Source organism: Melanaphis sacchari, unplaced genomic scaffold (genome assembly GCF_002803265.2).
Source record: "Melanaphis sacchari strain LSU unplaced genomic scaffold, SCAv2.0 Contig7_pilon_pilon, whole genome shotgun sequence".
In the NCBI taxonomy this organism is placed as follows: Eukaryota; Metazoa; Arthropoda; class Insecta; order Hemiptera; family Aphididae; genus Melanaphis; species Melanaphis sacchari.
Genome location: NW_020271560.1, coordinates 6,483,852 through 6,606,757, shown reverse-complemented (window position 1 = coordinate 6,606,757; position 122,906 = coordinate 6,483,852). Strand labels below are relative to the sequence as shown.

The 122,906-nt window shown below is 25.8% G+C and overlaps 10 protein-coding genes across 17 annotated transcripts; 4 read left to right on the top strand and 6 right to left on the bottom strand.

Moving 5' to 3' along the window:
• Positions 1–4,409: 4,409 nt before the first annotated feature.
• LOC112601716 (myotubularin-related protein 2) lies at positions 4,410–8,137 on the bottom strand. The gene is made up of 11 exons (XM_025349463.1): positions 7,902–8,137; positions 7,642–7,731; positions 7,364–7,567; positions 6,961–7,221; positions 6,570–6,886; positions 6,381–6,511; positions 6,143–6,318; positions 5,949–6,056; positions 5,164–5,348; positions 4,660–4,855; positions 4,410–4,602 (listed from the first exon to the last, which is right to left on the bottom strand). Exons 1-11 carry the CDS (start codon positions 7,989–7,991, stop codon positions 4,459–4,461), a joined length of 1,902 nt encoding a protein of 633 aa, XP_025205248.1. The 5' UTR covers positions 7,992–8,137; the 3' UTR covers positions 4,410–4,458.
• A 10,168-nt stretch (positions 8,138–18,305) lies between these two features.
• On the top strand, positions 18,306–39,721 carry LOC112601902. 6 transcript variants are annotated; one of them, XM_025349771.1, is made up of 38 exons: positions 18,306–18,500; positions 21,133–21,278; positions 21,408–21,611; positions 21,687–21,827; positions 21,893–22,091; positions 22,151–22,252; positions 23,383–23,519; positions 23,588–23,823; positions 23,908–24,064; positions 24,122–24,208; positions 24,280–24,465; positions 25,819–25,990; positions 26,055–26,196; positions 29,277–29,403; positions 29,469–29,587; positions 29,662–29,749; positions 29,813–29,938; positions 30,207–30,348; positions 30,854–31,553; positions 31,616–31,734; positions 31,811–32,050; positions 32,111–32,252; positions 32,603–32,678; positions 32,786–32,921; positions 32,996–33,114; positions 33,195–33,383; positions 34,276–34,445; positions 34,612–34,720; positions 34,781–35,038; positions 35,131–35,394; positions 35,610–35,789; positions 35,847–36,005; positions 36,065–36,173; positions 36,243–36,388; positions 38,467–38,617; positions 38,691–38,788; positions 38,969–39,200; positions 39,282–39,721. In XM_025349771.1, the coding sequence occupies exons 2-38, from the start codon at positions 21,189–21,191 to the stop codon at positions 39,431–39,433; spliced, it is 6,204 nt and encodes a 2,067-aa protein (XP_025205556.1). In that variant the 5' UTR covers positions 18,306–18,500; positions 21,133–21,188; the 3' UTR covers positions 39,434–39,721. The 6 variants fall into 6 exon arrangements, with proteins under 6 accessions (XP_025205556.1, XP_025205553.1, XP_025205554.1 ...); XM_025349768.1 differs by having other exon boundaries at positions 30,731–31,553; positions 32,117–32,252; XM_025349769.1 differs by having other exon boundaries at positions 30,731–31,553; positions 34,276–34,433.
• A 3,344-nt stretch (positions 39,722–43,065) lies between these two features.
• LOC112601846 (U3 small nucleolar RNA-associated protein 4 homolog) lies at positions 43,066–48,794 on the bottom strand. The gene is made up of 15 exons (XM_025349668.1): positions 48,341–48,794; positions 48,110–48,278; positions 47,972–48,040; positions 47,825–47,909; positions 47,578–47,764; positions 47,379–47,497; positions 46,873–47,025; positions 46,733–46,803; positions 46,424–46,651; positions 46,143–46,338; positions 45,978–46,078; positions 45,814–45,909; positions 45,563–45,745; positions 45,413–45,499; positions 43,066–43,206 (listed from the first exon to the last, which is right to left on the bottom strand). Exons 1-15 carry the CDS (start codon positions 48,442–48,444, stop codon positions 43,087–43,089), a joined length of 1,968 nt encoding a protein of 655 aa, XP_025205453.1. The 5' UTR covers positions 48,445–48,794; the 3' UTR covers positions 43,066–43,086.
• Positions 48,795–52,171: 3,377 nt separating this feature from the next.
• Positions 52,172–53,445, bottom strand: LOC112601829 (transcription initiation factor IIB). Its single transcript, XM_025349627.1, has 2 exons — positions 53,247–53,445; positions 52,172–53,164 (listed from the first exon to the last, which is right to left on the bottom strand). Exons 1-2 carry the CDS (start codon positions 53,260–53,262, stop codon positions 52,245–52,247), a joined length of 936 nt encoding a protein of 311 aa, XP_025205412.1. The 5' UTR covers positions 53,263–53,445; the 3' UTR covers positions 52,172–52,244.
• Positions 53,446–53,697: 252 nt separating this feature from the next.
• Positions 53,698–57,741, top strand: LOC112601828 (elongator complex protein 4). 2 transcript variants are annotated; one of them, XM_025349625.1, is made up of 8 exons: positions 53,698–53,754; positions 53,947–54,134; positions 54,869–54,904; positions 55,044–55,159; positions 55,379–55,598; positions 55,934–56,172; positions 56,237–56,425; positions 57,580–57,741. In XM_025349625.1, the coding sequence occupies exons 2-8, from the start codon at positions 54,005–54,007 to the stop codon at positions 57,679–57,681; spliced, it is 1,032 nt and encodes a 343-aa protein (XP_025205410.1). In that variant the 5' UTR covers positions 53,698–53,754; positions 53,947–54,004; the 3' UTR covers positions 57,682–57,741. The 2 variants fall into 2 exon arrangements, with proteins under 2 accessions (XP_025205410.1, XP_025205411.1); XM_025349626.1 differs by lacking the exon at positions 53,698–53,754 and adding an exon at positions 53,766–53,783.
• A 3,303-nt stretch (positions 57,742–61,044) lies between these two features.
• Positions 61,045–62,882, top strand: LOC112601763 (thymidylate synthase). Its single transcript, XM_025349538.1, has 5 exons — positions 61,045–61,289; positions 61,354–61,513; positions 61,581–61,760; positions 61,964–62,310; positions 62,607–62,882. The coding sequence occupies exons 1-5, from the start codon at positions 61,287–61,289 to the stop codon at positions 62,814–62,816; spliced, it is 900 nt and encodes a 299-aa protein (XP_025205323.1). The 5' UTR covers positions 61,045–61,286; the 3' UTR covers positions 62,817–62,882.
• A 506-nt stretch (positions 62,883–63,388) lies between these two features.
• On the bottom strand, positions 63,389–67,053 carry LOC112601770 (uncharacterized protein C6orf106 homolog). Its single transcript, XM_025349547.1, has 5 exons — positions 66,691–67,053; positions 65,911–66,030; positions 65,593–65,822; positions 63,846–64,003; positions 63,389–63,640 (listed from the first exon to the last, which is right to left on the bottom strand). Exons 1-5 carry the CDS (start codon positions 66,846–66,848, stop codon positions 63,599–63,601), a joined length of 708 nt encoding a protein of 235 aa, XP_025205332.1. The 5' UTR covers positions 66,849–67,053; the 3' UTR covers positions 63,389–63,598.
• Positions 67,054–68,106: 1,053 nt separating this feature from the next.
• Positions 68,107–82,855, top strand: LOC112601572 (myotubularin-related protein 13). Its single transcript, XM_025349267.1, has 33 exons — positions 68,107–68,452; positions 68,679–68,764; positions 68,889–69,044; positions 69,461–69,595; positions 69,664–69,883; positions 70,356–70,597; positions 70,672–70,983; positions 71,050–71,253; positions 71,556–71,737; positions 71,793–71,901; positions 71,972–72,178; positions 72,583–72,696; positions 72,784–72,933; positions 72,995–73,097; positions 73,166–73,355; positions 73,416–73,668; positions 73,745–74,074; positions 74,141–74,316; positions 74,382–74,569; positions 74,856–75,078; positions 75,197–75,393; positions 76,257–76,446; positions 76,635–76,860; positions 76,941–77,086; positions 78,452–78,990; positions 79,064–79,203; positions 79,289–79,470; positions 79,589–79,739; positions 79,799–80,020; positions 81,436–81,592; positions 81,670–81,867; positions 82,514–82,596; positions 82,680–82,855. Exons 1-33 carry the CDS (start codon positions 68,398–68,400, stop codon positions 82,770–82,772), a joined length of 6,159 nt encoding a protein of 2,052 aa, XP_025205052.1. The 5' UTR covers positions 68,107–68,397; the 3' UTR covers positions 82,773–82,855.
• Positions 82,856–84,096: 1,241 nt separating this feature from the next.
• Positions 84,097–91,696, bottom strand: LOC112601650 (leucine--tRNA ligase, cytoplasmic). The gene is made up of 20 exons (XM_025349370.1): positions 91,506–91,696; positions 91,217–91,435; positions 90,935–91,147; positions 90,703–90,867; positions 90,378–90,634; positions 90,082–90,307; positions 89,799–90,017; positions 89,554–89,694; positions 89,367–89,491; positions 89,117–89,304; positions 88,902–89,040; positions 88,467–88,740; positions 88,268–88,406; positions 88,084–88,192; positions 87,760–88,009; positions 87,431–87,685; positions 85,785–86,000; positions 85,476–85,710; positions 84,339–84,559; positions 84,097–84,200 (listed from the first exon to the last, which is right to left on the bottom strand). The coding sequence occupies exons 1-19, from the start codon at positions 91,506–91,508 to the stop codon at positions 84,351–84,353; spliced, it is 3,582 nt and encodes a 1,193-aa protein (XP_025205155.1). The 5' UTR covers positions 91,509–91,696; the 3' UTR covers positions 84,097–84,200; positions 84,339–84,350.
• Positions 91,697–95,911: 4,215 nt separating this feature from the next.
• LOC112601651 (cardio acceleratory peptide 2b) lies at positions 95,912–110,453 on the bottom strand. 2 transcript variants are annotated; one of them, XM_025349372.1, is made up of 4 exons: positions 110,210–110,453; positions 96,720–96,848; positions 96,469–96,638; positions 95,912–96,175 (listed from the first exon to the last, which is right to left on the bottom strand). In XM_025349372.1, the coding sequence occupies exons 1-4, from the start codon at positions 110,286–110,288 to the stop codon at positions 96,158–96,160; spliced, it is 396 nt and encodes a 131-aa protein (XP_025205157.1). In that variant the 5' UTR covers positions 110,289–110,453; the 3' UTR covers positions 95,912–96,157. The 2 variants fall into 2 exon arrangements, with proteins under 2 accessions (XP_025205157.1, XP_025205156.1); XM_025349371.1 differs by having other exon boundaries at positions 96,474–96,638.
• Positions 110,454–122,906: the final 12,453 nt, after the last annotated feature.

Below are 122,906 nucleotides of genomic sequence, written 5' to 3'. Positions count from 1 at the left end.
TTTTGGAGTGTAAATATTAATAATAATGCTACATAATGTTTAATGAATTAGAAAATTTACATCGTATCTACTTATCGCCAGTGTAATAGTAGAAAATCTCTTAAATTATTTGATTATTTTAAAAATTATTATTTAAAAATTTGACTAACACCAAATCTAGCAACAATGCACTATTAAAGACAGGTAAAAACGTTCGCAATAATCGCAATCGTGTTACTGGAAAAGATTCGTTTGCAATCGTTTACACCCGTAACTAAGATAAGTATATTAGTAGAAAAAATGAATAAGTTTGAGGGTGATTTTAGATAAATTTAATATAGTTTGTAATTTATATATTTTCAATAAAAATTATAATTTTAAAATATTTTAATTCTTTTGAGTTATTAATAAGTATTTAACGCATAACATTTCAAATTTATTTTAGTTTTTTTTTTAAATTTCAATGAAATTATACGCTGAATGAAATACTTGAAAAAATATTGAAAGTTTTCCTATATTATAGTATTCATTTACCTGTGATGATATTTTAACGTTATTACATATAAATTATAAATATCAAAATTTTTAAAGTATTAATATTTTTGAGCAAGCATTAAAAAGTAGAATTTTGACAAAATTCATCAAAATTAAAGAAATTATATCTAAAATTTAAAAATGTAATGAACAATTCCACATTAACTTTTTTACCTTTATCAAAAAAAAAAGTAAGCTAAAATGTCACCTATATTTCTATGATTTATGTTCGAAGTTCATTTTTTATAACATTGGGTAGGTATCCAATTCTTGACAAAATCAATTTTAAATTTTTGGGTAATTCGAAAACGAATAATCAAAGATGCTTGAATTTTTCACGTTAGTATATAATAATTTTCTAACTACGATAAAATATTCAAAATATTTCTATTTAGTTTAAGCCATTTTTAGGCAAGAGAATTTTTAATTGTTTTTTAGTTGGATCAAAAATTTGAAAATTTAATCCAAAATCTCACAAAATTGATTCTTTTATTTACAAAAAAAAAAAATATTAAAAATACATAGACATAAATTTTTTATATACATTTGAAGATAAAATTTTTATGAAATTTTTCAAAATCGCAAAAAATGCGAAATATTTTATAATTAGAAACTTAAAAGAATTAAGAACTAGCTTTTTATATCTTTTATTAGTAAATTTATACTGGAACCAAAAAATCTAAAAAATATACAAAAAATATTATTTTTTATGGATAAATGTAGACGAAATTACTTATTTAAACGTTAAAATATCGTTGATACCTAATTATTTTGTTATAATTTAAAAACATTATTAGAGGAAATATTAAATTTTTACACATATTATATTATATTATCATTATTTTTAATAATAGCAATGACATTTTTGATTTAGATATTATCCAATTATTCTATATGATTATATGAACCTATTGTTACTGTATTACGGAATTTACAAAAATATTAAATTTTAAGTAATCCAAATTGATACAATATATTATAAATACCTATTATTATAATAATTAAGTACTAAGAATATAACAAATGCAATATTTTCGAAAAAAACTATATAAATAAAATTAATGAATTTAATACCTATAAAAATTAATACCTATGTATATAAAAAAAAATGTGAAGCAAACGCAACCCAAAAGCACAAAAATAAATATTCCATAAGCACAAATAAACTTTATAAAAATAAAGTGTATTTTATAAGTTGGATTTAAGTTTATATTGCATAGGTATAATGACTATAATGACATAATGTATAGTTATCTTAAATGATTATTAACCCTTATCGTAATTCGTTACGATAAAATACGATACCTACGATAATACTAAACTTCAATGTCTTCAACTGAATTCGATCACTGATCAAATTTTTAAATTATAAAAATAGTATAAATTTAATAATTAATAATTTTAAAACAAAACTTATAGTGTTATGGGAAAAATATTTATTTTTACGCTTTTATCCCACTACTAAAGTACAAAAGCGCAAAATGAATTAGCGCTTTTGGGTTTCACTGAAAAAAATATACCATGAAGTATACTTAATAGTTAATGATGTAGGTAAGCTAATAGTCCGTCTCCGCTCAGAATCGTTTTTTGTATACAATTTATCATTGAATTCAAGTAAAATGTAATGACCCACTCGATCCTTATTTACAGCAAACTCAGTAGTGGTATCAACTTACCTACATTTTTTATAACTATGATTTGAAAATGTATCAAAATTTACAATGTTCCTCTTAAGTAAACTTAATTATTTCAATTGGAACAAAATAACTGAGTTTATCTACATGGTCTGTCGTCTGTGTAGTTTAAATTTTAATGTGAAGATCTATCTACATGATTATTCAAAATACTATAAGTAATAGTGTAATACAAGTACTATAGATATTAGGTAATATCATAGTAATTTAAGTTTCACTTTGTTTTTTAATGGTTTTTCATTTACCTCACTACATTTTTTTCAATATTATAATTAGATATAAATTATAATTATACATTTCTGTAAAAAGTTCTAAATTCTAATAGATGGTAGCCGGTAAGTAATCACTAAAATGACTAAGAAAACCTCGACAGCGGTTTGTTTAGATTTGTGTAGGTACTGGAACATCTAAACCGTAATAAGTTATTTATTATTACGTTTGTATTATTTCAAAAAACTAATTCAAAAATTCAAAATAAAATAAAATGTATACATTACTTTACACTTTATTTTTACAAGTATTTAAATATTCTTGAAGAAAATTCTTGCAAACTTAACGGACGTCCAATAATATTTATGTAGTACATAAGCCCATACAAAATTATAATAATTAAGGTAAATTTTTTCTTTTTATGCTTAAATTATAATACATTACTGTACATTGCATTGGTTATTGAATAATCAAATTCATTTTCATTTTACGTTTAAAATTCTAACACTTAATATTTTTACGACTAGTTTTGTATTTAAACTTAACACCTTACAAGGCTAACACTTGATTTTTTTCTTATGAAAACATCCGACTAAGATTTAACTAGGTACATAAGTACATTTTATACTAACTAAAGGATTTCAATGATCAATCGTTCACATTAGGTATTTCATTAACATATGAATAAATTCCAATGACCGAAGTTGAATTTTACGGTATCTATGGAGTCATCATAAATTTGATAACAACTTTAATCAGTAGTATTATCTATCTTATTTCCCTATCTATCATCTAAATTTCAGTTTATACTTATTTTTAAAATATAAATAGTTCAAAATAATACAACATTATTATTTATTAGATATATGTGATAGGCAGTAGGCACCGTATTAAAAACGATCGTCGACCATCCAAGAGTAGTGATTAAACGATTCAAAAATACAAAGACTCTAAGTCAACAACAATTTAAAAATAATTTTATAATTATTGTTTATAATAGTTAATTTCCCTCGTTTCATGGACATCATTCATTCATTCCAAATAATTCATATTAGATTATAAACATTTTGACTATTTTGAGATCAAGAATTCATTGTTTTCAAAATAAACGAGATATCATTAGAAAGAATCATTCGATTATAATATAATCGAGATAATTTTCATAATCGATATAATTTTAAATAATCGAAATACCTCGATTATGCCCATCACTACTTATTTATTTTAGGTTCTAAGCTGAGTGATTAATGCATTAATTTTAAAATGTATGAATGTAAAATATTGCAAACGTATAAATGTATATTTATTTTTATTTTGTAAATTTTTAATAACATACATATATGTTGACACATAAAAGTATAAAAAAAATATGTTAAAAATATATTGTCTCATAACCATTTGGACAGTAAAAAACTAATATTTATATTGAAAGTTTACTTTTATGAGAATTATGACTAGGTATTGACTATGTACGATAAATTATAATATTATATGTATGATATAATAGTATATTTAACTTCAAATACCAATATTTAATTGTTAATAGTACTTCATTTGCCAGAAATTCTTTTGTGACTTTTTTTTTTTAGATTAATTTCATTAAGTATATAGTGGAAAAATTTCAGAATGAACCTGCAATAGTAAGATATCATTTTAAAAAAATGATAAATTACATATTTCTATCATAATTTATGATTATTATATTTTGGATTTAAATTTAATGAAGAATGGTTATACAAAGATGTGTATTTTAATATTTTGTAAACATTAAGATAACTTGAATGAGTTTAAGGAATTTAAAACATTTTTATTTTCATTAAATAAGTTAACAATGATTGAAAAATGCTTATGATTTGATTATTTTTATCATGTATAAATTAATAATTAATTGAAAATAGTTCATAATATTGTATAATAAATATTAAATTCACTAAAATAAATAACATATATGATTTATAATATTCTTTAATAACAATTAAACATAAAATAAATAGGTTTAACAAATTAATGAGATGTAATGCAGTATTCATAATTGTATAATTTAAATATGTATGGGAGATGTTAAACGGTTGCTAGAAGTATTTCTAGATGCTTTATGTCTAAGTTCTCGTCGATAATCATCAGATATTTTCATTAATTGCATTTTCATATGTAGAAGTTCTCTAGTTCTTTGATGAATTGGTTCCTGAAAATATTATTAATATAAATAACAAAATATCATTAGCTATTAACAAAAATTTACTTGTGGTCTCATGCTTGGATTCCATCGACAATACAGTCCTTTCCACATTTTAATGTAGCGCAATGAAGCAACTGGCTCTAAAGCATGTTGCTGGGGCCAGTATAAAGGGTTTTTATATAAATCTTGATCACTGTTAATGTAAGACCAGAGTGAAACAGTTTTTTGTTTCACTTCTTTTTGTAAGCGCTCTTTTTCACTAAGTAAAATAAATAATATAATGTATAGTAGTGATATGATACAATGTAATAATAATAATGTTTATGCGTATATCAGATTTTTTTTGTAGCAGAAAATTAACAAATTCAATAGTGACCACTTTTCTTTTTATGATCATACTCTTACTTAAAATTTGATTTATAATTGATTAATTATTCAGAAACTAAAGATTTAATTATATTAAGTAACTATAAATTCACATAATATATTTTTATTTGATTTATTAAATTCTTAATTTTACTTAATTTGCATCAAAAATAATTATTCTATTAAAAAAAATTAAAATACCTGTTGAAAAGAAATGTTCCAAATCTACAAGAATATAAATGATCAATAATAGTTATTAAAAATAACTCATTAAATTCAAATGCATTTGGGAACATACATGTCACCTGCCAAACACAGTCTATAAACTGTAAAAAAACAGGCGATCGATCAGCATCTGAATGATGATCATCTCCATGACCAATTCTCTAAAAATAAAAACCAAACTGAAGTTAGATTAGATCTTAAGACAATATTATTTAAATACTGAGTTTTAATAATATTTTATAGTAATTATAAAATTATATTTATAACTTTAATATTGATATTTGCAACACTTAGTCAGTGATCATATTGTATATATCATGTTGCACTTCATGTTTTTAAATTAGAATAAGTTAAATTAATTACTTAATATTACTAAAAATAAATAAAAATATGTATGAAGTATATTTAAGAAATTTAAATATACTTTTAAATTAGTTATGCCTCAATTAGAAATTCAATTATCTAGTTTTTTATACTTCCTATAAAGTTAAAAAATATGGAAATACCGGAATTTCCCTTATCACAGATAATCATCTTAGGACTTCTTCAGTAGCTTAATCCAAATCTGGCGAGACTTTAAAAGTAAATTAGGAACTATGAAAAATAGTGAGTAAAACATAACTTGATACAGTGAAAATATCTTAAGGAGTATTAGTAGTATTACAGAAAAAAATATTTTTATTGATACAAATATTGTAAGACACTAAAGTTTTAATTAATCACTTATTGTTGTAAAAAAACAAATTTATGATTTTACTTACATGTTGAAATTTGTGACCGAAACTAAGCCATTCCTTTTCAATTAATACTTCAAATCCTTTTATTGTTCTATAATATGGGTCCAAAAGTACCATGGCTAATGCAGTCAACTGATATATAACAAGATTAAAAATAAAAACATTAAATAAATAATATACTAACATTTATGATATTATAGTTAATTATTTTTATTTACTTGAGCTGTGCGATCCCATCCATCAGAGCAATGAACTAAAACTGAAGTTTTATGATTTTCTACTTTATCAACAATACGGCATGCTCCAGCCAGTATACATTTAATATGTTTTAACCAATAGGTAGATTCAATTCCCGACAACCATTTTGTTTCATCGATATTTGGAAAACATATTTCTACAGTAAAGTATTTACAGTTAAAAATAAAAATACTACAACTAAAAATATAACAAACAGACCCTTTAGTTTTCTTAGAGATTCCCTCATTACGTGAATATTATGAATATCAAGAAATATTAATTCTGCATTTTGATAAGCGTCTTCTGGTTCATAACCACCACCTTTAGCCTTGTTGGCAATTGCATTAGCACTGTAACATGAAATTTGAATAAGAACAATAATAGTTAGATCAATTATAATAGCTTTACCTGGGCCTTGCATCCATAATATAAAGTTTATGCGATTGTGCATTTGCATCAATTATAAGTTGAGTATATCTTTCATCATCACGACACCTTTTTCCACCAACACCAACCAGAGGTTGAGATGCCCTAGTTATAGTAGCTTGAGATTCAGAATGCAACCAGCTTAATACTGGTATTCGGCCTCTACTTCTAAAAGCTGCTGCATTTCTTATAATTTCATCTGTTGCTCCAGCTGGAACAGCTAAAATAGCTGGGTATGTCTCACAAAGGTCGTAAGCATCATTCAATTTAGTAATGTGCCAAGTATCATTTGGTACACCCTAAAAAAAATAATAAAAAAAAAAATAATAAAAACTAATAAAATTAATTGCCATAGTTAAGTACAATAATTTACCATTCTTTTGAGTTCAGCCATAGGTTCATAAACATTCCAACCATTTTCAGGAAATGTTTCAGTATATTCAAAAGCAAACATCGGAATATTGTGAGACAAGGGAAATGCATATTGCTGAAGTTTTTCAAACACATTACGTCTTGAATGATTCTCTTGTTTATGTCCAAAGCGTAAATTTCTCATATCCTTACAAAATAATTCAATACCATATGAATTTTCTCCTCGACTTGATTGACCGCCAACTTTTTCAACTCTACTTACCTAATTATTAGTCACATTAAACATATATTAAAAAAATATTTTTTTAATTAAACATTATAGAATAATGCTGTATTATTTTTAATATTTGTATAGTAAGCAAATTTATAAGATTTTATTGTGTTTTTATAAAGTAAATACTAACCACACCCAAAGGTACTTCAATTACTAGCTGAGTATCGCGTTCTAAACTCTTAAAGTATAATTTATAATTGGTGACAGATAACCAACCTCTTGCTGGACCACTAAATGGACATAAATAAGTAACTTCTCGAGCTACACCTTGGACTTTTTCTCCTGGTAATAATGGGGGATCATCTGAACGACCAGAAGCAATATTTTCAGATAGCTTAAATAAAAAAGTTATATTAAATAACACTATCAACCTATATTAATAATCAAGTTATTTTTTTAATATAATACTTTATTTCTTAATTTTATATCTCCTACAGTTGGAATTTCATTTGATGTAGAACTTGTTGATCGGCGACTTTTAGTAGGTGAATTTGATTCCTAATAAAAAAATATAGATATATTAACCGATTCATCTATAATTCATTCAAAAATCATTAGTTAGATTAAATGTTTTATATAAATTTGGAAAGCAAAATACAAAAATACATATGAAGCAAGTATTTACAGTAAAATTATAATTAAATGAACAAGTAATTATCATAATTTACCGATTCTTCTTGTTCGACTTTTGAATCCAAAGAACTAGATTTGGAATCTGAATCTGAACTCATATTTTGATATTGGTTATTTAAATCCATAGCCAATTAGGAAAATATTAAAATAACATTTCGTAGTTTGTTTATATCGATACAAAATAATCACTTTTTTTTGGATGATATCTAAGTATGTTACTTTACTTTTTTATGACTAAGACAATAATATATAGAAGCAATATTTATTATTTAATTAATTAATATTATCGCAAATGTTTTCTTATCATGTCCTTAACAGGTAACAACAACAATATAGATAGTGATAAATAATAAATTGCATTACCTTTTTTACTATAGTAAAAAGTATTAAATACAAAGATGTTATCACTATACATCAATGTTACCAACAATTTAGTTAAGAAAATTGGGACTTTTCCAATGTGAGAAAATTTTCTTCTGGTTTTAAACCATAACTTACAAGGATAATAATTATTTCTACCATAATATATATAAATATAAGATGGATACATATTAATGAATAATATGCTACTATATTATGTATATACAGATATAATTTTTTATTATAAATTTTATAATAATACTTAATAGGATAATAGTAATGTAATATTTTAGATTGAATTTTACAAAAAAAAAAAAAAATGATAATTGAAAATTGTAAATTATTTATTTTTTTAATTGTATTTTTTCTGGCTCTTCGCGGCGTTCAAAATGCAGTATTATCTTTTACTAAGTTCACGAAAGCTGTACTGGAACTATTTTAAGAAAACGATGTATTAAATTCTATCATTAATATAGGTAACTTTTATCAAGTCAAATAAACAGCGATTTCTGACATCTGTCCATTTGTTTCATTATCGCAAAAACCCTCTCTAGTTTTCTACATGATAATTAGAATAAATTTTATTAATGATATACCAATATTTTTTAATTAATTAATTTTTAAAAGTTCAAACCATTTTTCATATATCTACTGTTAAAAATGTTTAAGCTAACAATTGATAAGCAAGCTTGATAATTGTAAATTCTGATTTTAAACAAGTAGGTAGTTCCAATAATTTTAATTACGAAGATTCATAATCAAAATTATTAGATAAATATATTAATGCAGTGTTATAGAATATATCAAATTTTTTTTTTTTTAGTATTTTGTTAGATACTGATAATTTATTTTTACATGTCATGAAATTTGAACCATAAAACTGTTCACTTATACGAGTTGAAGTCTTAGTTTAAAATTCATTCATAATATAAAATAACTCAATGGAATAATTCGTCTTAGACTTTTGATGTAATCGCTTTTTGAAGCATAATAATTACTAATTAGGTACGTTGGTACAAAAATATAACAATATAGTTGGTTTTCTAATAAATGTTCGATTTTAAACTCGTATTCTTTTATAATTAAAAGTTTTTTTTATTTATTTTGGGCAGTTTTTACAGAATTTTTTGGATCACTGGGCCAATTGACAACCACCTAGTAGGACAATGATGAAGTAATTCTTGCCATTTTAACTCAACATACAAAACAAATTCTTCGCATTTAGATGCTGATACATAAAATGTGGATATATTTTCAGTACCAAAGTTTCTAAATCAAAGTCGAGATCATCTAATGCTTTTCGAAAAGTATCATGCTTTACATGTGCTAAGCAAATCAATTTTAGAGCGATTGTAAACTCTCCCGATGGTACACTCTCCCGGGTTTACTCCAGTACTACCTGACGGAAACGTGTAAACTCTCCCGTGTCTACTAAAAATCATAAAATAAATTTGATATACATTTAAGTTGCGTTTAAAAATAGTCAATTATATATAATAATAATCATAACAATATAAATTAATGTCTTTAGCTGCTATGAACATGATATTATAATCAAAATACAATAAAAAATAAAATTTCAAAAAATCCAATATACATTTAAGTTTTTTTTAAAAATATTCAATAAGTTACAAATTCAAAATATACGTGAAAATGTTAAAATCATTGTTTTTGATAATAAGAACATACAGATTTTAAAAAAGTTAGGGAATCTATTTTTTTTTCTTTATAAAGTTGACCCGGGAGAGTTTACCATAAAATTGGGAGAGTTTACCATCGCCCCAATTTTAAAGTACCTATTCTTATTATGCATTTGTAAGAGAGTAAATACTGATTAACGACATTCAAAATTAGAGTTTGTGTTATCAGCACTAAATGATGATACTTTTGATATGTTTAAGTTGTGTTTTTCCAAAGTTCCTAGAAGCAAATTACTCATACCATAAGCATTTTTGGAAACATCTTAAGATTACAGTCAAGAGAATTATTAGATAGGTTGTGTTTTATACTATAAAAAAATTACAAACTTCAGCTAAATTAATTTGTTGACCTTCTGATATATTTTTGGTCACAAAAAGTGAATTTATTGTTCGCTAGATTTTTCAATCTGTGTAAAACGCTATTTACACAGTGTTGCACATCTGATTTACTACCGTGAGATATTATAAAGTTACAACACAATACTAAATACAGTATACAGAGTAAACAAGTAGAGCTCTACTAATAGACAATTATGATGAAAATCTCAATTCTCGAGACGTGTCCAGCGATTGTATTTGTCAATTTCCACTTGTTACAAAAAATCTTATCAGTAATAATCATGGTGGTCACGATTCATAAATGCATTATTTAAATTCGACAATTATAACAACTATATAAGATTGTAATATACCAAATTATTCATTAATTCAATATTAATTAAAATTAATAATCTAGTAAAAAAAAATTACTAAACTATTAAGATTTATCATCAACTACATAAATTATTATGTAAATATACCATGCTAGCAATTATTATTCAATCATTTACTTATAGTACAATTTATTAATGTGTAATAATATATTATGATGATAGGATAAGAATATAATCTGAGATTTACACAAAGACTAAAAAAACGAAATAATATAATGCTTTATAATTATTAATTTTGTTGTTTTATGTTATTCTTATTACTTATAGTTATGATTTATAAATAATATATTAATAATTATTAAATATTAATATTATCGTGTTTAAAAACAAGTCGCAGACCACAGTGATACCAGACTAGCATGTTGGTGCGTTACAAAACATGCATCACACGCATATTTCCTTATCAGATATTGAAACTGAAAAACCTAAGTAGATACTGGATAATATTATTTTTATATTATAGTATTACCATGCATATTGCATAATGCATAATGCGTGTGCCATAATTATAATTTTATTGTCATGACCAGGGTTAAGATTTCATAGCATTTGCATATTTCTTATGAAATGCTTAAAAAATAGCAGAGTAAGCCATAAATGTGTTTCATGATTTAGAGAACTCAAATTGAAAATTGTATTTTGTTATTTTTAGCATATTTTATTATTTTTTAGTTTTTAGTGCTTTTTTTGGACTTTTTAAAATTTGTTTGCATTTTTACCTGTTTTTGAATCTAAATTGGTCATATTTTATGAAATTATATTTTAGCAAAACGTGTTTTTAGATTTTTGTCAATCAAATTATCAAGGAAATTGTAAACATATAAATTAAGTAAATAGACCGATTTCGCAGTTTTAACGCCGTACAATTACAGCGATAATAATATATAGGTAGGTACTAGATATTTGGTTTTAATTTTTGTTATTTGCTAACTTAGTTGGGTTTTTTGTAGTTTTCTACTGTACGACTTCCTTTTTTTGCATATTTTTTGTTTTTATTGCGTATCTTTAGCGCATATTCATACAATTTTAAGTGTTACCTATAAAATCCCTATCCTGGTCATGATCCATGATATAATAAAAACAAAAATGTACACTTAGAAGTTCAATTTCTAACCATGATATAATTTATTTATTTTATAATATCGCTCTATATTCTAGTAAACAACTAACTACTTACTGTACAGACTAAGTAATCGTAGATTTTATATCTGTGTAGAAAGGCAGTAAGCACAATAAAATAAATGTATTTTGTCATTAATCCTGATTTATAACTACTTTACATTGAATTTAATGTTTACACTTTTTTGTTTTTTAATTGTTTTTGATTTAAACTAAACTAATATAAATTTTGTACTTGTAAATTGTATATTATGATTTATGAATTATAATCTTCCATTACATAAAATATTTAGATGTAAAACCAACTTTTTTTGTCTACTTTTATGCGTTCACTTTACTAACAAGTAACAACCTTATTTTATAGTTTATGAATTATTTTTTACGCATTATTTCTCATTACTATTGGACTGTTTTTTTGCTAGACACTAATTGTGTCAAATTTTTGATTGCACATATTTATAATTACTAAAATTGTTTATTTAGTTTGTGATAGTTTCATTAAGTTACCTATTACCTAGTTAAATCGTTTTTTAAGCATTTTACTATTTAGTATTTTAACCGTTGTATTTGTAAGTTACAAAATATTGTAACAGTCCTTTAGCGCTTATAAATACTAATACTTAAAATTAAATAACTCGTGTGATGCCGTGGGTAAAGTAGGTATATCATGAAATAGATCAACCAGTTGTCAGCAGGCAAAAATATAGAAAAATTAATCGATCAACTTCGATTATTGCGTATTGGTATATAATATTAGTATTTATTGTAATTTGTGTACTTAAATATTTTTAATTTTAATACTTTATTGTAGTATTTACATCTTACTAAAACTGTATATAGCATCCAGTTAGCTTCCTTTGGGTCTTGCAATGTTTTTACGCTATTGTTTTCCTCATTTAAGTTTATTATTTTTATCAATACATAAATAATTAAAATTATGTGACGTAAAAATTAAATTTGTATATTTTATACTTTTTATTTTGAGAAATCAACATTGCAGAAGATCAATTAACTAATTAAGATTTAATTAAATAATTTGATTTTGATATTAGATTATTCATTTATCATATAAACATTTTTTCCATTTTTTTTCACATCAAATAAAATAAGTTAAATGTTTGGCACATTTTAAATGTTTAATAAAAATAAAGAATAGAAAAAAAAAATCACAAAACAATATTTTGTTGTCAAAATTTATAAAAGAACCTATAAAGCAAGGTAGATTTATAAATCCACATTGGCTTATAGGTAAGGAATATATTTATTTTTTTTCACATATTTATTTTTATTTGTACAATCTGTATAAAGTATTTACAATAGGTAAGTACAATAGATGGATGATATTATAATAGGCCATGGTTGGCTCGGGTGAAGAGGCTATTGAGTAATAGCACTTCACGGCGTGGGTGGTGGTGGTTAGTCGACTAGCCGGCTAGTTGACTAGTAAGTTACGGCACCAGTCGCGTTTTAAACGTCGACTAGGGTCGCCCGGAAGTGTTAGTAATGAGAGGTTTTGGATAAGGGGGTTACGATGATTTGCAAGATTAAGGTGGAAACGTTTGTATAAGGTTTTAGCCACGTTTTTGACTTACGGAATAAGGAGGTCCCTGTGGAGAGTATCATTCGATACGTAAAAAGGAGCTTTGGTTATCTGTCGGAGGCGTTTGGATTTAAATGTTTGGATTCTGTTTGTGTTAGAGTTTTTGGCTGACCCCCAAAGTTGAATTCCATAGGACCAAATAGGTTTGAGAAGAACCTTATAAATAAGAATTTTATTATGTAGTGTGACATATTTGGATGAAAGGAGGAGGCGAAGCTGTCTTAGACGATTATTAAGTACTAAACGTTTGTTATGTATGTGGGCAGCCCATGTTAGTCGGCGGTCTAGGTGTAGACCTAGGTAACGCATATTTTGGGCGGTTGGGAGAGATTGGTTGTTAAGTGTGATAGAAGGGCAGTTTATGGGTCTGAGTGTGAAAGTACAGTGAATTGATTTAGATTCATTTAGTTTGAATCCCCATTCTTTGTACCACGCCGAGGGCATGTCGAGGTGGGTTTGGATTCTGTAAGATACCTCAAGAGGGTCATGGTGAAGGGCTAGGATGGCTTAATCATCAGCGAAGTCACTAGTGATGGTGAGGTTGGTAGTAGGTTAGTCAGATGTGTACAGGTTAAACAGGAGAGGCGCCGCTACAGCTCCTTGTGGTACTCCAGCTCTAATTGATGATATGTCAGATAAGGCTGAGCAATATCGTACGGAAAAATGTCGGTCTTCAAGATAGGACTTGTAGATTCAATAGAAGCTGGGAGGAAATATTGACTTTAATTTGAAAAGGAGGCCATCGTGCCATATCTTGTCAAACGCTTGTACTACGTCTAGGAAGGCGCCTGTGTAGATTAGTTTCTTTTCAAGTGAATAGGAAATTTTTTCGACTATAGGATGAACCTGGTGTATGGTGGAATGGTTACTACGGAAGCTGAATTGATTGCCTGGGAGGTTTGTTTCGATGATTGGAAGGAGCCATTTGAGTGTGAGCTTTTCAAATACTTTGGAGAAGAAGGGTAGAAGGCTGATTGATCTATACGAACTGGGAGAGTCAGCTGGTTTCCCGGGTTTGAGTATCATAATTATGATCGAGAATTTTCAAAGCAAAGGAAAGTAAGATAGCCTGAGTATGGAGTTATAGATGTGCATAAGTGATAAGATAGCTTTTTTGGAGAGTTAGGAGGTGACTTCTGATGTAATGAGGTCAAACCCCGGGGTTCTAGGTAAGAAATATATCAATAAAAACAATAATATAGATTTTTATGTAGTAGTAAGATAAGTAGTATTTGATTATAAAACAAAATATTTAAATTATTTAAAAAAAAAAAAAAATGTTTTTTTTTGTGATAAAAATATATACATTATTATTTTTAGTTTTTTTAATTTTAGTTCGATGACAAAAAATATACAAATAATGTTTTTACACAACTATATGCTCACTTCATTTTATAACCTTAATAAAATTAAAATAATATAAATAAACTTATGAATATAATTTAATTTTTGAAATTTTAAAATACGTCAATGAAAATTGAACACATTTTGTAAATTTATTTGTAATTTATTTGTACACGTTATTGGACGATTTAATGTATTGCCATTAATTATAAATAGGTATACCGAACACGGATATTTATGTTTATAAGTTTGTGTAAGTGTAATAAAAAATAATTTTAGAATTGTTTACTTTTCCCTTGTAATGTACTGTTAAATATATGATATAAATTAGATGAACTGTTTAGCGATGTTGTGTATTAAACAATAATGTGTTTCTATAAAATGCATTATATATTTACATTAATACATTACATATTTAGAAAATGTAATGACTCTCAAGATATTTTTCGGAGCTTATGGTATTTACTGCTTAATACTTTCATAATTATTTCTAATTTGGTAGGCCTAGACTGCTTAGAGTAAACAGTAGCCAAGTTCAAAAATACAATGATGTATCACTTGTATACAATGTCCTGCAGTGACCGCGAAGTATTTTTATCTGTTGAGTTTTATTAGCCTATAGTCTATAATATATTCAATAACAACAATATATAAGTGTCTATAATATAATATGTAAACGTCAAACGAAAAATAAACATTTTTAAAGAGGGTCACGAGTTATCAAATTAGAACATTTAGAATACACTGACAGTTTTAAGTCTATTATCAGTCTATTATCAGTAATTCATTTTTAATTTTAAACGTTTTTATTTGTAAATCGGAATATTTTCAGCGCTGGAGTATTTAAAATAAAACAACTTAAAATGTGTCAAAAAAAAAAAAAAAAATTTAACAATCCTCTAGTTGTTAGCAGATACTTTCCTACATATTGCGGGTTGCTTTGCTGCATGCGTATGACATCGTAGATATGATTATAATTTATAATTAACTTAAAAAATTTTCAGTTTATTATAACTATGCGAAATCGTATAATATTAAATTGTTATGGTATAATTAACTTTAATGCGTGAACACAATATAGTAGGTACTGTACAATATTATATAAACGGTAGACATTGTTAACGATAAATTTATAAACTATCAAATAATAATATACTTTTACTGTCGTTTGTGATTTGATGAGGCAAACGATTATAATTAATAAAATAATAACTATAAACCTACTTACCTACATAGTATGATCCGCGCCTGATGTTAATATTATTATAAAAATGTATTATATACATTAGAAGTTTACCCATATCTCACATATGTAAACGCATTATTATAGATAAAATATTCTAAAATCAATGGTATTATGTTTCCTTAAAATTTTGGAGCCCAAGCATACTTTTTAAAAACTATTTGACCTATATATACATAACCATCGCAATATACTCCATTGTTATTATTTTCATGAAAATATTGTTAATGATAATAATTTTCATAATAAGTACATTTCAAAACATAAATAGAGGAAAAACACAAAAGCAATTAGTTATAAATTAAATAATTATAAAATCAGATAATACAGCTGAATACAATAAGTTCACTTGTAAATAACAGCGATTAGTGTGGATACTTTGATTTACATTTTTCACATTTTTGTATCTTAAGACATTATTTATGTGACAGCGTCGATAGCGTATAATAAAACATTATCAATAATAATATAACATAATAATATTAATAATAGTATATAAATATTATTAATATTAGTCAGCGGTGGCATAGTGATCTTATATATCTATTTAACGTGCTACACGGTGAGTCAGTGACGTGTAGGGATGCGAAAACCGATGTTAAAATCGATATATTGATTTTTACAATATCGATATACTGATAATATTCTCCCAAAAGCAATAATATATCGATATTGATATTGTATTTTTTTTTTAAAATTAAAATAGTTTAATTTTGACAATTTTTTCGAATAATACTGTAATCAAGTCAAAATGTTTTTTTTTATCTGATGGCCTTTTTTTTTTGCTATGGTTTGGTCCTCTTCATGGACAATTTTTAGATCCTCCCCATTTACCATCTAATCAAATATCACTAATATCAGTACAAAAATATCGATAGGTCAAAAACATCTTAATTTAAATATCGATTTTTTTTGTATCTCTAGTGACGTGATATAATAATTAACTGAATAATATAGTATAGGTACTCTGTATACTAGAATATAGTAATGTATTATTATATTCAACCTAATAATTAGGTGTATAACTATATAAGAATATTACTATATAGGTAATAAAAAATTGTTTACCTTGTGTTTAATGTAATATTTATTGTATGTTGTGCATGAGATAAAAATATGAGTAATTTCTTGAATTTGTAAGTTTTAATACTTACGTAATTACTATAACAAATGGATCAAGTTGTTAATACGGATGTAATTTGAAATTTAATGAAGTACTCTGTTAGAAACGATTTAATATATTCTGTCAAATTTTTTATTATTTGGGGGTAGCTAAGTAAAGGCACTTTTAAGCCACCCTCTTATAATTCGAGTTTATGACGATGACTTTTCTAGTAAGTAGGATGTGTAAAATATTTAAAAATATATTGATCGTATGATAGTATAAATAATCAGCGTCATCAATTTTAAAGCACTGCAGCCCGCTGATTCAGTGTTTTATTTTAAAATAATCACCCTGTATACAATATTATTATGTGTGCGGGTGCGTAAACGCATGAGGTATATTGTATGTAGGACGGACGACAGTGCGTTAGTACAACGCTCGGAGGTCGTTAACCCGGCGGCAATGTTTAGGGAGCGAATAGCACCAGTTTATGGTTGGTGACTTGGAGCATGGTGCGGTGCTCGGACGGGAGCTGAGGGTGGTGCGGGCGTTGTGGAGGCCGTCGACGTCGGCCGCAGGTCAACGTCATTTTCACCACCCCTCGTCGACCACTGCAGCGCGCACTGGTCTCAACCACCCGTATTCGATTTTCCGTCGCCACATCATGTTCTTGGTGTTAATAATTCTCTTAACCCTCTCATATTGAAGTAGGTTCTAACAGTTAATATCTGAGTCAAACCGGAAAAGAAACTGCGCATGAAAAATTACGGAAAAACATGTGCAGGATCCGAGGACATACCTTAGGTCTAACGTCTAACGCTCAAAGTACCTATTCCAGACAAAGACGATGGTATGGTGGTTTGGGTTAGAATGTGTGATTCGAGTGGTGGGATTAAGGTAGGAAGAGATAAGTACACAGTGCACATACTGCTGTTGTTAAGATACAAAACAACGATAAGGCAATAAGAGTATTGTCTGAAAACCAATTTTTTGTTGAATAGGAAGCCGTCAATTATTATTATGAAAAATATAAACGGAGACGAAACGCTTAAACGCACAAATGGATAGTTCGATCGAAACTATAAAAAAAAAAAATACAAAACGAGAATAATAACAACAATAATAATAATACGGGCAGCATCAGCAATGCGAGAATTCCCAACCAAAATCCCCGGCTGCGCCAGCACTGCGCGTGGCTGACTGGTCGAGATTGTAGGCGTGGCGGCGAGCGGCACAACGCAAAAATGTGTTGAATGAAGGTTTCAATACCAAAGACGACGCCATTTTGTGTTTTCTACGTTATGTCTGATAAAAAATCGACTATTCTTCCGCTTCAATTTTTCGCGTCGCGTTAGTTTTTCCGAGTTCGCAACAGCCAGACGCGCACTGATCACTCTTTGAGGGTGATATCATTCAATTGTCACGCGTGCACCCATTTGGACGGACCTACGTGAGTACTCCATAATTTTCGTTTCGACGCGCGCGTTTGCGTTTGCCTTCGGCTACGGTAACGGTAGCGGCGGTGACAGCAGCAGTAATGGCAGACTATGTCGATATTGCCGCCGTCGCTGCATAATGTTAGGTATAACAAAGTAATGGCTGGTTTCATGTCATCGACCCGATACATCGTTGTTATGTCTACTAAAAACTGTGATTCTCAAGTCGCAACGTGCCTGTGGACATAGCATATCGCTGATGTATCTGTTCTTGGAAAGGCTCCCACACGCAACACAAAACATCCATGTCCAAATCTTTTGTAATTTTGACGTGCATCAATTAGTGTGACCTCAGAGTATAACTAATATTCTTGGATCGTCTATAGACGACTTATGTATGCTGTGACTCTTGACAAGCTAATATATGTTTGGCAAGACTACAAAGTTTACCTCTATAGTTTTGTTATATAGACTGAGGCAGCCGAGTCGCTAAATAGGTATATCTTTTTTTATCGTTTGGTGGTTAGGAAATGATTGTACTGAGTAATTTGCTTGATGTTGACTCGGATGCTTATCATTTGTTTTTGCATGTTTCTATTTAGACTGCTGTCGATTTTTGTGGCATATATTACAATCGATATTCACAACAATGTAACATATCTAGTTGATGAGATCATCATAAAACTTACCTATCAATTCAACATTATCCTTTAGTTCTTTTGATAATACTCTTTACCCTAATTTAATAAAGTTGATTTTTTTATTTACCTATATCCATAAAGTATTTTATAATTTGCTCATTATATTCAAAATTAGGATATTATTTTTTTATGTACTATAAGTTATTACTTACTATCTTTTTTATTTTGTTGTTAATTTGGATTAAATAATTTAAATATCTAGTCAATACTTATAATAGGTACAACAACACTTTGTTGGCAAGTACAGTAAAGTCAGTAGTTTTCAGAAACAAGAAAAATTACATTTATAAAGAAGTCTTATATGTATAATATGGATAAAAATTTAAGCTTTGTTCTTAAATATGATTGCTTATTTTTATCTTAAATTTTTTTATTAACATAGATAACTATATCATACATAGGTTAAAGTATTTTGCTCCAATTTGTATTTTCAAATTGTGTATTTTATTTTTTCAGTTAGAAATATTTTACTTAAATTTAATATAGGTACCTTATAAATATGTATAAGGTCAAGAATTTATAAAAATTTTTAATGAAATTGTCTAGGATCTTTTTTTATTTATTTGTTTTTTAGAATAGAACAAGATTAATTAATTTTGTTTTTATTTATAAACTAGATTTTCTCCTTAAAAATTGTGCTTATTGTTTTTAAAACAATATGTTTTATCTATAGTTTCTGAATTTATTATTAATGATATTTATCTTTATTTTAGTGTGTTTCTATATAACTTGATTATGGAAACAACATCAATTTTAATCCATAAATATGTGTGAATTATTGAAATGGCTGTTTTACAGGGGAATAAATCTTATATTGAGGTTACCTTTGCAATATTATTTAAATTCAAAGAAGTGTCATTCCTGTGTAAATAAAGTATTTTTATAAAGTTAAATAAACAATGAGAGTTTTGATTATAATTTTATGTGTCTAACTTTGAAAAATGTTCAGTTTAACTAAGTTGATTTTAAAATCTTTTCTTTACTGCCATAAATGCATTTTTGGCCTGGAAATTATCATTTACAGAGTTGCTTTTAAGTTAATAAGAATTTTATCGAGTAATGTTTATATTCTTTGATATAAAATGATCATGTATAAAGGTTAATAATAATAATAATATTCTTTATAATGGGAAAATATCTTAATTATGGTTATGTATAATATGACAGTACTTTTTATTCTAAATTAAATTAAAAAAATTTTTTTAATATTTTTATGTCAGGTTATGAGCTATAATTTTTTTGCTATGAAATTATTTTTAAATTTTATTTTTTTTAAGTCATCTATACTGTAGAGCAAATCATAATGATTAATAAGAAAATAAAAATGTTAAAATCTTTTTATATATAGTAGTATAGGCTTAAAAAAATAATTATTTAGATATATTGTTTAATAGGAGTTACTTCCTTTTAATAATGTTCTAATATAACTCACTATAAAGGTTTAAAATTACATTTGAAGATATTAATAATAAATTAGGGGTAAATACTTACTTAAAATTAAATTGTACTTAATAAAACAATGGGTCCTATTATAGGTATCGTGTATTTTTAGTTTCTACGAGTGGTTAAAATAAGAGTTATGCACTATTATCAAAGCATTTATGTGTATGCAAACTCCATATTTCCTAAAACAATCAGTATTTTTAATATATTTGTCTAATTATTATAAATTTACAATATAACAATAATAAATATAATAAATTGATATTATATTACTATATATTCATATAGTGTATGATAGATCTACTAATAAATACTATATATTTAGTGGCTCATGAGAATGCAATGTGGATATTTAAGTATTTTGCTTTACTTGTGTATAGTTAAGAATATTGATATACATGTAATAGGGAGACTTCTAGGTTAATTTATCCGTGTACTTAGTATTATAAAAAGATTCTGTAGTGTTAAAATTTATTTAATAATAATTTTTTTTGTTTTGTAGATCAAAGGTACGTTCTACGGGCAAGTGTATAATCTAAATGGTGCCTTGCAGACAGTATGTCTACATTGCCAGGGGTCAGTTTGAAGGGGGAGAAAAGCAAAGGAAAGAGTTCATATCAATCATTGAAAATAAATTGTTTATATAAAGTAAGAGAAAAATTCCTTTAATTTATTTTATTTTATTTTTTTTCAATAATTAGGTTTAGCTGTTCAGATAATTAAAATTTTATTAGGTATATCTATGCAATTATGAAATAACTTGTATTTAAATTTTAGGGTGAGTCTACGGAAAGTAATCAACATAAAAGCATAGCACCACGTAAAAATGGACTGCAATCTATTGGAAAAGTTATCCGTAGTGTTCGTAACCCTGTTAATTTACCAAGTGAGAAGTCGGAATCTAGCCATGAGTCTACAATCAATCTAGTCCCTATTGGTGGTGGAGGATGGCACAAACCAGTCATAGAGAAATCACTTGTGGTGAGTTTTCAAATTCTTAAATTTAAAAATATTTAAGTAAATACATCTATATATTTACTAAAATTAACATTTTAGGCTGTGGGCAAAGAAGTTCCGCCAACATCTATTGTCACAACGACATCTCAACTGTCCCAAAGTGGGCCTGTACAGGGACAACAACATGCTTCATCCCATCCTACTTCCGTACAAGTGACTACCACCACCACAACTACAAGAGTATGTTCTTTCCTCGTTAAATTTTTAGAACTAAACTATTTAAATGTTTGTATTACTATTATTAGCCTTCTCATGCCGACGGAAAAACATGGGCAAAAAAAATTGTAGATGTTCCTGTTGCTCCTCCATATTTAGCACATCGTACAATGCAATTCCAACAAGAATTTCCAAGTCTTACTTCAAGTGGAGAACACAAAAATGTAATCATTACAAATGTACCTGTACAGCCCAACACAGAACAGAGACCTTCCCTTCGTCCTCAAAGTAAACATAGAATATATGATAATATTTTTACACATTATAAATTAATATTATTATTATAGCCGAAACAAGTTGGATGCAAGGTGGCAGTCGACCTCAAATGCCTCAAGGCTCTGGCAGTGTGACTGGAGTTTCAGGTCAACCTCATTCTCAAACATCTTCCGGTATTTAAATAAATATTTTTGGTTACAAGTATTCTCTCTATATTTAATTTAATTAGAATAAGGACATAAGTTTAGTTTGACTTCAGATTTATTTTCTTTACCAGTATTTTTGATTTGTCTTTGGAAATAGTATGAAGCAAGTTGCTTTTCAGACTTTAACTAATAATATCAGAGCTGTTATAAAGTATATATCAGGGACAGCCAAACTTTTTTTGGCGCAATCTACTAAAACTATACTTAACTTCCGAGGATTGACTTCGATTAAAAAAAGTTTTTGTTATTATTAAGCTACTATACCATTAGCATTAATTTTCGTGCGTGTAGCTTAAAAATAAATTCTAACGCTATCATGACTTTGAAATCGTCTGCGATCGCAAATATTTGACCTCCACTGGTATATATTACATATTAACATAAATTTTGGTGTTTTAGAAAATTATGAATATTGTATAGTTTGTTGTAAAATAGGTTTGACAAACTCAAATCTTATTTTAGTAGTATGGTATTGGAATTGATACCTGCATATGCTATATTGTCAAGGTGGTATATGCCATGAATATTATTTTGCATTACTAATACTTACTGTAACCAAAAAGTACTAAAATGTGTGTGTAGTATCTTTTATCATAAATATTAATATTTTTTAATTGAGCTTAAAATTAAATATAACAGGATTTTACCTCTGTTTTATTTTATCAAATATTTTATTTAAAGCTTTATGTTTTGTAATCACTGATAAACTGATTTTAAAAATGCTATTATAGCTCTATGATTTTCATTTATTTTTTTTATTCTCTGATAATATTAGAATGCAAATTTTCTAATCTATTCAAGGAATATTTAAATAAATAGAAAATACCATACAATTCTATGGAGACATATTTCTAGTATCTAAATTAGTTATTTTTGATGTTTCTTTTAAATTGTAACTTTAAGTCTTGTAATTAATCAATTTATAAAATTAATTTCATTATATGTTTTTAAATATATGTGCTTTATTTATTTGGTGTATAGTTCTACAGTAATTAATTCAAGATATAATTGAGTTATCATTGGTATATTGATTAAATTGAAAAAATTTATAGCATGTGTAGTTAATGATAATAAAATTAAACAAAAATTGTTTTAAGGAATAGAAAATGTGAATGGCGTACGGAGCAATTCGGTCCAAAATGGGGTGGCAGGGGCCCCGGCCGGCCTAAATCCTTATCAAATGCAATATAACATGACTAAAAATCCAGTCATGAGGAATATGTTGCCTAACTTTGTAAGATTTTAAATTAATTTTGATGGCAAATATAATATATTTATTTATAAATGTTAATAAATTTGTAGATGGTTCCAAATCAATCTGATAATATTATATATCACACCAAACAACAAAATTATCCATCAGAAAAAATGTTTCATCATAATTCATCTTCATCGACTTCTGATGGTGGTTTAAGTAAATCTACAGCAGATATCAAAGAACTTATACCCCCACCAATTATTCGTGAAGAGGATTTAAAAAGAATGAATGAACTCTCTAAAGAAACTGGGTGGTCTATTCAAGGAGAAATTGATTACAAGTAATTATTTTATTTTATTTTGCAAGTATATATTTTGTTATTACCTTGTTAACTATTATATTAAAAAGAATTTTCTTTTACTAGTAAAAAATTGGACTTTAGTGATGATGAAGACCAATTGAATGAAAAATTAAATAAACAATCATTAAATGGAGATATCAGAAATAGATCTGATAGTGGTAAAGGTTATTTTAATAATAAAGTTGGCAATTGTGATCCAAGTTTGATTCAAAATTTAAAGGTAAAATATTGACATTTTTTACATTTATTTGTTATAATTTTTTTTTTTTTTTTTAAGGAGGGTATGTTCAAGCAAATGAATATTAACGGAATGTCTTTTGACTCAGAATATAGGCAATATTTTGAATCACCATCATCCCATCAAGTTAGATTTTATTTTTCTTTAAATAGAATAAAAATTGTTATTAATCAAAATATTTAATATATTAATTTTAGGAAGATAGTCAAGCAGATGATTACTTTGATGATGAGGTTTTAGATAAAGCACGTGTAAGTGAAGAACTAATCACTGCTTTACAACGTGCAAAAGATCGAAAATTAGAAGAAATGAAACGTTATGAAATGCAACAACTAGAAGCTACTAAAATAAAAAAAATGGATGGAGAAAATAAAGATAATAAAGTAAACATTTCATGTTTTTATAAATTATTGTAAAATGTTTATCTTAACTAATATTAAATTAGTTTCTGTAAGACGATTATTAGATGCAAGGGTTTCTTTCCCAATTTATAGTATAATTAGTGTATTTAAAATATTTAAAGTCAGCTTTGTAAAAGCATTTAAATTTGTCTTATTTTATTTTTTGTAGAAACATAAATATTGAGGATCATTTAAACTAAAACCAAATTAGTAATGACTAAAATTATCAATAGTATGCTTAATATTTCAACTCAGGTCAATTGTAATATATAACAAAAGTATAGAAATTTACGTTTATATGTCCTTAATGTGTATAATAAAAATTCTCAATTTAACTTGTTATTTATTTATTTATTTATCTATAATTATATTCACCCTACAACAGCTATTACTTAATTTTGTATTTTATAAGGTCCTTATTCTAAACATGCAAATGTTCAAACTTTTCAAACATTAATTGGTACTAAAAATATATGTATTCATATTGAATATTTAAAACTACAGTATACTTGTAACAAAGAACTATATGTTTCCAGAAAAATTTCCATACTTAATTCAAAATAAGAAAAACTATCAGTGGTGACTAGTCTTAGTTTGGAAATTCCTGTTTCCCCTACTAATTACACCATTTAAATACCTACTGTATAGTTGAACTATGCCTGTGTGCATTAATTGAGTTACTTATTATGTTTCTTAACTTGATTTGTGTATGATGCTTGTTTTATTATAATTTTTGTTAATTTAAATCTTGATTTTTTAACTTGAATACTATTTTATAGACTATTATAATGTAATATTGTATTATATGATTAAAATTCAAATTGTATCTTTCAATCAATTAATGTAATACATTTAGAATCAAATATATAACAGGTAAAAATTAAATCAAATATTTTCATGTAAACATTGATGAAAAGTAATCTAATATCTGAATAAATGATTTAATAATACATCTGAATTCAGATGAAAATTATATTCTTGAAATCTTGAATCTTAATTATTAATCTGCCATTAGTATATTAAAAAAAAAATGTGTAGAGAATCGTCTTAATTGTTTTTCATTTATATGTTGATGTTTTCCACAAATAAAATTTAAAATATAAATATTATGTTGAATTAAAAATAAGTTTATTAAAATATTTAAAATCTGAATTGCTAATAAACATATTTAATTAAAAAAAAAAAGTCCTAATAGGTTATCCTATTATATAAGTTATTCTATATAGTGATTAGTGTTTATATTTAATATCAAGAAAAACTTTTATCTCCTTTTTTAGATAGTATTGCCATTAATTATTTATTATTTTTCTAATTGTGGTTTTGTCATTTTTTCAGGATAAAGAGTTCATAGATGATCCAAAATTCCGATCTGAATTATCAAAAGATAAATATGATGAAAGCAATGACAATAAAGAAATTAACAATAAATATTTACCTTCAAGACTGCAAAAACAATTTGAACAAAATAATGACGCTAGTATTAAAACTCAAAATGTTCCTTCTACAAGTAAAATTATATTTTAGTTTACAGTTCTCCCTGGTTTTGTTATATTTTTTGTATTAATTTTTAGAAGGTATAAATTCACTTTGTCGTACTGATAGTGATATGAGTAGTAGTGGATATTCTGAGTATAGAAGTGATTCATGGGTTGAAGATGATCATACAAACAAATCATCAAGTTTGAAACGAGATAAACGATCAGAATTTGATAGGTATGTTTTACTTTGGATACGGATTTAACACGTTCACGTCCGCGTCAATTTCAGAGGTCAAGCGCACCCAGCCGCGTAAATATTGATAAAATTACACTCCTGACGATCATATTGATAACACGTTTTATAACCATAAAAATGCCGGGAAACCGAAACCAGCTGTTTGTTGTTGTTCTAATACTTATACCGTATGGCCGTGCTAAATATAATAATCGTTCGCCATCAGCCGACGATTTTATAGGACACACAGAAACAATTGTGATATGACGACTACGGGTCGTCATCGGCTGGGCGCGCCCGACATCGTATGACGACTACGCATCGTCACCGGCGTTGAACGTGTTAATTGTTAATGAATTTTGGCTGTGTTGAATACTTAAATTAGCTAGTCACTGCAATACTAAGTTAAATTTATTTTAGCCTAACTTAATCTTCTCAATTCAACTGGGAGCACTGTAGTGGTCTTCAGAAATTTTTATTTTTATGTGTTAAATGCTTATTTTTATAATATTGACCAATTTCTGTGGTATGCCAAATTATTGAAGTATATTTTGTAAAAACATTTTATGTATTCAGTGATATGTTTATTCAAAATCGATAAACAATATGTGTACTTTTTATTTATATTCCCACATTTTTTGGAAAATCTGCTGTAATATAAATATTTTGATCTATTTCTTTTAAAGCCAGTCTAATCTCTTACTAAGTTTCTGACCATAATCTGACAGTTTCTAATACATAACTAAACAGTATTTTGTAAGTGTCATTGAGTAGTTTAATTCAATAAAGTATATGATTTTTTTGATAAATAGACTATTAAATATGGGCCATGTACCCGTTTAAATATTTTTTAAGTGGTAACTTAATAATATGCATCATTTTTTTCATTTTGAGACCCTTATCTGTTGCTAATATAATGATTTGTATGGCAGTGTTTCTTGACCTGTGTTACGTAGAAACTTTGAGAGATCATTTAAAGGTCTTGCAAAAGTGCTTTTATCGAAATATTGCTAGGGGGAAAAGCCATTAGATGTTTATGTATTGTATAAAATATTATATTTTAATGCTTAGCTTATGTTGCCGTTTATCACCATGTTTTGTAATCCCTAGAAATAGATATTTTTAATTCATAGCTTGTACTAGGTATCATACAATAGTTGATATAGATTTATTGTGTTGGTAAGAGATAAGGTATCAAAATCATAAGCATGTCATATAACAAGTTATTGGTTTAAATGTTCTTTTTTTCTAATCTTAGCATTTAAATCTACTAGAATGATCTATATACTGTTTCTAAGGATATTTATCAAAGTGATATCTAGCAATGAATAAAATTTGTTAAAAGGATGCCCTTTCTTACGCCAAGAAGGATTTTTATTTTATTATATATCATAAAATTGTTAGTAAAGTTAAATCAAATTAATTTTTGCCAAAAACAACCTATATCAATTATAATAATATTACTTATAAAGTTACTAGTTGTTATAACTTATTAGTCAACACTATACATATTTATTGTTGACCAGTGTCTATGGTATAATTCAATTTAAATTAGTCTAAATATTTTGGACTTGAATTTAATTTTTTATCAAAAATGATTGGCAAATACAAGTACAATAAAAAAAAAACCTTGTAAAACTAAAACATTTCATTGTTTAGCTTGGAATGTAAAATAACAAAAATGTTAACTAATATTTATTATTTTATAGTTTTTGATAAATTTTTTTAACTTAGCTTTAGTATTTTTTAAGCAAGTGGGGTATTTTAAATAGTTATATAGACACTTCTTACTTTAAAACAATTATTAAAAATTATTATTTTGATTTTATTTGTCAGCATTGTTATTATTATTAATATGATAATTGCTACTATAGTGCAGCGAAACTAGAAGCTTGACGGTCACGCTCTTGGTGGCCGTTTTCGTGAAAACCAGGGGCTCTAAATATTTTGGTTGCTTGTGCAGCTGCGCTATCTTTTTTTTGAAATGAAGCGTTCTTCGTACTCCTGATAAAAAACAGCCACCAGGAGTGTGATCGTCAAGCTTCTAATTTCGTTGGCCGCACTATAGTTGCAAGTCCAATTAATGTTGTAACACGCTTAGTTGCATAAGTTATTTTTATTCGCTAACATAAGTTGTTCATTATAAATTATAAATTAAAAGTTACAGATAAATTATAATTTAATTTTTTTACTCCTAATTTTATAATAGTTGATTTTTACAAATTTATTTTAAAATTTAAAAATATTAAGTATAATAAAAATTTATTTAAATTTTTTTAACATTAACTGATGGTATAAATCTATATAATAATTTAAATTATGTACAGTGGCAGATCTAAAGAGGGAGGTTATAGGGTAAATACCCCCGTCCTTGAGCTTAGGTTAGGTTACCCACTATCCAAAAGAATTACGATTAACTGTCAATCAGGACTTGGCATGCCATCCTTCCTTGATAAATTTCTGGATTTCCCCCTGGTTGTGTACATGATAATTCTTTATCATAAATGTTATTAATTCATAATAGATTAAATTGTTTTTAATAATTTCTAGTTGATGAAATATTGTAACATTTTTAAAATCTATATATATATATATATATTATAATTAAGTTTTTTACTAAAATGAAAACATATTTTTAATTTCATACTTTGAAGTCTTATATACTTCAATACTTAAAAGTTGAGTAGTGTATGAGTTATAAGTATGTAAAGTTTAGGTGAGTGGAGTGAAGTGATATAGAGATACCCTATAAAATGTTGGTCTACTACTTGTTCACCTAAACTTAAAATACTTATAACTCATAAAGTACTCACTTAAATTTTTATTTCTATAAATTGAAATACTTTGAAACATTTTGCTTCAGAAAATGAAATGAAAAATGAATGTTGTTGTTCACAAATATAAAGATTACTGTTAGATAAAATATTTCCTATATAATGAGTTAATCTCTAGTATAGATACTGATGTTACTCTTAGCAAGATATTAAATATTAGTGAAAGTTAAGAAAAAATAACATATTTAAAATTAAAATTGTTTAAGAAATAAATAATAATCTGGTTGATTTTAACTTTTGAAACAGATACAGGAGGGAAAAGGTTCGTTCAGATTCAAAAGATAAGAATGATAAATATGCACATGGTGATTATTCAATTAGAGTTGATGACAATAGAAAGAATTATGATCACAAACGTGATGTCAAAAGAAACGTTAGTATTTTTAATATTCTGCTATACTTAATTCTATTTAATATATCAAACCATATTTACAATAGGATTTAAGTGGTAATGCAAAGAAATCAATTGATGATAACTATGATGCTGATAAGAAAGTATCGAAATATCATTCTCGAGACTCTTTAGAAAACCCTGAGGAAATTGATAAAGATAATGTGTAAGTTTTTAATTACATACATAAATGTATAATATTGGTGTCATATGTTTTTATTGACAACTGTTATATTATAGGCAAGGTGATGATGAAACTTATCATTGGAGACGAAATTCTGTCAGTAAAGATTTCTATAAAGATGAAATTAATTCATCTGGTCAATATGTATGTATATTCATCACCTTATTTTAATTATATTATTAAAATCCACAACTAATTTTATTTTAGGGTAAAAAATATATACCTGGCCCCATAACTCAAGAGAAACTTGAAGCTTGTGAATTGACCAGTGAACCTAAACGGAATTTAAATCAATTAGTGAAGAGTGAAAGAAAGGACACAAAGAAGAATGAAGTAATTATTATATATATGTTACAAAAATATAAAATTTTAAATACTGAAAACACTAATATAAGTAGTTAACTCTTTGAATTTTATTTTCATCATATTTATGGCATTTTAGACAATTACTTATGTGATTCATAAGTGTGAGTAAAATATAAATAAAGATAAACTGCTAGTTTTTTTATTTTTATTTTTTGTTATTTGTAGATCTATATCTATTCTATAATAATAATTATTATTATTATATTACCTAATACATTATTGAATATTATTTTAGGGTGATGACTTATCTACTAAAGATAAATCTGTTTGGGATTTAGCACCAACTAATAAAAATAAAATGTTGCAAGAACAAAAACTTGAACAGGAATCAAAAAGTAGTAAAAGTGGTCAAAAAAATGATGATGACAAACTATCAGGTATTTAAATTAAAAATGAATTATAGGTTTTATTTTTAAAATTTTTTTTTTAGTCAATATCGAGAAACAGGAGCGCAGAAATTATTCTTGGAATTAGTTGATAAAAGTTTCAAATAACCAAATGGTGATGCAATTATGTTTTATTTAGTTGCATAATATTCTTATAAAATTTGAATTTTGCCAACTTAATTTAAGTATAGAATAGATATGGGCTTATCAAATCCAGAAAATTTAGATTAATATTAATGATTTGGTTAAATATTGTATTGATTGACATCAATTTTGGAAGGGGGTTTTGGAAACAATTAAGGTGCTCCTGTTACTTGGAGGAAGTAGAATTCTATAAAAATAGAAACAACTAACTAAGTAAAAATATTTCTAGAACCAAAATCATCTTTAGAAAACAATTCTGGTACTTCTACATTATCTCATCAAAAAGGGATGAGATCTGACCGCTATGGTGGATCACGTTCATCATATCATCAGAGTATCAATTCTCGAACAGTTTCCAGGTCTGGATCAAATAGAAAAAATGCTTGGCCGGAGTCTTATGAAGAAGGTCAACGATCCAGAGGTCCTCCTAGGCGCGATGACAGAAATCGAGGTGATGACAGGAATCGCGCAGACGACAGAAATCGTGGAGAAGACAGAAATCGCGGAGAAGACAGGAATCGCGGGGAAGACAGAAATCGCGGAGAAGACAGGAATCGAGGCGAAAATCGAAATAGAAATGATGAAAGAAATCGTGGAGATGATAGGAATAGAAATGATGATCGAAATAGAGGAAGTGTAAGACAAAATGATCGTTATTCTGATAAATCTTCATTACGTGGATATGGTCAAAGGTCTGAGCAGAGAGGAAGAGTGCGTTTAGAATCATGTACATTAAATGGACGTAATGGTCAAAAGAATAATATTGACGAAAGTGTTGAGAAAAACAATAAATTAAATACAAACTCTGGTTCTGTAAGAAGTAAAAATTCATCTTCTAAAACACAGTCTAAAACAGATACATTTTCAACATCTGGAGATACGAACCGTAGAAGTGGTGAAAATCGATTTGCTTCTAGACCAAGTAATCGACCTCTCAATAGTCAGAAACAAGATGATCATTGGGATTCAGTTAGTGAACCTAGTGATTATGAAGCTCAACAAAAAAATAGTAATCGGAGACTAAGTAGTCGTACATATTTAGCCACTTCAAGGTAATTTAAAATTGTTATTATTAATAGTTTTTAATTATAATAATTATTTTTTTTTCTTATAGGGGTGACAAAAGATCTAGTTACGATAAAAAGGACCAATCTAAAGAACTCTGTAATACTGAAAAATCTAATCAAAAGTTAACATCTACATCTATTAATGATCCTAAGAGTAGTTATAGTGGTAAATCTATTAATAATATTCAACATAAACAAAATGAAAAAGTATTTATATTTTGTTATTTAATTTATTATTTTAGGAAGTACTTCTCAGGATGGAAGAGTTATTAAAAAAGATGACCAGAGAAAGTTGAGTGATTCTCAACAAAAATCTCAACGTTTAACTAATCAGAGTAGTCGAAAAGATTCATCTAAATTAACATCTAGGGCTAATCAAAATAATAACACGGCTAAGCCGGGTCAAACTAATCAGAGGTATGAACGACAAAAGAGTCAGTCACAAATTGGTCAAGATGACTCAAACATACCCGTTATTAAAGGTTTGATGAAAATACATTTAATTTTATTTATTATTTGAATTAAAACAATTTTTTTTTTAGATACAGTAGTAATGGTTAGCAATAATCCTCCACCTCCTCCACAAACCAATGCTTGGGACAAACCAATAACTCATGTTCTTCGAGCACAATCACCTAATGTTAATAAACCAATTGCTCCACAGTCTAACAGCCGACCTAATAGGTATTATAGCATATATTAATTATAATTTTTTGAGATATTAAATTTAAATTTTATATTTAACAGAATCATTATTTTTATCATAATTACTAAGTAAACAATTGCATTATTAATAATATACAATACATTTTATTTTCATTTGAAAGCACTTTTATGGTTGATTGATTTGGTTAAATTGATTGTCATTATTGATTTTTAAATTATATCAATATTTTTTTTTAAATTGCTAAAGCATATACTTGTATGAATTAATATAAGAGATAATTGTTTGCTTAAAAATAAATTCTGTATATTTGTTGTAATTATATAGTTATAATGATTACTGATAGGCATTTATTTTTATCTCATTACAGTTTAACAGAAATTAAAGAAATTCCTGGACAGACTTCCCAAAGGTTACCTTCAAATAAAGAAAAAGCATCACCTAATGTATGTATTAGTATATCTTTGTAGAAAATATGATTTTATTCTTAGAAATTGATTGTATTTTGTATTCCAATTGATTAATTTAACTTAATCCTTATTATTTATAAAAGGTTATGGAGAACGGTATTCTCGATTCTTCACAGCGAATGGAAACAATTATATTTGAAAATACCACGTACAAATCAAAACCTTGTGGAGAATCTAAAAATAAATATAATTCTAATATCAAACAGCGCAGTGAAAAAGGTAGTATATAAGATTTTACATTTATTAAATTAAATTATTAAAACAATATTTTTAATAAAATGAATTATTTTTAGATAATTGTAATTTTAATGAAGATGCTCAAGAAACTTGCTTTAGAGCATTCAAATCTTCAAATTCTGATGTTAAAGACTCCAAATTAAATGATGCTGTACAAATGTCCATGAACTTTCAAGTATGTTAAAATGATCATTAGTTGATAATGATATGGAAAAAATAACAATAATTTTTATTGATATATTCTTTTTGTACTAGAATGATGAAAGTTCTGAGTTGAATCTAGGATTTGGCGATTTTGAGTCTGATTTTACTCAAAGTGGTGGTCATTTATCTGCAGAAAACAAAGATGTTATGGCTATGGCAGCCCATACCAGATCAATGCATACTGGACCATCATCATTAGCAGCAAGTGACTTAAAAACTATGATAGCTGGCACTAAAAAGGTATTTGTAAAATAATAAGATATTTGATTTTTAACTTAACTCTTTTATCAACAAACATTCATTATTTATAGATGCACAAAATTTTAACAGTTTATATTGCCTTGTCTTAATTAAATTTTTCAATAACTTATAAATTAAATTTTTAGTAGAGGTTATTAGAATAAATTATTGTCTAATAGTTTTTAATGTCCCCTTAATGTTTTACTTTTTGATGCTAGATTAGGATAGGTTATGTATGAGAGTTTTCACCTTAAGTAAGAATACTTTTTTTTAACCAAAATTTGTACATCACAAATGAATACAGTATAATTACAATTTACAATATCATAAAAATAATGAATATAATACAATATAATATTACAGTTTGAAGTTAATATTAATTATAATATAATTTATTGCGATAACTAGATTTATTTTTATATACGGATTTAATGACATAAGTTTAAACACTTTATAGTTTTGTATCATGGATTCTTCAAAACTTAGTTTTTAAGGCATGATAATTTAATTTTTTCAATTGCAGATATTAATAGATTTTTGGATAAATTTTAATTAATCTATTTATAAACTGGCAACTATATTTTTTTGTATCTACCTTTCTAAATAATATTATAATTCTGGTTATAAAAAATAAGCAAAAGTATAGGTTTCAATTGAAATTAAAAGATTTATATATTACAATTTAGGATTAATCAACTTAAAATTTTTAAAGCTATAAATTGTGAAAAAAATGACTAATTAAATAATTTATGGTATAAAGTAATTTTTGTTTTCTTATTAGCATACATAATTACATTATCTATTAGTTGACTGAAGTGTTAGAGGCTATATTTAGTTTACTTCTTTTGTTTATGCTTCACAAAAAATTCAATTAAAAAAAATTTTGTTTTAGGTTTGGGATGATAAACCAGAATCTAATCCGCAAGTTCAACAAAATATTGCTGATAGTGCTTTTAATACAGTTTATAGCACAGCAAGTAGTGTACAACATGATAAATCTGAAATTTCTGTTATCGATGAACAAAGAGTTCATAATCAGCAAGTGTACAGGTATGTACTTTGGTACGTGACACTTTTTGTTGTAATTAACACTTAAATTTACAATATGTCTATAACTGTTTTTTAACACCAGTTTTCATGATATAACCCCATTAAGAGAAATAGAAGTTATGCTGTATTAAAATTATATCATAAAGTTATAATTTTATTTTTATGTTTTAAATTTTAGCTCTGCACCTCAGTTACCAAATGTTGCTGGCTCTTACATTCCAGTGTCTATGGCTACTACTGGTCAACTCAAACAAGATCCAAATGCTGCTACCACAAACGTATGCAAGGTAAATACTTGGCTGTCAATGAGGTAATATGTCATTTATAACAATTTTATATTTCTTAAGGTTAAACCTCAACCGCAGGGTACATTATCGCCCCCACTGAGTCAACAACAGCAACAACAGCAGCAGCAGCAACAGCAGCAACAGCAACAGCAACAACAGCAGCAGCAGCAGCAGCAGCAACAGCAACAGCAGCAGCAGCAGCAGCAACAGTCATCGACTAGTACACATGTGTTCAGCTCTACAACACCTCAACCACATACATCAACTACACCACTTCCAAATGCTATACCAACACAAGCGACACATATGAATTTACAAGTAATTAATTAATAAAATTGGTATTTTATTACAGAACTATATTTGTATATATAAGTTTACTTTTATATGTTTTTAAAATTTTAACAATTTAGATTATGATGGAAAATAGTGATGGATTACCTGATATGTACGGTCCACATATTGCAAAACAACAACAAACGCATTTAATATTAAATGCCAATAATAAAAATGGAGTAGAAATGATGACTAAACAGTTTGTATCTGCTGGTACTGGACAATCTCCTTCGTCAACTATTTTGTTTAATTCAGCTCAACAACATTACTCAACAACAACAATGCCACCACCATCACCTTCTGCCCCTCAAGTTTACTCATTATTAGAACCTTCTCAAACTGTAAGTTGATTAAATATTTACAAGTATTAATTTAAATTTAATTTTACAAAAATATTTCTGAGATTTTATTATTGTGATATTAGCTGTTAATTTAAAAATATTTACTTTACATACACACACACACAAAATAATAATAACAATAATAAAACCATCATTTTAAAATTTTGAGTTCATTTAACAAAAAAAATTTATTTCCCAAACAAAATTTTTTTTAGGTTATAAGTGGTGCAGCACGTTCTCAATACAGTCAATTTGCATATGGCCTTCAGTCTAATGGTTTGAATCAAAATATGAACCAATATAATCCGTCAATGTTTATTCATGCTGGTTCACCAGCTGGTCAAGGTGGTTCAGAAGTATTACAATCTTCTATATCTCCCTTTAGAATGGGACCGGTATGTTAAATTGAAAACATTTTCTGGGAGTATTAATTAAATTTATCTATTGTTTAGGCTTATAACAATGCTCAGCAAATTAATACAAATATAAACCCAGTATTAATACCAAGCAGTACAAATTCTTCTTCATCACAAGTAAAACAATCCTCACAGCAAATTGGAACAATTGGAAATAAAAATACTTATAATGCTACGACACCTCAACCATCACCTGTAAAATAATTCAAAAGATTTTTTGCTTTCTTCTTTTTATATATTATTTTGCCTTTTAGTTTTTGGTGCCGTTTGATCCTATTTTCAATCAACCATTCAATACTATGAATAATACAAGAGCAACACCATTGCAAACTTCCTCGTCATTATATTCTACTAATTCAGCAAGTAAGTTTTTATTATACAATTATAATATTCATATAATATTAATTTTTTAATGTTTCATTGATTAATTAGCAGGGCCAACAAATCCAAGTTATATTCCTTCTACATTTCAACCACAAGTAGTTCCTGGTGCATCTGGTGGCAATACCTTTGGAATTCCAACCCCCTTTGGTTCTCAAAATGCACCACCGCCAAACATGCCAAATTATACGTCACAGGTAATTAAGAAATTAAACATTAGCTACTTGCTCTATATTTTCGGCACAGAAGTATATAAAATGCATATAAATGTATAATAACTTTTATGTAATTATTTAAATCCTTAACTATAATAGAATATTGTACTAATTAGCAAAGCTTTAACAAATATTTTACATAAATATCCGTGATGTTTGTTTTTTAAATTTAAAAATGTTAACAACATAAAATTATGTTCTTTTCATTTCATAAATATACAGCAGTTTAAATTGTTGAATAGACGAACCAATTTTGTGTTATCACCTTATATATTATAATTAGAATGAATTAACCCATTATTTACATTAAATGTAAAAACTATTATCTTGGGTATTTTTTAAGTTATTATTGTTATTTATATTTTTAAAGCTAATTACATTAAATTTATTCGGATTTACTAATCAGATAGATTTACTATGTTATATGGTCTATTTTGTTATGAGCACATTTAGTACATATAGGGATGGGCAAGATACTCAAAAATCAATATCATGATACTAGGATTTGGATTATTGAGATACTAGATACTCAATACTTCTTTTAATTGTATCTAAGATATGTATCTTAGATACTACTCAACCCTGATTATAGCTGTATTCTTTCTATTTTTGATCTAATATTATAAAAAATAATTAATTAAATAATCCTCTACAAAATAACTAGTTTGTTTGAAAAAAGTGATTAAATACTTACTAAATGTAATTATAAACAGTAAATTTCTATAGTATAATTGACTCTCGATAATTCAAATTGTTGAGTAATTCGAAATAATAAGAGAGCAAAGAAAAAATTTGAATCCTAGAGTTAAGAAAATATTTTGTTTTTTATTATTGTACATATTAATTATTTCAGTAAATTAGGTAGTACATATTAGAGTTATTTATTGTTTTTAAATTTTAAATAGAACTATATAATAATTATAGTATGTAAATTAAATTATTATTATAACCGACCAAACGAAACTAAAATAAAACTACATTCGGCTGACGGCTATTGACGACCGATGAGTTAAATTACGATTAGAGACTATTAAGAAATAAAATTATAAGGTTCCTACGATAATATTTTATAGTTATAAAAAATATTAAGTTAAATTATTACACGATTCTATAGTAAATTATAAAAAAAAGATTATAAGAATACAGATAAAATACATTTGGTGAATATACTTAGAATTTCCGAGTGTTGAATGAATGATACTTCGAATTGTCATGTGTTGGCCAATTTTTCCAAAATTTAATTTTGAATTACCAACTAAACTTAAATGCATTGTTTTAGTTTAAATTACTGCAAGATTTTCAAGGGACCACGGAGTATTTACTTAGAATTACGAAGGTTTCGAATTATTGAGAGTTGACTTTATAACTTTGAAGTATGTGGCTGTATTTAGTCCCCATAAAATGTGGATATCTAATAAAGATGGTAAAGACGTAAAGTCCCATTCAACATGTACGTGTTGTGTGTCATAGTCCGTAGATATAATTTTATTAAACATGGCTAATGGGTTGAAAAATAATTTTGAACAAGTTGTAAGCTACAACTTATAAGAAATCATCTGTAACTACCCAATTGTATTTGTATTTGCAAAATAAATATTAATTTTGATAATTAAAATCAGAATTGTTGATAATTTGAAATTAATACTGCAATTAAATTATAATATTCATTAAATTTAAATTGGTCGCGCCTTTTACACTTACTATAATATTATATTAAAACATATTCAACGTTCACAGTTATTAGGTAGATAGGCAACTAAAAATAATTGTATAAAATGAACTTTTTAAAGTATCGCATTAATGTATCAAGTATTTTTTGATAAAATTATTTTATAAAATACTCGATACTCATAGAAGTCATGATAATAAAGATATAAGTCATGTAGTAGAGCTCATACAAAAAGCATCCTGTAATCACATGTATTAGACCACATTCTGCAGATACAATATACGACATATTTTTTGATGAAGTAATATATAGAAGTTGCAACTTTTACTATGAATTAACATGTAATTTAATAAAAATGTAAAATTAACTTTTTATTCTTAAATTTAATTAGTACCGACAAGTACCATACATAAAAGGAAATTTGACTGGTGGAAATGGTACTAATGACCTTCAAAAGTCTGGAATTTCAAATCAACAAGATTTAGGAAATCCCATGTATTCTTCTAACTTATTCAGACAGCAACAGCAGCAATATTTTGATAGTAAGTCATTTATTATAATTATAGTTAAAAAATTTTTTAAAAAATTTGCTAACTTACATTTAATAATTTTCAGCTAATAAGACGTTGATGAATTCAAATCAACAAACTCATCAAGCTATGCAAGGAAAATATAGTAATTATCAAGTATCCGCAACTCAAAATAATCAGTTGGTAAGTGCTTTTATAAAATTCTCATTGAATAACATTATATTTATTAAGTGTTCGGATGGAAATAAGTCTTTTGCAACTTTAATATTTGGTACTCTATTTTTTTTAAATTTTTTTTTTGTTATTCATAGTTTTGTATGGTAATTTTAAAATTAATAGTTTACTTCTGTTAACTTATTTTAGCCATTGATGCAACAACCTAGGATGAACATGAATAACACCAACAATGGATCGATGGCTGGTAAAATTGCACCTCCATATCCAACTCCTATCCAAAGACCAGTATCAACGTTCCAATATTTACAGCGTATTCCACCTCCGCCACAAAATATGCGAATGCAGCCAAATTGTGCGCCAATACAACATTTAATGAACAAAAGCCAAACTTCTAATAATTTTTATGTATCTAATGCAGGTATGAGACAAAACTTTAATCTTAAAAGAATTAACAATTTACTTATTTTTATATGAATATATATTATTTTTTATTTCTTAGGTTTGATTGTTGAACCTCCCTTGCCTATACCCAACAAAATTGATAATGCTAATGCAATTGTTGATTCAAAAGCCGAAGAAAAAATAGACAGTAGTTCAAAACCACAAAGCACAGAATGTATAGATGACAAACCTCTGGCGACTAATGAATAATGTTAAATCTTTTTTTGTAATACTTTATGAATATGCGTGTAGAGACTAAGTGTCATATAAGTTTCATGAACTCGTTTATGTTATGCAAGACGCTAATTTATAATAGTCGTGTTCTTTAGGTATCAATTTATATTACATATTATTTATATATTAAAAAAAAAAACCAATAATAATAAAGTATCGTACAATAATATTTGTCAGAAATCTATCCCAAACAGTGATTTGAGAGTTCTTGTATGCTTTTTATTTGTATTAAGCATGTTTTTTCTGTGTCAATTTTTTATCATTATTATTAAAATATATGGATATTTATAATAATTAACAACTAAATAATAATAAAAAAAAAAAAAAAATGTGCTATTTATAATGTGTAGATGTTCAATTATATATTTGGGTTGATCATTTTCTTTTTATAATAGTACAAAACATAAACATGTATGTAATTGAAATGTTAATAGTATCGATTTACAAGAAAACATTTTAATCTGTTGGTTTGAGATACATTATTATAATAATCATCCAGTGAATGGACGAGAACAAAATAATTAAATTTTTTTATTGTAATCGAAAATAATAGAGTACTTGTGTTCGAAAATAATGCCGATATAAATGTATGCTTGTTATTATTAGAATGTTAACAATTTAATATTACATTTTTTATTTATTCAATTTATTCAATTTAAATATTAGATTTTTTTATAATTTTCATTTATAACTATTACTTTTAAGTCTTTGTTTACTTTATACATTTCCCCCCTACCCTCACCCACCCTTGAATGATAGATCTTTGATGATAGATATTTTCAATTTTGTAAGAAAAAAAAAATTATACAGTTAACTCAGAAAGAACATACTAATCCTATAAAATATGTAATTTATGAAATGTTTTATTTTTTTTTTTCAAATGAAATGTAAGTCCAATTTTTAAAATTGTTTCATAATAGAAATTAAAAAAAAAAATATATATATATACAAATATAAAAAAAAAAGGAAGAAATAAAAATTTATTCCCAACTTTTCTGGTTTTATTTATTTATTTATAAATTGTCATACTATATTTCAATTATATGAATCACTTACTCTTTTATTATATGCAGATAATAGAACTTGAATGATCTTTGTTTGATAAACTTAACATCAAGTTAAAATTGTGAAAAAATATATTTTATTTATCGTACAGATGTTTTTCGCAGTTTTCTGGGGTCTACCAACCAATGTTTTTATATTACTACTTGCTAGAGTCACATAATTATGTTTAAATTCTTTGAACAAAATGTCACATACACTTATACTGTTGTGGATACATACAATGAATGTTGCCATTTTTTATTCAAAGAACATTTATACATGGATAAAATAATTCAATACTTTTATATTTTAATTATAATTGGTGTGACATTATTTGAGTTATTTCTAAATTATAGTTGAGAGCACGATTAATAAGCTTCTACGATCTACAATGATGAATATGAATATATGATAGTACATGTGGGGATCAGGTCTCTTCATTACAGTGATTATAACCACCTTAGGTTTAAGTTATACATTGCATTTTTCCCAACATTTTGTACACCGTGTTTTCTTCTGTATTTTTTACTGCATCAGTTATGAAGAGAGTATTATCTTGGGTATATTATAGATAATAATTATTTTATTAATTCCGTGGTACTTTCCACAGATCAATACCGTATATTATTTTAAATTTTGCAGCATTTATATGCAATAATCCTACTGCAATCACAACATTATCTGCAAGTTCTATTTATATATAGACAAATCCACATCTTTTTTTAAAGAGTAAAGTATAATACTCACTTTTGAAGATCTTTATCAAGCCATGATGATATAGTTTCTAAAGAGTCAACTATTGTAACAAGAAGTTCCAAAAATACTAATACTTGCTATATAGTACTCGCTTTATGACATTCAATCCATCTAGTAAGGTATAAAATTTTTAATTTAGTTTTTTTTTTGAACTTGGAATAATTTATTCAACAGTATTTTGCAAAACTGTTAGTGTTTAAGGTATGATAAAAAAAAACTACCTACTGTCTAAATAATTCCAACAGCATTAGGAACTGATTTTACATCACATGCATTAGATATCGCTAAATTATTTAATGAATGGGAGTATCAGTATGTATAATGCTAATGAGTAAAATTGTTTTATTATTGCTTGCACTCCATTCAAAATCCCTCGCATATCATAAGCTCTATCACACCCTTGGCTTCTGAGATAATTTAAGTGTATTTCTAAGTTTTTAAAATTGATTGACTTTTTTAGTCATTTGTGGGCATTAAGAATTTTTAATTGTTTAATGATTTAATTTTGCTGGGTCAAAATTCTTGAAAATTGAATACAAGATCTCATAAAAGTTATTCTCATAGCTGTATTAAATTATTAAAAAACAAGCACTTTTTTTTTATATGCTTTTAAAGTTACAATTTTTAAGGAATTTGTTTAAATTGTAAGAAATTGCTGGTTAATATGAAGTTAGAAATTAATAAATACTTTTTTTTTGTACTTAAGATTCAAAATTTAAAACAAGATTTTTATTTATGCTTTATTTCATACTAAAATAATAAAATTAAATAAACATAAAAATAATTATATTTTATAGACGTTTTAAGATCAAATCTGGACGAAGTAACTTATTTAAAGATAAATAACAATATTAATTGTTTTTTTATTATTTAAAATCATTATTTGTAAACATTTTTACGTACATTATATTATTATTATGAATTTTACTATACACAATGACATTTTGGATTTATTGAAAGATTTTATTAAATTTTTAAATTATATGTGTTAATATAATATAACATAAATATACATTACAATTAAATACTTATAATATAAAAAATGCAATATATTTAGAAAAAACAATATGAACCTATTTTTACGCTTTAACTTAGAAGTAAAATAAATTATTTTAATAACTACATCAAAAAACAGCACTTGATGATATAGGTTAATAGACCATTTCCGTTTAAAATCGTTTTTTGCAAATAATGATGTATCATTGAATTTAAACCTAACTACAATAGTGACCCATACGATACTTGGTCTGTAGTAGAGTGGCACCTCCCAATTACAAAACTATTTTATTTTTGAAAATAAATGTTTAAAATAAATACTATAAATGTCTTGTATTTTATTATAAAACCCTGTATAATTCTTTAACTTCCTATAGATCTTTTAAAAATCCTTTAAATTTTAAATGACATATATATATAATATAAATATAAAAATAAGTATATATCATGTATTACATTATATTATAATCATATTTTTATTATACTTACATTAATTTGCTAATGAGAAAACAACTGTCATCATGTTTTTATGTTCGGTATAATAATTGTATAAAAATTTTTAATATTTTTGGGGCCAAGAATTTCCATAACATCATTAGATAAATCTTAAAATATATTTTGTAGAATAATGTTCTTTAAAAGAAATTTTCAATTCAGAAATGTTTGACAAAACTTTTAATTAAAATTAACTATACATTTAGATGTTGAAACTAGACAAGTCAAATAAAGAACACTACAGAGATTTATAATTTTAGAATATAATTTATGCTTATGAAAATTAAGGTAAAAAAATAATATATTTATTACAAATGTCTAAGTCAAATAAATATATTTTATGTCATTCCAAATAATTTTTTTTTGTATACAGCAGGTAACTTTTCTACTAATGAACATGGATTTACTTCAACTGCAACTAGTTCTTCTCGATTTAAAAAGTCAAAAAACACCAAGTGCTAGATAACAAAATAAAAAATAAAAATGTAAGTTCAATACTATGTGTTAGTAAAAAGAATTAATATTTCAAGATTTTTTAAAATTTTAAAAACATTTTAACATAATTATATAGTGAAAGTGTATTAAGAGGACGCTACAACCGAATATGTTGTCACCATTTTAAAAACATATGACAGCAACTTTGTGTTAAGCTGAACCAATTGTATGTTGTTAGCTTTAACAATAAGAGTGAACTAACCTATATAAAATTTAAAGGCAAGAACATAATATATGCTTAAGTTTTGATTTTTTTCAATACTTTAATTTTTAAGCAAAATATACAAATTGCAAAAATATTACAAGTTAGAATGCCCATATTTAGCTTAAAAAAAATATATATATATTAAAAAAGCCAACACTTATACATATATCAGTGCTTGTTTTAAAGTTTGATAATAGATCAAATCACTCTAATATAATAACTGATAATACACAATTGGTTCGGCTAAATACTAAATTACTATGTAGTATGTTTGTAAAATGAAAACAAAACAGCAGGTGTAATGTTCTCTTAAGATAATCAAACTTAAACAAAAATTTATTTATTTATATTTAAATATAATTTGGTAATAGCATGGTGTAATATTTATTTTTCAGACAAATGAAAGTAACATTACAATTAGCTATTATATTAAATAAATCTCTACAAATAAAAAGCAATAAAAGACAAAAATTAGAAACAATAAGTTTTCAAAAATGATTTTAGTTTTAAATACTGAGTAATTTTACAAAAAATATTTACTCAATATATCATTTAGTTTTGTAAATTTAAAATTATATAAAAATAAGGTCTGTTCAAAGAGTACCAGGAATTTATTTTTAATAATTATAAAAATTAAATTACATTTTTTTCCCATATCTCCTTCAAAATACTCTCCTATGGCAAATATACAGGGGTCCTAATGATCTTGCCAGTTTTCAAAAGTCCTTTGGAACTGTTCCAAAGTTGAAGCTTTAAATTCTATTAGAGTATTTATTTTCATTTCCTTTACATTTTGAAATTGTTGTCCTTTAATTGTAAAATTTAATCTAATGAAAAGAAAATATTATATGAGGATGGGGTCCATATCAAGGAAATAAACAAGGTGCAAAATCATAAGTATTTTATTTCCAGTCAAAAATGTATGAATAAATAGAACTGAATGTACTATAGCCCATAGTTGTGGTGAAGAAACCAGGTTCCACTTTGCAAGTTTTCTGCGCACTTTTTACAAATTCTATCTTACAAATGTGTTTATGTCTATATAAAATACTTGATTGACTGTTTACAAGGTACAAATTAATATTAAACAATACCTTCAATATAAAAAAATATAATTAACATTGTCTTGGCAAGTGTTTTCTGGTAAAATGTTGTTTTCATTGAGATGACTTGAACTTTGTTTCCAGATTTTATCTATAAACCCATGTCTTGCCATCATTATGAAATCTTTTTACAATTTTTAAGATCTTGATGGATCGTTAAACAATTTTATTTTTGTTCCAATATAATTAATCGTTAAACAAATTTGACAGTAATTCTTCTCATTTGTAATTTTTTTGTTAAAATTTCATGACAAATTCCAATGAAGGTTCTTACCACATTTACTAATTTATGAATGGTTAATTTACGGTAATTTCACACGTTTTCACAACACTATCGTTTCTGAATGTTAATCTTATTTGAAATGTTTAAACCACTATAGAAAGTCACAGAATCACTAAATAAATCATCCTCTTAAGCAGTTTTAATCATAGCATTTGTTTCTATTGCATATTCCTACATGTTGAAAACGGCAAACAAAACAAACTGAATGGATTTAATCACATGTAATATTAAACAAAAATAAGACAGTAACTTTCAGTTTTGTTTAAAATATTCACTAATATGTGGGGAATACATCTACTTATAATTTAAAACATCATGTGTAGATTAACCATAATAACATTTGTCTTGATACATTTTGAACAGACCTTATATACCAACCCACTAGAGAACATAACAGTACTCTAATTATATTCATTCTTCATTTAATTAGAAACTTTCAATGCTATATAGTAGGAAATATGGTACTTCAGACTTGTCACTGTTGTTAGTCTACATGATCAAAATTGTAATGTTCTCTTATGAGCTGGAGTAAATAATTTGATTTATTAACAACATTAATATTTATGATTTATACTCACTTCATAATTTTGTATAATCTTAAGAGAAAATTGAATGGGTTTAGATTCTAGTTTCTTAATTTTTTTTTCTGGATCTTTTGAGTTAGGCTAAAAATATAATAATAATTAAAAAACAGTTTTTAACTTGTATTATCATTTTATAATAATTACTTTATCTTTTGTCAAGACACAAATAGTATTATCATCTGAAAAAATAATAGAATCATTTCTTGAAGCGTCAAATGTAATACAGTTAATTGGAAATGATCTATTTATTAATTCTGAAGGTGGATTTAAAAATAATTGTTCTGAAAAATCAGTGTATTCTCGCCTACTTAAACTAAATTCTACAACCTGAAAAAAATGAAATGAAATATTATTATATTGCTATTATTTCAGTGGCTAATTAAGGTATTAATTACATTTCGATTTGCATATGCTATTACAAGATTTTCTGTCGTAGGATGAATCTTCATACTTGTAGGAGAACAATGGTATTTTGGTAGAGTACAATAATGCTGGAATCAATAAATCATCATAAATATTACCTTTCGATATAATAACAATTATGGTTAGTAATTCTTACCTTTCCTTCATTAAACACAACAATATTGCTGTTTCTATCAGCTGCAACAACATATTTATTCCATTTAGATACTTCCAATAAATGTATTAAATCTTTAAAATCTATAAACAATAAATTGATAGATAAACATAATTCTAGCTTGGAACAAGAAATTCTGTAACTTACAGGGATTTGTATCAATGCAATATTTAGTTGATAAATCAAACTTGTGAGACATTTCTAAACAAACCAAAGTATTTTCGTGTTTGGTAGCAAACCACAAGTATTTGCTATCAGACGAAAATGCTAATTGAGTAGAAACATCACAATCAACTGGTTGAATGCCAGTCTTTTTAATCATTGGTTCACAAGTCACAGAATCCTAAGTAACATAATAAAACCTTTAATGAACAATTTAAAACTAAAGTAATATATGTAATCAATGAAAAACTATATATAATGCATACCATAATTAAACTAAATATTTTAAGTTTTTCTTCAGTTGAATAAACAACCCATGTGCCATCAGGTGAGATAGCTGAACATCTTACATAGTCATTTTTTGAATATTTTATGGTTACCAATTTAGATAATTTGTTTTCATACTTGTGTTTATCGCCTAAATACCATACATCTAAATGACTTAGATGTAACATTAACACATAACGAGCATCTGATGCTAAAGATATAGCTGACTGAAATCAAGAATAAAATATTAAAATAATTTAGCTTTTGTGAATATATTTAACTTGTTCAATTAAAGAAAAATAACTAACAGACATCAATGGAGGATATTTAACCATATGTTTTGGAGGATAGCTGCTCATTGATAAGTATCCGTCAATACCTATAAAATAATAATAAATATTATTCCTCTAGATAATGCAGTATAAAGACAAATATATAATATAATTACCTCCTGAAAATAATTTTCCTTTAAAATGAACTAATGATCGTACTTCTACAGTATGTGCTACTAGTTGAACACTTCTTACCCATTTATTGCATTCAACACTCATGTCCGATTTCATGGATATCAGCTCATAACATACAATAAGAGGATCAACACCTAAAAATATTAAATGTTAAACAAATTAAGAATAAATACAAATACTTTTAATAGTTATATGAATAGTTAATAAGTAGGGTATAAGTGCTAATTCTTTTTTTTAATTTTATACAAATCTATTACAACTTTTGCAAATATTAAAGAACTTCTATAATGAAACAAAATACATAGTGGAAAACCCTAGTTAAGTCAATATCTACTATGACAGTTTAGGGGTTGTTGCATTAATTATTGTATAAATTACTTATATATAAATAAGTAAATATATACATTATACATAATATTATCATGGTATTTTTTAATATGGACGTAATTTGCAAGTATATCTTTAAATTATAGCAATAAATACTAACCACTGACATAAACTTTTGTCTGTGATTCGTCTAAACATACTGTAAGTGCAATTGATTTAAGCGCTTGATAATTGGCTATATTTGTTCCTTTATTACCATCCCAAAAACATAATTTACCACTAAAACATAACATAATTGAGAAAAAGGTTAAAAACAGTATAAAAATCACTTTTAATAAATTATAAAAACATATTTTTACCGAGAATCAGCACTAATAATTGTGAAATCATTGGTAACTGCTATTGATGACACAATTGTCTCAGTTTGACCAGTTGGAAGTTTGTGTAAAGCATGACCACTTCTTCGGCTGTAAATACGTAAAGCATTTATGGAACCCGTAACCAGCCATTCACCACTTGAATCCCAAGAAATACAAATTATCTTACCTATATAATAATTATTTTAATTTTAATCAAACAAGATATTGTAATAAAATATTTTGATACCTTCTTGTTTGTCCATTAATCTATCATAAGTTAAACCATCTGACGTTATTTCAAATATATTAATATAACCATCTTGAGTTCCAGCCTATAATCATACATTGATTAAAAATAAAAAATAAATTTGATAGTATAAAAATTTAAACTTACAGCTAAACGTCCACTGTCTTTATGAATTGCTATACACCAACATGATCCAGATGTTACAGTTTTGTTGTACTAAAAGACAAACACGATAAAAAAATATTCAAAACAAATCACTTGTGAATTGGAATGATTAGTACTCACCAAGGGCGAAAGGCTATGCAGGTCGTGTTCCGTAACAACACCATTTGCACTGCAGCTGAACAACCTTCCATTGTACCAAGCGAGACCCTCGACACTGCTGTCGCATATCAACGTCCTGTCAATGTGTGGCTTATACGAGACATCCCATATTTCAATTGATGCGTTTGACCTATAGACCAAAATAATCAGACTAGTCAGCAATTGTAAAATATAAATCAGTAATGTACTTACCTTCCTACAGCTAGTTTTTGTGACTCGTTTTCAACAACCATACATTGGATTGAAAGAAGTTCGGGTGAAAAAAAATTCACCCTGTGCACGTCGAATGAACCCATTACTGTCAAGTCAATAAATGCATCCACAAATAAACTAAAAAGTTCTACTTTTTTTTATTTATAGTTTTAAAACGAAATGTTGTTAACACGTCTGGCGTGAATTCATAAGCAACAAACTTCACAGTTTACAGGACTTCTAACTCTTAGTCTATATTTAAAGCAAATTAGCAAAATATACTTTACAATGTTTGATTAAATTAGTAACAGATTTTAAATATATTATGTTCTAAGTTAAAACAATCAAATCTAAGTATCTATGTAACTTCAAACTATCAACACTCAACAATCATGCGTGACGCGTGTAACTGTGTAAGGTGTAAGTCACATGCTACATGTGGTCAGCGGATCATAGCGGTTCCACTGTTTTGTGATTACAGATTTCACGACTTCGAGTTCCGTTTGCGCATGCGCACATCATTTTATTCTATGCATCTGATGTTTTCATATACCAATAGGAGCGTGGTTGCAAGCCGCCACTTTTTGAATTTTCAACATAGACCTTAAATTATAAGCCATAAAAGGTCTATGATTTTCGACAATAAATCACTTTATTAATATTCACCACGCTTATTCATAACCCGCTTTGTGGGTTAACATGATCAAGGTCAATATATGATTCTCGGCCTATCGGCTAAGATCAAAGTGTAATATATAATACTATCATTAATCACATTATTCACTATAAGTATGGCTTAGCGAGATAATTCAGTTAGTTAATTATTTATTCTTAAGATTCAAAAAAAAATAAATATTTCTTTTCTTTAAAATTCATAATTTATTGTTTATAATAATACTTTAATAATAATTGAATATGTAATATATATTATCTCAAATTATCATCTCAAGATGAAAATGAAATACATAATATATGTAGGTATGTTTTTAAATGTTATGACTTATGAGAATACTTATTTATTTATTTTTTAGTAGTTTTATTATTTGAACTTGGACAGTAAAAATTTTTTATTTTTCTTTTATTATTCTATTCGAGTTAAATATATTTTATAGATTTTTATATGATTTTTCTGTAGTTTACGATTAGTTAATTAATTGTTAATGTTATAATAAGTTATCATACTTAAATGTAATACAGTCATTTGCCTATTTCACTCAGTATATTTCATAAATTCATGTTTTTTTATATAGCTATATTGAAGTGATTTATTTTAATTTTAGTAATATCATTGATTATACAGTAGTTTATTCTATAATAAATGGTATTGTAGTAGGTTAATAATTTTTTTTTCAAAAATATTGCATTCATCACATCTACTATTTAAAACCTACTTACAACTTATTATAATAATATGTATTTATAAACCATCAAATTGCATGTAAATACTTACTTACTGCAAAACATTAAAACAAGTTCATAGTATAAGTAGATAATATTTTAAAATAAATTCATAAAAATGTAATAATTAACATTGTTATTCATTGTAAAAAATATATCATTTTGCTCCAATTTGAATTTCTTCAAATGACTAAATATAGTTGTTTATAAAATTTTAGATTTTTAGTTCTAGCATAAATAATAGTTTTAATAAATATTATATTACATATTCAAACATAAGTTATACAAATCAAACATTTTATAAATTTTTCATAATAAAATTACTTGTGAATTTCACAATTTTGACAAATTTTGTAAAGTTTGAACTTTAAATGCATGAAAAAAATATTATGGTCAAATATTTTGAAGTATTTTATACGGATAAAAGAATATTTTATGTGATATCTCGTATTACAATTTTAAAAATGTTGACCCATTGAATTAATTTTAATTGACAATTATAAAAAGATAACAAAACAAAAAACCAATATTTCTCATGATTATAATATAAGTTTAACCCATATATAAAATTATTAAATTTTAATAAAAATAAACAGATTTTTTATATTTTTAACTATATAATAATTTGTATTTTTTTGGATTTTCACAAATTTTGACAAAACTTTAAATTTAAATGCTTATAAAAAGAATAATCTATTCTATAAGTGTTCAACATTTTAAGTTATAAAATGATTCTACCTAACCTTTTATTAAATTTTCAAACATTTCTAACTTTCTTACTTTTTTTGGTTATTTAAAAAAAAAAACCAAAAATGACATTTGTATATAAATTGCTAAAAAATATCAAAGTATTTTGTTAAATTAAACCATATAAAAAAAATGATAATATCAACACTTGATGACAATTTTAAATTATTTTCATTATTTATTTATATATGATTATAGTAAAATAAAAAAATTAATTTAGCTTAAACTGGTTTAGTATGAAAATTCGATATTTCCTTAGAATTGTGTTAGTTTTTAATTTTTAATTTTGATCTTTCTTAAGTAAAAAATCTGATTTAATTTGCTATCCATAACCACCACTAAAATTAAAAATTCAAGTATTTTATTAATTACTTATTGTGTATATAAAATACAAAAAAAAAAAGTAAAATGAATAGGTAAATTTATCTTTTTGCTTTAAATCTAAAAACATAATATCCATCTATTATTTTTAATTAAATATTTAAAAAGTATCTTTTTAAAAATACCATTGTAATACTTTATAAAAATATATCTTGATTAATATATTAGATAGATATTTTATGTTATTGATTGTATAATATGAAAAATTAATTCATAAGACATCTATTTTTTTTTTTTTTTTTTAGCATATGGCGCTTATGTCCGGGAGTAGGCCCGAAGGCCTAGTTCGGACGCCTATTTGGCAGAATTTTTAGTGGGCACCCGTAGGTTTCTGCCATGCCCGGGTGGGGGGCGGCGGCTTCTCTCTCCAGACACCGTGACTGCCTGAAGAGTGACGCCGCCCGTGACCGAGATTCGGAACCGGCGACGGTGCGCGACGCAACCGCCGCCTTAGTCCGCTCGGCCACTTCACCCCCAGACATCTATATAATTATATATAATAAAAAGTATTTTAGACGCATCGAAGGCATTTGATAGATATTTGCATAGTATACAAAAGACAACATTTTAATGTTAGGTAGATTAATACATTATGTTTCATCTATTCTGTATAATAACTTTTGTTACCTATAAAAAGTATACCTAAAATAAAAAAAATAAAATCTATCACTTTTCTCTAATGATCTGAAACTAGCCATCCAGGATTCTTAGAATTAAATAATATTAATTCAAAGACAAATTATAAAAAACAAGTAAAAATTAACCACCACAGACCTATAAACTAAGGTTTAGAAGCTTATAATTTTTTTTATTAGAAGTTTAAATTTTCTAACACCCATTTATTTTTTGGAGCAAAATTCTTCTTTTACACCAAGGTTAAATGCTAATATTGTATATATTTTTAACTTAGGTACAAACATTGTTACATACAATTAATACAATTTGTTAATGGTTTGCCATAAAAAATAACTAGAGCACTAAATGGAAATAAGTTAAAAATTAAAATGTTTAATAGAAGATAAAACAGTTTGGCTACTTAATAGTTAATTATTGTTGAGAGACAAATAACTTATTAAAAATATTGATTTCTTATAAGAAAACATTAAGAAATTTTAAATTTTAAAATTTCTAAAATGTATGATTTGGGTATTTGTAATTAGCACTATTCTTGTATTATACTATTGATATATTAAAGAAATTATAAAGAAAAGACAAATATTTGTTTATTTTATAAAAATAAAAATACAAACAATATATTAGTCTCTTACTTTTTAGTCCAAGTCTTAGTAAAAATAAATTGTACAATAAAATTATGAAAAATATATTTGTAGGATTTTCCATAAATGTTTAGTTGAATAATAATATACATCAGGAATACTTAGGACGTTGGAAGATCAGAAATCTGAGTCACAAACTTAAAGTCTTCTGGAAATAATAAAGTAGCATTAGCTAATATCAGTTTATATGACTGCTTAATTGTGACTTCTGCAACACCAGCAATATCTCCAATTTCTTTTTGAGAACGTTTTTCATCAGATGCTTGGGATGCCATAAATATTGCTGCGGCCGCTACGGATATAGGAGAACGACCTGGTACAATATCGTATTCCACTGCTTTTTTAGCAATATGAGTAGCTGCCCTTTGAACCATGTTTGGTAATCCCAAATTACAACAAAATCTTGACATGAAATCTCCAGTTGTTATCAAATCAACACTAGTTTCTAGTGCTTTTAATATTAATTTAAAAACTCTTCCAATTTCTTTTTTACTAACTTTACTTACAGCACATATTTCTTTAAAAGTTCGCGGCACACCTTCTTGTCTACAAGCAATGTATAAACTAGCTGATGCAATAGCGTCATTCGATCGACCTTTAAGATTTTTGCCATCATGTACTTGTTTAAACAGTACATTGGCTCTATCAACAATATTTCTTGGCAAATTTATGCGATCAGCCATAAGGCCAATTTCTCTATATGCATTAAGTAGTGAACGATTGGTCGAACAAACCATACCTTTATTTTTATACTTCATACCACCAAACTCATCAAATGATGCATCACCTCTAGAAGGACCGACCAGTGTGGATAAATCAGAACCATTGAGTAATGGATTTTCTGCCCCTCCGACACGTGAAGGATCAGCACTATTGCTACCTTTGTCATTACTGAAAGTTCTCCATTCTGAACCGACATCTATTACTCGATCACCAACCACAAGACCACATTCTGAACATATTTGATCACCAGCTCTATAATCTTCAATCAACGGAGCATCAGGATGCTGTTGACATTGCACTAAACCAAACAAAAAAATGTTTAAAATTAATAATTAAAACACAACACAAATACAATACTTAAAACAAACTTAGTAACTCACCTAGATTTTTCGACATTATTCTGAATTAAAGTATCGTAACAGTTGAAACAATTGTAACATTAATAATTGAATTTATATTTTTGTATCAGTCAACTTTGAACTTTCATAAATTTGATTCTAATTTAAAAATAGTCAACAATAATAATTTATCACTTGTTATTAAATTTTAATTATTCTGTTATTAATAATGATTATTTTTCATTAGAAATTAAATGGTACATACATATTACATTATCATATTTTGTGTTAGTGAATCGACGTGACGACGTCGTGAGTCGTGACTATGATGTATATAATTTCATAATTACCTGGTTATAGGTTCAAATATAGTATTGCCTTATTATGGTTACGTTAAAGAATTTAATGTTATTTTGTGATAGTGGCAGTATCACAAATTCACAAAATAGATAAGAGATCCATAATTCGACAAAATATTAAAATTCGAAATCTCAATAATTTTATGTAAATACTAAATATATGTATTATGTAAGAACTATTAGGTAGCCAGGTAGGTAATAATGTAATATAAACATAAAGGTAGTATGCAAGCTAGTATTGCTAGTAGCTAGTAAATGCCCGATAATAAATAAATATTTATTATTATAATTATTACCGGACACATTTTTTATATTTTCATTTGTTTAATACTTATTTCATATAATAAATATATTTTGAATTACGTATACAATCTATGTTTTAGTTTTCACCTTTATTTGCCTACGTGTAGTAATTTTAATTACCTGACCAGATATTCCATTATGTCGTTAAACTTGCAGTCACACACTATTAGCCAAAGAAAAAGTTTGAAGTTGAAAGGTACTAAAACGTCAGTTACAAAAAACCAAATTTTAATTTCTACTGGTATAGTATCGCTGGATGCAGTTTTGGGTAAGGATATACAATATAACAGATTTTTAGGTTACTTGTGATACATATATTTTGTTTTATTTAATTTTTTTTGTATGTTAAATTATAGGTATTCTTGTCGTATGTGGTCTACCTCACGTTTCTACATGTGATATGCGGTCTACCGCACACTTTCCGTCTACCACACATGTTTTTATATGTCATATCAGTGGCGTAGCAAAAAAATTTAGGCTCCCCCGCTAAAATAAAAAACGGGCCTCAAAAATATTATTATACTAAATATAACCCTATAACCAAAGGCCCCAAATTATTATGTTCTCCCCCACAACGCGGGGTCTGCGGGTCCTCAGTTACACCATTGCGTCATATGCGGTCTATAACATACTTTTTATACCTACATAATGTTTGGCTAACATTATGTTAAAAAGTGCAGTAAATAAACTGAAGAATAACGGATCACGTAGGTATTACAGTACAAACTGAACTGATATCTTATACGTTTACGACTACAGTCACGATTTTGGCAGGACCCAAGTTTTATTATAGCAGGTATTTTATTATTGATATAAAAATCACATCGTTAAGATAAAACTTAATCGTCATTGCTGTTGAATCGTTGAAAGTTATCATTAGTAGATAAAAAGTGTGTAGACGTGTGGTAGATGACAAGTGTGCGGTAGACCGCATACGACAAGAATACCAAATTATATCCAACTGTGTTTTTAGATAAATTTTTTTTTATTTAATTTGTTTAGATGGAGGTATTCCAATAGGAACTGTGGTTCTTGTGGGTATGTGTTTACAATTCTTATAATGTATACTAAATGTATAAATATTACTACTATTAATGATCAAATATTTTTTTTTTATTTGTATCTTTATTGCTTTGAGACAATGTATTTATTTGATTGAATTTGTTTTTGTTTATAGAAGAAGAAAATTATGGCCGAAATGCAGATTTGATTACAAAGCATTTTATAGCTGAAGGAGTTGTGTGTAATCATTCTATTTTAATTGCTGATGTTGAAAGAAAACCTGAAGCAATTGTAATTTTTATTTTTATTCTGTTTTCTACTTTGAGTAAATTAATAGTGGATGGTTTTCGAATATCAAATTATACATAATTTATATAATTAAATTATGTATTAATGTATGATAAATAAAACTCAACATATATAGTTGTTTTTTTTAATAAATAACAAAATAGATTTGGTATTTATTTTGAAGAAATTTTAATTTTGTCTTCAATTTGCTTATTAATCTAGGTAAATGACTTACCCAAACCAATTCATGAAGATTGTTTTCAACCAACTGATACTGTTGCTGAGGATTTTAAAATAGCTTGGCGATATAGCCAAAATCCAATATATGACTCTAAACCATATCATACATCCATATCTTTTGGACATACATTTGATATGTCAGCTAAAATTCCTGTCAATGAATTACAAAACATTAAATATTGGCCAGCAGATAAATCGCAAGGTATTTACATCATACTATGTATTAATTATTATAATTATAAAAGGATTCAAATTTATTTCTAAACATATTTATCACAATACTGTTTTATACTTATGAGATTGTATTATTCATAGAGATATCTAATTGATCAAATAAAACTATGATTATTTGTTTGTTTTTAATTAATAATTTATTTTGTTCTCTAATAATAAAATGTAATTATTACAAAAATGGTACATTTGTTATTATAAAATTAAATCATAAGCAAAGTCATTAATAATTTAAAATATTAAATTTGATTTATATGTATATACAAGTTATTTGTCAGTATTATTTTGTTTTTGTTTTATCCATAGGCACCAGTTACTCTAAATTATTAGAACACATAAACATAATAATAACTAATGGTGGTTTTAGTACAAAAATTCCTGTTGAGCAAAGACATGTATTAAGAATAACAATTAGTAATTTGTTTTCACCAATTTGGAATTCTAATGATATGAACGTTGTTACATTTTTATACAAACTTCGAATTCTTGTGCGTTCTTCATATGCTACTTGTCTTATAACAACTCAAGCTCATGTAATTGATGATGTAAGAATTTATTTTTTTTTAATGCTACTTACAATACAATTATTTTTTTTTTTTTTTTTTTAAGGTGACTAAATGTCGGATAGAACATTTTGTGGATACAGTACTAATCCTCAAACCAATGGAATTAAGTTCATGTGCTGATTATAATGGAAAACTTATCATTGGTAAATTGGCATCATTTAACACATTTTTATACGAACCTCTATCTGTTGATTGGGCTACAAAACTCACAAGAAAAAAATTATGCATTGAGGTATTATTAATATTTTATTTATCAATGATGCAATGAGTATTGTAGTTTTATAAGTGCAAAATTATTTAGACTCAACAAGAATAATGATAAATAAATTCAATTATATAAAATACAGATCGCTTAATTTTTAAATCTTATCTTACATATATTTTTTTTAATTTTATGGTGGAAGAGCATAATTTTGTACTATTTTTACAGAATATACTCTAATATACCTGTTAAAAAATATATGTTGTGTGTCTCTAAAAACACCATGGTTAATGACTAATTTTTTACTATCTAATAATGTTTATTATTGATATTTCCAGAGCTATGAATTTTATGATTTTTTTGTTTATCAAACAATTTTACTGATAAAATAATTATATACTGTTTGTTCACCAATTTAGGGAATACTGATTTTTTTTTACAAGCTAGTGGTATAATATAAATATACATTTACAGATAAATTCAAAATTTTTATTATTTTGGTATGTGTACACACAATAAAACATGTTTTTTTTTAAATAACAACACCTATTTTGAACATCATATTTTGGAAAGGCCTAATTTTTTAAGATAATTTTGATATCTCAATCAGGGTTCTAAATTAAAAATTGAATAAAAGCCATTTTAATTTTAATTAATATAATAAAAACTGTGTAATGCTAACCCTGAATAAAATAAAAAATTATCCAATACAGAATTTTTCTGTTGTTCCGGCATGTTCCTATATTTTTAAATAGACGTTAAACCTCAATAAAACAGAACCTTCCTAACACAAAAACTGAACAGTTTTGAAGGTTCAATGTAAGTAAAAACTGTGCATAAGCCAGAAATATGACATGTCATGTTACATTGATATAAATATGTAGGTACATTATAAAACGACATTTAAGATAAAGCTGCACTACATATATTAGTTATGTTAATTTAGTATTCTTTAAATTTTTGAACACACAGTATATATTTAGCAAGGAAATTTTATAAAAATGTACTGTTATAAATTTAATTTGACATATACTTACATATCTCTGACATATCTTTAACTATGGCCAGATTTATAGCTTTGGTGATTAAAATTTTAAATTGAACTTATTAAAACACAATCCATTTTCTTATATCATGTTCTCTATCAAATACTTATTTTAAAGTATATTTATTTATTTATTTAGAAATTACATCTTCCGCCATGCTTAAACACTGAAGATGATAATGAAAACATTCAGACTAAGCAATTGTCATGCGCCTCAACAACTTCTGTATTAAATTTTTAGTTTGTTTTTACCTGTCAGAATTTTATATATTTAGTTTAATGAAAACAAATATTTTTATATCATAGCTATGTTAATATTTATTATATTAATTTATTTTATTTTTATGATATATACATTTTACATAAATTGATTAGGTAATTGCATCATCTGTTACTTGTGTTGTGTAAGATGTTAATCTTAAAAATTTTCATACTTTAATGTATGGCAAATCATGTATTCAAGGAATTTTAGTTTTTCTAATTTATAAAATATTTCATATTTTATGCTTCAATTGTCATAATTACTACTACTTATCTAAAAAAAAAAATATTTTGACAACTAAAAATGAAAAAGTAAAAATAAACAGTATATTTTTCTATGTTAGTAATAATACCTATGTAATAGAATTAATTTAAATAATTTTAGACAGAGATTTTAATAATTAACTAAGTTATTATAAGTTTCTATAAACATCAAGAAATAAGTATACTATTCAGAAATTTAAAATGTATCTGAATGGTTCTTAGATATTCAAGAAAGATATTTTTTTCGGGATTTTAAAGGTAAACTTCTGTTTTAAATAATACATGATATTCAAAACAATTTGATATAATATTAATCATTTAAATATCAAGATTGGGGAGGGGGAAACGTATTAGATTATACAATTTAATAAAAAAATGATTTGTAATATTTGAAGATTTTCCAGTAGCGTAACTAAGAGAGATCAAAGAACGCGGATGTAACTGGGTCTAAGTAATACAATCTTTTTTTTTTTAATAGTTTATAATAAGCTATGAAACAATTATTTATTTATTTTTTTTTTTTGAAGTCCCAATATTAATTGATTCCTTCTCTCACACCATCTGTCTCAATTTTTCTGTAAATACTAATCTTTTCCTTGTTCTTATAATAAAAAATAAATAATTCAAAATTATATACAATTTTAAATTGATAAAACATTCAATAATATTTTTAAAAAAATGTAAAAAATAATTTTATGAAGACGAATGCCCCTCCTCAGACCTCACTTAATGTAATCTAATATGTTTATATGGAGAAGGGACATTGAAAATTTCGACTCCGTGCACAAATTTTAAAGTTATATCATCGTTATTTGCATGCCTGATTTGAAAATTCTTAAGTGGCTAATTCCTACGACAATGTAGTACTTACAGGTAAATTATTGTAATTTTGATATCATTAAGAATTAAGAAATTTAATTACGGAATACATTATTATTAGCAGTGGTTCTATAATGGTTTTAAATAAAGAACTACCATTACTACCAAACTTTTATTTATAATGAGTAAATCAGTGGTTCTTAAATTTTTTGGATATATGTCACTCTTATCCACGATCATCCAATACTGCGTCCCCCTAACATCACAATATTAAAAAATGTATGCTATTCACTTTAGAAAAAGTGTATCGAGTTTTAAAAAATAAAATAAATTGCACATTTTATTTTAGTTGTACTGTTGAATAAATATAGCCATTTTAAATAAAAAAATAGAAAGTAAGAATATTGATAAATAATAATGAATTAAATAAAATTTGAAAAATTAATGAGCTTTTAGCCTTAGAGGTTTTCTACAAAGTTTTAACGGAAAATTAAAAGTTCTCTATTTTTATTTTTTCCGAGTATTTTGCATTACCCTTACATTGGAACTTCGTCACCATGGTTGAGAACCACTGGAGTATATTACAGACTGCAAATAATAATGAAGATTAATATTCTTATAATTATTAGTCAACAATATGAATTTAAGTTAATTGCCAACTGACCGTTTGTCATCTATAATAAATTTATTATGACGAGCTTTTTGTTTTTCATTTATTTAAGATTTATCTTAAAAAGGATAATTAGTCGTCAAATATTGAATAAATAATAAAAAGTATAGGTAAAACATTTTTCCTTTTTTTAAGTCAAATTTTGATAGTAAATTTGTTTAAACGATGTTATAGCAGGGATTCACAGTTATAGAACTAACTGGTAAGTGGTAACCATTCACTGTGGTAGAAATTAATATGACTAAGAATCCGAAATAATTTTTAAAATCTAGATATATCACGTAATTAGATTGACAATATTTAATTTGTACCTAATGGCTAATACCTATCATACCGGTTGTAACCATTTAGTGTCTACATTTAATGTAAGAATGAAAATATATTATTAAAAAATGAAAGCAGTTCGTTTCGAATCCCTACAAATTTCAATTGTTAATTAAATTTAAAATGTTTTTCCACAGAGTGGCAATTGATTGTATTATGGATTATCTAATTTTCTAAGTATATATGTTTACTACAAAGTACAAAGGTATAACCAAAGTGGTGGGCTCTGGGTTTAAAACACTCTAAACCCTTCTACAGTTGCACCCATATTATCTTATAAATCAAATAAATGTAAAAATAAGATAAATTTGAATATTTTATCATTTATAAATATTATAATGCTAGATTATTGGTTACTTAAACACGAAGCAATCATCATTCTGTTTTAAAAAAAATAACTGATGTAATATTCCATAATAAAATCACGAAGACTAATACAGAATTATTATGTATTATAATGAGAGAATAGAATTTTTTCGTCCCATTCATTGATCCTATTGACCAACGGTTAAACCAGCGATTCCCATCTTTATATGAGCGCGACCCTGAAATTTTAAATTAAACTATTCACGATCATAGAAAAATAAAAATGATAAAAATAGTAATTATAATAATTGAAATCATAATTTTTATTTATTAATATGCTTATTTGAACAGATTTGATACAATATCATAAAAATTAATTTACTATAAAAAGATAATACAAAATAATGTATTAATGACTTCCTTGATGCTAACCACTTTCCTCAAGTTCATCTTCAAAATTGAGAGGAATATTAACTGAAAGTGCAGACTGCATGGTGTTGAGAACCAAGGCGAATTTTGTATTTTGATTTAATGACGGTCTTATCTATTTTTTATTTGGAACTAAATTTTGAAGTATAAAATAAAATGAAATATAGTGTAGGTATAAAATGCTTCCGCGACCCTTAATAAAAACTTAATATGGGTCGCGATTCGAGGTTGATAACCGCTGGGTTAAACGATTGTTTCAATAATTACAAACAAAAAATTATTGACTGAGTCGTGTCAGATTTTAAGTACAATGTATACGATGGTAGAAGTAGAATAACTTATTAGTGCAAGGCGTCTCATATTAATAAATCTGTCAACTGTGATAACTGACAAGTGAGATTATAACATTGTAGTATTGCTATATTTATTCAATGGCTATACGAATATTTTTTGATTATTATTTACGTATACATAAAAAATGAAGGTAAATTAATAATGACACGATTTAAGGTATTAACAATTGACTCAACCACAGAAAAAATTATGTGATTCAACTGTCGTAGTGTCGTCATGACATGTGATAAGGTTTTAATTTTAAAAAAATTTGATAATAATATGTTAACGGAAATTTATTAACTTGTTGCTAATTCCTTGAGTCTGGATTGTTCTATCTACTATTGTTACTTAATATCTATCTTCTTCTAATTATTTCCTTCAAAATTTACGGTAATTGTACGTCAAAATCGTAAAATTTGTTTAAATATTGATGAAAAATGGTAATTTTTATTTCTATGTACATAAATATAAAACTTAATTTTATTATTATTTTTCTTTTTGTAGAGCGACTCAGCTACTGAACAGATTTTGACTAACGATGACGAACAACAGTACTTGGATCATATAAAAAAAATATTAGAAAAAGGACATAAGAAAATGGACAGAACTAGAGTTGGTACACTTTCATTGTTCGGTGCTCAAATGCGTTATAATTTGATGGATGGTAATACATAACAATACATAACACTAGCAGTTGTTGATTATTAGTTTAATTAATTATATTTACTAAGGTATTTTTCCACTGTTGACAACAAAAAGGGTGTTTTGGCGTGGTGTTGTCGAGGAGTTATTATGGTTTATCAAAGGTTCAACAAATTCTAAAGAACTATCGGAAAAGGATGTAAAAGTTTGGGATGCTAATAGCACACGTTCATATTTAGACTCAATTGGACTTAACAATCGTGAAGAAGGTATTTATTTGTTATATCTGTATAAATGTAGATAAATATATAACAATGTTTTTTCTGAACAATTATATTTTAATATAAGTGGTAATATGTACCTGTTTCATATAAGCATCTTTCAGGTTAGTTATTTTCTTATGCTATATGAATAATAGTACATATTAAACTATTTTTACTAGTTGTATTAACAGTTAAAATAATATATTTAGGAGATTTGGGACCAGTTTATGGATTCCAATGGCGACATTACGGTGCTGAGTATAAAGATGTACATACAGATTACTCAGGAAAAGGTATTGATCAGCTTCAAAATGTTATTGATACAATAAAAACTAATCCTGGCGATAGACGAATGCTTATGATTGCTTGGAATCCATGTGATATACCTAAAATGGCTTTACCTCCATGTCATTGTCTAGTACAGTTTTTTGTGGCTGATGGATACCTATCATGTCAAATGTACCAACGATCAGCTGACATGGGTCTAGGAGTACCCTTTAATATTGCTAGTTATTCGTTACTTACATACATGATAGCCCATGTGACTGGATTAAAAGTAAGTACCTAGTTGTACCTGATAAAAATTCTTTGAGTATTTTAATCAATGCGAGAGAAAGAAAATAATTTTAATTTAATAATGTGTTTAATCAAATGTTATTTGGTTATTCACTAGTCATAGATTACTGTATTAATTTAATAGATTAATCATGGGCCACTTAATTATTAGTGATTGTTAAATGTTTTTACAGCCCATCATTTATGTTGTAATACTACAATTACATCATAAATCATAAGTTATATAATTATTTATTTTAATAAATATCAATTATTTTTCAAAATATTTTGTTATAGCCTGGTGAATTCATTCATACATTGGGCGATAGTCATATCTATCTGAATCATATTGATGCACTCAAAATGCAACTTCAAAGAAAACCCAAAAAGTTTCCCATACTAACTATTAATAGAGAAGTCAAAAGTATAGATGATTTCAAATTTGGTGACTTTACATTAAGTGGATATAATCCGTACCCAAAAATAACCATGGATATGGCTGTATGAAAAGGATATAGAATATACATGTATGAAATTAACATATATTTTAATAAAATATACACGTGCGCATAATTTTTGTTTACTTAACAGTTGATAAACGATACTTGGTATTGTAAATCAATTGTTGTATGAGACTTCCACAGTTTTTAAATAATTTAAATAATGTAAGATATATAAGCTGTTGAGTAGTACTAATTGTGGAGTCAATTTTTTTAAAATTAAAAATATAGAAACCAATAAAATATATTTAAGAGAATCGTTAATATGAGGTTATATGTACACAAATATATGTATACAATATACACACACACACATATATATATATATAAGAAAAACTTTCTTAAAAAATGTGAAACATTTCATTTTTTTTTTTTTGAAAAATTTCTTATTATATTTTAATAAAACTAGTTATACTTACAGAACTAGTTAGTTATGTAACAAAAAATATATATTGTCATGACAAAACAATAAAATATAAACTGTACAATTTATATAACAGACACCTGATCATGACATAATGTAACTTGGATTTTGCAAAATAATTTAATTTATGACAAAACCAAAAAAAAAAAAATATATATATATTTATATATATGTCAAATAGATCTCTTACTTACTAACTTTATGCTGATCATAATTTTTTTCAACCTTTAAATTACTACTAGGTAATTTTAAGATTTAATGAAAACTATGAGTAATTAAAATAATGTTTGTAACAAAATTTAAAAATTATCATATTCAATGTTCAATAATGTAACAAGTTGAGTCTCAAATAACCAAATTTATAATCACAATATATCACTTTCCATATTAGTTTGAGTATCAGTGTCCTTAAAAAAAAAAAAAAAAAACCATTTCAGTAAATACACAATAAAGATTATAAACAAATATTAATATCATAACATAACCACAAAATTGATTTAAAATATTAAAAAAAATCTATATTAGAGAAATAAAATGTGCATATTTTTTCAATACAACTTTTTATGAAAACTGTATTGCATGCTATTTAAATTTTTCTATTAAAGTACTTACTTGATTTGTCGGTTGATTTTGCTGTGATGTAGAAAAGGGATTTAAAATGTTTGGTTGGCTTTCCATTGGAGAACCCAAATTAATGCTTTCGACCAACTGTCTCGATAATTCATTTTGAAATGAATCATCTTCTACCTGGACCAAAGTCCAAATTGTATCTATATAATATCAATAGACTTCATTAATACTGAATATTTAATTATTCTTTAACAAAATTCTTTTATATAAATCAAATTGTACATGAATAATAATTCTGAGGACAACACTTTATTTTTTTATTTATCAAATAATTGAGTATGAGAGAAGAATGTACCTACGTTTTTTTATTTTATGAAATGTCTTGCGCATTTTTTTTTAAAAGGCTTAGTATAGGCTATTTTAGCCCTTTGCTGCAACCACAACATCTCTCCATGCTTTTTTTTATTATCTAGCTATTCACCATTCATTACTCCTAGCATTTGCAGATCACTTTTTACTTTGTCAACCCATCTTTGTCATGGTCTTAATGGCCTCTTTCCATTGGGAATCCATTTTGTTGCCTCTCACATTATCTGGTCTTGTGCTCTCCATATGTGTTCTATTCAGTTAATATGCTTACTTTTCAATGTTGCTATTATGCCTATCTCACTGAATAATTGCCTAAGTTATAAATTGGTTCGTCGTTTCTACAGGCGGCCAAATGAGTGATCTTTTTTTAGGCCAAATATCTTTCTTAGTACTTTTTTCTCATCGGTTTTTGTTTTAAATGAGACAAACTTAGAAATAAAAATATGTTTTAGGACGAAATTACATCTATTAGCTGAATTAATTTTTTGTTTATCTCCATCTGCTATTAATCTCATCCTGAGCTATTTGAGTGTATTAACTCTTTCGAAAAGCATTCTGTTCACTACTAGGCTTTGTTGGTTATAGTTTTCGCGCAATATACCATATATTACTATGAATAAAAAGAGGATTTTTAGGTTCTTAAAAGCTTAAAATATGATGCTAATATGTTTTAAAAAAACCCTAAAATATTCCTTAATCTTGTAAATATGCAAATAATATGATTTGTTTTTTTCCAAAATAATTCAATAAAAACAATAAATAACTTATGTACCATTCCTTTTTGGTAACATATAGAATATTTAATTATAATAAATACAAAACAGTTCATAGGTATATGAATATTTTAAACTTTTGTTAATTTTCGGCATTTTAAAAAATAAAAATGAATATTACAAATTTAACTAAATCGTCAGATATTAAAGTTAAAATAATAAACAATATTAAAGTAAAAATAAAATAGATTTATTATTAGGAATCATTCTTATTACGTTATTATAGGATCTTAAGTACAATCATGGATTAAGAGTAACAGAATGACCAACATTAGCAATTTGATTACAAACAAGTATATAATTGAATGATTTTTAATTTTTATCGTTCTTATATAAAATAATTTTTTTCCTAGAAAAAATTGTTGCTGGAAAATATCACAAATCGATAAATTAATAATGTGTAATATGATTTTTTATGAACAATAATAGAATATATTCTAAAATATGAAAAATAGGCTAAATATTCTCCTAAGTCCAAAATATGCTTTAATATGCTAAATAAATTTTTTCCTATGAACTCTGTGATGGACAAATCGTCCACATTTTTCACTCTCATAAAGCTGCATAAAACTAATAAAAATATGTAAAAACCTAAAAATCCGCTCTCTAATTATGAAAGATTAGATAAGCTATATGAATATATTTACCTCCAAAATATGTTCCTGTCGGCAACATCATACGCCATTTAGACTGATATGATCCAGGCTTAGAAGGTGTTATAAAATCAGTGCTTAGTGTCATGGTACACCCAGGTTCAAGTGTTGTTGTTGGCAACGAAGTGTAAACAGAAATGGAGTCTCCTCCATTGAACTGGAGAGTACAACCTGGTGGCCACTTAATGCGACCATTATTCTTGACTTCCCAGGATTTTGTAAATCTATAGTATAAATTATGACATGGGTTATGATTATATTATAAATGTTGACAATCGTTTTATCAATAAATTGTTGGTATGCACACAATACCGTAAGTTTGGTGGCAACTGCAAGACATTTTCACTGTTTTCATCCCTGACCAAAGACATGGACGGTATTGCACCTTCATTGTTAACATCAAAATATGTGCCGACAGCCCTATGCATATTCCTAATGCACAAACACACATTAATGCGTTAATATTATAATAATATTGTCTACAAGGCGTTTAATGGTTGTTTTTTGCAAACTTTGAGAATGATCTCATGTCAGTCAAGTCTATCAGAAATATTAATGTCATGTGGCTTACTTAATAGAGGTTTTATCTCTCAGGTGAACCATATTTATAAAAAATATTTAACATTTAACAATCAAATAAATAAAGTACTCTTAAGAAGTCCATTTTTGTAAAATGTCCCATTGATTTTGTATTTTATTCATTCATACAAGATTATTTTAATAGTTTGTATAGAAACACTCTGTATAATAAAATGTCAACACTATAAACTAGGGATGGCATTATGGCAAACCTATTTATTTTACCAAGCGCCAACCATTTTGATTAGATTTTATTTAAGTCAGAACATTTTTTTTTTTTTGATCATTTCATTTCTACAGTTTAAAATATATTCATAAAACACTAAATGTATGACGATACAAGAGTATTGCACGTTGTTTAGGTTACATGTTGATCAATGGGTTATTAATGATTTTTTTTTGGATAGTTGCTAGTCTTTGAAAAAGTTGCTCATCACACAAAAGGACACGCGTGTCATAGGTACGCGCCATCTCTGCTATAGACGTCCATCATTCTCTAATAATTTCACTTACCAGTCGTTCATCTCCAGGAAGAATACCGCCGCGGACTCCGTTAGCTGGTCACCTATCAGCTCTCGCAAACCCTTGACTAGATTCTCCTTGTCCGTTGTGCACAGACAGTTGAATTGACGCAAGAGGTTCTGGTCTAGCGGGTCGTTGTCTACGTCCATTTTTCGACGATATAAATGCGGCCGGACGAAACGATTATTCACGAGAAGCGTTTAGAAAAATTATATTTAGGTCATACGAAAACGTAAAGGAGATTATTTTTGAGATTACACTGTGTATCTGTGCCCACGACGTCTGTCCACTGATATATTTTATTTTGTTATTATTATTATTATTATAAATCGCAGAAATGATTGATAAAGTGATTGTGCGCAGTGGTGAAGGGTGGTAGTGATACAAACGACATAATTTACTTACAATTTGTTTGCGTTATTTCATACAAAATTGTCCGGTAGACATCGCTCGCGTCTTCCGTTAATTTTCTTTATTGCCAATTATAGCCTTTACCTGGTTTATAGTCTATTTTAGATTACAGAATAAAATAATTTGAAAGATTGCAATTTGAAGTATGACAATGACAGTGACATGTCTTATTTTCATATCAATATACACTACCGTTTACCACTGTGGACCTTGATCATGGAATATTATTATTATTTGTTCATTGTTTACGTATTTTAGGTATTATTTCTTTAATTATTTTAAATTCCAATCGTGGTTTGGTATCCTAAATCTCCAACTATGGCGTTTTATGATTATGAATTCGATAATTTAAAATTCGCAATCTGGACAACCTATTCATGCTTAATAGTAATTTTTTAAATTATTAGCAGGACAAAGAGCACTCGACATCAGGACATTTAGCTAAGAAATAGGACAATCCTGTTGGTTTTAGTATTTTTTAGTTGATTTAAAAAATTAATAAATTTAATATCATGTTCAGTAATTATTTAAGCACTAACGACCAATAATTTAATAAATAATAAATATTAAAATTTATAAATTTCAACACATTTACAAAAAATAATTTTTAACATTAAGCTTAACTTTTTAATTATATTTGGTATATTATTTTATTTTTAATGAATTTTATTCGCGATCATTTCACGAACTATAATAATAGTTAATTTTAATCAAAAATTATTATTTAAATACTGCAAATGCTCCTAAAGTCACAATTCGTAATACTTATAATACTACAAGAAAGCATTTTTGAAGGCTATAAGCCTATAGTGGTTGAGTGGTAAAGAATTAAATTGAAGGGACAACAGACCTTAAGTTAACTGTTGATGATGAATGATAACGATGAACGGCCGGCGATAAGCCATAGGCGCAGTAGTTCTGTCCACGACTACTACCCCGCCGGTCACCTCAGTTGACGTCAAGTCGCCATCTTTATCTTATCTGGGAGTTCCCACTATGCGTATCATTCCGACAGAATCCGAAAAAGCAAAAAAAAATTAAAATGAAATTACGTTCGTAATAAAAAAACATTAATTATTTATAGTTAATATTAATTTTTTTTCTTTATCTACTCCTGCCATTAGGCAACAACTGCATATTTTTTACATTATTCAGTTTTATTACTATGTGACTGATGATTTTGCTTTGTATTGATCGATGTTATATTAAAATTTTTGTTGTAATTCCATTTTGCTGTGTAAATATCTGTGATCAAGACTCACCACGATATCGGACCACTAACTAGTCATGTCTCGGCTAGCGGATTATTTCGTGGTTGTAGGCTATGATCACGAAAAAGAACGTAAGAAATCCTTTGTGCAATTTATTTAAGTGTCCAGTATTAGATTGTATCTCTTTGATCATTGATTTAACATAGTTAAGTTAGTTGTTTCATTAAGACGCAAATTGGGTTAAATATTGCTCAGAAAAAATGGTGTATTTTGTGAAAGTCTATGCTGTGTACAGTTTACTAATATCTATTATTTAAGCAAATTTTAATTTATTTTCAATAATTTTTTCTTTAATAGGTAGTGGGACCAGTAAAGGTATGATTATCCAGCGGTTTCCAGAAAAAGACTGGAAAGACACTCCTTTTATTGACGGAATTGAATGGGTAATTACTATTGAGATTTATTATTACTGTTGTTATTATAATACTCTTGTTAAATGAAAGTATTTCATTAATTTAATGTTGAGTATTTAAAAATTTACTAATTTTGATGCTATTATTTTTATAGTTTTGTCAACCTCAAGGATGGTCCTTGTCGTCAGAGAGACAAGAACCTAGATTTTTTGTGTTTGTTCTTACTGATGTAGAGGCTGAAAGACATTATTGTGCTTGTTTATGTTTTAATGAAACAGTATCAATTACACCTAGTAAACCTGTTGATGAGGTAAGTAAAAATTGATTATGTTTTTAAATATTATAGTTTAGTTATTTAGTTAATCTTATCAATTTTTTTTTATTTAAAAATAGTTTTATTTTTGACAAAGTTAAATTATTTTTTGAATATTATAAGTCATCTATAAAAGTAATTAATGAGCATTATAATAAATTAGTTAGTTATCTTAAAAAAATTAGATAACAGTTAAGTAAATTAAAGCTAAACAAATTATATTTTGGTTTTAATTAATTTTGCAGTTATTAGTTTATATAATATATTTTTAATATTGTATTTATAATATAAGAAATATGATTAAATTTAATGTTGTTATGAAAATCAAATTAATTTAATTAATATGTAAAAAACAATAATTTTGTTATTGAGAGAATAATATTTTTAAATACTCTAATTATTTTTATATTTAGGAAGAGGATGGTGTTGTGGAAAACATAGCACTTTCAAGGAACAATCATACAAATCAAAGACAACATCACAGCATTATGTATGCTCCAAAATGTCTAGTTTTGGTTTCAAGATTAGATTATATAGAAACATTCCGGGTAATTCAATTTTACATACTTATTTAATTAATTTTATTAATAATAATAAATGTATGAAATATTTTCAGAATTGTTTAGGTATTATTTATACCGTTTATGTAGAAAATGTAGAAACTCCTATAGAAACATTAGTAGGAAATATGTTGGGTTGTGTTCAAGTTCCTCAACCAGGTGGGCCTCAAGTGCGTTTTAGTATAGGTGCTGGAGATAGACAAGCATTACAACCTCCATTATCTCAAACATTACCAGTTACTAAGAATGCAGTATATTTATTATTCCAAGAACTTGGTAATTTAATGTTTTGCTTTGAGTTACTTTCAATTTACATCAGTGGCGGATTACCCACTAGGTTCTTGTGAAGCTCAAGCTTTGGGCGGCAAATCTTTTATGCTATATTCTTTTTACTCTCATAAAAAAAAAAAAAAAATGAATAAAAAGATAAATGATTTCCCCAATTAAAAGCTTGAAAAGAACTACATTAAATCATTTATACTTTTTATGTAATTTGTAAGATTATATTATGTAATACAATATTTGTATATTAAAAATTATTGAACTATTTCTCACTCACTGGAGGCTATACCCCCATTACCTATTACTCTTCAATGTTAGTCCATTTTAATTACAATCTTTGGATAGTATTAATAAAAGGGGGTGATAAACACTGAGCATGCTTCGGGGTGCCTAGAAGATTAATCTGCCACTGATCTACATAATATAATTAATTTTTTTACCACATATTGAACGTGTTTTTGTTCAGGAATTCACAATGTTGTTGTATTATTCTGTGCTATTATGACTGAACAAAAAGTTCTAATGACTTCTAGAAGTTACAGCAGACTCACTGAAGGTTGTTCTGCTCTAATATCTCTTATGTATCCATTCAAATACAGCCACGTTTATATACCATTGTTACCAGCTGGTTTAGTTGAAGTATTATCCACACCAACACCATTTTTAATGGGTGTACATGCTTCTCTTAAAACTGATGTTTCTGAACAAGTAAACATACTAAATTAAATATAGTTTTAATTTTAAATTTGTTAACTATAAATTTGAATGATGGTGATATGTAGATGGATGTAATAGTTGCTGATTTGGATGGTGGTAGTATTCTTGTACCTGATGGTATAAGTTTACCTTTATTACCTGAACCACTATTAACACAAACTCAAGACTGTTTAAGTCTTGTGTTACAACCAGAATTGTGTTGTGCAGACCATGCGTTCCCTCCAACTTCTAATACTGTTCAACCTCCACCCCCTACACTAATTGACAAAGAAGTGAGAGCAGTTTTTATGAGAACATTTGCTCAATTACTTCAAGGTTATCGTTGTTGTTTAACTATAATAAGGATTCACCCAAAACCAGTCATTACATTTCATAAAGTAAAGTTTTAAAATATTAGTTATATTAACAAGTGGGTTTTAAATAAAAAAATAATTAATTTTTAGGCAGCATTTTTAGGAGAAAGATGTCTAATAGATGATGAATTCACAACTAGGGTGTTAGATTGTATGTTTTTTAATGGTTTTGTGACGGAGAGAGGTCCAGCTTGGCGTTCTTGTGATCAATGGGATGAGTTATATTGCAATATGAATGAATTACTTAGAACTGAAGCATTAGACGATGGTCGTTTAGTTCTTACTCATATTCAGGTATATTATTTATTTTGATATTTTATCCAAAGTCTTAACAATCAAAACATTAAATATATATTAATTATCATATTTATATTATTAATTGATAATACAATTAATTATACATAATTTTTAGATTATTTTTAGAAATAAAATTAAATCCACAAAATATTAAGCTAATATTTGATGTTTTATTTTAAAGGCTTCTAAATTTGACACTAGTTAAAAATAATAAATATTTTTGCTATTTAAAAATTCTAGCAAGATATATTATACATTTTAATACTCATTTGACTTAATTATTATTTAAACTTTTTTAGGAGTTAGCTCAAGCATTGTACTTAAATGAAAATCCCAATCCACAACCATATGTTCAAAAAATCTTGAAACCTCCTGAAGGTGCATTTACTAGAATCCATCAACCTCCATTTCCAAAACTTGATGCCAATTGTGTTCAGACAATTATTGATGATGGTTTAATTAAACATAATTTAAACTCAAAGTTAGTATTAAGCAAATTTTTCAATTTAAATTTTTACCAACAAACATTATTACAGACTTTCATCAATTAAACCAACACCACCTCGTATAGTACCTATGGGACCTCCAATAACAAATTCTAATGATCTGAGAACAACTGTCAGTAATTCTGCTAGGCGATTAGAAGTAAGTTATATAGTTATTTAAAACATTAATGTGTATAATATTAAAATACTAATTTAATTTATAATTTTAGGTATTACGCAACTGTGTAAATTGTATATTTGAAAATAAAATTTCGGATGCACGTAAAACATTCCCAGCTGTGTTAAGAGCATTGAAATGTAGAGCTGCTAGATTAGCTTTATGCACAGAACTTGCTCAGCATGTTCAAGGAAATAAAGCTATGCTAGAACATCAACAATTTGACTTAGTTGTACGATTAATGAATTGTGCTTTACAGGTATAGTATTAAAAATTAAAAATTGTCCTTATATAATATAAATAGTATTCATTGTTTTGCTGTAATATTATTTGGTATATATTTTTATTTTAAATATTAATTTTAGCAGCTGTAAAAATTAAAAGTAAAATTAAAAAATTACAATATTTTTAAAGAAAACTACTTTTTTTTTCATTAGTACAATTTACTTATTTAATGTTAAAATTTTATGTAAAAATACTTTCAATTAAAAATGAATTAATTTACATATTTATATTTATTCCTATTAAATTTTTTTAATTAATTACAAATAATCAATTTAAAAAAAAGGAAATCCTGATAAATTGTAATAACAAATGAATAAATTAAACTTTATATAAAAATATTATTTGTTACTTATAAATAAATTAATAATTTAATATCAGGATGGTTCAGCTATGGATGAATTTGGTATAGCAGCAGCTCTCTTGCCTTTAGCAACTGCATTTTGTCGTAAACTGTGCACTGGAGTGATACAGTTTGCATATACGTGTATTCAAGTAATTCTATATGTATTATTTAATACTTTTTGTTTATTTATGCTATTGGTTGTGTCTTAATTTTCCATAATTAATTGTATTATATAGGATCATCCAGTTTGGAAAAATCAATTATTTTGGGAATCTGCGTATTATTTAGATGTACAAAGAGACATAAAATCTCTTTACTCTGACAATAATCTCTCAACTCATAAAAGATCTTCATCTATGAATTTATCAAGTCTGCGTGAAAATCATGTAATTTGATAAATACTTTAAATATTATTTTTTTTAATTGATTACTCATTATTTATTTTAGAATAAAGATAATATTTTAAATGACAGATTTAGTCGTTCACAAGAATTATCTGCTTTAGAAATAGCAGCTGAACAAATGAGATTACGTCCATCAAACAATTCTGGTAATAATAAATATATATAATACTTATAATGAATGTTTATAAATTGATTAATTTACATTTATATTTAGATAAACTTAAGGAATACATATCAAGTGAAGAATCAACACTATACAGTCAAGCTATTCATTATGCTAATCGTATGGTGTATTTACTTGTTCCATTAGATGTTGGAGGAAATAATATTAAGAGTTCATCAAATCATCAGTCATCTAATAAAAATATTGATGATGAAAGAACATCTAACAGTGTAACAAATAGGTATTTGTTTTAAAATTTTATCTTAGTCATCAGTTAGCTTCACTTAATGTTTTATTTTAGTGCTGTTGATAGGTCAGGTAGTGTATGCGAATCTGATGTTGAAAGTGGTTTTGTTGAACCAGAACCTAATGAAATTGGTAACAAAGTTATTAAAATGGTTAGTCGTTTTGTCGACAAAGTATGTACTGAAGGAGAAGTTAGCGAAGAACACATTCGTGCTCTACATCAAATGATACCAGGTGTGGTGCATATACATATTGAAACATTAGATGGTGTCAATAGGGAGTCTAAGCGATTACCACCTATACAAAAAGTACTAATAAATGAAATACAGTATTATTGTTAATTATATATTATACCAATATTAATGAATTGTTTTATATATTTAGCCTAAAATATTGACACCTAATATGCTGCCTGGAGAAGAACCACTGATGGATGGTTTAAGAGTTTATTTATTACCAGATGGAAGAGAAGAAGGTCTAGGAGGATTAGTTGGTGGACCTCCTCTATTACCGGCAGAAGGAGCTATTTTTATTACAAATTATCGTATTGTATTTAAAGGAACTCCTTTAGATCCTTTTGCTTGTGAACAAATTGTAGTAAGGTCATTTCCTGTAACGTCATTAACCAAAGAAAAACGTATTACAGTTCAATATTTAGCACACTTAGACCAATGGTTACAAGAAGGTCATCAGTTTAGGTCCTGCACATTTCAGGTAAGAAATAACTTTTAAAATATTGTACTTCAATTATAAATTGTTGATAAATTTAATAAATTTTAGTTAATCAAAGTGGCATTTGACGAAGAAGTAAATGCTGAAGATATAGAATGTTTCCGAAAATTTATACACAAGGTACGACATCCTCCAAATGTATTTAATCACTTTGCATTTACAGGCCAAATTCCAATTTATGAAATGCCTATGACAAGTGATAAAGAAAAAAATGCTACTTTGAAGTGAGTTTTGATTTAAGTCTTTCATGTAAATTATGAGGAATGTTAATTTTTTTGTTTTTTATTAGGGGGTTTGCAAAAAAAACTCTAATGAAGACTGCTCGTAAAGCAGGTTTTAAACAAAAGAGTTCATCCAAACGTCATAAATATGTTTTGCCTAACATATCAAATAGTTCTATAAACAAGACTAACAAATATATGACCACTCCTGGTCGGATGACCCTGCCTCCTTTTAACAATCTTGATGACTTATCTGGTATGTTAGATCTTTCACTCTAATGAGTTTTTACATTATTTTATTCTTTTAAGATATTACATTTTATTAATTCAAATTTTAAGTTAATCAGAATTTCTGTTATCATAATATTATATTTCTTGAAATAAACTATAAATACGCAATATATTTTATCATAATTTAATACAAGTTATTGAATATAGATTATATAAAAATTAGCTTGTTTTCATTCTTTAAAAATTCAATGTTTTAAGCAACAGTCCAATATTTACAATTTTAACTTTTATTAATTTTTTTTTTTATGTAGTAAATGATTTAGATATCAATGCGTTGAATACTCCTAACATTGTTTCTAATGTTTCTGATCCAAAAACATTGGAACGAGTGACAGAAAGGAGTTATGTACGTGATTGGATTAGACTTGGCCTTGCACCAAAAAATACTAGTTCAAATAATATTAGTCAAAAAAATAATAATAAAGAGCCATTTAAAATCACTACACTAAATTCAGCATATTTAATGTGTCGCAGGTAAAAATAATATTTATTTGTTTATATTATTAAAAATATTGTTTGATTTATATTGAACACAATATATTACTAGAAAATATACATACAATTAAAACTTTTTTATTTCTTACAATTTTAGTTACCCTGCACTCTGGGTGGTTCCATCAATTATTTCAGATGATAGCATTCGAAGGTTTTATCGAAATTATCGTCATAGTAGAGTTCCGATAATTACATGGCGCCACCAGCAAACATCTGCTTTATTATTACGAGGTTCAGGGTATCATGGAAAAAATCTTATTGGAATGTTGAAATCAACACATCCGTCATCAACAGGTATTCATTTTTCATATAATTTTAGTATAATTATAGTAGTCACTTGATAATTTGAAATTCAGGGTACCAAGTTAAAAATTTGATTTATAGAGGTTTTTGATTTATTGAGTATTCAAATAATCAAGAGAAAAAAATTAATTCAAATTAAAGAGAGGTGAAAAATTATTGTATGTATCATATTACATTTATTTTGACATATATTTATTATACATACATACATAGTATTATATTTTACAATTATTAATTGACATTTATTTATTATATTATTATATTTTACATGTTATAGAAATTTGTTATTTTTTTATGATAAATTGCTGGCCACAATTTGGTTCATAACATTGTCTAAATTACTGATAGTATTGAAAATTGTATCGTATTTTTTTTCGTTCATTTCAGATTATTCTAAAAAATTGACGTAATCTTGACAAAAATTTAGATTAGGTAGGTAAGGTACGATAACATTTATAAACTATAATAATATTAAACCACCGTCGTTATTAGTTTCATTACGAGTATGTCAAATAGCTTGATAACGTAATCTTCATATTATGTATGTATATTATATATTTTACATATGAACTTACATATAATCGCCATTAAGGAAATTCGAATTATAGAGGTTTGTGGAATAAAAATTTGAATTGTAGAGTGTATCCCACTGATAGACATTTCGAATTATCGAGGGAACCGGAATACATGTATTTTCTTCTAATTATAGAGGTTTTCTCAGGGGACTCAGCATTTAGTTCGATTTATGGAGTTTTTTGAATTATCGAGGTTCGAATTAACGAGTGACAACTGTATCTACTTTAAAATAATATTTAATTTCTATATTTTAATTTTATGTCTTTTGTTGTTTTTAGGTACATTGAATTCAGAGAGTAATTCTTCTGTAGAGCAAGAAAGATACTTATCAGCTATTGTTGCTTTGACTCCTTTGTCAAGTCTACGTCATAGTGGTGCTGCATGGGGGTTATCGGATAGTAGTCTTAGTATAAATTCGCTTCTGTTGGCTGCAGATGAAGATATTCTGCCATCAGATATTTCACGCAGGTATTATAAATAGTTAAATCTATTAACAGTTTTTTATATTCTACCAAAAATGAATTAGCATTATACTGTAGTTGAATATTAATACATAAAGTTATAATATAATTTTATAGAATTAAAATTTACTAAGAAAATTTATTTTTACTTAATAGTGAAATATGAAAATAATTAATACCTTTTATACTATTTAGGGGTCCAATGAGGTCTAGTGGTGGTAATAAACAATTTGGACGCTGGGGCTCATTAAAAGAACGACGCAATATTAGTACTTCATCTAATAATAGTTACTCCTCACCAATGTTTCAAAATCAACCGTATGGACGTATGTCAATGGCTGATCCAGATTCAAATCCAGATAGTCCACATGAATTTCATAGAGCTGCTTTATACATACTTGGTGATAAAACACAAATGAAGGTAATAAAATTAATCAGTAAATCAAAATGTATATATGTCATTTACTGTCAGTCTTTTCTAAATAATTATTATTTCTAAAGGGTATGAAAGGTGATTCTATCATGAAAATTGATTTTATCCCAATTGAGTATGCTGACATTCGTCACAGTAAGACATCATTTAAAAAGCTGATGCGAGCATGTGTTCCAAGTTCTACTAGTAATGAACCAGAACATTCTTTTTACAAGTGAGTTAAACATATTTATTTATATTATTTAAATTTTGTGTTAGGTGTGCTGTGGTTTATACATTAGGTGTGTTTCAGTTAGTACTAATGATCTGGTTTCCTGTTTGTGATATGAAAATTGAATTATTCATTATTATGTATCTAGACTCCTTTTTATCTACCTATATTTAAAATCTTTTGTAGATTTGGTTAAACATTGCATAAATAAACAAACATTTCCTTTTATAGATATCAAGTAACTTCACTTATATAGCATTTGTTTTTCAGTTAACAAAAAATTTATAAATAAATATATTTCTCCAGGTATTATTTTTTTTATTAAACAACTTTGTCTTTATGTATTCACTTTACTGTAGTGCATACTGATACTTTACTATAGAAATAGTTATGTCTATTAGAATTATGCTAACTTTAAGTTATCACACATTTTGTTATTTGCAATCAAGCAATGTATAATTTTTGGCTCCGCTGTGAATTAGTTCTCATTACAAAAATACATTTTTAAATGTTCCAGTAAAAACTAAGCAATTAGCTTTATGTATAAATTTACATTTTCATGTCAGTTCTTTGGGGTGTAAGAATTAGATCGATAGTATTTGGCTTATAATCTTGTGATTTTTTAAATAATGCTGTAAACTACATCAAAATAGGTTTAGCAGTTTTTGAGTTTATCAATGATAAACAAAATAAGCATTGTCTCTTATATTTCTACAGACATAGATTAAATAGTTAATATCAGAATATTATTTAATCAATGGTAATATAGGTATAGTTAAACACTGAACATTGTTAAAAAGGTTTTAGTGTTTAAAGATAAAGTTTCTGAATATTATATTAAACATAATAATAACATTTCATACATAACTTTTCAATAAAATATAAGAACAAAAAAAAAATATAGTATTATTCAAATGGAATGTTATATAAATAATCATTACAAAAATGTAATCAAAGTGGAAATTTCATTTTAATATTTGTACAATATTTTATATCAGAAACAAACATAGAAAAATAATTTTTATTTATAAAAAAGAAATAATCAGTTTAATTATACTTTTTCTTAGATTTTTAATATCTCCGCTTCTGTTTTTTAAATATTTTTTTTTATATCATGATTTTTATTATATTTTGCTTATTTAAATTAAAAAATGTTAGTCACTGGTATTTATTATCAACATTTGCTGAATTTTTATATATGCTATCTTATTTTACTATCATATATCTGTATTATTAATAACAGTTTAGATTAAAAGAAAAATTGACTTAGGATAACTAATACTTTGAAACAATTTTTTCTTAGAATTTAATATTTATTATACTATGGTATATTTAATAAAAATTATGTTAATTTTTTTATTGATTTAGAATGATTGAAAGTTCAGATTGGTTACAACAGTTACGAAACATTATGCAATTATCTGGGGCTATAGTTGATTTGATTGACGTGCAAGGTTCTTCAGTCATGTTGTGTTTGGAAGAAGGATGGGATATAACGTGTCAACTATCATCAATTGCACAATTATGCATGGATCCATATTATCGGACAATTGAAGGTTTCCGGGTGTTAATTGAAAAGGAATGGCTTGCATTTGGTCACCGGTTCAGTCATCGTAGTAATCTGGCTACTGCGTCCCAAGCTTCTGGTTTTGCGCCAACCTTCTTACAATTTCTTGATATTGTCCACCAAATCCATAGCCAGTTCCCATTGTCATTTGAATTCAATGATTACTATTTGAGATTTTTGGCATATCATTCGGTGTCTTGTCGATTCCGAACATTTTTATTGGACTGTGAACTGGAAAGAGTGGAATGTGGAGTGGCAGCTGTTGAAGATAAACGGGGATCACTTACATCTCACCACAAAAGTGTTGACACTGGTTCAGATGACGATATTGTTTATCCAGGTATTATTATTGTTTTTTTGGAATTTGAATTATTGTAAATATTTAAATTTTTAAAGTATATGATGAATTGTAGGAGGTCGTTTGGCTGGTAACAATATTTCATCTCACTATGTACCAAATTTGGGACAATCTGTGTTTGATTATATTGAAAAACATAATGCACGAACATCAATATTTTACAACTTCATGTATATGCCAAATGTTGAACAACCGGTATATGTTTGGTCACAGCATATTTATTAACCTATTTAATTATAAAAATAATCTTATTGTTTAAGTTTATGATTTTCTTTTTTAGGTCCTCAGACCACAGTCATCATTGCCTAATTTGAATGTTTGGCAATATTATTTGAATGAAGAATTAGCTCATGGACCAAGTTATGATTTAGAGATTATTCAGATGGATATGCAACAAGAAGAAGAAGCTGAAGCAGCAGATGGTATTTCTAATAAGAACCAACGAAAAGTCATCACAACTGGGTATTAATTTTTACATTTTTTTTTCTTTTCTTAATTAATTAATAATATATTTAAAATATATCTTATTTATAACAATTTTTTTTTTTTTAATACTCAATTATTTTCTGTTATTCATCAGGTATAATATAGTAGAACGATATATACCTGATGCATTTAAAAATTTATTGGATGACATTCATAAATTGGAAACTGAATTGGGTCTTTTGCCACAAAAATGGAAGGTACTATGGGACAAGTTAGAAATTCCTGTTACTGCAGAATCATTAAAGGTAAAAATTATTGTTAGAAAAGCTTTTTATTCACTTTAAAACTATTATTTTCTCTTTAGAGACACGCTTCGTTTAGTACACAACTGGTCAGATATCATGGGCGGTTGTTGCATAAACGATCCACATTAGAAATTCTCATGCGTGGTAAAGCAAGTAACACAACATCAACAAACATGGATACAAATCCACCTCATTCACATCCACATCGCTTTGAAAAATATAACTTTACCACTCCAACTTACTGTGATTTTTGTTCCAGTCTTCTTTGGGGACCCGTAAAGGTAAATAAAGTCAATATTCATCAATATATTTTTTCAGTTAATGTAAATAAATGTATCACTCATTGTAAAGGAATATATTTTTTTCTTTTGTTTTAAGATAGTGATTTGTTAATGTTTGTTTTAAATTTTGGTTTGTGCTTAACAAAGTAAATCCAATATTTGTAAGTTGGTTAGGATATTAGATGTGTGGTTCAGGAAAATCTAATAAATAGTATTGTTCTCTTTCCATATTGATAGATCTTGATTCTATATTAAAACTAAAGTATTTATGTGTTTATTAATTTCACTTTGGAGTTCTTATGTAACATAATATATTTTATATTGAAAAATCTTTTAACATTTTTTGTTAATCAGTTTTGCTAAAGATCTCTCAAGATTTCTCAAACACCACATTATCTTAAGACACAAAGTATATTATATACAGTAGAACCTCGATTATCCGTGTTTGCGATTAACCGTGCCCACTCTTCCGAAAATTTTTAAACATAATACTCGATATCGACAATTAATGACATTTTTGACAAAAATTATTTCAAACCAAAAAAAACAAAGCTAATAACTTCATATTTTAAGCCTTAATAACTTGTATACAATATTATGGATGTATGTATAACATTATTGTATGTATATTTCTAATTACAATTTAATCAAAATTTTTTAAATTTCATTATTATAAAAAGTCTCGATTAACCGTAATTTTCATTTAGCCGTGTGACCCTCTCCCCATCATTACCCCGGATAATCGAGGTTCTACTGTAATTGTATTAATATACAGAATTTAACGTCAAACCTTTGAATTTTTTCTCTCCATTGTATATTTTTGTTTTTATATCAAAGTATTTAAATATTTTATTAAAAAACAAAATAATAATTAGTATATAACAAACATGTATCCAAACTTTTTATATAGATATACTCTTTTATTTAACTTGGACAAACACATATCTCTTAGTTATTAGGTTTATGAATTTGTAAAATATATTTTAACTAATTATATAACAGCTTTCCTAGCATAGATTTTTTGAATTAATTAGTAATGAGTTCTATTTTTAAACTTATACATATTTTGATATTTGAAGTTTTCAACAATTTATTCATTTATTACATTTTATATTATTATTCTTAAAACTTTCAGTTAATTAGCTTTTTTTTTTTACACAAATTTTATGAACTCTTTTAATTGTATTTTGGCTTTATAACTAGAGTTTTTTTTTATTATTATTATAAGCACTTGCCTAAATAAATCAAGTAACATATAATACATTTTATATTTAATAAGACTTGATATTAAAATTAAATAAATAAATAATAATATTTTTTAAGATTATAATATATATTTTAATTGAACTGAAATAATAGTTAATATCTCCAAATCAAAATATGATTATATCTATATGTGTTTGAAATATTTTCAGACTGGTATGAGATGTTGCGATTGTGGTTATAGCTGTCATGAAAAATGTTCAGAAAATGTACCCAAAAGCTGTACTAAATACAAAGCGGTTGCAGACAGAACGCTAACAAATCAAAATGCCAATAGAGCATGTGGCGAAACAACTTCAGTGAATTCAAGTGAGTCATAATTATTAGTATAATCTAACCTTCCCATTTTATTAAATGGATTGCATTAAACCCATGGAACATTAAAGATATGAATGGAATCCATCAACAATACTATGAGCAGTTCTCATCAAACGTCGCTGAGAACAGGACTCATGAAGGTTATTTATACAAACGTGGGGCTCTCTTAAAAGCATGGAAACAACGTTGGTTTGTTTTAGACTCAATAAAACATCAATTGAGGTATTATGACTCCATGGATGATTCTCATTGCAAAGGATATATAGGTAAATATATATTTTCTAAGTTTTTATTGTAGTTTTTATGTTCTTTACAATATATTAAATAATATAGTGTGGTAATTATTGGCAGTCAAAGATAACTAAAATCCTTCAGGTACATTATATTTTACTATAAATAAATAAATACTCATTTTAATAATTAGGAAGTTGATTGATTTGTATGCTTTGACTAATAAATCATAGAAATATTTTCCAAAAAGTGTGTCAATTTACCAATAGTTCTTATAAAATATTGTTTGTATATTAATGGGAAAAGCTTTTTTTTACATAATTATTATGTACATGATTATTTACTTGTAATTTGTATCTGTTGTTAGTGATAGCTCAGTATGGTAAATAAGTCAAACAAAATTTAAGGTTATTAATAAATTCTTTCCGATAACAATTTTATATCTAGATGAAATAAATGTATCAATAACTTAGAAATTTAGAATAAATATTATATTTAGGTTAAAAATAAAATAATACATATTATGTATAATATATTAATTTTTTTTTTCTTAAAATCAGTTTATAAATGAAATTTAAAAAAATAATAAGATCAATCAATTGATTGTTAATTATTTTATGCTTAATTTTTTTAAATTTTGGTGGAAGAAAACAACGTTTTATTTTTATTTTTCAAATTTAGATCTTGCCGAAGTAATGTCTGTGTCTCAAGCCAACCCAACACCAGGTGCACCTAAAAAAACTGATGATAAATCTTTCTTTGATGTAAGTATTTTTATTTTTTATTTTTTTTTATCAAATGTGTATAAATATGATATACGTTTTTTTTTACATAATTATACCTTTAGTTGCGTACAAATAGAAGAACTTACAATTTCTCAGCTAGTGATATGACAACAGCCCAAGAATGGATAGAAAAAGTCCAAGCTTGTTTGCAATAATTAACTGTCTTAAAAAAAACAAACATTTCTTATTCATTGTTAAAGTTAATTTATTTATTTTTCATTATAGTTAATGATTTCCTTTTTTTATGTATATTTATATTATGATAAAATTTCTTTAAGTATCCCAAGTCACTAATGTGAAAATAATTTGTATTTGTGGTCTTGTCGTTGAATTGAAACGAAATGTGATAGTTTTGTATGTTGTAACTATTTTTCACAACTTCTTTTTATTGTTTTTATTACTATTATTATTATCAATACTACCATACGCCTATATGTTGTAATATTATGATTTATTATTATTTTTATTTACTATATATTTGATTCAAGGGTCTTTCCAAAACGAGCAATAATTTAACTTATAAAATTCAAATATTAATTTTTTCTTGATTATTGAACCTTGATTTATAACTGAAAAAATTTAATATTTATATTCAAGATACAAGATACAATCTAAAAAGATAATTTTTATTTTTGTTATTACATATATATATATCATGACTATTTTATGTCAAGGCTATGTAGATATAAGTTGTTATAATTATTTTTATTCATTAGTTATCAGTTGACTTTTTTTTTTTAATTTTGTATTTAATGTTGCACAAAGTATATTATTAATTAAAATATTTGTCGTGAACAGTTTTTACTTTTTTATATGTTTGTTATGACATTTTTTTTTTTTTGGAAAGCTCTTGAGAAAATAAAAACTTACATTTTAATTATTGCTCGAAAGTTACCAACATTTGACGTATATGAATCTTTTTTTTAAAAATATTATCTTAGTCAAAATGCTGTACATTATTTTGTTACAAATATACAATTTTATTTTCAATTTTCAGTTGTTTGATCAATCATGTTAAAAATATTATTCTGTTGGTCATTTAACAAGAAATTAAGAGTATTGAAATTTGTTTACAGTTATTGCTTTTCCTTAAATAATTGTAATATATAAAAAAAAAAAATGTAATTTTTATTTTAGTCAATTAAATAATGTTGAAATTTTTTTAAATTCTTTTCATGTATTGAAAAATGTGTAAACAACGACAATTTTTAGATACAAAAATTTTATAGTATTATGTCTGTTTATTGTACATTTCAAATTTATATTATGTAAATCGCCTAAAACTTGCAATACAATTTGAAACAACTCTATAGTTAATTTAACTTACGAGTTGATCTTTTATAAAATGATAATAATATTGCATATTCTTTTAATTGTGATATATGTTTATAAATATATTATGTAGCATAATTGTACTTATACAAAGTATCATCAATTACATGGACATTTATTTATCTATTCTACTAAAATTTAATATGATTGATGATGGAAAATATTTTTATTGAATGTATTATTATGAAATACATTAATTATTGTTTGATAGATTATTATCAAAGTAATGTATTCGTTATGGATTCTTCTCCCTATAAAATAAGAAAAAAAAAAGTTAGGAAGCATTATTATTGATTGGTATTAATGTTATTCCTCATGACAACTTAAAGATTTGTCAGTAGTCAAAACAACAAAATTTTAATTAAATTAATATAATAAATAGAACATACATGACAACTTAACTACTGAACGAGATAGATTATACGATCTCCAAGCGGCTGTTCTTTCGACTGGCTGTCAACATATCCAATAATTTTCTTTTCAGTATTGATGAAAAGTTTCGTTTCCGAAGTCATCATAATGCTGTTCTCTGTAGGTAGTAAATAATTGGGTATCAACCTTGGTCCCAAAACGGGATCCTTGTATCGCCATAGACTTATTTTGTTGGATGCTGGTCAACCAAAAAAGTAATGTGGGTATGAATTAATTATGTTATTATCCAATCACAATATTTTATGGATTAGTTTGGATATGATAGTGTGTAATTAGTTGATGTTCATTAAGAGTTATTAAATATTTAAAAAGAACAGTAATCTCTCGGTATAAGACTTTATTTACTTAAAATCACAACTATGCCCTGGTTCCACGCTCGCAAGTAGATATTTTTCACACCCACCAGGATTGATAACTAAGGGAATCTTTGCTTTCAAATACTCCCATCAACTAAAAGGTATTAGAGTCGAACTAATTTCACCATTTAAATTCCATATGATTGGCCAAGGGTGTTTCCATCAAATAAGACCAAAATATAGTTTAATGTATAAAAACATATTTTAAATTACCTAATTAGAAAGTGTATAAAAATTAAATTCTCAATAAATATTGCTAAAAATAATTCTTTTTAAAATAATTTATTTACATGAATAATAAAATTGAGTCCCTAAAAGATTTTGAATGATTTGGTCTTTTGTAAATTTATTGAATTTTTTTTCAGTTTTTTAATGATCTAGACGTTACCGCTCTTCCACAAACTACTAATAAGATACCAAATAAATCATACAGTATTTTTGAAAAATTTTTAATACTGAAGAATGGACAAGGTATAATAATTGTATTTACGCCGATAATATTTAGGTAATATAATATTTTTTAACACTAAATATTCAGAAATATTTTAAATTTAAAGTTTTTCGATAATAAAAGTAAGAAAAAATGTTTTACTTGGTATTTAAAATTTCAAATGTTATTGAAGATTATATTAATAATAGCACGTATGCCTTAAATCTCTTAATGGGTGGTTGACCTAATAGTTTTCCTCTGTAATGGACATCAACATAATAATATAAATGTAGTAATAGTCCACTTACTCAGTTTTAGATCTATTTTTTTCAGTCTCTTGATCAACTTTTCAACGGTGTCGCCATCGTATACGGCAAGTTCCCGTTGAAAAAACGCCTTTTGCGGCTGTGGATTGACGACGAGAAGATTCAACGACACATCTGGCGGTAAAAATGTAATGTACGGTTCTCCCGGACAACATTCGTTACGTATATTTTCAGGTGCTTCGTTACTGTCGGAGTATTTGATGTCAAAATGTTCCAACTGAAAACGACAAAAATCATGATATTTTATTGCGGGGCGGGCGAAAAGCGTATAAAATAATATGAAATACTAACATCCAAAGTGTTTTCCAAATAGGCTCTGTTCACTTCAAGAACGCGCTTTTCGTCAAAATCTAATTTGATGTTGAAAGCGGAATCACCCACCTTGATCAATTTTTCTTTCACCATTTGTGCGAACGGCATTGCTCGTTTCATGTATTTTTTCAGCGAATCTTTTTTACCCAGAGCAGACGAAATAGCCTTATTGTCTGGTAAGATATTACCATTTTCCTGCGCACACAAATCCGTTGTCTCAAATAAAACTTATCTTATTATATACAAATATACAATAACAATAAATAAAGGCATGCGGTCCCCCTTCCACCATTAGTAGTAGGTATCTTTACATGTATTTTACTAAATACTATAATATAGCAACATTAGTAAAGTACTAAAGTCTGTGTACTTAATTTATAAGGAAAAATGGCACTTATAATGTAGCTATTAAACATACGTGTAAAAATTCCATATTTTTAAATGACAATTACTACGATTACACATTTTTGGTTTCTATTTTCCCCTCCCCTTTCGGCCCTCCCTCGTTGATACATAAATATGCTCGGCATCTAACGTTGAAAATTAATTTTTGAGTTGTATACTGAACTGTCTGAACCGTTACCAATATAGTATGTTACTACACTATTACGTAATATGAATTCATGTATGGATAAACTAAATTCTTTGTTTAATTAAAACAACTACTTTTCGAAGTTCCATTAGAATAATTAACAACAAAGCGTTTAAGAGTGCTAACAAACTTATGTTCAACATAACTAATTTTGTGTTTTTTTGTAGAGTGAATTATCTGCGTTTCTATGTTATTACGTTTAAGCGAGCTATGAGTATTTGTGGAAAATAAAGTAACAAAAAAATGCTCATTAGTAGTTTAAAAATTAAAATACCGTAAAAATAGACGTACAAACACGAATATCAATTTCAACTATAGATTTAATTAAAGATCAATTCGATCTAATATTCACAGCTATTAATACAAAACTGGTTCAGTGAATCACAAATTTTCAGTGTTATGTGTTGTACGTTTTAAATCAAGGACAACACACGAGTATGTGACGTCTTCTTAAAAGGAGGATTATAAATTATCTTTATTTTGTATCATAACATAATAGTCTTTTTTCCATCGTACCGATTAAACTTATAATGCAATACGTTTCTGAAAACAGATCTCAATTTCTAATTAAGTGTACATAAGAAAAACTTTCCCAATTTTTACTTAAAAACATTTCTATTTTTATCTTAAGATCTTAACATTTCAGAAATTTAGAATGTTAACACAAATAGTAAATAAATAAATAAATGTGCAAGACATTCTAAAGAAAAATGTATAGAGACTTTAAAGCAATCAGAATTTTAATCTGATAAGACATAAAAAATTTATAATTTAAAAAAACATTACATTGGCCAACAGTTACATGTGTGCAATGTGCATGGAACCAACACATCATGATAGTTCTACATACACACTAATTATTGCATTGTTCACAAAAACACAAGACCTGTATAGTTGTATGTAATCACTAAAAAAACTGCCAATACAATGAACTCATTGACCCTTAACAACAGACCTTTTGCAATTATCTTAAAAAGGAAAACTAAACTATGATGAAGAGACTTTCCCCTACAAATACATAATTTTTACATACGAAATAAAGCTGTTTCATTGTTTCCAATATGGTTGTTTGCCATGGGGGAAATGTTTTTGCAACCCACGCTATGGCTTTTGTCGGTTTTTCCACCACTTTGGTTTTGGATGGATTCTTTTTAGCTCCAATATTCAAAATATTTTTTTGTTGCAGTCTAAAAGAGTGAGCTGCTTCCATCAAGTATTCGCCGCTTTGAAGTAGCTTATAATCAACTTCATCGGCTTGTGGCCAACTTGCTTTGACAACACTACCATTCTATTAAATTAAAATGTATTAGTATAATTCTTATCATTGAAAAAAAAAAAAAATAAATTTTGTTGAATAATTACGTTTCCTAATAGCTGGTAAACATGTTCAGAGACATGTGGACAAATTGGAGCCAACAAAATAGTTTGAACTTTAATGAAATGGAATATCAGATCTTTGTGCATACATTCACCTCCAAGTTCTGGATTGCCACAAAGTTCACGATACCTATCACGAGCGGCTTGTAATTCAAAGAAACCAGTTCTCAAAGCTTCTTTGAATAAAAGTTTTTCATAATTTTCACCAGTTTGTTGAATTTTAAGATTTATTTCACTGAAAAAAATTATTTATCATGAGTAACTTATTTTAATAAAATTGAATACATAAAAAGTAAGACTTTTAATTACCTCATAAAAACAGTATCTGTAAACGAATCAGTAGGTCCATTTCTAAGCGTGGCCTCGGAAGCTAGTATTTCTTTAACCCATTCAATAAACGTATATAATCTTAAAATACCTATAAAAATGATAAATCTTTATTAAATGTAAAACAGGAATTTAATACTTATTCAAAACATTAAAAATTAAATACCTGCGTCAGCCATATTTTCAACAAAATTTGCGTCTTCAATTGCATCTCCAGCATCGGCTAAACAAAATCTCATGCCATCAGCACTAAACTTATTGACCGCTTCTTCCAATGTCATAAAATTTCCATCCGATTTAGACATCTGAAATAAATAGAACAAAAATTATTATCAACATTTAAAAATATAAAATAATCAATTTACCTTAGCTGAATTTAATAATAAATGTCCATTTGCTCTTATACTCTTTGGCCAAAGATCTGGCCGTTTTGCCCAAATTGCACAATGGTTATATATAAAGAATGTTAAATGATTCTGAATTAAATCTTTACCAGAACATCGCAAGTCTACTGGATACCAGTATTCAAATTCATTTTTCATAACATCCAAGTATTTTTTATTAATTTTACATTGTTTAGGATAACTTTTATTATCCAAAAATATATAATCCCAAACTTCTGGAGTCATCTCTTCTGGCCTAAAGTGCAAATATCATTGTCTAATTAATTAAAAAAAAAAAAGTACAACATTTTGTAAATTTAGAATTTGTTATTCAAACAACAAATAATACATTTTTCCTTGATTATTGACAATTAACATTTAACATTAATCTGATATTAATTATCTACATTGACTTACTTGATATTGTAACTATTTCCATTTTCTCCTTTGAACGTTCCTTCTTGTAGAAAATGAGCAACAGTATAATATGCCATATAAATAGTAGAATCAGATAGAGACTCAATTAACCAATATTCATCCCATGGCAATTTTGTTCCTTTTATAGTTAAATATTTTGTATAATTATTTTGATAAATGGAATTCAAATAAAATATTAAATATGATTTCATTACCTAATCCGTAAGTTCTAGAACAGGCATATTCATGTAACCAGTTTAAACACGACATAAAGTTTTTTCTAACTTCTTCATGGTAAGTATTCATATTCTTTAATGCTAACTCTGCAGCTGCTTTCCACTCTGATTCACCATAATCTAAATACCATTGATCACATAAGGCAATAACGCATTCATCGCCTGATCTATAAATCAGTTATTTAAAAAATATATTTCTGAAATCATAAAATCAAAATTTTTAATGTACCTAGACATTATGGTTTTTTCGGGTTCATAATAAGTAACAGCTTCTTTGGAGTCTATAAGTTTTTTTTGTAAAGCTTTTTTAACATCTTGAACTTTTTGTCCTTTGAATTCACCAACAATAAGTATCTGAAATTTAAAATTAATATAAATAACAAACATCCTAAAAATTTAACTCAATTAAAACTAACTCCTTCATAGAATGCTTTTAAGTAAACTTTCTCTTTTGCTATTTGTAATTTGTCTTTATCATTTTGACTTTGTATTTTTAATTCATTATACACTGTTACAGCACATAAGTTTCCAAAGTCTGGGATTTCAATAATAGGTATCTAAAAGAAATTATTCATTGATATTATATTATTACACATTTTATAGATCTAATGTAATAAAAATATTTATTGATCTTATTTAAAATCTAACAACAATTACTTACAGGTTCAAATGGAAGAACCATTTCATCAGTAATATAATATTTTTCACGGAATGCTGGTTTCTTTTTTAAATCAGTTAAAGCTGCATAATCATCTGGTGAATCAGAAGGAACACTTGTAACGACTCCGGTGCCTTTATCAGGCTTAATCGATAACATTGGTAAGGTATATATAATGTCATTAAAACTAAGTGGTGCATTTAACTTTGCACCTAAAATATCCTAAAATATAGATAAATGATTCGATTATGTATTAAAATATAAATGGTTAATTGTTAAAAATTACTTGTCCTTTCAATTTGGTGATTATTTCATATTCTCCATTTTTTTCTGTAAATCCTTGATATGACATGTTCTTTGCAGCTCTTTCACTACAAACGAAAATGCTTTCATCTTTTAATTTAAAAGCAATATATTCCAAGTCCGGGTGTACCCAACAATTGGTTTGACCATACATTGTTTCTGGTCGTAATGTAGCAGCAACTAAAAATACTGGTTTATTTTTTAAAGACCTGAACAGTTAATTTGTAAATTTAACATATATAGTTAATACATCATATAATATTAATAATATATTAATACTTCTTAGTGAATTTTAGTTTTTCAGGATAGGGTTGAACTAATTTCATTTTAACTAAAGTATATTCTTGAGGACCAACGCCTTCACCTTTAGATCTGTCATGATCCATGCATGGTTGATTATCTTTTGGTGAAAAAACAGTGTATCGTTTTCCAAATTTAATTTTATTATTATCACGAAGGCGTAAAAATTGCCAACGAACAAAACTATCAAAAAATGGATTCTCATTCGTAGTAATAAATGTTCTGCGCCAATCAACCTAAATATCAAAATAAATATTCAGTAAGATTATGGAAATAGTACAAAAATTTGATTTAATATGCTTACATGAATACCAATACTTTTAAGATCATTGACAGCTAATGGAGGAAAATAATTTAACCATGTTAAAGGATCTTCAAAACTTCGTATTTGTTCATCATCTTCAAAACCCAAACTTTTCATGATTTGCCATTGATATTTTGCTTTACTGCCTTTTGCAATTGCTTTACTCTATACAAAAATTCCCATCAGTCAGATGTAGAAGTTTTATTCATATTTAATTGTTTGTTATATTAACCTTTTTGCCTTTACTCTTGTCTTTGATGATATCTGTATTTATTTCAACTTCTATTTCTTCGTCATCTGAATCTGGGAAGTGTGGAGGACAACCAAATGTTTGAATCTCCCATTTTAATTTATCTGCACATGCTTTGATAGGCATACCCGTGCAATGGAAACCAAATGGAAACAAGACTTGTTTACCTTTTAAACGTTGATATCTAACTGCAAACTAAAAACAAGACATTTGACATTAATTTTATGTTTTTTTCTCATTATGAGGACACAGAAAAAATCATACCTCGCATTTTGAAAGGGAAAATGTGTGTCCCAAATGAAGTCTACCATTCATGTATGGAAAAGGAAATGTAGCCAAATATTTTTCATCATCATTCCTCTTGGTATTCTTAGACGGTGGTGCATTGATTTCATGTATCTTCTGTTCATGCCATTGACGTTGGATCTCTTTTTCAATCTGTCGCAGATACTCTACTTTAACAGTACCTTTGCGGGTTTCGGTCTACAACATTTACAAAACGTCTAGTTACAAAAACGAAAAAAAGTTCAATAATTGCATAATAAAAACATACCATGATTGATTAGACAAACGTTGTAAGTTCTATATTATAGGAGTAGAAAACTTGCTGGTTGCACAAGTTTCAATAATTTTCAAATTGATATTGTTTTAATAATCGAATTTACACAGTCAAAGTCTGTACGAGTGTACGTCTCGCGAGTAAACGACGTCAGAAACACGGGACGTCCCGCTAACATGCACGTTGTCAAGTACAAACGCTCAGAATTTGATAGTCTGATATAAACGTGATAATTGATAATGATAACACAATCGATTAGTGATAAGCTGATGACAATAGTCAACCATAGGATAAATTTAATAATGATTTCAACGCAAGCAGACAATGAAAAGTATTAACAAAAATAAATAAAATACATTTTAACAATACATTTATCCGTGGACTGTGATGGGTAGACGTCTTGTCGTCTGATCTCATGTTAAGAGTTTCTTTCACGGTTGTAATTAATTCTAACTACAAGTTATAGCCGTGGTTTAATTTAAGTTTTAAAAATAAAAATCATTGTCTACCATTAAATGTTTTGAGGACACAGAATGTAAACCTCATAGTTGTATTAAATGTTAATACTGTAACTTATACAGCCTTAGGAATTTTTATTAGTTTTCTATTGGAAATTCTTTGTCCAACTGACAGTTCAGTAAAAATGATCGATAATAGTTGAATTGAACTCGGATTTCGGAGGTTCGAATTTACCAATACTATTTACGTAAAATTAGGGATATTTTTTTGTTATGAGTAAACTCAGGCCAGAAATGGGCCACTGTGCTACTGTTCTACAAGACAGTTGGCTGCATTCCTCAATTTTGTAATATACTACTTGATTTTTTTTAAACAATTTTTAATTAATGAGCAAAAAAAAAAGGTATTTTTTTTTTATATTGTACCTATGGGTGCCTCCTTATTGAGAATAGTAGGCCGATATCCTCCCAGTCCCGGCATGTGTAAACTAATTATTATTTTTTAGAGAATACTTTTTCCTACTCGATCGTTAGTATTGTACATCATAAATTAATATTGTAAAATAAATATGAATATGTTACGGGGCTGTAAGTATTCGTATAAATGCTTGATTTATGAAACGTATAATATTTTACTTAATTGGTAATATGTTCAGGCAGATTGCTCAAAAAAATTTTATAAGCCTAATATTTATCAAGGTAATAAATTATAAATCAACTTTTTATAATTATCTTTAATTTTAAATACTTACAAATTTACAAATAATCGATGAAATATAAATAAAAAAAGCATTAAATGCATACATATACTCGAAATTCAAAACAAAAAAAAATATATGTTAATAGGTGGTACTGATGGTATAATATTATACATATTTATATACCATTGGTAATTGAATATTGGCGCCTGAAGGGTCGTAAATAAGCATATTAACAAGGATATGAATAAAATATTAGTTAAAAATTATTATGATAATTAGTATTTATTTTTTTCCAAATAATACTGTTAATAATCACATTTTATTGAAATATCGACATAAATAATAATAATAATAATATTTCAACTGTTAGAGGTTTAACTAGATTAATGAGACTTATGAGACTGTCACCAATGTTCATCGATATTTAAAACATTAATATAACAATAACATGTAATTATTTTATTTTCAATTTTTTTTTCCTAGAAATTGGGACTAATACTCAGTTCAATTTATACGTACGTTTTAAAATATTATATTAATTATAACAGTCGAGTGTTACTGCTGGGTAGCTATTCCTTTCACGATTTCACTGCCAACTGTAATTTTCAGCTCATATGATTATTGTAGCACTATTACAGATTGTATATATTCGAATAAATGTTAAAAAAAAAAAAAATTATAATTATTAACATATTTAATAAATTTTATGAACGTATAGTGCAAATACGCTATTCCTTGTATTTTTGACGCATATATTATATGTACACCTATTCATATTTATAATATTATATATAGTTAATATTAATTTATAAATACATTATAATATAGCAAATTGTTTTATTTGAAAGACCACATACATTTTTAATTTCATATATTCTGAAGCAGCATATATTTTTACAAGAACTTTGATTTTTAAAAATTAAATTTTAAACGCGTATAACCATTAAAAATATCAAAAAATGTAGATGGATATAGAGTGATATAGAAGTATACTCAACAAAATATTGGTCAGGTACTAGGTTTATTTAAATTTGAACAAACGCTGTTAATAAATTACATTTTCAATTTCATACATCAAAATTCTCGAAAAATACTTTAAAATAAATAAGTCCGAAAGGTAATACGTTTATATAAAGGTACCTACTGAAGAGGATTAAATATTCGCACTCTTAGACATTAGTACTCCATATTAATAAAGGTACTTGTGTATAAAAATAGTAAATACATCTTAAGAATATTATCAAGAAACATATACCTTTCACCATAATTATGTGTAATTAAGAAAAATAACATATAAATAATTTTAAGTTATACGCTTCTTTTCATTAATATGTACAAGAGTGAGTGTATTTATCTTCAATTAAGTAGATAGGTAATCTTAATTTATACTTATTTAAAAAAAAATGAAAATATCAGTTTAAGCCATGTAATCATCTGATATATAGTTATGAAGTGATAGAACTGAAAGATGAATTAGTTTGCAGTGTCAAAATTGGTGACCCAATTCCAAAATGTCAATTAATTTCCTCGATTTGATTCTATATACAGTTGAGACGTATAGTTAAATAGATAGGTAATCATAGTTAAAATAACTTTTGAATAACGAGCCAAGACTTATGATATCGAATAACTTAATAGCAGTAATCAGTTAAAATGTAATACCTATATCGTGTATTATATAGACGTCTAGTTTTCGTATTGTTGGGTATTCGTAACCGATTGCAGTGTACGGTGTAATCTAATTGGTAATTTGGGGTAAACGCCATTAATAATTGTAATTGATAATAATGAAATTATAATAATACTGTATATTACAGCCTATAGGTAATATACCTATTTTAAACAATTATAAAATAATAACTAATAAGATGGGAATGCAATTTTTTAGATTTTGAGCGGATTGATGAATGTATTATATAGAAATATAACTTTCTTATGTCTATTATAATTTTTTAAGAAAAGTGAAAATGATTTAATCTTCAACTTTAAAGTATTTTGGGTAAAATATTCGGGAAAAACAGAAATATTTGCAAGCATTATTAAAAGTTTTCGAAAAAATATTGTATTTGTTATAGTTTAGAAATGAATAATTTTAGAGATTTAAATTTAGACTTAATATTAATATTATAGTTTTTATTGTTTAACTATGAAAATTAATAATAAAATAGTGATTATGCTTGATTTTTTTTCCAGTGTCTTCCCAATCTAAAGAATCACGTCCCATCGCTGGTGTAATTGGAAATTGTTTTGGATATCATGAATATAATAATATAACCAATTATATAGTCCAATTATTTTACAAAATTAATTACAATTTTCTTGGTATTTTTATTTACATGTCATCAATTACGTTCCCTGATTTAATGTTAATATTTTTAGGTACAGCTATAATAGTACTTAAAGTTTATCCATTTTGACATAATATTCTGAAAATAAATACAAATAATACAGTTTTTTAAATTTTTATAATATCAAGCAATATTTTTGTAATTATCATTTTCATCATTATTTATGATCCAAGTGCAAAAAAGTTCATGGCAGATAAAAAAAACAAATTAATTCAGAGGATCTAACTCCCTCGGCCAACGACGAAATGCTCATGTATTAAGGATACATAGAAATATAAACATAATTGGTGGAAGCACCTCCCTGACGAATTGGCACTATAGTAGTGCTAGTAGCTACTACTACTATCTTGTCTAAACCATTTATAAATATAATAAATTATAATTGATACAACTTATCAATAAATTACTCACAAATTATATATTTTGGCTATTTTGCTCTAGAGTATAAAGTTCTTTATGAAATATATGCTGACATCAAAAACTGGTTTTATTTTTTTCCAGTTATTTAAAATATACTTGGGATTTTTTACTTTGGCTTTCCCCCACCCCAAGTATCAACTAGAAACCATAATTTGAAAATCAAATCGTTTTGAGCTTTAAAGTGATGACAGACATATAAAAATAAAAAACATACCTCATTGTAAAATTAATGTATTCATTACTTTGTTTAAAATTTAAAATATATTTATTAATTTATAATACAATGATTATTTTACTCACGAATCACGATCCTGAATTTCTGTATACACCAGGTGTACCTATGACGTATTGACGAACTAAATTTATTTTTATTGAATTATCGTAATTCATAATAATAATAAATAATAATACATTCATATAATTCGAAATAGCCATAGATTTTTATTTTTATTATTATAATATTATAATGACCATTAAATAACACTAAACAATAATTCATTCATTGTATCTATTATAACATATGATTTCAAAATAAAATATCGTAGGTAGGTATCAAATATTCTGTTTTACAGCTGTCTGCTGTATACTATTGCACTACTAGCTAAATCACGAAATTGTTTTAAGAAAAGTAAAATAAATTTTAAAGTACACAACACAATATTACATTAGATTGTCATCTTCATCACCAAAGTTTTTGCTTTTCATTTCAATTAAAGTTTTTATGATTGCTGGTGTATCTGAAAAAAAAATGAACAAATAATTATTAATTCCATTGACATTTTATTATTATATATATTTTCAATATTATATAATTATATTTCAAAGAGTATTCATTAGGCTTTTTTATTATCAGAATATATGTACATATATATAAGAATATATAATCCTTCTTAAAATTATTAATTGTGATTAATTAATATAATTTAGTAATAGAAAAATAAATAACATAGATATTAGTTGTTTTTAATGTTAGAAACTGTCGTATCGCCAACGATTGTAAGTTAATTTCAAAAATTATTTGATTACATACTGTACCAGAATCTAAGTACGATGTATCATAATTTTCTGGTACCACGGCTGATCGTCCTAACCTAGGACCAAACCAGAGAGCTGTGTTCTTCGAATCACTCCTTCTGCCAATCCTGGGAAAAGGAATAAGTCCTTCTCTTTTGTGACTTCTTAGTTCTTGTTGGGTATCGTCTAAAAGATACGTAACAGTTATTGTTTAACCAGTAACCAAAAAATTAATATAGTATATCAAGTGGAATTAATAACACATACACAAATTGTCCATTTGTAGAGCAGATTCGATACCTGACCTCCCGACTCTGGGAAACGGTATCAATCCTGCAACAGATTCCCTTCTATCTCTGTTATTGTCTCGTTTATACTCGTCACTGTATTCTGAACCTAAAAAAAATCAATGAAACGTTAATAAAACATAAATATTGATTTGAAATGACGTAACCAAAATATTATCAATACAATAAAATGTTTACTATTAGAGATATCATGAAAAATAATTTTTGATAATTATTATATAAAATATGGAAAATATTAAATTGTATTTCATATACTCGTATTTTAATTTGATCTCAAAAGTAGCTTATACATTTAAAAATAATATACTGAAAAAAGTTATTAATTTACCAAAGATCAATAAATTATTTGTACACGGTTTTGGTGCAGTTTATAGCATTCATTCATTTATTATAGATAGAGCATGGATTTTTTGCACTAAAAAGTATCAAAATATGCAAGAAAATTTTTTTTTATTTATATAACATTTATAAATTAAACAACTTACAATAATTAATTATTTAAATAAACTAAGTATATAACATTTTTTTCGTTTTAGTATGCAATATATTTCGAATTTTGTAGAAATATACAAAAATATGCAATAACCATTAAATATGCTGAAATATGCGAAAAAAAAAAAATTCACCATTAAATTCAAATTGTTATGACTCGTGAAGATAACTGACAAAAATCCAAAAAAGTAAAAGGGAAAAAAATATGCAATTACATAGAAATCCATGCTCTAGTTATAGATAAGTCGATATACCAAACATTCTAATCGTTTAGCAATACATTCTTTCAAATTTTTAAGTTTACTTAAATGCTTAAATTTTTTTTATGCTATTTAAAGAGCATCTATGTTGATACTAACTTATTTTTTTCCAACGAAAACTACTTTTTAGCTGCCAATTTATTCTTTACTAAATTATTATTTTCTAAATCAAAATTCAAAGGTTAGATTTATAGTTATTAATAGAACTAGACAATAAGTTATGTTACACAGAGTAAATATTTTTTACTAATTAATTACACCAAAAAATCCAAAATTAGATTTTTTGCATCAAATTACTTCAAAAATATTTTCTTCAGAATAAGGAGATAAAAATGTATATTGTAATTAAAAAAGTAAATAATTTACCTTTTTTCAGAAAAAATGTTGATTTAACGACTTAAAAGTATATATAAAAAAAAAATAAATATATTTTCTAAAACGTTAACAGTTATTGAAATAATGAGTGCCGTACGTTAAATAGATTATTGTGTATAATCTTAAAATTTATTATTTTTTCAGTTTGACTTAAAATTTAATAATTTTCTCTGTAAAAAGCTTGAAATTCTACTTAATAAAATTGTATGCCGACAAGATATCATGGTACCTTTACATAATATAATAAGGTCGTGCGCATAAAAATATTTATATAATATTTTATATATTCATCTAACAGGTAAATACGTTAAACTAGTTAAGAGTGTAGCATAATATAATTAAATGTTATACATCATACACCATAACTTTGAGTGTTAGAATGGTAAACAGTAAAATAGGGAAACCAAAGAAAACACGTACCGGCCCGGTGTTCAAATTAAACAAAAGGGCATGCACATAATATTGTGTGTTATTATGTTATTATATTGTTATAAATATTATTATGCGATTCGGATGACAGTAAAGATTCGTGTCGAACGTTAATTTAATAATTTTAAAATTTTTTTTTTACTCGCCTACTAATTTAGTTAGTTTTCTGGTCAGCGTGATTTTACGTGGTTATAATATTATTATATGCTTAATAAATGCGTTTTTTTTTTAATAATAACCTGAAAAATACGCAAATAATGAATAATAATATACTGGCACTCGGCAGCACCACATCAACATTTTAAACACGTAACGTATTATCCGGTTAGAATATATACAATGCACCAAATACATATTATATAAATACAAGGCTTTGAGTTTAAAGTGGAAGTTCTCTGTCATTTCTATTTTGCAGGATGCTGCGTACAAAATGCGTCCAATTGACATTTTTTTGTTTCATTTTTGAGAATTTCGTTTTAATATAAAAATCGAATTTTGAATGAGAGTAGTAGTACAAACCCACTATGTACTAGAACTAAATAGTAATATATACCTAATATATAAATAGTATTTATACCTATACCTCAAACTTACTCCTTAAACTTCACCATTTTCTGTAGTCATCAGAACAGAATTTTTATTTCTCCAGGATAGTTTTCCCTACTGGTCCCATTATAATTTCAGTAGGTAAATTCGAAAGTATAAAAATGTATAGTATTTATTTACGTACGGAATATTATATTTTCGTGTAATAAATCAATAACTATGAGATTAATTTTTATAAAAACCTTAGGTTTGTATTTATTAGACTTTGATAATTTTGGTCACAACATTGTTAATTTATAAACCGTTTATGAATACCTATAATATGGCTAATAACACCGCCAATGAGCCCAGACCATTAAAGGTATTAATATTACTTATATAGTTACATATCGTATATTATTACACTAAACTTGGTCAAGACTAAATTAATGATAGGTCAAACGCGGAAAACTCTTTTAGGTATTGGCTCAAAAATGTAGTAAAAATCTTAACACTTATAATATACCGTAGACTCGAATAATTGTGTGTAGGGCGGTATTCTATCATACTTTTTTTTTTTATTGTGAGTGATTCATACAAATATACAATAATATATGTACTAATAAATAATAATAAATTTTGCTACATACATATAGTTTGTTTAAATCAACTTCTGTTTTAATTAATTGTTATATAATTATTATGTGTTTTACAAGCATATAAAGTTGTTTTAATATTACTCGCATGTAAAAATTATACACACTGCTGACGATTAATACGAATTGCAATTATAATATTGCTGGGAAGTGGGAATAGTGACACTCAATAAATTAATTCATGTAGGTAATATAAATTATTGCACAGAATAAAAGTTTATCAAATTAGTCGATATATAAACCTGCAGGCCTAATTATGTTGGAATCGACGGAATTTCGCAATTTTTCTCCATTCTAACGAGATGGAAAAAATCATATTCGAACAAATTGTATGTCTAAATTTTATATTCATGAATAAATAATAATTATAATTGGTTGAATGTGGCAATGTGCTTTAAAAATAATAAACTTATGTTTTTATAACTATTTGTGTTTTACATTCGGCTTTTTTTTTGTGTGTATGCCTGTCTCATTGCCTTTTGATCAGTAAAAATGATTTAATTAATTTTCAACAACGAGGATTCAGATTTCTAACAATAAATTGAATCTAAATAGAGATCAAAATATTTCTCGTACTTTCTATGATAATTGTGAAAACCAAAAAAAAAAAAAAAATGTTTATCAAAAATAAATATATAATATTTATATTAGTATTTTATAGACATAATGTTTTTCATGATATTTTGGAATTTCTATGTTATTTAAAGTAAGTCCAGTTTTCAACAAATTCTTACTTTTTTTAAGTTGTAGGATAAAAAGTTTAAGTTGAGTATAAAAGAAAATAATAATTAAAATATAAGTACAATATACATAATACATGTTTAATGGCGAGTTTTAAATATAGCGATAATTAATAATAGTGATTATAAATTATTATTAGTGAAACCTTTACTGTCTACTGTCTAGTACCTTCAAGCGTGTAAACTACTATAGATACAACCCCGTCGAAAATACATACGAGCATCGACAGTAAATATTAAATAGGTATTAAATTATGCCAAAATTTTGTTTTTATAAATAGATAATGCAGTGAATTGATAAAACAATAATCAACCATGTTGTGTATATACTAAGAAACTAATGAAAACTAATTCGACGGAAATTATGTAGTAAAATTATTATTACATAATAAATCGATTTCTATAAAAAAAATCAATATATTTTTCTTATATTAAAATTTTATTAGTTCTATTATTGATTTTTAGTAAAATATCTGGGCTGCAATAACAATATGGTTATCACAGTCACAATGTAATTTCTGGGGCTCCAATGAAATCCCTCGTAACTTTTAAATTACGCTACCGTTATAGTTCACAAATTATGACGTGTATATGTTTCCGTTAGAATAAGAAATCTGTTATTTTGTAATTTAACGATTAGTTTTAGTTAAAGGTTTTTACAAATAAATTCAATTAATATTATATACATAGAAATTGTATAGATATTATAGGTTATTCCCGATAGTATAAATTATATCCCTGAGGTTTTAAATGCATAAAAAAAAATTGAGGATTTCAGTAAAATAAGGTTAATACACAAAAGTTTAAAAACATAAAAATACCTACAAAAATGTCTATATAATTTAATTTATTGAAAATATTTTATAAAATGAGTTAAACTATTAATTGTCTAAACTTTAAATGTAAAATAGTGAAATACCTACTGTTTATTATCACAAGATAGATTTTGCAGTTAATATTTTGAATTATATTTTAATACACTACCCTTGAATATAATAGTTTTATGGACGTGAATAGTCGAAATGTTCATACATTAGTTATGATATGTCTATGCGTATTATTTTATTAATTAATAAGTGTTGAAGAGTAAATTATTTTAGTTTTATTAAATAAAATAATTAGCTTATTCGTTGTATTCTTAATCGATAACGTAAGCAACACTAACTAGTTCACATGCCGCAGGAATTTAATTTTATTCTAACTACTTCCAATGTACACATTATAACTGGACAATGACGGAAAATTTATAAAATGTTTAGGTAATTTATATGGGTTACCGTCTTTAAAGTCTTTATAGTGTTTAAAAGACCTTCTGATATTTCTTAAAATAATACAATTTCATATTTTAACGACAACACATATATGGTCTTTCGATTTTGATGTGACAATATAACATTATTGACAGGGTTTGCATAAGAACTTAACGTAATTCCTACCAATTTTTTTTACGAAAAACATAAAAAAGACTCGCTACGCATACAAAATTGATGTATGTATAGAAAGGTTAGAAAAGTGTATCTATATAATAATAATATCGTTATAATATATTATAAATAAACGTAGTGGCTTAGTGTGTATACTGCAACAAAAACAATAATGGTAATAACAATGTTTAATACGTTTCCATAACCGTTTTAGTATATTGTATAATAGTTTGCACCAGATACCACCTAAAGCTCTATTTAATAACAGAATTTTTTTTTTTAATTTATCAACGAAATATGTTTGAATTACATGGTTTTTGATTCTTTTATGCATTCGTATTATCAATTTATACATCTATCATTATATATAGGTATAACACGCCATTTTAATTATTTTAGAAATTCTAACTATAGTATAATTTTGAACTTAAATAGTTTATTTTATGTTTTTATGGCGTTTTAAATAATAAAAAAAGTATGTTTAGTATAGAAAACGTGTTTGGAGTATGTATGTCTCATTTTATTCAATAGCGTGGGTAAAATGGAATTAATCATCTATTTTGTTTTTATTACAATAACACAATTTAAATCATTTAAAGTAAAAAAACTTGAGTACTGTAACATATACCTTATAACTAAATATAAAGAGATTTATAAAAAAATTGAACATAATACAATGAGTTAAATATTGTAGATATCTAATCTTTCCCTAGGTTTCTACCTATAAATTTTAATTTATAATTACTAAGTTAAAATTTAATTTTTATACATTAGAATTAGAAGAAAAAACACTGTTTCGGAATATGAAATTAAAAATGTATGAAGTCATTCAACAAATAAGTAAAAGCTCAAAAATTGATAAAAACAAAATATAAGAAAATATTTTTTTACATAAATTATTTTTGAGATAATGAGTGTTTACCTTTAAAAGAACCACGCCTTATATACGTACTACGTTGTATACGAACATATTGAGTTTTGATGGGTAACATAATATGTGTATAATAAATAAGTTATTGTTGAGAGTTTAAATTCAAAACACGTCACCATAAATCCAATGGATTGGATAAATGTAATATATACCTTTACAATATTTGAAATTAGAAAATAATATTTAAACCTGAAGGGCGATCATTCAAAATAATAAACTACTATTTATACGTAGGTGACGTATCTCTGACGTACTGACGTGCATGTAGGTGCATATGTGTATGTATACCTTTTATAAACTTAAATAATAATAATTATGTTATTATTGTAGTGTAAGGAATAATTAAATTAAAATATAAAATACAAAAACTATTTTATGATAATTTTTTTTTATATATTATAACGGAGCTTAGGAAAAAAAATTGATTGAAAAGAATAATAAAAAAAAGCAAATTGATTAAAAATCAAAAGAATATAAAAGCAAATGAGAAAAAAAGCAAGTGAAAAATGTACCTAATTAAAAAAATATTACTATAATATATTAAAAAAAACTATTTGTTATATTTTATGTTATACAATAAATATCAAATACGTTTAAAATATTTTTAATTTTCCTGGACACTTAATATTAGATGCTTTGGAGAATCTCTGAACAATGAATTTTAATGTATTATAGTTTTTATGTAATGTCCTAATGTCCATTAAAACATAATTGATCGGTATTTTTATTAGAATTAATTAATTCCGGATGTATTTGTAGAAACATTTAAATTAATAAAAACAGAAGATTATACCGTAATCACACATCGTATAATGCTTGAAATAAATTGAGACAACAGTAGTTGTAGATATTATTGACAGATAAAACATTATTTACTTGGAAAACGAACCAAATATGATATTTTATTTCACATTGAGTGTTATTAGTTTATAAATATAAATCCACGATGGGTCGATCGTTACATCATTTATATTTTACAGTGCTCATAATAATATATAAAATTAAATAATTATTATAAAAAAAATATATTTATTTAGACAGTCTAAATAGTTAGTACCATCAATGGGTGACTACTTCTGACAAACGCGTTTTCTTATACATAAAAATACCACATCAAATGTAATTATTATTGTTCCCCCGAACAGATTGTAAATATCTTGTAAAAATAAAATTAAAAACAGAAAGTTTTCATAGTAATTTTCTTTTAGCTTTTTATACAATTGCTTTTTTCAATTTTTGTATTTGCTTCCCTATTAATATGCAAAAATGGTGGTGGTGATAGTGTAGAGAATTGCAGAAGTTTAAGTCCTTAAATAATTCCCAAGTTTCTCAAACAAAAATTAACAACATTAACCTGTTGTCGAATATTCTATAAAATTATTGTTTTTTTATATAGCTGTATTGCTTGTAATATTGAAACGTTTTGTTATCAATTTATCAATATAATTTATAAATTTGATTCTATTTTGGTATAATTTTGGAATTTTATTATTCTATTATCATTTGTATTTTCCCGAAAATAAATACTGTTAAAAAGTCAATTAAACTGATATGATATTTTAATAACTATTAAGTTTATATAAATTGTTCGAACCATGAGCGCAATAAAAATATTATAAATTTTGTTTTTTAATTTAATAAATTGTTCTTTTAACTAATAACAAAAGTTTGCTGATTTCTAAACCAATCACTTATGCATCGCTTTTTTTACTTTATAATTAAGTCTAGTAAATTTCATAATTTAATGGATAACTGGATAAGAAATAATCTTATAATATTTTTAAATGTCAAAAAAACAACCAATAACGATTAATTGTCCAAGTTTATATACTTCGCAAAGTGAGAATATGTCATGACCCAACGAAAATCGGTACTTATACGCATCCCCATGTGACATCCTGTCACAGTGGCACCGATTTCGATTCCATAGTGTCGCACGAGTAATGGGGATGCCCAAAATGTTAGAAAAAGTATGATATGTATGAGGAACTATGAGCGTTTTAAATTCACAATATTCGTACGGTTTTTAAACTACAAACGTCTTTTGAGTAATATATTTTTTGTATTGTATTTAATAGCAATCTAGTTTTGTGTATGTATATTATGTACAGGTAATATTAAGCTTTTTTTACTTTAATAATTACATTAAAACATTATGGTTAATTGGTGTGCATACTTTCAAATTAAAATATGCATAATCAATAAAAAGTTTGCAATTTTTCTATTATAAAAATAATTTGTTTGGTTCTTTAAACTGTTATTTATGGAATGTACGTATTATTGTTACCACAAAGGTATTTATGTTAGAAGAAACAAAAATGTTTAAAATATTTGAAGGGAGTTTGATTAAGCATCTATATCTATACCGACAATACCTATAAATGTATTTGCTTGTTCAAATTTAAAAAAATAAAATAAGCATCCTAAAATACCGGCTCTAATTCAGCCAACATGTATTATATATGTAAACTAACAAGCTTATTATTGTAGGAACACTAGAAATTTACTATAATCATAATATAATTTATTAATATAACGTTAATACGATCAAAATAAATGATATTTTGCAATATAATTTTGATTTTCCTCTTCTGCTGAGTTCTGAATAACGTAATATTGTATAAATTAGATCTACGCACAAATATAAAATAAAACTGAATACCTAGCTATATATAATTGTACTTTTCAGTTCTCCTAAAAATGTTGACAAATGTTTGTTATACTATATAATATTATGATATTGTACTCAGAGCCGCATATAAAGGGCAGTGGAATTATACTTATTTGTTTCCTCTCTAACCTATCACATATAACATTATATAGAAGAAATATTAAATAACCTTAGAGCAAAAACATTTATTTAAAAAATTACGGAAAGTAATATTTTTAAGGGTTTATTGTTTCATAATTTTTTTTTTTTAAGCATTACATATTAAACTGTTTTGTGAGAATAATTAGACAAATTTACATGTCACACTATCTAAAATATTATTTTCTATAGTTATGGATGATTTTATTCTAAAAGACTAAAATTACTCAAAAACCAAAAAAAAAAAAAAAACCCATTTTATATGAACATATGGACCAGAGAGAAATAAAACAGATTTTGTGCTGAAATCCTTATAGAATAAATGTGCTTAAAGGCAACGACTTTATCTACAACGTCCTAATGTTTTGTGGAATCAAAGAAAAAATAGAATTACAGTAAAAGCATTTACATCATTATTATTTAATAATATGTATCTTTATACAAAAATAATGATAAATATACGAAAGACGCCATTTATTCACATTGATGTTACTCAACTCATTACTATTAAAATTAATCTGTTAATAAAAAAAATAATAAAGATATGATGTTCTTATTTAGATATAGATAAAAAAAATTAGTACCTTTGAAAAATTTGGCGCTACACAAGCAAATGCCTTTAAAAGTACTTAACATTTAACCAGGCTTTGATCGAATTTATTGATTGTGAAAATTATTTAATCAAAAAACAAAAAAAAAAAAAAATAAATATTAATATATTATTATTATTTTTATAGATAGTGATTATAAAAGGTGTATTGTAATAGTGAGTATATTTTCCAAATAAAAGCCTGCAAATTAAATATTTCTGCAACAATAGGAGTAGTGTTATATATATGTTTAAATACATCAAAGTATATTATCAAGCCTATTTGTTTAAAGTTTAAACTATTTAATGGTAACTTCCTGTTTCGGTTAATTTTAAAATTTTTACAAACATTACATTTCATACACTGTATACGTATATGAGTTTCATTTATTGATATAACCATACAAAATTATATATATAAAAAAAAATACATTAGATTTATCCAATGTTTTAAAAAAAAATAATATTATAATTGGGGTTCATGGAGTATAAATACTTATTAAAAAATACACGAAACGAGTTTCTGATTTAACAAATTTCGAATTATTAATAAAATTATTTTAGTTTTTACGTGTAATTTAAGTAAAATTGTAAAATGTTATTACCTATAAAGATCAACATGAACTGTACCAAAAATATACTTTTTACGTTGGAATGACGTTTCTCACCTTATTAAAGTAAAAGTTAAGAATATTTTGTTTTCATTTTAAACAATTTAGTTCTCAAAATTAACACACTTATACACATTGTTTTGGCTGTAGAAAATTTGATTTTCACAAAAACGTAAGATTTAAAATGTAATTATATCACCCAAGAACGATACTTATTTTAAAAACTAGATATATTTTTTACTTCAACTTTAAAGTAGTTTAAATTTACTTATTTATTTAAATTTCGTAGATAAATCATTTATTCATAAATGCGAAAAACATGATACTTGAATATTATAAATAGTATGCATATTACACAATAGTGATGGTCTTTAAATACATCTAAGTAAAAATATCCTGAATTCATTTCAAATTTCCTGTTATTAATGCTATGGCAAAATTTAATTGAATGTCAACGAAGAGTTTTACGTGAGAAACAATATTATCAAACTTTTAATAATTTATTTAAACGCTTTAAATGTATATGGTACTTGAGTACAAAAATAAATTAATGTACGATGTACTTATATAATATGACAAAATATGTATAGGTATTTAACATTACAAAAATGAATACGAATTCGATATTTTATTTTCTACCATTGCTATAGTTATTACAAAATAATATTAGCTTATCTCAAGATATTTTAGTAGAAGCCTAAGAAGACCAATCATACAACAAAAAAACTATAAACATTATATAATTTTTATAAAAATGTACACAGCATGTAATGGTTTTATTTTAAAAGACCATTTCATGTGCATAAAAAATGACAATAACTATTTTGTAAACTTATAAACTAGTAATCTTAAAATATCACGTGTATTTAAACAGTTAGAAAAAATTTAGTAGTACCTAATAAAAAACAATAAATTAATAAATTAACCATGTTTTAAGTAAAAAAAGTAAACCCCATAAAATTCATAAGATTCGTATATAGATTATAAATAGTATGTATATACTATGTACCTATATTGTTTTCAGTTGTTACAAAAGTATAATATGGAATATATAATATAAAAGGGATTGCCTTTCTATAGATTAATTACTTACAGAAAAAAAAATGTTACTAATATAATAGATCTATCACATAATGGAGGTAAAAGTTATGATTTAAAACAGTGATAATAATACAATAAGTGTTCTTACGTGGCTATAGGTCAAAGGTACATACGTAAAAAAAACTATCTATTTTTGAATTTAATTTACAAATATCAGAAACAGAAACATTAATACATTATTAAATTATAATAATTTAATACAAAATATTAGACATGAAAGGATTTATGTAATAGTTGATTATACTTTAAGATCTTTTATTTTAGTCGAATCAAAAAAAATGTATTGTTATTAATTATTTGTTTTTAGAAAATAAACCATGTAAGTAAATCGTAAAAGCGAATATTTTAATTACAACAAATTCTAGACTTTCGTTGAATAAATAAACGAAAAAACTTTATTTAAATCCAAAGCTTAATTACAACGTATAACAATGCTATAATTTAATAATTATGACGTAATAAAAATGTATTTCTTTAGTATATTATGGTATGTTAAATTTTTTATAGTTTTTAATGTAGGATAATCTGCAGATGTTTAAAAAAAAATTCGTATGCACGATTTGTTTTATAATATAATATTTATAGGCTCTGTAACCAAACCTAGAAAAAAGATAGGTATTCATTGTAATATTTTTATAATTTATATCCTAAGAACAAGACAAAGGCGAAGACGTGAAGTGATGTATTAAGTATATAAAAGTGTTAAAGTTTTTAATAAAGGAACATAAAATTATATAGGTCTCCGTGTATTATATAAATATTAATAAAAATATATTAAAAAAATTAAAAATACTTTATTATAATCCAGTTATATTCTACCAATGTTTTGAGAAAAGTATATTATTATAATTTAAAATGTGGTATAGTTAACTAGACATTATTTTATGAAAATCCTACATTAATATTTAAAGATTTTATAGGTACTGTGTTATTATTGTGTAATTATTTCTGCAAATTAACCTCCTATTGTAACGTTAAGTGCACACATAAATATAATAGATGATAGAATAGAATAAAACATTAAACATCAATATAAGATAATCTTTATAACTTATAAATTATAAAGTTATAAATCACGATCTGTATTTTTACAAGCGAAAAAAAAATAATAACACTATAGTTCATATTTAGATGTTGTAGACTATTATTGAATATATTAATAAAATATCGGAGTATTACGTTATTTATTTATATTAGGTCATTATAAAAGAAGTGTGATGGAAAATTAAATTTAAGATGTTCGAAAAATATGTTAAATTTTTTTTTTTTTAATCCATAGATTGGTTAAATGATTTCAATGGCTCTCCACTTGTTTCTATCCACTAAAAGTAGCTGTAAGGGATAAGTGGAGAACCATTGAAGTCATTTAATCGATCTAAAAATTGAAAAAAAAGTGTTAAATTAATAGTATCAGGTAAATGTTTACTAATCTGAAATAATTATGCAACGTCTAATTAAGAATTTTTTACCTCATATTATACAGGTATACTAGCTATTCCTGTACATTTCGTACACGTACAAAATGCATCCGTGTTAAATGTCGTTGCCTAGTGCTAAAATTTAGCGTAATGCGTGTGGATAAATAATATTTTTGATTTTTTGATTCAATGTATAAACGATATTTTCGACATACAACTTAACATAGCTCTCTTGCCCAACAGTGCTTTTTAACCATTTAACAGTGGCATTTTTTAAATTTTTTTTCTATCAAACAACCCAAGTTTTATTTCTCTTTTCGTTTTAGATCAAAAACTAACAACTCATACAATTTCAATAGCGTGAACCAAAAACAACAAAAAAGTTTTAACTGTTATAGGTACTAGTATACTATATAAATTATTCATTAAAATACAAATTTCTAATAATAACTTATAACTGGTTACACAGATGAAAAAAATAAATATCATTATGTACGTATTTGTCAATTATTTAAATAATTAATAACTCAATCTTTCTTTAAATTTATAGAAACAAAAATAGACTAAAAAGGTAATCCGCAATGTGTACATCTTTTATTTGAAAAAATCAAGATAATCGAATTAGTAGTTTCAGAGAATATACGTGATAAAAATTTCCATTTTCACATTTATATATTATAGGCCATATAGCTTTAATAAATATGTCAAAATGATCACTAACAAAAATATATTGCGCACGATACAAATGCTGTTATAGAAATATATAAAATCTATTCAATTCAAGTATTAGAAATTAATTTAGATTATACGGCTTCAATATTATGTAGTAAGAAACTATACGTATTACGTATTATTACTTCGATTTGGTAAAAATTATGTTTTGTATCAATGAGATTGTAAATGGATGAAATATGATATATACTATATATGTATTATTATGACAAAATTTAAAATTAAACCTACGATTAAAATTATAAAATAATGAAACTCTAAATAGAAAAATCAAGGATTTTGTTGATCAAATATTATTTTTTTTTTCAAATAAACTTAAGTACCTAATAATAATTGATAGTAGAAGTAGGTACTTACCATGGCACAGAGCGTGAGTAAAGAAGAACGTCAGTGTCAACAGCAACGCTGCAATTATTTGTGTTTGTAAATTTTTCATCGCCCGATAAATTTTATTTTAACGGAATAAAGAACGGACAAATACGAAATGTGATTTTTCTTTTTATGTCTTTCGTGTCTGATGGATTTTCGGACGATTTCGTATGAACACCTCACGCAAGCTCCTCTATCGTAGCGCTTTCGCCTGTCGTCAAAGACGGTGACGGCGTTGGTTGAATGAATGAGAGTGTCGATCAACCAGTATGGGCTTTTATAAGGAACCCGGTGGGCGGTGCTCGTCAACTTGACGCAACAAATCAATTCGCCAATCCCAGGTTTGAGGCGGCACAGTTTTCCTGTGTTACCATAATGACTGTTTTAAGGGTTTTAAAAATACCTAATATATGATTAAAAATAAATCTCCTATATATTATATAACACTTACGAATATTGTAATAGATAAAATAGAATTAACTGGTCGCGCGATGTCACTCATCTATGTTCATTCGAACCATATTTAGTTTTTCGAAATATTTGGTTTATAAGTATGTGGTATATGTTTATATAATAAGTGTATATGTACGAGTACATACGTCATGTGATACGTACCTATTATATTATTTTATAACATCGTTTTAAGGTGACTTTTAACGCTTATTTTCAATCCCACGTTTATTGAGCACCGCTCAAGTGTATATTAAATTATATTTTAACGTCGACTTTTGATTTTCAAATTCTGTAACTCGATATTTCCGTAGAGTATAATACGAGAGATACGCTAAAATCGTACCGTTTATTCACAGTTTTTCGAATTCCTTTAAAATACCACTTACAAACTTTCAAATTCTTATATAAATATATTATACTAACTATTCTCTGGAGTGCAATGTAGGTATACAACCTATATCGTTTAGCTAAAAATGAAAAAGAAGTTAAATAATATAATATATATTGGCGTAACAAGAGGAGCTAAGAGAGACTTATCTCTCTGTAAATGTTTTTAGCACCTCTTAGTATTTAAACCATATCATTGCAAATATCCATCAAGCTTTTTATGTCTATATTTTAATTAATAATTATGTTTTATTAAAGTATATACAGTAGAACCTCGATTATCCGGGGTAATGATGGGGAGAGGGTCACACGGATAAATGAAAATCACGATTAATCGAGACTTTTTATAATAATGAAATTTTAAAAATTTTGATTCAATTGTAATTAGAAATATACATAAGAAGACGTATACATACAATAATGTTATACATACGTCCTACATCCATAATATTGTATACCTACAACAAGTTATTAGGGCTTAAAATATGAAGTTATCGTCAAAAATGTCATTAATACGATTGTCGATATCGAGTATTATGTTTAAAAATGTTCGGAAGAATGGGCACGGTTAATCGCAAACACGGATAATCGAGTCACGGATAATCGAGGTTCTACTGTATTAAGATTTTGAAAGAAAATAGATTGATTCATAAAGTGTGCTCATAACCATTTTTTTTTTTTTTTTTTTTTAATAACACATTTTTTCGAATTTTGATTTTTAACAATTTAAATATACTTAAAGACCATTTTTTCAACTACTTTTTCAATTATTATAAGCCACCTTTTTCATATAAATTTTAAGCATATAACATTTTTAAAACGTTGATACATCTAAATTAAAATGTAAGTGAGTAGTATTTGAGTTATTCAACTTTGTGTACCTTTGATAATAATGCCATGATTATTTTAAAATCATAGTTATTCATATTAATCTATTAACATTTTACAATTTTTTTAAGTTGAATGAATCTTATATATTAGATGTGTGTTAGATTAAATATTAAAAATAAGTTTGCATCGTTACAACTTACAGGATACTTCTTAAATAGTATAAAAATCAAAGTATTTGAAAATATGGCCCTTAAGAGGTTGCCTACTATTCGTAGCTTATTTATGAATATGTATCCATTAGTTTTGCGCAAACGAACGGAGATAGTATCTACAAGTACAATAGTATTACTAAATTTTTACTATACATATATATTATAATGTTTTGATTATTTTAATAACTTAGACAATTCGAAATATTCATTTGTACAGATTTAATTTTTTATTTATTCATTTATTTACTAAAACTATTGAATAATGAAATTAAAAAAAAAAAAAACTTTACGATACAGATAAAGTTGCCTTCTGTTGTTTTAAAATTTAGTAAATCTTGCTTGAAACTAATTTTTCTATATCATCTCATTATTATGTAATTAATATTGTTGGTACTGGCATGAGACATATTTTAAAATACTTTAAATTAGTGTTCAATTATAATGTACTAAAAATATTAATTAAGATTAAACATTTTATATGTATATAACATCTATATCTATGATGTCATACAATGATAAGATAAATTCAGTGATTTCTACAATAAACATAGAAAGTGAATTCGATTAATGAATAACAATCATTAATGATATTTTAAAAGTTTTCGATTGAAAAAAGAAGCGTGTACAATTTATTATAAAATCTATTATATGTGCTTACTGTTCAGTTAAAAAAATTATTTTTAGTATTAACGACATGATTATTAGCTTATATTAAATTATTTACATCAGATTAATTTATGTTAAATAGGCTTATCGTAAAATTAAATATGTATACTAAATACATTGTTTACACTTAATTACTAAGAATTATTTTTTTACGAAGTATGGTTATCATATTTTACTATATCTTTTTACATACCTTTTAATTATACGGCTTTTTTTTTAATGTTAATTTTATAGAACTCAACTTCACCCTTAGCTGCAACTACTAAATCCTATTTATACCATTTATGTTTAAATTTAATAATTTAATCAACCTTATAGAACGCCTATAATATCTCAAATTAATATTTTATTTATTATTATTTATAAATAAAAAAAAATCATTTGTCTGCTATGTATTTACTGATATTAAATTCTGTTCGTTTTTAAATGATAATATAAAAGATTATTAAATAATAACATAATATAATACGCCATTTGTTTACAGCATAATATAAAATGAGTAAATGTTACTAATTTTATTAAAAACTTTAACATATTTAATTTGTTACCCACACTGTACAACCTTCATTTATAAAATATGCATAGGTAGTTTTAACTATATATTATAAGAAAAAATACTTTCTCACTAGATACATAAAAGTGAATAATTAATGGTTTCAATATTAAATTTAAATTTACAAACATTATTTTAACATATTTATTTTGTTCAAATTAATTTTTTTTGATATTATCATACTATTGGATAGGTACTATCCAATCGATTAAATTGATTTTATTATATATTATTTAATTTGTAATTTTTTAAACGCAGATTATCAGCTATTATACAATAAACTGCCGTAATACAGGATTTAAATACCATACAGGATGACTAACACTAATATTTTCTTTTAATAATACATTTATTCAAATTCTGATATCTGAATTTGTTCGAGTGCAATAAATACTAAATTCAATATTACGTCCATTTTATATTTTTATAAAAATTGATTTTTAAGAACTACTATTCTCAGTATACTCATTTAATATAATTTAGCCATGAACTAGTTTTAATTTGAATTTAGATCCATAAAAATACTTAAAATATGAATTTGTTTGACGACTTTATACTAAAAAAGTTAGTTCTCATTTGAAAAAAAGAAAATATATTGCTACAAGATACTCTTTAAAAGGTACAAAAATATATATGATTAAAAACATGATCCTTAGTACACCTACATCCAATAATTTCAAAAACCATAAGTCGAAATATTCAGAAAAAATAGGGAAAATATGTTTGGTGAAACATCCTGAATATTATATTATACAAAGTATAAACATATAATGCAATGAATTATATTTCTAAATTGAGCAACTGAAATAAAAAATAAAATTTTGATAATTAATATGAAATAATTTCAAAGAGTATATAACATAGTTGTACGTACTGTCCTTGGCCGAATGGAAATTCTATTATTTAAAAACATAAACTATTGACAAGTGCTACAGTCCACAAATATTGAAAACTTACACCATAAATTAATTATTTATATAAATATTTTTTAAATTTTGTAGCTGTCAAGTATTTATTTTTCATCGTGTCCCACTATTATTATGGGACTAAGGGTGTATAAATTTGAATTCAATTTTACCTATAGCATTTACATAAAAAATGATTCTTAGTCGAAAAAAGCCTATTAGCCTATGATATTATAAAATCACTAAGCAAGTATATTTCATGATATGTTTTTTTTTTTTTTTTTAATAAACCTATTAAAGCCATTTATTTTACTTTTAGTATTACGGTAGGTTGATGTAGTTTTTTCTTGGATTATGTATTATTTGATTATTATAATATTATACATCTATATATTTACCTATATCATATTATAAAAATGTAACTCTTCTGTATACGTATACCGAAAAATAAGTAATCTATTTTCATAGTTATATTTTATGTTTAGTTATATATTTGCGTAAAGTAAAATTCATAATGATATAATATATGTTAACATTTTTAATGAATAATATTTCTAAATTGCAACAAAATTATTAAAATATCGTTATATATCGTTTAAATAAGTAATTTTGTCCAAATTTTAACTTAAAATTTTTTAAAAAAATTATATTTATATATTTTTTTAAATTTTATGGTTTCTATATAAAATACTTATGAAAAATTTTGTATTAAATTTTCAAAACTTAGACATAAAAGAAAAGTTTTTATTTTTTACTATCTACAAAGAAGTTTGTAACTTTTTGACGAATTTTGTTAAAATTCTAACTTCAAATACATGATAAAAAAAAAGTGATAATATATTTTTAATATTTTTTAGAGATATAAGTGTAACACATTTGGAATTTTGTATTATATTTTTAAGTATTTTGGCCTTAAAAATAATTTTTTATTGACAATTATAGTAAAAAACAAACTAAAAATATTGAAAATTTCTCATGCTTAAAAATAGCTCAAAAAGAGTTAAAATAAGTTGAAAATTTGATAACATAACGAAAATTACATTGAAACAAATGGTTATTTAATGAGTGAATGCTTAATGTTGTTTAAATTTGTACTTCAAATGCTTTTAAAAATTGCACTAAAAAAAGTTAAAAAATTTCAATTGTTTATAAATAGCTTAATTTTTTTTTCCATCTATAGAAAATGATAACATGACATAAGCAATTGATGAAAATTCTTGAGATCATTTGTTTTAAAATTATAAAAAAATAAAGAAATCAATTTTATTGAAAACTAATTTTGCTTAAAAATTTTTATTTTCTCAATTATTAAGAAATTACTTGGAATCTTTTACTTTTAACTGTTTAGTGTGCTAACTAAATTCAATAAACTACCAGAAATCACCCTCCGAGTTGAAAATTGAAATACTTTTACTTCTCCGAAAGATGATGATAGAAAAAAAACACATCATATTGTAAAATGAATAAATTTGGCATTTTTTTCAGAATCTAAAATAGTAAAAATATGAAATAAAAATAAAACCCTTTTTATACGTAAAATAAAACAGTATTTATCAATAATCATTTATTTTTAAAGTGGTTATAGTATAATAAATAAAGACTAAGAGGAGTGGGATCATTAGTCAAATACGATTTAAACCACCGCCCTAAATAATATTCTCATAACTTTAAATTTGATAACAAGTCCATAAATTCACTTTAAACTATTAAAGCTAATAATAAGAAATTTTTACTACTGAAGGAAAATTTGATATGATGTATGTTTGCATGACGCAAACAAAATGTCCTGCCAATCACAAAATAAACCCACCGCCACTTATGGTTAAGAATTTATTCATTGAACTATTTTGATCACCAAATAAAATTCTTAATTATACCTCTAAAGATCGCTATGTTAGAGATATGTAAATTAAGTTTTGACGTCCTATAAGTAAAGTTTTTTGCCACCTCCATAACCCTATCATCTTTAAAAAAATTTTTCTTTAGCAACTATTTAAATACAAAGTTTACGAGAACTTATAAACACTCAAAATTTGATATAAACGTGTTAAGTCTTCATGTTTCTTTGTCATCAAATAATTTTTAAATGTAGAAGTAGAAGCTTTTGAAATAATAAGTGCATTTTTTAAATGTTTTTCCTATGGAAAACTTTTTAAATATTACACCACTAATTCTTAATTTTTATTCTCTTGCTAGTCATTTTATTAATATGCTATTGTTTCTATAATATCGAAAAATTATAGGATTATATTCACATAAGTCCAAAACAATAAATAAAATGACCATTGGTTAAATAATTAATTTTCTGTGGACTATATCTACTCTTATAGATTTACTGACTTATAAAAATATTTAATAACAAAAACATGAAAGGTGTAATAATTAATTGTTTATCGTATGTAATCAATTTGTAATAGACTTAGTATGTATACTCTGTATGTAGTAGGTAGTAAGTAACATATTGTTGATAATTTTATGAAAAATGAAATAATATATAATATAAAAATGTTTAAATGTTGATAATATCTTTTTTATAGTTATTGTAGATTTTAAGAGGACCGATGAATCTATTGATTTCACAATGATGTGTGTTTTTTTGTGTGTGAATGCACATGAGTGGTACTCATCACCTTTTGGAGCAGTAAAATACTTTGATTGTTAACAGGGGAAGTTTCTAGTTGAAAATTTAATCTAGTTGCTTAGCAGGAAGGTCGAAAATAAAAAAAAATCTTAAAATGATATTAAAATGATACTAATAAATAATAATAGAATAAATTACATGAATATCAACATGAAAAAAAAAAACATATCATACAATGAACTCAATTATATTGATCAACTTTCAACTCGTCTCTGCTCAGAATCATTTTTCATATACGATTGTTACCACTGAATTTAAATTTAACACATAACGAATGTAACTCACTCAACACCTACTGAGCAGAAATTACCTAGCTTGCTTCCTTATATCTTTTTTTAAATTTAATTTTTATGTTCGTTTTTAATTAAGATAATAAAATAATATTAATTAAAATTGAATATAGGTACATATATATTCGGAAAGAGAGAAAAATTGACTCCTTCTAAAAGAATTGTTTATAACTACCAATATAATATCGACTATATTTAGATATGTTAGGCCTTTAAGAATCTGTCAGTAAGTGTCGGTCATCTATTTGAGAATGGTTTTTAGATACTAAATATTTTATAAGATTTAATTTAAAATGTTCAAATTAAAAAGACGCTTGTTGTGAATCATTACAAGAATATGTTTTTTTTAATTTATACCCAAAATAAAAAGTAGGTACCTAACATAACCTAACCTAAGTTTAAGAGTACTTACGAACTCTCTCTGGATATAAATGATTAGGTATATTAATTTGATTTACTTACGAAAAAAAACTTTGATTATAATATTTATATTGTTTGTCGATTACAAAATAAAGCCTCATTAAAATTGTTTGTTTCAACATAATATTTTAAAAGAAATAAAATAATAAAAACAAATATAAAAGATTTATAGAAAAAAAAAAAGATGCTCGTATAATTCTCAAACCAAATTAGTATCGCCAAGACATGCCTTAAATGGTACAAATAATTCAAGCATTTTAAAATGATGGTCCTTTTTATACCTATCTAATTAAAAATTACAATATCAGAATTTTTAAGCAAATTCAATTTTAAAAGAGAAAAATAATGTTAGAGAATATGCTTGATGAATCACTCCGTTTATTTCAATAGCCTGATAGGTTATTGTGTACGAAAATATCTCTATTTCATCTGGATGTTTTTGGATTATTTTTTTTTTTTCGTCATCTGTGCTTAACACTGACAAAAACCCGTAGAAAAATAATTATATCCTAGCCTCGTCATCGTCTTCCATATAATAATAAAATACACGTATATATATATATATATATATATAGTATACGAAAAAATACCAAATGAGTTTTGTGAGAAAAAAAATAAACAATGACAACGATTTAGCGCGCCTTGTATCTTACCTATACTACTGCACTACCAAAGGACGAAAACAATAATTACTGACTAAATATATGTACATAATATACACGAGTTTGACGGTGTCGCGCGCTTCGGGGCTATACTGCGAGGAAATTGGCCGTTTATTGTCGTCCCAGGTTTAATGGTTAAAGGGAGTTTTTTTTAATTTAGTTACGAAAATAGAAAATAACGGTATTGTCGTCGTTTGTATAATGATTTTCGTAATAATAACATGCACATTATAGTTGATGTCTATACACTATAGTGACACAATATTGCTGCGTGTACCTATAGCGCGAAGCTATACACCTACCTACGCATATCTTTCGGAACCTCCGAGAATTACTTTTCCAGACTAAAAACAATGTTATTTTACCCACACAGCAAATTAATGTTGGGTGTATCGTATATGCATTATATAAAAATATATATAGTATAATTTAAAAGTTATAAATATTTAATATAATATGGCAGTTTAGCATCAAATAACTAATTAACGATATTGATATAACAATAGTTACAAAATATCATTATTTAATTATTTGTCAAATGCTACTATTCCACTATATGATATAAACAGTAATTACGTACAGTAAATGAAAAGTTTAAAAAAATGATTCGTCAATCCTTTTTTTTTATAAATAAACTGATATGGGTGTAATAGATTTTTTTATGCAATTATTGGAGATGATATTAGTATTATGAATGATTATGAATGATAAATTAACTGTATAATATGGTTGAATGTGGAATGAGGTATTTAGATACAAAATTGAAAATGTTAACTTTGATTTCATGCTGTTGTTTGAAAGTGTAATTTAAGATAATATATAATATATATTTGATTTAAAAAAAAAATTATAATAAGTACACGTAAGTTTAAATTTTTCAAGAATTCAAAAAACTTTTTTTTTTAAATTGTTCCATCTCTAAATATAAAATTTTGAATAACTTAACATTATAAAAGGTTTATCTACAGCTTCATAAAATTAAAATGTAGATAAAAATGACATTAAATTAATTTTATAACTTAAAACTGTTAAAACATAATATTTAGTAAAATTTATACTTTTCTAATAGATAAAAGTATTGTAATAAATTATTACTAATAATCAATTGATAATTATTTATCTTTTAAATGTAATAACGTGTTAACAGACAATATTTAAATCTTAAAATATGAAAAAGTACAAAATACCAAATTATCTTAACGCTGTAAAACAGTGACAAAAAAAATAAAATAAATAAATAAGTGACTCAAGTTTCATAAAGTTATACTAGACCGAAAGATTATAATGAAATGTCAATTATTTTTACTAGTTTATTTAAACATGGCTTCTTAAAAGCGAGGCGTAACACTAATATATATAGATATTTTATTTATCTCTATCGTTTTATATTCTATAGTATTTCGTATTTTCATAATTACGAATTTGGTTAAGTGTAGGTGAAAAAAACCTTTTGAACTTTTTATAAAAAAGATATTTCCTGTGCGTTGATAGAATATTTTTATTTTTTACCAAGTTAAGTGTTTTCTAATTTAATTTACCTTGTTTGTAATTATACATAATTTATAGATAAAAATTAAAAATTAAAATATTAAAAAATTTCTAGTCAACGAAAACAAAAAGTATTGGGGTTCCCGCACCCCTTATTAAAGTGCTATAATAAGTCAATAATAAGTCAATAATCCGTTTATCTAAACTTCAGGTATTTATTACTTAAATTAACTGCCAGTACCTATAAGATTTGATTTTTAGTCAACTTTAAGTTATTTTTATTGTATGAAAATTCTCGGAAAAAAATTAAGCTTCAGAATTAAAAATTAAAAATGTATATCACCTTTTAAAAATGCAATTTCTTTTTAATTTTATCAAATAAAAAAAAATTAACATTTAAAAAAACACCAATATATTTTTTATTAAGTACCTATAATATGTTTTTGTACTTAACTTTATTTATTAAAATGATTTTCTTGTAGGTATACTCGTTGATTAGGTATGTTTAATTTGATATCTTGTTCAAAGTTTTGTATCTGCAATTTTAAATTAATAATTAACTATTCATCGAACGTATGATAATGATCTTGTATAATGTATATAAATTATGAAATGTATATTATATAATAAATATATAATATATTTGTACAGGGTGATACTTATAGATAGTTTTCCTCATAATATGTGACATAGTAACATACCCATTTGATAAATTATAAATGTTTTTACTCTTTCACCCACCTTCTGACAACACACTTTAAGACCCGCATAACTATTTGTATTCTTAAAGGAATTTAGTAAATCAATTTTTTCAATATTCATATTATTATAAATTAACTCTATGTTAATGTATATATATGCATATCAAATAATATACTTCTAATTTCTATGTTACATTTGCTTATTTAGAATTAAGGAACATGCAAATAAAAATCGTTATTTTTGTATCTTGAATTGAGTATTCCAAGAAAAATTATAAAAATTTGTGGCTCTCAATCATAAGTAATAAGTTATACAAGTTTCAATATGAAAAACAACTTAAAAAATAGTTATAATGCGAAATATTATGTTATTTCAAAATTTTTATAGATGTATAAAAACTTTTAACATAAAGTTAATATAGCTCAACAGTTAGATATCATAACATAGGTACTAATAATTATACATTAGAGAAATAAAATAGTAATAAATTACAGTAAGTAAGACTAATTATTGGTATTAAGTATGAATATGATAATAATATTATGAAGAAAATTATTTATTAGTATAACCGAGTAGTTAAGTTGGGTAGATGACAATAGTAATGCATTGTACTGAATTAATAATTATTCAATAGATAATAATTTTGGAGTAGGTGTGATTTCATAAAAATATTTATTTAAAATTCTTATACTTATACTATATTATATTATAATTAGATAAACATTTATAGAGTTTCAAGTTTCAACGATGGATAAATTTAATAAACAAAAATTATAAAATAAACATAATATATTGTTATTGACACGACTACGACAACAATTCATCCCATCAGCTGAACCTAAAACACGTACACGTACATTTATTGTTTTACTATACAATGATAAACCATATATTAAACATATAACGTATTATATAATATAACAAAATAACGTTGACTATTAAATGCACATACCATTCAACTAAACGCCACAAATAGAGGTAAGTATACATAATGTATTGTTATTAAAAAAACTTAATTAATTAAATTAAAATATATATTTCATACTAAATACTGTAAGGTAAACCTCTAAAATATTGAACTAATAATATTTCATATTAATTTTCTAAAATTTTTCTATCATGATACTTGTACTTTTTACTTTATAGTGAACATGATCCTTTGTGTGTAATAAATTGCGTAAATAATACTCGTGTATAATAATTAATAATATGTTTGAATAATAACAGAATTACCTATTTCATATTTAGTATTTTTAAAACACGAACTGCATCTATATTTATTATATCGGTGTAAGCACAGGTTTTTAACTATTTTCGTTAAAAATATAAAGATATCCATTGTATAATTATATTAAAAAAATATAGATTAATAATTAAGATCAAAGCATCGAACGTAAACATGAGCGATGAGCAAAAATATCAACGACCAATAGATATTTATAGATCTATAAATATGGAAGTATACAGATTGTGTATTTCCTAGTAAATATAAAATGATTTAAATAAACCTCGTAAAATCGTAAAATAAAATAACACGTGTACTAATCTAATGTATTGATAATTATATAATTCAATCTACCTATATTTAATATGTATACATATAATGTTATCGTTGGAAAAACAAAGAAGTGTATTTGTTTCTCCTTTTATATGATATTATCAAGGTTATTTAGACTTCTCCGTTGGCGATTAGTTCTATTTTTGAATATTATTATTACTTATACGTTATAATATTTTAAATGTCATTACAGTAAGTATTATGCTATTAATCGATGTGTGATTAATGAATAGTATTATACAATGGAACCTCGGTTGTCAAAAACCTTGACGAGTTTAAATAAATGTCGTTCCTTTCGAAGCTTGTAACGGTTGACTTGAAAATTTAAAAAATATAGTCACAAAGAATCATTTGAGCTAATAGGTACCTCGTGTTTCAGTAAAACAAGCAAAAGCTGCTTTCACATTGCTTAGAACTTTTACGAACATTCTAGTAATGTGGGTGATAAAATTTAATCTCATTTAAATGCGGTAATACTATCGACAATATTATGTGTATGAACCTAACTCAAAGTAATATCTTATTTTTCATAAAATTGTAACAAAAATAAAATACGATAATAAATTTTAAAAACTCTTTCAGTCAAATTTTTTTTCTGAAACCTAAGTAAGTCGAAAAAATTACATTGACTTGAATTTTGACTTTTCGAAGTTCCACTAGTGTTTAAAAAAAATGACTATGTAATATGTATATACATATAACGAGATATCGATTAAGTTTGGTCACTGAAGTGTAGCTAAATTGCCTAACTAACACGCCGTGTAGGTTTGTCCCATTTATATTATTATTTATTATAGTCTGTGATTAAATAGAACGAATATAATATTATGTTAAAGTAGAAAGTTTTATCATTCAAATTTTTTCCAAATTCAATAAAGTTATTATTAATGTTAGTTTACATCATATAAACGTGATAC

Coding starts and splice junctions, on each gene's coding strand:
- LOC112601828 (XM_025349625.1), top strand. CDS start 54,005: ATGTCGTTAAACTTGCAGTCACACACTATTAGCCAAAGAAAAAGTTTG. Junction 54,905..55,043: donor AGGAACTGTGGTTCTTGTGG/GTATGTGTTTAC, acceptor TTTTGTTTATAG/AAGAAGAAAATTATGGCCGA. Junction 56,173..56,236: donor AAGCTCATGTAATTGATGAT/GTAAGAATTTAT, acceptor TTTTTTTTTAAG/GTGACTAAATGTCGGATAGA.
- LOC112601902 (XM_025349765.1), top strand. CDS start 21,189: ATGTCTACATTGCCAGGGGTCAGTTTGAAGGGGGAGAAAAGCAAAGGA. Junction 23,520..23,587: donor GGAATATGTTGCCTAACTTT/GTAAGATTTTAA, acceptor ATAAATTTGTAG/ATGGTTCCAAATCAATCTGA. Junction 38,618..38,690: donor ACAGCAGCAATATTTTGATA/GTAAGTCATTTA, acceptor AATAATTTTCAG/CTAATAAGACGTTGATGAAT.
- LOC112601846 (XM_025349668.1), bottom strand. CDS start 48,444: ATGGGTTCATTCGACGTGCACAGGGTGAATTTTTTTTCACCCGAACTT. Junction 47,765..47,824: donor ATTAATGGACAAACAAGAAG/GTATCAAAATAT, acceptor ATTATTATATAG/GTAAGATAATTTGTATTTCT. Junction 45,500..45,562: donor GTGTCTTGACAAAAGATAAA/GTAATTATTATA, acceptor TTATATTTTTAG/CCTAACTCAAAAGATCCAGA.
- LOC112601716 (XM_025349463.1), bottom strand. CDS start 7,991: ATGGATTTAAATAACCAATATCAAAATATGAGTTCAGATTCAGATTCC. Junction 6,512..6,569: donor ATTATGGATGCAAGGCCCAG/GTAAAGCTATTA, acceptor TTCATGTTACAG/TGCTAATGCAATTGCCAACA. Junction 6,319..6,380: donor ATCTCTAAGAAAACTAAAGG/GTCTGTTTGTTA, acceptor ACTTTACTGTAG/AAATATGTTTTCCAAATATC.
- LOC112601763 (XM_025349538.1), top strand. Junction 61,761..61,963: donor ACTTAACAATCGTGAAGAAG/GTATTTATTTGT, acceptor TAATATATTTAG/GAGATTTGGGACCAGTTTAT. Junction 62,311..62,606: donor CCCATGTGACTGGATTAAAA/GTAAGTACCTAG, acceptor ATTTTGTTATAG/CCTGGTGAATTCATTCATAC.
- LOC112601650 (XM_025349370.1), bottom strand. Junction 89,492..89,553: donor TAAAAGCATTCTATGAAGGA/GTTAGTTTTAAT, acceptor TTTAAATTTCAG/ATACTTATTGTTGGTGAATT. Junction 85,711..85,784: donor ATTTGGAAAACACTTTGGAT/GTTAGTATTTCA, acceptor TGTCGTTTTCAG/TTGGAACATTTTGACATCAA.
- LOC112601651 (XM_025349371.1), bottom strand. CDS start 110,288: ATGAAAAATTTACAAACACAAATAATTGCAGCGTTGCTGTTGACACTG. Junction 96,849..110,209: donor TACTCACGCTCTGTGCCATG/GTAAGTACCTAC, acceptor GATTTTTTTTAG/GTTCAGAATACAGTGACGAG. Junction 96,176..96,473: donor TACATCGTACTTAGATTCTG/GTACAGTATGTA, acceptor TTTTTTTTTCAG/ATACACCAGCAATCATAAAA.
- LOC112601770 (XM_025349547.1), bottom strand. CDS start 66,848: ATGGACGTAGACAACGACCCGCTAGACCAGAACCTCTTGCGTCAATTC. Junction 65,823..65,910: donor CAGTTGCCACCAAACTTACG/GTATTGTGTGCA, acceptor TTTATACTATAG/ATTTACAAAATCCTGGGAAG. Junction 63,641..63,845: donor AAAATCAACCGACAAATCAA/GTAAGTACTTTA, acceptor TTTTTTTTTAAG/GACACTGATACTCAAACTAA.
- LOC112601572 (XM_025349267.1), top strand. CDS start 68,398: ATGTCTCGGCTAGCGGATTATTTCGTGGTTGTAGGCTATGATCACGAA. Junction 72,934..72,994: donor CAAGTCTGCGTGAAAATCAT/GTAATTTGATAA, acceptor TATTTATTTTAG/AATAAAGATAATATTTTAAA. Junction 76,861..76,940: donor GTGATAAAACACAAATGAAG/GTAATAAAATTA, acceptor TTATTTCTAAAG/GGTATGAAAGGTGATTCTAT.